The sequence below is a fragment of the Cibotium barometz genome, chromosome 60 (genome assembly GCF_041138505.1).
Source record: "Cibotium barometz isolate CiBa-2024 chromosome 60, ASM4113850v1, whole genome shotgun sequence".
In the NCBI taxonomy this organism is placed as follows: Eukaryota; Viridiplantae; Streptophyta; class Polypodiopsida; order Cyatheales; family Cibotiaceae; genus Cibotium; species Cibotium barometz.
The window spans coordinates 38,330,430-38,474,608 of NC_141105.1; the positions used below are offsets into that span (position 1 = coordinate 38,330,430).

The 144,179-nt window shown below is 42.6% G+C and overlaps 2 protein-coding genes and 1 non-coding gene across 4 annotated transcripts; all 3 read left to right on the forward strand.

The window, feature by feature from the left end:
- Positions 1-35,218: 35,218 nt before the first annotated feature.
- On the forward strand, positions 35,219-35,318 carry LOC147605328 (U6 spliceosomal RNA). The gene has a single exon (XR_015265274.1). It is a non-coding gene; the product is annotated as a U6 spliceosomal RNA (small nuclear RNA).
- A 16,145-nt stretch (positions 35,319-51,463) lies between these two features.
- On the forward strand, positions 51,464-110,826 carry LOC147605329 (DDT domain-containing protein PTM-like). The gene is made up of 9 exons (XM_086793713.1): positions 51,464-52,934; positions 53,310-53,936; positions 54,061-55,063; positions 55,282-55,558; positions 55,654-55,778; positions 99,012-99,457; positions 99,606-99,634; positions 109,192-109,614; positions 109,870-110,826. Exons 1-9 carry the CDS (start codon positions 51,661-51,663, stop codon positions 110,151-110,153), a joined length of 4,488 nt encoding a protein of 1,495 aa, XP_086649839.1. The 5' UTR covers positions 51,464-51,660; the 3' UTR covers positions 110,154-110,826.
- A 23,555-nt stretch (positions 110,827-134,381) lies between these two features.
- LOC147605330 (pentatricopeptide repeat-containing protein At4g13650-like) lies at positions 134,382-138,351 on the forward strand. Of its 2 annotated transcripts, none has more exons than XM_086793931.1 (2): positions 134,382-134,548; positions 134,662-138,351. In XM_086793931.1, the coding sequence occupies exons 1-2, from the start codon at positions 134,467-134,469 to the stop codon at positions 137,610-137,612; spliced, it is 3,033 nt and encodes a 1,010-aa protein (XP_086650057.1). In that variant the 5' UTR covers positions 134,382-134,466; the 3' UTR covers positions 137,613-138,351. The 2 variants fall into 2 exon arrangements, with proteins under 2 accessions (XP_086650057.1, XP_086650058.1); XM_086793932.1 differs by having other exon boundaries at positions 134,453-134,548; positions 134,670-138,351.
- Positions 138,352-144,179: the final 5,828 nt, after the last annotated feature.

The following is a 144,179-nucleotide window of genomic DNA, read 5'->3' on the forward strand; positions in this document are numbered from 1 at the left end:
TAGGCAGGTGAATACATTTGCTGGACCGTGGACAGTGGATGAGCTTTACCATCCTTCTTAGGTACGTGAATACACCTTGGACAGTGGAAGAGCTTTACCGTCCCTTTGGGAATATGAATTGTTGTAATGTTCCCACACTTTACAAATTACAATCCGCTTTACTGGGTCATAGCTTGCGAACAGCTTAATGAAGCGCCATGCATTTAATGCAAGATGCCAGTGATGCAATTCTTCCTCACTTCTGCGGATTCTCCAAATTCAAAACGACACCCCCAGCTGGCATTTTATCGAGATTTTTCTGCAGAGCGACTGCTGCATTCAATGTGTGCCAACTTAGTGAAAAGATTACGACATACAAAATTAACCTAATCTAGCGGCATTAAGGCTCTTGTGGCCCGTGGGCGTTTACATGGTCGCTTGATTAAAGCTCTTGGAGGTGTTTTTACAAGAGGCAGGACTGTAAAACCAGATTGGTATTTCAATGTACAAAGATATAAGAGCTTGCCATAACAATGGCATCCACCCAGAGTAAGTCATGCATGCAGAAGCGAACCTAGGAGAAAGTGACGGTGGGGATGCATGGGCTGAGCAGCAGTTAATGAGAATCAGGATGGATACTATATATTGTTGTGAAGTTTTGCAAGCAATTTGGGATTACCACGAGAGAAGCAAGCCTGCCTTTGTGTTGCGTGGTTGACTAACGCACGAGACTTAAAACCGAGGCGTCGATTTGCACGCCTTCTTTCACTTGAAAGATAACAATTAAAACTTGCTTCTCCGTCTCTCGCGTGGCCGGTTTCCCGATAACCAACTGGCCTGCTGCAGCGCAACCGCCCATTGGTCGTCAATCGGCGTCAAATCATAGCCAGTTGCATGCGCACGTGAAGGGCTCTGTGTGTGTGTGTGTGTGTACCACGTATTTACCGCCCCGAGACATGGCCTGACATTCAAACCGGTCGTTAGTCGTGACTCGCCAGATGGCGCCGCTGGCCCCGAAACCGCTTTTGGCACTTTCACTGTTCTTGACTTACCGCTTCGGCGGATTTTTCGAAATTCGACAGTGGGTTAGGATGGCCGTTGACCACCTCTTCAGAATGTTGAGAGCCATGGGATGGGGTTGATGCAATTTTCACAGGGCCTAGGAAATTAGGAATCCTAGGATGGCCATTCACCACCTCTTCACATGTTGATACAGTTGGGATGGGGTTGATGCAATTTTCACAGGGGGCTCGGATGGCCATTGGCCACCTCTTCACATGTTGATACAGTGAATGTTGAGAGCCACGGGATGAGGTTGATGCCATTTTCATATTGCCTTTTAAATTTGTGTGGCCCTTCCCCATGCTCCCTTGAGAACCACGTGGCAAGAACACCATGAATCTAACAAAGCAATAGAGCCCCCTACCCAAAGAAGTGAGAACATGTAGAATGATAATGTATTATTTAGTGTTGAAAATTGTTCATTTAATTCCTCTAGAGAATACCTTGTGACTTCTCGTGTCTCACCCATGAACACCTATATTTGCCAATTGCACTACTCCTTGCCTCACCCTTACACAACTAAAGTTGTGAGAGCTGAAGGAAGCTTGGATGATCCCAACACTAAGATCATTAGTGTTGAGGAGGTTATTTAATTCTTATCCATCCCTATATTATTTAGCAAATTGACATGGACTTGCTTAGCATGGTGTTAATAAAGACCCCATAACATTGCCCTCACTTTGCCTTAACGATGTATATGATGCCTTGCACACACACAGAGGCGACAAAGCCGGCTGCAAAAGAAATTCTTTCAAAACCATACCCAATTAAGGTTGAAAAAACCTTCACTTTCCCAAAATCCATCCCAACTAATTAGTTGATTGTTGTTAGGCCCCTATTAGCACAATGTGTTGTAGCTAGAGAGAGCTCTACCTACATAAGTGGATGCAAGTAAAGATCTCCATCTATGCTGCTTGACTACTCAAGCAACCTCCCTCACTCACATACACACTTCCACTCAATCTACTAGTATGTGGGAATGAATCAAGCAAGCAAACAAGAAGGAGAAGAGAAGAGCTCACAAGCATAAATTCACTAATGAAGGAGTTATCTCTATTACTTTGCAAAGATGCCTTAATATGTACATGGGAACCATTTCACATTAACCTAACTAAGACTTAAAAGTAACCTTGGGATCTCAAGATTAGCCCTCTCTATGTTACAATGGTATGTAGTGGCTTTTCCTTCTCCATGAAGCTCATTACTTGGGCAACTTACAACATTATACACCATGTGCTTCACAAAAGAGTGTGAATGACATTATAATTGAGCAACATGCGCCTTTCCACCAAGATATATTAAGTGATAACAAAAGATGCTTACTTAACCATGGTGGTTAGCATATCTCCCTTCCTAGAGGTGATCTAGTCCCCTTGGATTGCTAGCATCATTTTGGAGGTTGAGTGTAGGCTCATGGGAGAAGCACTTACCAATCTATTTGGAAGAATGCATATGCCAACCAAAAGTGGGTGTCCACCATGTCTCCGAATGTGATAATGTGATAAGTCTGTGCCCATGGATCTTTTTTTTCTAATATTGTGCAAGTTGGGACTTTTTTTGTGATCAAACACCAAACACCTATATTTGTTTGATTCTTTGGTTGATATACGTGTGGTCAGCAATACCACTAATTTGAAGAGCCTAGATGTGGGGCCACGATAGCAAGTCTAGCACTGTGTTATAGAAGGCATCATGGAATTCCTAAATTTGGTTCAACATTTCCATAGGAGAAGATCTGCAAATAAAGGAAAGTTTTAAAACATTGGTGAGCTCTCCTTTTGCTTTTTGTAGAAGACCTCCTTATATGGTTTGGCAAGTACGTCAAATTCATGCATTGTGTTGCACATCACAATAGAATGCCCTTAGAATCCTTGTAAGGAATGCCTTCCTCTACTCGAGCCCATCTCTATCGGAGAAGATCCACAAATAAATGAAAGTTTTGAAACATTGGTGAGCTCTCATTTTGCTTTTGTAGAAGTCCTCCCAATATCTCCTTATATGGTTTGGCAAGTAAGTCAAATTCAAGCGTTATGTTGCACAATCGCAGTAGACTGCCCTTAGAATCCTTTTGAGGAATGCCTTCTTCCACTCTAGCCCATGATGTCATGTGTGATTATGGTGAGGCTAAGAGTGGCCATGACAATGTTGCATGATATCATTGTAAGAAAATACACTAAGCAAAAATTCATCTTAAGACAAAGTACTTGATATGGAGAATAACGTTGAACTATTATTGCAAACCAAAGTTACAAATTGATGGTGTCTACCCACTTGTGCACTCCAATAAGGAGCTTTAATGTTGATCTACGTAGACTCTAGAGAGAGGATGCCATGCACATACAAGGGTGCACCACTGTAGGGAAGATAGATCTCAATATCTACAAGATAAGATATGCAAGATAGAAGCCACTCTAGAAGATAACCTTTTACCCTAGAGTGCAGTCCACTGACCTACATCCTACTTGGCATGGAGCCAAGTCTACATAAGTTGTCTTGTAAACGTTGACCCACATATGTCTAATATCCACTATGTAAATTGGGGACTTGCGAGCATCTAGGTGCTCATATAATGGATACTCCTCATACAGGGGCCCTTACAAAATAGAGCAGCCGGTCACCTGCCTAATGAAACAATGACGAGGGTGGAGCATTGATTTCAACACCCCCCCTCAATGTCCACCCATAGGTGAACTACCTCTTTGATCCAATGCTGAGTCGATGAAGACGCCACTCTAGCTGATATCTCCCAAGAGCCTTTATGAAGATATTTGCACAATTTTATGTTGTCAAACCTCTCCATCCAAGATCATCTCACATACAAAGTGATGATGTGTCTCAATGTGCTTCATGCACACATGGAACAATGGGTTCTTTACAAATTTGATTGTCACACATAACTCAATTGGCTGCTCTTGAGCCACACCTATGTCCCCTAAAATTCTCCTCAACCAGACTACTTATGAAGCATAGCATGATGTCATTTAGATGAAAGTGCCACTATAGGTTGTTGTTTACTGATCCAAGAGGTAACTCTAGAACCAAGTAAAAAACAATAACCAAAAAGTGACTTCCTTCGATCATAATCTCATGCCCAATCTGAATCACAATATCCAATTAAAGACTTTCTCATAGTGCAAGTAATGATATACCTAAGTGTACCTTGGGTGTATTTCAATGCCCATATCCTTGCCTTCCTCCAATGGCTCTTCTTCCAGGGCTAACTTGAGAACTTACTGATCAATACACCAACTACAAAGCTAACGTCTAGCCGTGTATTACACAAGAAGATCAAACTCCCCATCAACCTCCATTACCAACCTCATGTACTCCTTCATATCCACAAATCGAAAAGTATCTTTTGCAGACAATTTCGATTCAACCTCCATAGGGGTTCCAAGTGACTTGCACACTCAACTATACCAAATGCGTAAAGTATTTCTCCTACACACTTTTGTTAACAAATGAAGATGTAACCTAGCTCCTACACCGGTAGACTTCAATCCCTAAAATGCATAGGTCCAAGGTCTATCATTTCAAACCGTGAACTCAACATCTCCTTAGTTTATCATCGAGTTCATTGTGTTCAAGCACTCTTATTAGAAAGACATCCTCTATCCAAAGATCGCCATCAAAGCTCCTTACCTTGAGCACACAGGTGTGCAAATAACCATTAGTTTGTAATCAAAGTTTACAAGTAGTAATATTGTTTGCTCTCCAATTCTTTCTACAATTCAGTGCTCTGTGTTGGGGCCTGCTTCCATTACTGTGTTTTTTTACATGGTATCAGAGCATAGGCTTTAGGCAAAGCCTATTTTGGTAGTTTTCTATTTGAAGGTAGCCTAACCTGCAAATAGTGCAGCCATTCGTGCCTATCCTTCACACCGTTTGGTGATGAAAAGTTGGATAAGATAAATTAATCTCTAGAAGTTTAAGATTAGGTCTATTATTGATTCATATGAGTTGTGAGAAATCGTAGCAGGGTTTGATACAAAGTCGGGTGTCCTACTCTTGATCTAATAGATCTCCACTCTAAACCATTCCACTAGACCCTGCTCTCACTTTGGTTTGGAGGTGAAGGAATGCAAATATGCTATGTTCCATTGTCACCAGTATCACTGATTTGATAATGACCCCAATTCAACAGATACCATAGCTTCTAAAGCATGGTAAGTTCTTAAGAACTAGTATGAGACAAGGATATCATACAAGGATTCAAAACCTTGAGAATTATCTTGCAACAAAAAGGTATTTTGAAGGAGAAGCAGTAGAGCACTTCATATCATGGATAAAGAATATGCATGATTAGATGGTGGCAGTGGGGATCACTAAGACCAAGGAAGAAGTGGCAAGTAATGTATCAAAATTTTGCCTTAAAGTATGATAGTTTAATCACCTCGGCAAAACATGTAGGTGTGTGACCCCAACTCTTACTTTTGAGGAGTTCAGCATAATATTGGTGGAGGAGGAGATGTGTTTCAAAGCAAGAGATGGTGGCGACATTGCGTTCTTTACAAATGCAAAGAAAGGAAAAGAGAAGGGCTATTTCTATTGCAAAAATCCCAGTCATGTGGTCAAATCATGTAGGGTGAAGGAAGTAGATGAGAAGAATGGCACTTTAAATCCTTTCAAAAGAAGGACTCCGAGAATAGAGATGAAGCAGAATCGGAGTTGTTTGTGGTGGTAATAGAATAAATTTGTGTAAAGGTAGTGTAACAAAGATATTTTCCAATAGCACATGTACACATTGGGGTTGAGGCACATAGGCTTTGGCATGGGCTAGTGTGGACATGCTTTAGGGTAAGTGGTTATATAAGTCACTTTGGTAGACAACTATTATACCTTAAATTTACCCTTTATGACTTTTTAACATATTATACACTTGACTTCTTGGAGCTTATGCCCAACCTTTTATGGCTGTTTCATGGCAGTCTTTCCATGTCTAGGTACTACACCCTACGATGATTCGGACATGGGATTAATGGTAATTATTTTTACGTATATGCTAATCACAAATTTTAGAAACCCTAAGTTTTGCACATATTTGGGAGAATCTTGATTTTTGGATTAAGGTTTTCACCTACTTTTAGAGAATTTTTCTTTGAAATTTCTTGTTAAATCTTCTTGATTAGTGTTTCCTTTTATCAAATCTATTCATAAACCTTAGTTTCCTTCTATATTTACCTAGTTTCTAGGGATCTAGGTAGTTTGGAGGATATTGAAGTTTGTTGTGCAGATCTTGGTGAAGTTTTCATCAAGAAAGAGTGCAGATTAAAGATTTTATGCATTTGGCAATTCAATTAGATTTAGATAAAATTTACTTTGCTGAGCCAAATTTCAAGAATCTTGGTGCAGAATTTTTAAAGTTTGCAAGGATTACCGTACAAAATCCAATCTTGGTGATAGTGAGTGATTCTCAATTAACCTTTCATTAATCTTGGTTATTTCTTGCAAGATTCTAGTTCCTTTAAGAGAAATTGTTACAAACTTCAAGAAAACAATGGATATTGCTGAAAGTTTATGCAAGAAAACAAGATTATTGAATCTTAATGACAACATTGCAAGTTTATGCCAATCGTTTATTGATAAAGTGCCATTAAGATATTTTCTTGATCAAGAATATGACCTCAATATGACTAATAGAAAACATTAGTGTTAATCTTGTTATTAGTAAGTAATCTTGATGAAACTTGACAAATCAAAAACAATTTAGATAGTTTATTGATCAAGAAAGTGATTTATAATAATATGGCAACAACGGCTTGATCAAAGACCTTTTGAGTGGAATTATTGACTCAATCAAGGTAGCTAAGTGGTAGTTTTGCAAACTGTTGGTGATTAAGATCAGTTGGAACAACATTCTGGTCAAAGATTGATTGGCATCTTGGTGCATTAATCTAGAAGAGGATCAACATTATCTTAATAAGTAATGACAAATTAACAGCCACATATTCTCTATGCAACATTGAATCTCTTGGGAAGATACATCAGAAGCAGTGGTGTGATGACCTTGTAGCCTTCTTTGAAAGGGGTTAGATTAAGGGTTGTGGCTACTACTAAGCTTTTGCATCTGGCCATAGAACTTTTGGAGCTCTAGCTCGGCAAAGAAGCTTTGGCATCATAGAGCTTTAAACTCTCAACTCTACAGAACATCATTGTGTAGAAACAAGTGAATAGTTTACTCAACACAAGCATAAACAGAAGCGACAATAGTCTCCTCGTGTACACAACGAGACAATGCAAAAACTAGCAAGTGAGCTCAAGAGCTTTGAGCATAGGCAGGAACCCCTGTCGTGATTTGACTGGAGGAGCAGTAGAAACACTTAAACCTACTAATTTTCCTAACCACTACCATTGGGTCCTTCCCTCAAACACTAGAGTTGCACAAAGTTAGACGAGAGTTAAAGGCTAACAAGATTTCTAAGGAAGCCTACATCAAGGCTATTTAGGCTATAGCTTTGTGGTGACTCCTTTCCCAGCTCTTGGTGTTGATGAGTCACCTTTCATGACCTAGGGTGAGATTGAAGGCACACCTCTGAGGCTTCAGGCACAAGATACGCCTCCTTTTGTCAAGGGATGCTGCATGAAGCTTGAGGGAGAAGTCAAGGCTCTTTTAGTGTAAGAGGATCAGTAAATCCTACCCTTAGCCTTTCAATAGCTACACAAGACTTTGTGAACTCACAAGTGGACATGGCCATTTTCAATAGAGGCACAGAGCAACACCTTACAAATTCACCTCTTACTTGAGCACAATGGCGTGTCGGTTCACATATCTTTCACCAATTCACACATACATTTGGTACTTTGAGGCTTAGACATTTATACCTTCATTTATTAACTTCATGCTTTCACAAGGCGGCATACTCATGTCACAATTGGATGTTCAAGATTTCAAGTTTGTTACCTAGTCATATGAGGCATTATTTTGATGAGGAGGATATATGGTCAAGATGGTCTACAGATGGTGAACCATGATTATGTTCCTGATGGTGTATCGACATAGATTTAGATTATATTTGATACTCATACACATGATGATGTATCGCACATGCACATATATGATGATATTGATGTATCACACACATGCACATGATGATACACATAATGCTAGTGATATATGTGCACTTGATGTTGATATATCTGATAGTGATGTTTGTGGGGTAGATCATGTGGGCATGATTTCGAGGGTAGGGATGGCATCGAGCATTACGAGTGTTTATATATCTAGGCCTACCTACCTTCCTAGGGATCATAGCTTGGCATTAGATGATCTCGTGGTTCAAAATTCTATTAGTGATGCATCTATTAGCTGTTTCTTGCTAATTTCCCTATCAAAACGAAATGGCAAGATAGTAGTTTGGTGTGATAGACTAGTCAAGCAATGTCGTGGGAGACGTGAAGATTCCCGCCTGAGGTTCTGGGTTCAAACACCAACTCTCAAGTGGTCATGGGGAAAGTTACGGACTTCTCTCTTGTGGGGTAAGCTTAAGCACAGTGGATCCACCTCACTCACTTAGAACATACACATGAGCAGGAACACAACATGTTCATTCACTATACAGAGTAACAGATGACATAGAAGGGAAGAGTAACAGCAAGTGTGCCTTTTGTTCCATTCCAGAAGCATTACAAAGTGACACAGAAGAGACACCCAATACAATTATTATTTGCTAGACTCTAACATATTCACAAGCTCCATGGCATGCCAGTAAATTAACATTGAGAGTTTGCACTCATTAACATACCATGCTACTCTTGATTAAGTGCACTTAGCTAAGTGATTTTACTCCGAGCCTTTATTTCATATTCCTCTACTGTAGAGAGAGTGTGTGAGAGAATCTTCTAGGCCATGGATAGTATCCCTTTGTCCATGTGAAGTTGTTGGCTGGGGAGTTTGCCTCCAAATTTTCGGGCAATTTGTCCCAGTGTTGTTACCCATGGTTGCAGTTTTGTTGGTATAATGAGCTCTGTCCTGACAGGCATCTTCCCCTTTTGGGCTGCTTCTTCCCTCTTTTTCTGTTGTTCCTCTTCTCTCCTCTTCTTCTCTACTTCCTCCTTCCTTTTCCTTTCTTCTTCCTCCTTTCTTTTCTCTGTTTCTTCTGCTTTTTTCTTTCTTTTGGATTCAGCAGCAGCTTCGTGTTTCTTCTTTAGCTCTTGTTTGAATTCATCTTCTAGTTCTAGGCTAATCTTTACATTTCTTTCTTCTTTTCCATCCCCTAGATTTACTTCCTGTAGTTTGTCCCTCCGGGATCACCTTAGCTACATTATTTTCCTGGTTCTCTTTTTGCTTTTTCACCCAATCTCAAGGCTCCTGGATCTCTTCTTCTTGCTCCAAATTCCAAGCCCACTTAATTTCTTCCATTGCTTTCTCCTGCAAGGTTTTGCTTAGCTTCGAGCCTTCTGCTTTCCCAAATTTTTCTTCTGATTTCTTTGATTGATCATTAACTACTTTCGCGTTTCTAGCCTTTGTTTTTGTGTGTTGCCTTATTGCTTCCTCCACATTTACCATGTATAATGGTATCAAGTCTGGGTGCTCGTGGAGTATTTTGGTTTATTCATCATCATCAAAACCTTCTGACATGTTGTATGTTTTAGCATGGGCAGGTTTTAGTGGTTTCTTAGTATCCGTGAGATCCACATACACCTTTCGCTTACCCTTTCTGATGGTAATTCTGTTTCTACCCCAGTCTTGTTTTACCTTACCATGTCTTAGCCAAGGTCTTCCTAGTAATACTTGGTAAGACCCGGAGTGATTTTCTATAGTGATAACCATTAGATTGACCTTGAAGTCAACCTATTTGATCCTCATTGAGACATTTTTTATAATTCCCTTTGGTATCACTATTCTATTGTCAGCCATTCTTATGTTGAACTGAATGGGCTCCCACTTGAGGCCTTAACCTAATGTGGTTTCTTTTATGACCACATTCACTCTAGATCAGTCTTCAACATAAAAACCATCAGGGCTAAACCGAACCTGAAACCAGATTCTTTGTTATGTTCGGAACATAAAGTACATCTGCAAGGTACTTCACTTTGCCATCCTGCATAGACAATGGCACATCTCCAACATGGGCAATTGGATGAGCAGTGTCATCCCCTGTTTCCACAAAACCTAGTCTTTCAAGGTTTTTCATCTCCTTGAACCACTCCCCATGACTTGTCATGTGGTTCGAAGCACCTAAATCAACGTACCGTACACCATCTTTATGTGCTGCTTCAACATTTTTTGACATGGCATTAATGACATGCTACACAACAAACAACCTTTCATTATCCTCATTGTTTCTGCTCAAGGATGCATAGTTGTTTTACTGTAATTTCCCATTTTGCATGTCATCCTGCTTCTTATAATAATCTACCTGCACATGTCCAGGCTTACCATAATAAAAGCATCCACGTGTATCATTATACTGCCTTTGCCAATTTCCACGACCTCTTTGACTCCCCCTGCCTCTGAATTGGCCTCTTCCACCTGCGTGTTATTGTTGTTGTGAATTCTGGGACTGTTGTTGTTGCTGCTACTCGCCATAATTCTGATTACCTGTTCAGCCGCGTCCCACGGCCTCCTCTACCTTGCCCTCTTCCTGAACTTGTGTAGAAGGTCTGTTGCTCTGAACTGTTTTTGTTTTGTGAAGACAAGCTCTTCTCTTCTATAATCAACATAGATACCAAATCTGTGAAATTGGGAATGTTTTCCCGAGTCTGAATAGACGTCTTGAACGCCTTGTATTGTGGCCCGAGACCACGTAGACAGACTTCCACCTTATCATCATCATCTACTGAAATGCCAATAGATGTAAGGGATTCCACAATACCCTTGATCTTCAATGCATAGGCATTTACAGACATACTCTTTTTCTCCATAATATGAAGTTCATTCTTCAACTGTATCTTTTGTGCCTTGGTATTCGTTTCATAGAGTTTTACCAAGGTGTCCCACGCCTCCTTGGGGGACTTGGCATCCTGTATGTGCCCAATCATGGTGTCCTATATACTGATAGAGAGTTCCAATTCTTGAACTCTTTCACATCTGCAGCAATCGGATTGATCTCCGGTATCTCCGATGCCTCTTCATGCTCACCTTCTATGTAGTCCCAAAAACCCTTTCCCATCAGGAAATTTATCAACCTAAACCTCCAAGCATGGAAGTTGTTCTAGTCAAGCTTCTCAGCAACAATCTGGTTTATGCCATCATTTGACATCTTGCCAGACACACAAATTTACCAAAAACAGCACTCTGGTTTGTCCTGCACAAACTTTTGTATTTTCTACAGCGGTACTGTACTACACTCAAATGTCACAGCCAGTGGCCTCAATGTGCATACATACACCCAATGGCAACTGTTTGACCTCCTTGCAGCACACACAATGTCTGCACAACCAATCTATCTTCCTGTAGTTCTTAAAACAGAGTTCTGCATAGAATCGATGACTTACCCGCAGTACTCAATATCGCCTGCTTTCTAAAAAACAGAGGTCCTAATGCGCCCGAAACGCGTTTTCGGCCCGAAAAATATCGTCCGATAGGACATCATAGTTGCCATATAGCTTTACTCCTGTGAAGAAAGCTCCTCAATCAGAGATCGTTTGCCGGGCCTCCCGTAGAGCTCCCTATAGTCGCCAACACAAATAGGGAAGAGTAGATGAAGCTCTTACCCTCATATCGCTTCCTGTGCTTCTCTTGCTTGCAACTCAGCCCTTAGCATGAACCAGGCTCTGATACCATGAAAAGATGCAGGGGAGAAGAGAGCTTGAGCTCTTGTAAGCGCACACACAGTCACAAAACCCTAAAAGAGAACACACACGGTGAGAGGCTGAAAATCTTCTTCTTCTTCACACAACACTTAACACACCATATACAAAGATAAGAGTACACACAATATGAAAAGGTACTCAACCAAATACATACCAGGGTTCTCTATAGTGTGAACCCAACTGAATGAGTTTGCATTATAACTATGCCAGTCTCTAAAATGGCTGTCACACAACCTGTCATCCCACTGGCTGCATATCACCCATGATCTCACCAACCATGCTAGTGGTGTAAGTGTGGGGCCTATCCCCTAGGCGGGTCATCTCAGTGTCCATCACCTCACTAGATGAGCTCGATATCTCAACACACAGAAGCATGCAAACCGTCGTGTGTAAATCGTGGGGGGCGCCAAGGTACTGTGTCACAATCATGGGAGGCTCTACGGTCAATCATGCCACCATCCACATGCCAAAAAAATCTCCTGACAATCCGAGCATCACGTTTGGGATACGATGATGCTGCACTCCCACACAAATGTTGGGAGCACCACTCAACTACGTGGCCCGCATCTCTGAACCGCTCAACATCCTACCAACCTGCTGATGATGCCTTAGGGCACATTTCACACATGCGCCCGCACCATCATGCTCTCCCTTCCCGTTGACCAGTCTTAAACAATGACCAAATCACTGGGATACTAGACTGCACATGCCACCTAGTCTTAGTTATTATTTTCTTTAAGATGTTCAAGTGAATTTAGTTTAATTTTGCGAATATAAAAGAACCATAAGTACTACTACCTGTAGAGCCAATAGAATTGTCGTGAGTGACGACTTGAACTGTGCGCCACAACCATCCGACTAAACCCATCACTGGCCACATGTGATCCCACAATCTCGTAAAAAATCGTCATGGAGACAAAAACAGTGTTGCACAAAATGTGCATCATGTGAATGATCATCAATTTCACTGATATAGAAATGATACTCTCGAATAATGACACGGGCCTCGGGGGTACTCGCTATCCCATCTACATGGGCCTCTGCATGTCGATAGGTAATGTAGACCATAATAGCAACCTTATGAGGTAAGCAAGAGAGACGATTAGGACACAAAAAATAAAATAAGTAATATAGCTCAAACATGAAACAAATATTATGAAATATAACCATTACCTACTCCAAGAAGTAATACTCAGATTGTATCTCCTCCTGAAAAGGCGTGAAGGTGTAGTTCTCTGCAAAATCAATCACAACAACCACACCAATAGGAAACTCTGCCAAGCATGCTCGAAACTGACAATCCTGCCACTTGGCACAATGACTGTGCCGTATATAGGTGTAGATCTGCTCCCTAAATGTGGCTGTGAAGTGACAATGTGGTGTATGTTTGTCCACGAGAGCTGCAACTTCTTGGAATGCCCACCACTCTGGAGCTGGTGTGTCACATACTCATAACGTTGCCATGGCACTATCTAAAGAACAAGCATCAAGATCTACCATCTGTAGATGTGCAAGTGAACCACATGATGTGCAATTGCTCTCCACACAAGGCATCCTATGGAACTAGGCATCCTCCGTAAGAGAGAGTGGATGAAATCACGAGGACTACGAGGCAACTCTCTATGCCCACTAAGAGAATGGAACACATCATAAAAAAGTTTAAACTCAACATGGTAGCGACAACAACATGTGTCACGCTGACGTGAGTACCTCACAAACCAAAGCTTACACCCCTCAAATGACCTTTGCCAATTTTAAGTTCTAGATACGATGCCACAAACTGAGAATACAACTCTGTTTGGGTCATTTCAAGAAAGCAAGCACCGTGCTCAATGAACACTCCTCTTGTCACGCTGACGTGAGTACCTCACAAACCAAAGCTTACACCCCTCAAATGACCTTTGCCAATTTTAAGTTCTAGATACGATGCCACAAACTGAGAATACAACTCTGTTTGGGTCATTTCAAGAAAGCAAGCACCGTGCTCAATGAACACTCCTCTTGTCACTCTCTTACGCAAAGCTTTCTTGAAAACTGGCAAGGCATGACAATTCTCCTCCCAAAAACTTTCTATCAAGGCTCTAGTGGTTTCATCTAGGCGATCATGCCTAGCTACACGACCACTACTCGCCCACAAAGCACCAACCTCATTGGCATCTAAACTTTGCCGTCTAATAGACCCAACTCTAAGTGTGTGTGGTGCTATGGAAAGGATGCGAGATGTGGCACTCACCTTACCCTTCATTTGGGAGCTACTTATGGCTGCCCCCACAATAGCCCATTGAGAGCAGCCAAAGCGTCCGCCCGCAGAGTTCCTCTTCTTGTTAACTGTATAGGAACGACAAACACTTTGTAGCACCGCCATGTCAGCTCTCCTCTCTCTTCGACCTCCAATGTCAGAAAGCACCCTGCAATTGACCATGTTGTGGGCAGATCGATCAAAGCATCAAGCACGCATGCCTATGATGAAGGCGTGAGGTCTTAGAAATAGGAATGGAAGATTGCATGGGCATGACGATGCGCCCTTGACTTTGATAGTTCTTTCCTATCCACACTATGGGTGCCCAAAGGAGGGGGGGTGGATTCTTGGAGAGAAGGGGGCTCAGGAAGGGTGGGTTCATGTGGATTATCTAAACTAAGGGGTAGTGGGGGGGAAGAGGGTGGAGGGAGAGGAAGTGGAAGAGGAGGAGCAATGCTTAGATGATGGGATAGTACTAGAGATAAGTGTGGGATAGTACTAGAGATGTGTGATTATATAAGAAAAATAGGTTATCCACTTCAAATCTCATTGGATTTTCTATCTAAGGTTGATTGGATAATTAAGATAAACTATTATCCACTTAAAAATTAATATTATTTATCAACAAGTCTAAATATTTATCATTACTAGATATATAAATATATCTTTAAATTTATCTTTTGTTTTATAATTATATAACTGAATTTTCTTTTATACTGTATTTTTTTCAAATTTTATTCAAAGGTTTATCCTACACAAATATTTTCAAGAAATATAAAATTTTAAAAATTATTATTTTTAAATTAAATAACATGAACTTCAAAAATAATATTATTTATCTAATTCTAAAATATAATCCTTTAAAATTAGTGATTTTAAATTCTTTCATATTAATAAGTTATATATATTTTATTATTTAAAATTCTATATTTTATTTCTCTAAATTACTAAATTAACTTTTTTAAAAATATAATTTTTTTTAAAAATGGGGAGGTGGGAAGGAGGTGCCACGTGTCACATGTGTGCATGACACGTGGCATTTTCTTGACATGTGGCACTATTATGGGGCTGATGTGCCATGCCATGTCACCAAGTGTGAGGTGGCATGCAAAGGTGGCAAGAATATGTGGCATTAATGATAACTAGGATGATGAGATGAGGAGTCAACTAGGTTGACCATGTTGACATGGAGGGTGGAGGTGGCAAGGTGAGGTGGCAAGCTACTTATGTGGATCTTCTCGAAGCTGATGTGGACATAAAGTGGCATGCATATATAAGATTTGTGCCTACCCAAGCCTCACACATGGAATGATATCTAGGATTTGAAGTTTACCAAGCCTAGATTTCTAAACCTAACTAGGATTGGTTTTAGACTTGAAAAGGGGAGAGTGGACACAATATGGAAATTTTCACTTGGGAGGATTGAAAATGGACCTTCCCATACTCAAATTAAGCCAAATGTTTTTTAATAAATTTATGGCAACAATTATATTGATCCCTAGAGTTTTTAGATTGAAATATTCAATATTTTATTTTTTAGAATTAAATTACAATTGATTTAATGGGCCTCTAACAGCCATAACAAATTTTCCAAAGTAAATCTACAAAAATCCAACCATTAGATTTGTAATTTTACCTTATACCCACATTCTAATAATCTTCCCCAATCTAATCATCACTATATCCATATAAATTGAGCATTTTAAATGGTAGATGTGGTGGGAGGACAAAATAGTATGTTTTTTAATAATTCTAATGCCTTTTAAATAATATAAAAAATAGTAGAACACATCAAAAATCACTCGATAATTCAAGTTAAGCTCTATGTTATTTGAATTTGTGATATGCAAAGTGGGAACATCATATAAGTAATAATGTAAAAGTTATAGGTAATTTACTCACATTCAGTGTACCTGTCTAAACCTCCGACAGGGCCTGTATACAATTTTGGTTCCCAAAGAAAAGGGGATTTGAAATTATTGGATATTAGATCAGATTATAGTTTTAGGTGCCCAACTTTGCATATGATGTTTCATTAGAAGACCTTGAAGTGAAACTCCTTGGCTAACTACGAGAGATTGGCTATTCTTTCTTGAAAAAATGCATGTTTTTAGGCTAAAGCCAAAGGCGCCCACTAAGTGAAGCTAGATAACCTCATCTTGCAACCACCCAAGAATTAAGTCAGATAGACTCTTATTGAGCTGCTTTTGTTGAAGTAACCACTTGTTGTTGGCGAGGCTTGAAAGAATTACGTTGACTTGTGAGGCCTTGAAAGATATCTTCACACAAAGGATTATATATCATTGTGTTGTGAAGACTCTAACTTCGTTTGGAGAGGTTTGTAATTTGAAAGAAAGTTCCAAGTGATGGGTTGTACCATTGACTAGGCTTTCACCCCCCATGGCCCCCCCATCCAAAGATGTACCTGGAAGTTGTCAATGGTGAGGCTTTTGGTGCAAATGTCCTCCAGTGCATGAGTATGGATATGTACTCATGGAACAACTGCTACATTATTTTATCCAAAAGAATAGTAAGCTATAAGCTTAACAAAATTGTATTGGCTATTGAAGATCGTTGAGAGTTGCTTCTGATATTCTACCTTTTTTAGGTAGGCCATATGTGTGACTCCTTGGGGTTTCTCTCTCTCTCTCTCTCTCTCTCTCTCTCTCTCTCTCTCTCTCTCTCTCTACCACCTTGCGATCAACGGTTCTTGTGTCCATTCCCTATTTTAGAGAATATGTGCTTATGTCTACCGCATAGCTTATGTACTTATGCTTCACATCCAGAGGGGTGAAAAGAGCATTGTGAGTTTGTCTTTGATGTGTTCATAAGTCTCCATTTGCAAACGTGGGAATGGAATCTTTAATTTTTGGCGCAAGTGTTGTCGAGGCAGTAGGTACATCTTCTAGTTAGTTTCCACTGGGTTTGAATGAACACACAATCTCTTGTGTGTTTGTTGAGTGGCTTGTTTGGTGTTGCTTGGGTTTCCAGTCTTGTCAAACTTTAGGTGAAACTATTGGGGTTGAGGTTGGTGGTGAGCCTTTCTTCACTTTGTTCGATTTTGGCAACAATATGAAGGTATTATCATCATAATACCTTTGTTCTTGAAGCACGTGCACAAGCACCCATCTATGATGAACATTATAAATTGGTGGGCTGATGCTTTTGGTGCTAAGGTTTTTTTTTTTTTTGCAGGCTTAGGGGACTTTTTGATGTGCTTGGGAATCTAAGCTTTGGTATTTCCTTGGTAGTACCCTTGTGCTTCCAATAATTGTTTTGGTATCCACACTTGTTGAGTTGTTGAAGTTCGTTGAGGAACTTGCAAAGGCTTTTGTTTATGGTGTTGTGGAGTACTTTTATTTTTCTTTGGCCTCTGAGTGCTACATTGAGGAAGAGGCTTTGACAATCGAGGCATCCAAATTTGATTGGCACCTTGGTAGTAGCCTTGAGCTACAAGTAGCTTCTTCTCCACCCATATTTTGATACCATTAAGATACCTTGATTTGTGTTGCCTTGGTGGATTTTTCTTTTTGGTGGAAGTGGAAGGTTTTGGGCCCTCCTTCACATTGGTTGGTGCTAAGGCTACAGGTTTGAGACTCATGGGCATTGTTGACGATGAGGCTCGAGTCTCTTGCAAATCAGTGGTTGCTAATGTGGAGGCTTTTGAGCATGCAGCTCCCTCTTTTGGCGAGGTTGGTTGATAAAGATGCGTTTGCTCTCCTTTACATTTGTTGGTGCTAAGGCTACAGGTTTGAGACTCATGGGCATTGTTGATGATGAGGCTCAAGTCTCTTGCAAAGTGGTGGTTGCTAATGTGGAGGCTTTTGAGCATGCAGCTCCCTCTTTTGGGGCGAGGTTGGTTGATAAAGAGGCGTTTGCTCTTCGGGGCTTTTCCCTTGAGCTCCTTCTTTGAGATAGATGGTTTCGGTTAGGGATCTTCTTTAAGAATAGCAGTTGATTGCGTGGTTTTGGCATTAGACTTTGTTGGTGTGAGGATGGAGTGGAAGGGGTAGATATCCGGGTTGGTCATTAATGTAGATGGTAGGTCATTGTGTAGAGGGGCTTCTGTGGAAGAGGCTTGTAACTTTTTGTGTTCAGCATCATAGAAATCCATTAGGGTTGTATCCTCTTCCATGCAGTATGGTATTGTCAACTCTGCATGGTATTGTCAACTCTATGTCGTTGACCTTCATGATGACCCTATCGCTAGGAAAGCACAGTGGTGCTTGGGCAGTAATGGTCTATTTATGTCCCAAGATCAAATCTGATTCCAATACATACTAAACCACAAAAAACTTGCAAGTAAGGGGGTTAGTTTCAATATACATTATATGTTCAAAGTACCCCAGACATGGCATGTTCAAGTCTTATGTAAATGTAATTCTTTCAAGATAAGCCGTGAGTGTTGACCTAACAAATCCCATAACTCGAGGGTCTTCTGCTCTCGTGTTGGATAAGTCTATGCTTGAATTGTGGTCATTTTATTGGAAAATTCCAATCCAACCATAATTCTTGGGATATTCAAAGTAAAATATGTTGGAATTTCCATCTCCTTTCAAGGTCTCTTCCTCCCGTAAGAGCAATTGCACAATGCCTGTAGGAGTGTTCAAGGTGACTGTTTATATGGATTCATCAAATGAATACAACGAGTCACGTATCCAAGTTCCACCAAGGATAACATCATAATCAAGGGGATCTGGGATAACATGGAATCTAAATTCCACATCCCACCGATTGCTTGAGTAGCATAGCTAAAGTAACCTGGAACTTCAATGTTTTTTCCATTGGCTCCTCTTGCAAGACCATTGTCTTTAGGTATGAGTTTAGGTTGCCCCAATGACACCCAAGTGTCTATTATCAAGATGTTATGACTAGCTTGAGGGCTAATCAACGCGCATTTGTGCTTAACATCATTGCCTACAGGGAAATCCAACCATACCGTGATAGAATCTTCAAGAGGAACCATGAATGTTTCAGCTCCAGATCCCATTTTGGTTTCATATTCCCATTCACTCTCATCCTCTTTTTGGCTCTCAGATTTTTCAATAGTACCCAATGTGTACAATGGTACACTCGGTCCTCTGACAATTCTAACCTTCACCCTTCTCTTGCCATACCTGATGCAGCTATTAGAATATGATGGCATGGTCCCAGAGTTTGTAAGAATGAAACTATACGAGAACTACAGGTTTGAGGTGGGCAGCAGCGTGTATGGTATGAGTCCTACCATGTTATTGAAAGATGTCATATGTGACTTGGAAAAGGCAAAATTGAAGCCACAACATAGCTACATAATATTACCTAGCATTTATAAAGGGGAGTAAGATGATGATGAACTCTTCACCCTTCTCTTGCCATACCTGATGGTGGCAGCTATTAGAATATGATGGCACAGTCCCAGAGTTTGTAAGAATGAAACTATATGAGAACTATAGGTTTGAGGTAGGTAGCAGCGTGTATGGTATGATTCCTACCATGTTATTGAAAGATTTCATATGCAACTTGAAAGAGTACAAGGACTCTTTCCTAAAGTAGAGTCTAGCGGAGATGTTCACGGGGAAACCATGCCTTGTACCTAGCTAGAGTTGAAGTCCAGAGTGAAGATCCTTTAGCAAGGAACCCTTTTTGTTAGACCTTACTATTTGATTGTAATCAAACATTCTCTTAGGTTTTTTTGTTTAGTCGTTCACATAAAAAGCATTAATGGAAATTTTTACCAAAATGCCACATATTTTACTACGAATATTTTTGGTAGAATGTATTCCTTGAATTTCTACAAATTTTTGAAATTTTTCCTAATTATTTAGAAATTTTTAGAGCATTTTCATAGTTTAAAATATATTTTTAATGCATTTTGGCGGGTTTTCCACGAATATGCTTTTGGTTTTGCTGCCAATTTTCTACTGAAATGCAGTGTGGGGCAGCCAATTGATGTTTGTCTTTTCATTTTCTCGAAACTATTGGCTTTCTGTATTCCAGGAAAACCATTGGAATTCCGAAATTTTTTGATCGTTCGTATTCTAATGCGTTCGGGGTAAATTAAACATTCCAAAAAATTCTTGAAAATTAGTGAAAAATTAGACAAAGGTTATTTTAAATTTCTAGAAAATGTGGGGTTGGTGATTGGCATGTGGTGTGTCCATTCGGGCGCCCGTGACCATTCAAATTCCTTTAAAAATATATTTTTTGACCCAAAAATTTGGAAAATCCATTAAAATTGTAAATTTTCATTGGATTTGAGAATTGTCAAGCGGAATTGGAAATTTCATGAATGATGGGATTCTCATGAAAAATTAGGAATTTTCTAGAAATTATTTTTAAAAAACTTAGAAATTGATATTTTGAAAATATCAATGGTATTTTGGCAAACCTAAATTGCTAAAAAATTTCTGGAAAATATAGGTTTAGAATGCCATAAGATAGGTTTGGTGAAATTCAAAATTAGCATATTTTGAGGCCCTAGAAAATTAGGAAAAATTAGAAAAAAAATCATGATAATTCTTTTTTTCGAGAATTTAATATTTTTGAGGATTATTTAATGTTGAAGTACGTTTTCTCATGCTAACATTAGATAGATGCGGGTTATTTGCATATTATTAATATGGTTATACCTTGTATTAATAGTTATTTCTGTTTGGATTAATTCTAAACGATGTTTTCATGATTTTTTACCATTGCTCAGCCATTCTTTTTGGACACGTTCCTTACTTTCTTCAATGATGGCTATAATCTGCGTTCAAAGGGTGTCTCACCTTTGACACTTTTCCATGAAAATTTATTTTGCACTTATTTAAGTGTGGTCTATGCTTAATTTCCTAAGCCTAAAATAAATTCTATCATAGGTTAGTTGATCAGTTTGTTTTGGTGGATTTTATTCGATGTTTTTCAAGTTTTATTTGGACTCATAAGGTTCTGCCTAGATCACTTGTGTCTAAGGGTTTTTTAATGAGTACTACACAGTTGTGTTTCACTTTCTTACTTTGGAGTTTTTCTTGAACAATACAACGTTCATATACTCCGGATTGATGAGTTAGCCACCAATTTTAATGCTTCTTTTGGCATGATTAATGACCATTAGATGGCATGCATTGATTTTTATGATCAACTATGGTTTTCATGGATTCAAGGAGCTTCTATGCTTTTATCCATGGTTTTATAAGGATCTTTTAATCTTTTGGATAATATCATATGCTTTGAAGATAGCATTTGCCTTTGTTTTTTGCACGTAATTTTAGAGTATATTCCTTGTATTCTTGTACATATTCTAATATGGATACCTAGTTGCTTATGTATCTAGGTGAGTTATTTTTTTACCCTAGCTTTATTGTGTTTATTGGGTAGTTATCATTAGAAAGGCACCAATAATTCAAATTCTTTTATAATGATGTACTCGGAAAGAGTTATTCCTTGATGTGGTCTCAGGTATATACAGACAGGTTTTGTTTTAGTATGTGAAAGTCTAGGATAAGGCCATCTTATTCCTTTTATACAGGATTTATTCATATTTCCTAGACGGCATACTAGGGAGTTTCAAATTAATAAGGTATGTATGGGTGGTATCATGGTGATATGGGACACTAGCGATCCCTCACATATATTATCTTATGGGATAATTTGGGCTTAAGATTGTTGCTTTGCTAACATCACTTGGCATGTTGACCTCAACATTCAAAGACAATCTCATTTTTTGACTTCACTTGAAGTTATAGTGTAGGCATTCTCTAGATAAACTTCTTTTATCTATAGCCTGCATATATTGATGAGTGTAATCTCATTGGCATATTCATTTGTTGAAATCTCTTTCTTTAGAGTTCAATGAGTTTATCTTGTTGTGTTCGGATTAAGGAAATTTGGATTCTTTCTTTGTTGGCATTTCTTTCTCTAGTTCTGTACTTTAGGTGATTTATACAGTCCACTTGATGGTTTACGGATGTACATATGTGACTCATCGAGACGTTGATGACTCTCTATGATGATATGGGTAACTCGGGATGCCAATAATACCATGTGCAGATGTGGGTACATCGGGTCACCTATGGATACCTGGTTCCTGTTGTTGGAATTAGGGTTGCAGGAATGCACACACAACTTCAAGAAGATGAGGAAGCTTGAGCACAACACAGTAGTGTATTATGAGTGCCAAAAATGAAAGATAACAAGCCCTAGAAGATAATGGGCGTATATACAATGCACGGGGGAAAAAACCTCCTAGTGAGGGAAAAAGTGCCCCGGCGGTCCTAAGTGTGTTCACACACATCACTACTATAATATGGTAACAAATCCCCCCTGGAGTGATGCGGTGAACAAGAGCTAGCACTCATGTATAGGGAAGTGTCTAGCTATGTGGACGAATCCACAAAAGGGAGTAAGCCCAAAGCTTTGCGAAAAGCTTCGAACTTCTCACGAGGCAGAGCCTTTGTGAAAAGGTCTGCAAGGTTATCCTGTGTTGGCACATAAGCCAAACTGATCTCTCCTGCAGAGAGTCTCTCCCTGACATAATGGTAGTGCACCTCAATGTGCTTCGTACGAGCATGGAACACTGGGTTCCGCGCAACTGCCAATGCGCTCTGACTGTCAGTGAAGATGGTGGTGGCAGATGGCTGCCCAACACCCAAATCAGCCATAAGGCGTCTGAGCCACACACACTCAACCGTAGCTGTGAAAGCTGCCCTGTACTCAGCTTCACAACTAGAAGTGGCCACAGTAGGCTGCTTCTTGCTCAACCATGATATGCATGAGCTTCCAAGCATGAAGCAAAAACCACTCGTGGACACGCGTGTGTCATAACAACCAGCCCAGTCAGAATCTGAAAAAACATGTAAATCTGGCGGCAATGATCCCCCCTTGGGATAAAACAACCCAAGATGCCGAGTACCACTCAAATAGCGAAAGATACGCTTCACTGCCTGCCAATGCTTAATGCCTGGGCTATGCATAAATCTGCTCACCTGTGAGACTGCAAACTGAATGTCTGGCCTCGTAATGCATACATAAATGAGGCAACCAACAGCTGTCTGATAGAGTGTGACATCAAAGTGATCTCCAGCATCATGAAGACTCAACTTCAAACCTGTCTCCATTGGAGTAGCAATAGGCTTGCAGTCTTCAAGGCCAAATCTCCGCAACAATGTTTCAATATACTTTGTCTGACACAAAGCAATACCTCCATCACACTGCTTAAATTGTATCCCCAAATAATGATGCAAATGCCCCAAATCTGACATCTCAAAAGAGGCATTCAAATCAGCCTTAAAATCAGCAATATGACTCTCATTTGGTCCTGTGAGCAGCATGTCATCGACATAGAGAGCAATGATTAGATGTACACCATCCACACGTTTAACATACAAAGTGCTTTCTATTGGACTATTCTGAAACCCATGTGCAGTCAAATATGCATGTATTTTTTCATACCAAGCTCGTGGAGCTTGCTTTAAACCATATAAAGCCTTTTTTAACCTGCAGACTTTGTTTTCCTGCCCTCTTTGAACAAAACCACGAGGCTGCGATACATACACCTCCTCATGCAAATCTCCATTTAAGAACGCAGTCTTTATGTCCAGCTGATGTACATTCCAACCATTATGAGCTGCTAATGCACAGATGCTACGAACAGTGGTCATACGACATGTGGGAGCAAAAGTCTCATCAAAATCAATGCCCTTCTCTTGAGCATAACCTTTTGCAACAAGCCTAGCCTTATGGCGATCCACTGTGCCATCAGGCTTACGCTTCAATTTGTATACCCACTTAGTGCCAATGGCCTTCTTGCCAGGGGGCAAGTCACATAAAGACCATGTACTATTCTTCATAATAGCATCGTATTCTGCTTGCATAGCAGCCATCCAATTTTCTGAACTTTGTGCCTCATCAAATGAAACAGGCTCACTTTCATCGCACATACTAGAAACAGCCAATGCATAACAATCTGACGCATAAGAGGCACCATGAGAGCCAGAACAAGTGCGACTAGACAAAGGGGCATCCAACTTGCTGTCACGCAAAGTCTGCACCAGCCATCTAGGCATGTTCCTAGAGCCCTCAATCTCTTGTCTCTCATCCTCAAGTGCATCATGCACATCTGCATCAGATATAGGCTGATCTGTGCCATCATTTAAAACCTGCATAGGCTGAAAAACTGCCTCATGAGGTATTGCACTTGACTGTGCACCACTGAAAAGAGGCAACAATGTATCATAGACATCACGTGAGCTGATATCTGTCTCCTTAGTACATGAAACCAAGGGCTGAACTGCATCTTCCACAAATACAACATCACGGCTAACCAAAATGCGCTTTGTCTGTGGATGATACAAACGATAGCCTTTGCTCTCAGCACTATATCCAACAAAAATACATTTGACAGCTTTGTCATCCAATTTTCTGCGATGTTGCACAGGCACTAATGCATATGCCAGGCAACCAAAAACACGTAAATGGCCAACAGATGGCTTGCGGCTATGCCAAGCCTCATATGGAGTGACAACCTGTAATGCTTTGGTGGGACACCTGTTTAGTACATAAGTGGCACACATGACAGCCTCAAGCCAAAAACCATGTGGTAGACTTTGACTCTTAACCATACATCTTGCCATTTCCATGAGAGACCTGTTTTTTCTCTCAGCCACACCATTTTGCTGTGGTGTATACGGCACTGTACATTGGTGTTTTATCCCACGCTCAGCCAGAAATGCATTAAATTCTGAAGACATATACTCCCCCCCTCGATCTGAACGGAGGGTGCCCATCTTACTTTCTGACACATTTTCAGCCATAACCAAAAACTGTTTGAAGCACAAAAACACTTCGGACTTTGCCTTCAAAGGATATACCCATGCATGCCTGGTAAAATCATCAATGAAAGTCACGAAGTAAAGGTAGTTTCCAAATGATGGAGTTTGCATGGGACCACAAACATCACTGTGAACAAGCTGCAATCTGCGTTCAGCTCTCACTGATCCATCTTTGGGAAAGGAAGCACGCTGCATTTTACCCAATATGCAGCCCTCACAAACATGCTTGACAGGTGCCTCAAGCTTAGGCAAAGAAGACACCATTTCAGATTTCTGCAGGCGCAGCAAACTTGCAAAATTCAGATGACCAAAACGTGCATGCCACAGTTTTGCATTTGAAATAGCCTGCATATCCATAATAGCACATGCTGAATCCTCTACACATTTGCCATCCATATTGAGCTTATACAGCCCTCGACATAGTGAACCAGATGCTACAATGATGTCACCACAAGAGAGATCATGAACAGTACATCTGTCATCCACAAATTTTACAACCAAACCTGTTTTGGCAAATGCGGAGACTGACAGCAGATTCTTTTTGATCCCTGGCACATACAATGCATCAAAAAGTGTAAAGGTGTTGCAATTTGCAACATTCAGCACAATCTGTCCAACTCCTTTAACGGGATAAGAGGAGTTATTGGCACAAGTGACAGTATTCCCTGTGGGAGCAGACTCAAGGAAAGTGAATAAACTGCGCTGCGAGGTGATATGCTTAGTGGCACCACTGTCAAAGTACCATACATCTGAATCTACTGCAGACATACATGTGTCATGCAAAGATGGGTCATAACTGCACTGCGCATTGAATGCCCATTCTGTATCTTGAACAACATTAGCAGATTCATTGTTAGAAGGAGAGGCATCTGCAACAGCCATACCAGCCTCTTTCTTCTTAGCCTCTTTCGCAGCCAGCTTAGGACACGCTTTGATGACATGATCATTTCCCTTACAGTACTTGCAAAATGTCTTCTGTTTGTCACCCTTCTTCTCATCTTTGTCTTCCTTCTTTGGTTGCGCAGCATTTGCAGATTTCTGCTTACTAGAAGAAAAGCCAGCTTTACCTTTCCCGCTTCTCTGACTAGCAACGAAAGCTTGATCTGCGACACGCATAATATTCCTGTTTTGCCTTGACTGGTCTTCTTGCAGCAAAACAGAAACTAACTCCTCAAATGATAAGGCATTGGGATTGCCTTTCATCATCAAGCGAAGAGTGGAAGCAAAACCCTGATAAGAATCTGGTAGACCATTCAAAACAGTCTGCACAAGTGAACTGTCTGACAGGATTTCATCTGCAGAAATGAGCTGCTCTTTGAAATCCTTGATCTTTGTCAAAAAGCTATCCATAGAATCACCTTCGTTCATATGCTCACTCTCCAACTGTTTTCGGAGGTAAGCAACACGAGCCTCATTTCTTGCCTGATACAATGTGGCAAGTACATCCCAAGCATCCTTAGAAGTCCTGCAGGAGCGAATATGTGGGATAATGGTACGTTTGACAGACAGCGCAATCAAGGCATGAGCCTGCGCATCTCTACCATCCCAACGAATCTGCTCTGCTGAAAGTGGTGGTTCTCGAACAGCTGCTACAGCACTTGTGCCTGCACCATCATCAACAGTACCTGTTTCTGATGTGTTTGCAGCATTCCCAGCCACAATAGGACGTGCATCAATACCCTGCACAATGTTCCATAACCCCTTTGCTACCAATACATGTCGCATCATATATGCCCACAATGGATAGTTGGTGCCATCCAACTTATCCTCAGCAGCCAACATGCGGAATACATCATTGTTGTCAGCCATGGCCAATGACTGTACTACTAGATGTAAATGCTGTCTGTAAGAGGTAAACCTATATAAAATCGACCTGTGCTATGTAGCACAGCCCAAAACAGACGAATGGGTACCTGTCCTGCAGATTTTAACCTTGACAGAAAATCTGCACAGTAGGACGATTTTGCCTGCGCAGTACTTGGAATGCAAAAACGGAGGGCGAAATGACTCCAGATCAAAATTCTGAAACGAACAAGCCCTATGGGCTTTCCCACGGCATATACTAACCTGCAGACGCTCGTGAAACCTCGTCGCAATCGGAGGAGATGAAGCGGCAGGTGCCGGTGATGCTGCCCGGGAGGAGGAAGCCTGCTCTGATACCAATTGTTGGAATTAGGGTTGCAGGAATGCACACACAACTTCAAGAAGATGAGGAAGCTTGAGCACAACACAGTAGTGTATTATGAGTGCCAAAAATGAAAGATAACAAGCCCTAGAAGATAATGGGCGTATATACAATGCACGGGGGAAAAAACCTCCTAGTGAGGGAAAAAGTGCCCCGGCGGTCCTAAGTGTGTTCACACACATCACTACTATAATATGGTAACACCTGTTTGCTGTTATAATGCCATGTTTTCCTACTTTATTCCGAATGGTTTACAATGAGGAAACTACTTTGTGTATGAGTTCCTCTGGTCATTCTCAGTCTAATGGGCAAACAAAGCGTATGAATGAGATTGTAGAGTATATGCTTCGTGCACATGTCTCTGGAAAAGCATCAAATTGGGAAGCGTATCTTCCAATGATGGAATTTGCCTATAACAATTTTAAACATATGGCTATTGGTTTTAGTCCGTTCATGCGTATGTATGGGTATCAACCCAAGGCACCTACTGATGTCGGTGTTAAGGACATTAAGCTTGATGCATCGAGGGATTTCTTGCGTGATATGCAAGAAATGTTGACCGAAAGCTCGGGATTCTATCAGGAGTGCTTAGGATAGGGCACAGTTTTATACTAATCGAGGATGCTCACCTCGATTTTTTAAAACCAGGAGCGTTGGTTTATTTTAAAGTTCTTAAAGATTCTCATACTTTGTTAATAGAAAAATGCTCGAATTTTTCTCCTAGATATTGTGGTCCATTTCAAGTTATACATCGGATTGGCACGGTTGCGTATGAACTAAAACTACCTCCACATGTTAGAGTTCATCTAGTCTTTTCATATCAGTAGATTGAAAGGGAAACTAGGAGGAGAGGATAACATAGTTACTCCTCAAGAACTCGTAAGTCAAAATTTATCCTATGTTCCACATGAACCTGATCAGGTACTTGTATTCAAGGAAAAGAAACTTTGTAGAGTTAACTAATCCCTTAGGTTAAAATTAGGTGGAAAGATAGGGAAATAGAGGATTCGACTTAGGAGTCGGTTGAGAATGCTCAGCGTAGATTTCTTTCTTTTCATTGCAAGAGTGCAATGTTTTGAGAGAGGGGAAGTATGTTATATGCACATTATGTGTGCATATACTAGGAGGCCACATTAGGCTTGTGAGCATGGGAGCATGTGAACAAGCTCTAGTGGAGCATGGGTTAGGACTAACCTTTAAGGTTAAGGTTAGGGTCGGGCATCCAAGGGTCACACATTGGAAATGGAGAGTCAAGAGTCACTTGAGGGCTCTCCTATATAATAGGAGCATGGGGGCACACTCAAGGGAGATTCTCTTGATGTTATCTTGAGGCTGGGCTAGGTTATTATGTGATGTTCTCTTGTATAGAGGATTATATCTACTCACCTACCATTTCACTCTATAGCTACATGCTCCTGGATTGGAGTTATACCTCTTGATGGTATGGGACATTGAGGTAAAGGTATGATGTACTTCATTATAATTCATGTGTGCATCCCTTGGGCTTGAGGGTGGTCGGGTGGATGAGTTTATGCCTAATTTATACATGTTTATGCATAACAATTATCTAGAGAGATCTTAGGGTTTTAACATCTAGTTAATAAATAAAAGGGTTAGAGATTAGGGAGAATTCTTAATGGAGCGGGGGTGGTGGGGGTTTTTTGCAAGTGATTGCAAGTGGGGGTGATGGGGGTTTTTTGTAAGTGATTGCATTTTTATATTTTTATAAGCATTTTTTTAATTTATATTTTTCATTTTATTTTTGGAAATCATAAGCAAAGGTACATGTGATTTGTGTTATTTGGGAAACTAAGAGATGTTATTGATGGGGGAGAAGAGAAGTAAGGATCCGGAGGAACGTAGGCAAAATCATCAGAACAAGATTTTGATTCTCAGTTCCTCATCTGATTCATTGAAGTGACAGTTATCATTTAAAGAAATCGGCCTTCGATAAGGTCCCTTTTGTTGCAGGATTCTTGTCAAATGTTGTTGAGTAGGACTCGTTCCCGCATTCTTCTTCCCATGTGCTTTTTATGCTTTTATGTATATTTAAGTGTTCGATGAAGTAGATATACATGAAGTATATGAACTGAGTCAAATAGACTCTTATTGAGCTGTTGCTTGTTGAAGTAGCCACTGGTTGGTAAGGCATGAAAGAATTACGTTAACTTGCAAGGCTAATATACATATCTTTGCTAAGGGTTAGGTATTAATGTGTTATGAAGATTTAAGTTTTTGTTTGGAGAGGTTTACAATTTGAAGGAAGATTCCAAGCGATGGATTGTACCATTGACCCGGTTGTCATCCTCCATGGCTCCCCCATCCAGAGATGTACCTAGAAAGTTATCAATGATGAGGCATTGGTGCAAATGTCCTCTAGTGCATGAATTTAGGTATGTACTCATGGAGTAGGTGCTACATTAACTTAGCCAATAGTATAGTAAGATATAAGCTTAACAAAAAAGTATTGGCTATTGAATATTGTTGGGAGTTTCTTGTGGTATTCTACCATTTTTAGGTAGTCCAGTTGTGTGACTCCCTTGTGATTTTGTCTTTTCTTTTTCTTTTTTTGTTTTCTACCACCTTGCGAGCAACAGGTTCTTGTGGCTACTCTCCTTTTTGAGAGAATAGGTTCTCATGTCTGCCACGTAGCTTCTGCACTCATGGTCCTCATCAAAGAGGAGTGAAAAGAGCATTGTGAGTTTGTCCTTGATACACTAATAAGTTTTTGTAGATGTGGGGATTGATTCTTGAATTTGTGGCTCAAGTTTTGTCAAGGTGGTAGGTACAGCTTCTGGGGTTGGTTGCCATTTGTGGTGATCGAACATGCCAACTCTTGTGTATGCATTGTATGCACAAGAGTAATTAGAATATTTCTTTTAGATGCAAAAATGGTGGGAATTACTCCTATGGAATAACATAAAAATAAACTTTCTTTCCACAAAAATCTAAAAAATTTTACCATAACCTCCTTTGTATGGCTTATCATTCTATTTTAACTTAAATTAACCCAAATTAGATTCATAGAACTCTAATCTACATAATTTTCTAAAATTCAAGAGAGTAAACAATAAGAAGAGCTTAATTAATCCCTTAGTTAATCTTTCTAGGATTAAGAAAGGTGGAATGTAAAGAAGAGAAGGGGGCAAGAGAGGTTGAGTGGCTTGCTTGGTGTTGCTTGAGCCTGTATTCTTGTCAAACTTTAGGTGAAGCTGTTGGGGTTGAATGTGTTGGTGAAGCGTTCCTTCCTTTGTTCGATCTTGGCAACCATATGATGGGATTTCCATCATAGTATCCTTGCTTTTAGCACGTGCATAGGCACCCGTCTTTGATGAACATTAGGAGTTAATGGTTGATGCCTTTGAGGCTTTTTCTTTGAGCACGCTTGGGGCACTTCTTGATATGCTTAGGAATCCAAGCTTTGGTATTGCCTTGGTAGTACCCTTGAGCTTACAGTAATCCTTTTGGTACCCACACTTGTTGAGTTGCTGGAGTTCTTTGAGAAACTCGATGCATTTGTGGATGACGTTATGGAGTACTTTTATTCTTCCTCGGCGTTTGAGTTTTGCATTGAGGAAGAGGCTTTGATTGTCGAGGCACCCAAATTGGATTGGCACCTTCATAGTAGCCCTGACCTATAGGTAGGTGCTTCTCCAACTATATTTTGATACCATTAAGATACCTTGATTTTGGCTATTATGGTGGAGTTTTCTTTTTAGGACCTCATTTAGTCCTTGGGCGACGCCCCTTCCTAGATTAGTCAATATGTCCAAGGTTTGGGCATTTAGGGGTTGCAAAGGGTTAGTATCTATAGCACTTCTAAAGGTTTAGGTCTTGTGGTAGTGCTAGGCAAAGGACCACATCTCAGAGGGATTGATGTGATAGGGGGTGTAAAGCCCAATATCACAATTGTTGTCAGGATGGCAAATGGTATTGGAAGTTGCATTTGGGACATGGATCTCAATGGCTCGAAGATATCAATCATTGGGTTCAGTCTAGATGTGAGCCCACGTAATCCCTCTATTGTTGCAATGTTGCCAATTGCTCCTTAATGAGTAAGCACACATTTTCTTTTTGTGCGCGAGGGTTTGTTTCACGACGTGAAGAAGCAGGTGCGGTTCACGACGTGAAATGCTCTTTCACGATTTATTTTTTTGCATGGGGATTTATTTCACAACGTGAAGCAGGTGTGGTTTATAATAGTTTCACAAATTTTTTTTGCACGGGGGTCTGTTTCACGACATGAAGCAAATGCGGTTCACGATGTGAAATGGAGTTTCACGATTTTTTTTGGGAGTCTAGTGGGAAATTCGAGTTTCCTTATGTGGAAGGAATGTTTTTTGAATTTAAAATTAGGGAGATATGGGCATTTTTTCAAAAAGGTAAGTGGAATAAAAAAGTCAACACTTTTATGACACCCCCTTACACCCTTCATTATGACCCCCCAAAATGGACAAATTGACAACTCATTGGTATCTTTTCATTTCATGCAATTCTCATTAGCCTTAATGAATCATGAAAAAAAAAGCTTAAGAATTAATTAAAGATTAATCCTTTCACTAATCTTTTCTCCTTTTAAACTAATTAAGGACTCTAATTAACCACTAATCACTAATTAATTCACACCATTGAGCACATCATTGGATAGGGCATGGAATTGCTAAGCTATGTGCATCAACTAATGTGTAAATTATTCCATAATTAAAGATTAACTAAACTCTTAATTCTAGTCTCTTCTCTTTATGCAAAATTAAGTAAAAGAGAGCGAAATTCCTCCAATTGATGAAGAAAACTCAAAACACTCAAAAACACTAATTTCGACCTCTTACATGATCAATTTTGACCCCGAAAAAACATATATCTAGTTTTTTTCTCTCTTGAACTGGATTAATCACCCTTAATGATAAAAACCACTCAATTAAGGAAGATTAGTTGATTTCAAGAGTTTTTTGGGAAAATCTTTTAAAGGATTAAGCTACTCCTAATACTCGCTAACACTCTAATGCATACAAATCAAACAAAAATTAATGATTCTAGCTCTATGTTTAACTCTAAAGAGAGCTAAAAATCACTAAAAAATACATTCTATTGCATTTTTTTATGAAGCAAAAAAAACCTAATACACTCTATTTGCAAGCCCTAAGAACATTAAAAACCAGATTAACAACAATAAAAACAATGATTTAAGCTAAAAATTAAGCAAAAAAGTATTCTTTACAAAACAAAAAAGGGAGCTATTCTTCACAAAATCACACACAAATCTCCATCCAAACCACATCTTTTTCATGGTAAATCACTAATCAAGACAATGGGCAATGGGTAATACGTAGATTAGAGGAAAATGATAGAAAAAACCAAGGGATGATTCCCCCGCACCAAAAATGTTATGGCTCACCCAAACCCCCCTTGAAACACATCCAACAAGAAGATTACCTAGTGAACTGCAACTGTCCATGAGTATCTTTCCAATGGCCGAGCTCGTAACCCTTCAGGTGTCCAAGCTCCACAACTCCTTGGGAAGCAATTCCACCATGCCTCCCACGAGCGTTGTCACACCGTTCGCATTACACTACGTATACTCGTCCCTCCTCTCACCTCACTTCACTCATACACACTAACTATTATGGAATAGAGTGAGATTAGCAAGAGGATTAGCAAGGGCAAGACTCTATTGCACAATGGGAGAGTTTTTTGTATTATGAGAGATATTCACTTATATACATGGCCATAAGTGTTCACACTCACTTAAATTGTGGTCGATCATGCACTTTACGCTCATAAGAGGCCTAATGCTATTACAATGACTACTCTCATAATATATCCATGAAGTACTTCACTTGGGACTTCATCCTAGCTTGCTACCACACACTCTTAAAGCGAGAATCGCCATAAGTATTCTGTTGGACCATTACGAGTGCCTGTCCAAGTTGTAGATTTGGACACCATTGCTTCATATCTTGAATGTATGACCTTTTGGTGTATCTACCTTGACTCCTTGATGTAAGATAATGGTGGTAGCTCTTGTTAACCCTAGGAATGGGTTAAGAGTATATTGATATAAATAATGGTTTTACAAAAAAAAAAGATGTGTCACTCTCTCCTTGTGTTGTTTAGAATGATGGGGCAAATATTGTTATGGGGAAGAAACACTTAACATGCAACCATGTAAACATCGAAGTTCTAAGTAGAGTCCTTTAGCACTCTGCCGCCTTAGTCATACTACATGTGTTGTTTAGAATGATGGGGCAAATATTGTTATGGGGAAGAAACACTTAACATGCAACCATGTAAACATCGAAGTTCTAAGTAGAGTCCTTTAGCACTCTGCCGCCTTAGTCATACTACATGTGTTGTAATGAAAATAGGCACCAAAATATTTATTCATTACATATAAAAGCATACACTTATCTTAAAAGCCAGCACATGAGTGCTTTTACAAATAAGATGATAAAGGGGTGTTCCCTAAACCCTCAACCCTTAGAAGTACAAATTCTCCAGGATCTAGATGTGCACCTCGAAGGACACAACATATAGAATTTTATGCCCCTTAACCTTGTGCTTAACTTGTGTCATTGGAAACTTTATTACAACCATTGCATTAGCATGCACAATAGTAGTTGGTGCATCTTTGAGTAAAACATTACTACTACTACCTGGCTGAAAGCAGTTTTTGGTAATACACACCATCCAACACTTCATCACTAATGTTGAAAACATTTTCCCAAACATCTTCTAGCAAAGCTGCTCTATGTGGGGACATTTTTTGGTTACTTGCATAAGACTATATAGTAGTCCTTGTTGTTTTCATTTGATGGTGCATTGATCATCACTGCAAAAGGATCTCCCAACTCCACCATATCTACTAACTTCTCATTCTCCATGGAGTATAATATATCATCTTTGTCAAAACAGGAGAAGCATTATGCACTTTGGTGGGTTCTAGCTTCTTCAAACTCCATGAACCAATGTGATTCAATGTGGTACACTGGTGGGTTCTAGCTTCTTCAAACTCCATGAACCAATGTGATTCAATGTGGTACACTGGTCCTAGACCTCATCCATGTAGAACGAACAGAAGCACAAGAGTCTTCTAAAAAGTACGTATGTTGGATTTTTCTTACCATGGATTCCATATTTACATGATCATATAAAATTTGTTAATATCAAGCGTGAATAACATGTTCACCATGATCATCATTTACAAATAGTTGGTCATTTCTTGGGGATGAACTTGTAAAAGCCTGCCGAGGTTTTGCAGAAGCCCAATGGGTGTCCACCGGGCTTTTTACATTTCCTAGTGGACCCGCCGGGTTATTATGGAAGCTTGGTGGGCCTGGCAGGGATGATCAAGATCCCAACATGGTATAATTTTTTATATAGTGGGCCTTGTGGCCTAGTGGGGTGCAAAGTTGAGGAGAAGCAGCTTGCAGCATTCTAGGAGCAAAGTAGCAATAGCTTGCAACATTCTAAGAGTAGAGCAGCATCAGCTTGCAGCATTCAGTGAGGCTTGTAACGTGTGTGTATGTATGCATGTGTTTGACTACTGTAGGATTTGGGACATTGTCGTGTATGCAGCAAGCTCATGTCATTTCCCTACTTCGATCGGGGTTTCAACTATAGTAAGTTAATATAAACTATAGTAGTTTTAGGCACCTTGTTGTGTATTTGGCAAGTGTGCGACACTCACTTACTATAGTCATAAATATGTGAGTTTTGGGCCATTTTATTATGGTTCTTATCTCTAGGCACTCGGTCGTATTGTGCGACAAGCGAGTGTCTTTAGATAAGTATGTCCTTCATTTCTACACTTAGTCGTATATTTGTGGCTAGATAGTTTTGTTTTGATAGTGACACCTTCTCCTCTCCTCTCCCTTAAGAAATGTTTGGACATCTGGTCGTATTATTCGACTGGATGATGTTCTTTCATCTAGCAATGAATGAGTGATGTTACATTCAATTGACATTTGGTCGTACTATTCGGTCAAGTAGTGTCATTTGCTAGTTTTTGCACGTGTCTACTATGCGGCACCTGATCGTATTGCTCAGCCATATGGTGTCATATATTGTTTTTTAAAATTTTCCATGTTAGTTTTTCAGCACTTGGTCGTATTGCTTGGCCATGTGTCGAACAATATTGTTTATTGTCAATTTTTGTACATGCAATCATATACATATAGTCTAACCAATACACAAAAGACACTACATTAGTTCTCTCTCTCTCTCTCATCTGATAAAATTGGAACGATACAGAGAAGATTAGCGCGCAAGGATGACACGCACAAATCGAGAAATGCTCTCTCTCTCTCTCTCTCTCTCTCTCTCTCTCTCTCTCTCTCTCTCTCTCTCTCTCTCTCTCTCTCTCTCTCTCTCTCTCTCTCTCTCTCTCTCTCTCTCTCTCTCTCTCTCGTTGTCTATAACCACATACAGCACACACACGTATATCACTTATCCATTCTCCTACTTTCTTTCTCCTTTTAGTGAAGACCACGCTCGGGGGGGAGGGGGGTACACGTGAGTTTATCATCAAGGGGTTATTTATTCCAAAAAGTTTGGTAAATTACAAAAATATATTTATAAGGAATTTTTCACTACACTTTGAAAATTTTTGTAAGGCTATAAAGAATTTTTGTAAGGCTATAAAGAAAAAGGGGTTATTTTATTAGCTCAAAATTCACATGAGCTCTCTCTCTCTCTCTCTCTCTCTCTCTCTCTCTCTCTCTCTCTCTCTCTCTCTCTCTCTCTCTCTCTCTCTCTCTCTCTCTAACTGCATACAACACTTCTCCTACTCTCTTCCTCATTGGTCATGACCATGCTCGAGGAGGTACACTTCCAACTATATAAGTTTACCACGTGAGTTCATCAACAAGGGGTTCTTTATTCCAAAATTTTTGGTAAATTTACAAAAATATATATTAAAAAGGAATATAAACTCTTATAAAAAATATCAAAACTATTTAAATGAGTTCAACAAAAATATAAACTCTTATAAAAAAACTTATTGCTTTGATATTATACTTTTCCTCACAAGTGTTTTTCTCTAACACCCAAACTTAGTCTCCTTTTTATTTTCATCTTATCTCTAGGATGAATCCAGAGGAGAAGAAGAGATTCATGAAAGTATTGTGCCAAGTGCTTTGCCTTCTTGTTGTTAGCTCTTGTGAGGCACGAATAGCTAACACCAATACAGTCGATGTCCCAATGGTGGAGTTCATGAAGGAGACTATCAAGCAAGCATGCACTCGATTGGAAAGAGAGAATCAAATAGGTCTTCTTTTCGCCAAGAAGTGGAAGGAAACAGAGTTATTGCACTCCACTCACACTCTCATAGGAAATATACCTCAAGTTCTTAAAGACTTGAAAGATGATGCGCCTATAGGTATTGATGGAGAGAAGCTCCAATTTTGGCACTAGAATGGAAGTAGAAGAAGGCAAAAAGCAAAAGAGCAAAAGACACTAATGTCGACATTACTCTCTCCAAGCGAGTGAGGATCTCCTAAGACACACAGTCCATGCCACAAGGGAGCATTGACACTAGTGGCATTGAACCAACAATATACACACTTAGGAATGCAGAGTGTTCCCATCTTGTTGGCATGCCATACGATGCTATTGTGATGGGTGATCAAATTAGAAGTAGTAGTTTTGGAGAATGCCACAAGGTCCCAATAAAAGGCATCTCTTTTTCTCCCCTCTCACATAACATACTGCGCAAAGTTTTACAAGGGATCTAACCCATTAAAGTTAGATTCCTTTTTCGTAGACAAAGGCATGAAAAGTTACATCGTGGGTTGGTGCGGTGCATTACTTTCGCCACCCAAGCACCTTGGATCATAGTGTTTCCTTAATTCAATGGTGGAATCGTGGGAAACATGTTGTGCAACCTTGCCAGTTTCACCACCACATGATACGAATGGAGCAAGGTGGCATTATCAGGAACCCTCGCCTAGATCTCTTGCTCAATGCATTGGAGTTAGCACACCTAAAGTCAGTGGTACAAAACATGCCACACATAATGCATGCATTGATTGATGCCATGGCAATAACACATAGTGTTGGAATCATCCATTATGACCTTCATGCATTCAATATTGTTCTTGACTTCACCAGGGATAACTCTGTTTGCACCGGGATCATAGATTGGGGGCTGATACTAAGGACAAGGCAATGGAGATCCTCATTCTTGCACACAGTAGAGATTGAGAATGAAGACCCCACAGTAGCAGACAATCGTATGCCCCAAGGCCAAAGAACGTAGAAAAAGGCCATGGTTAACACCTGAGCTATGTGATCCAAGGTCCACGGATGCATATGGCAAAGAGAGTGATGTCTTTGCCTTGGGATGGATATTAGAAAAAATGATTGACTTTTGGAAAGAAGGCTTGAAGACTTACTTCCAAGAGGGTCCAACACAACATCCCGAATACGAGAAGATTAAGCAAATATTGCACCATATACGATTTAGGATGCTCATTGGATGTAAAATTACAAAGAATCACCATGGCAAACATAAATGAAAGAATGTGATGACTAAAATTATAGAGAATTTTATATCACTTTTGATAAACCCATACAAACAAGGAAATCAATTTTGGCTTTATATTTCGGTGTCAAGTGCCAATTTTATTTATCAAATTTGTGTAGTATCAAGAGTCGATTTTCTCTATCAATTTTGTGCATCAAGTATCGATTTCATATATCAAATTTGGCTATCAAATTCGTCAAGGGATTTCATCTATCAATTCTTAAATAGGATTTCGTCTATCAATTCTTAAACAATGTTATGTATCAGCTTCATCAATTTCATATGTAAGATTTATTGTGTAGGTCTTGAACACCTGAAATTTCAATGACTAAACACTTGAATAGAGAGTGCGAGAGGGACAATGAAGACAAAACAAAGGCACAAGCACACAATAAAAGATCACACAAGGATTATGAGAGGATGAAATCCCTTGCAAAAGGGATTAGATCACACAAGGATTATGAGAGGATGAAATCCCTTGCAAAAGGGATGGGGGTAAGGGAGGTTTTGAGAACATCTGCAAGGTTCTCAAGGTGGGCAAACCCAACATAGATCAACAAAGACAAATTCACAAACGAAGACATTAAGCAAAATGTCAAAAGGATGGGGGTAAGGGAGGTTTTGAGAACATCTACAAGGTTCTCAAGGTGGGCAAACCCAACATAGATCAACAAAGACAAATTCACAAACGAAGACATTAAGCAAAATGTCAAATGTCAAAAGGATTTACTTTAGAGGTCTTTGGTCATCCCCTTCCACAAGGAGGATTCCCCCTTATACTTTGCCAAAATGCTTTACATGTAATTCGTGTTAGACACCTATTGACTTCGCCTCTAAAGAAGTTAACAAGGCCACACATGATATAAGGGAGGAAATTGTAACATTCATAAGGGAAGACTTGAATAATCTAGGGCTCTCAATAGTGAAGAAATTAGCTACAAAAGAGACTACATGACAAGGAGCTGGAGACATGTAGAGTAATTAAAGTTTCTTAAACACCACCTCAATAAGGAGCTAGGATGGAACCTCACATCCAATCGCTTAGCAATGATGTATAGAGCCTAACACAGAAGCTACATCCATCGTCTCCTCCCCCCCAACGCCATCATCTAATAAGCTTTTTACGACACCCGAAATGTATTCAAGCACAAGAGGCTAGGAGCAGCCAAGTGTCATCATGCCCCGTTTGCTGCAAACCATTTGGTACATGGAGTGGCCATTATATGCTTAGCTGTGGCCATTGCTATTATATGGTTTATCTACTATGGACGATGATTACCAAAACTACATGTAGTCTATGCCATACAAAGATTCCTAAGGGCTTGTATACTATTTTTTTTATGGGTAATGATTACGAACATAGACTTAGGGCTGCTCAAACTTCCAACGTAATACAAAATCTATTTTGTGACCTCGCAGACAGTAATTCCACACAGCACAACCAACTCCATAATAAGTTATTAACAAGTGCACTTCATGACTTTGCTATAAATTTATTGATATAATTCAAAGATATTTTTGTAATGACTATTTTGTAATGCAAATCTCTTCTTCAACTATACAAGACTCTTTAAATTTTATCAATCACTTGAACAACATCACCAAACATATGTGCATACTATGTTCAAATTTGTAATGAAAGTATATTCATTTGTAATTAATTTTTGGGCGTTTCAAGTTTCTCATCACTGTCAATAAGTGCTTTTGAACTTGCAAGCCTACATGAGAGATGCGCTTCAATTTTAGTCATCTCAACTTGAAGATTGCTTTCTACCTCTTCTTCTGTAGTGAAAGTTCAACCAACATCAAAGAACATATTGTCCTCCTGGTCTTTGTAATCATGCATCCATCATGGCATATCCTCTTCATAGTCATTGCTTTCAAGTTGTTTTGTAGAATTTTCTCATTGTAATACATGTAAACATGCTTTGTATGTGCTAGGAATTGATTACGAGTGGTACTGTGAACATATTTGTATGTGCTCTAATTTCTTTCTGAACTTGAATTGGCAGCACATTGGGCAAGAACTCTCATGGAAAGTGGTCATAGATGCAAGCAATGTTCACTACCATTCATCATCCACCACTTCCAAGCAGATTGTTCCTTTCACAATTCCAGGACAAAAGGGTCCATACAATCTAAATTTTGACATTTATAAGATGAATTTTACGTGTGATTTGGAATCATGATAGAAATCATTGACCACCTTATAACAGTCTTGAACAACTTCCTCATTGGTCATGAGGTCCATGTTCCAATACTCCGGATCCAACAAATAGGCAACACAATGCAAAGGACTATGAGCACTAACCCATTATCTGTGAAAGTACTTCAAAAGGACTTTTAAAAGCCTACTTATGAAAGGCCTATGCCATGGCTTCACAATAGAGTCTTTTAGCTCTTTTGGAGACTCTAAGCTTCTCTACACTATCCACCATGACATCCACACCTTCCCAAGGTTAGCTGCCCTTTGATCTAGATTGCATATAGCAAGCATACTAGGCATCATAACATGATAGGCAGCACCAACACTCTTCCAAAATCTGACCTTATGCAGTGTAGATCTAAATGTTGCTGCCTTTCCTTGGACTACTTCATTCTCTTTTGACTCCCATTCACGAAAGTTTGTGTAAGAGAATGTTTTAACCACAACATCCTTGTTTCAAAGCAATGACTCCAAAGTATAAAAGTGGGTACAAAATCGTTTCTCAATAGGCAATTTCAACATACATGACATGTAAGAACGATACATATCCAATACTCTTCCGCTTGAGCACAAATTTCACAATGTTTCAAAGCAATGGCTCCAAAGTATAAAAGTGGGTACAAAATCGTGTCTCAACAGACAATTTCAACTTGCATAACATGCAAGAATGATACATATCCAATATTCTTTGCCACTTGAGCACAAATTTCACAATGTTGCAACAAGTATCAATAATACTTGTGAAAACTAAGTTGTGTCCTCAATTTTATACCAATCTTTTAACACAAGGTTTAAGGTATGTGTATTACATCCACTGGAATATATATTAGGGTAGCGACCCTTAATAATCCTTCCTATAGCTCTACAATTCTTAGCATTATCCATAACAATTTGAACCACGTTTTTAGCACCTAGTTACTCGATAACTATAGAGATGAAACTAACAATGTATTCTCCTATCCTGATCATCCCTGTGCTACCGGCAACCTTAATAAAAGTTTATCCTCGTGGAGACACAGCCACTACATTTATTGAAGGGTGCCACTGAACATTTGACCATCCATCACTCACTATAGTAAAACCAAACAATGATAAATTCAACAAGTTCTTTTACATCTAAATAGCATTTCTCTAGTAAAGAAGTTCTCCTGGTATGATATGGAGGGGAAAACCCTAGTCCAAATTCACCTATTTTTTTCTAGGCCTTCTTCCAATGCTCACTATCAACCATAAGCATAGCGTTTCCAATGAAGAAAATTGCTTCTACTAAAGCCATTTGCGCATCTTCAAGCATGGTCCTTCGAAAGCTCTCATGCAAGGATGTATGATGCATATTACCATTTCCATCCTTAGTTTTTCATTTTGACGATGCACTGCCATGCTCCACATACACCGATGCTTTGCTACTTCTGTGGTTTGGAGTGTTGCTTGGTGTTTCAATTTCTCTTAGTATCTTGGTTGTTTGAGTCTCTCCTGCCACACTGTATCTTCAACCTCCAGTGGCATCCTATGCACATCTCTCTTTTGAGATTCTTCCAATAACCACTTAACTATTACATTGGCACTAGGATGTGTGTACATTTGTGACATGACTTCTTTGCACAATGCTAAGGAAATGATCCCTGATCCAAGGCACCTCACCTGATTTAACGACATGACACAAATCGCACTTCCATTCAATAAATTGCCTGCATACATTTTTTGCAAACTTCCAGTCTGGACCACGCATTTTTTCCTTTATCTGGTTTGAAATTTATGGTTACTTACTAGACCTTGATGCACTAGGTCTAATGTCTTCAACCTCTTGCAATCTAGTTTGATTTTTCATTTTTTAATATCATGTTGATTCAATAAAAGAAGAATTTCAAAGCCAATACATGCAACTCAAAGAGAAGATATGCAAACAATATTAAAATCTTTTAAGGAAAACATATCACAATAATAGTGATGCATATAAAAGTCCATGCACATACAAAGCCATTGATTATTTAAACAATTCCATAGGTGGTTCTCCCCAATTCCCATGCTCAATAGTACTAAAGCCATTGGCACCCTCTTCGCTCAAGTACTAGAGCCAAGGCCTAAGCACATGCACAGAGGGGGGTACTATTAATGTATAACATGTGCAACCTAGGTACTATGCCATATGGGATCTCCCCAGTTCTCACGCTCAATAGTACTAAAGCTATTGGCACCCTCTTTGCTCCAATACTAAAGCCAAAGAAAAATAACATGCCTAGGGGGTACTATTAATGTCTAGCAGGAGCCACCTAGGTTCTACCACCATCCCGCTATTTTAGACACATCACACAAACTTAATATAAAAACTTAGTTGACTATTTTACCACATGCAAACATATACACATATTAGAATAGGACTAATTATGCATAAAAAGGACACATAGCCCAATTTCACACATACACACACATACAAGCCTAATTTCATCATAACAAGACTACTTTGCCCAAATTAGGACAAAATAGCCCATGTGCAAGTCAACATTCAACTAAAATACATTCAAATTAGGAAGCAAAATAAACTTGTTTTTTAACGAAAATGCACTATATAAAACTATATCAAGGACTAAACTTTTTTAAAGATAGGATAAATAGCCCAAATGAGTGCACATGTTACTAATTCATACACCAATGCCCCACATCAAGGACCAATCCAGCCCCACCACAAGACTAATGGCCCATGAGCAAGACACACCTATCCTAAACCCTTAAAACGTACAACTAAAGCGTGATATATATGACAACTTTTTACTCAATCAAAGAGCAAGTAACCCAGTCGATACACACATTCCACTACACCTATTGGTGAATATCCAAATCAAGAACCAATTCCAGGCCAAAGTCAATAAACTAAGGACCAATGGCTCAATCAAAAGATATCCACAAGGAAAGCTACCACACCCAGCACTAGGATGCACTCCCCATTTGATTTTCTATATGCAAAAACCCTGGTGGGGTTTTAAGATTCATGCCAGACTTTGTGCGTATCTCGATAGGCCCGATAGGATATGGATGATGTACAGAGATCACATGGACCGTGCAACAAAGGACACCATGGGAAGAAACATGTAGAAACCCATTCTAACCATATATATGGATGACATGAACTATACATAATAGCACATTGGGAGCACACTGGGAGAAGACCATATGCATGGACCATATGGACCACCGAAGTTCTCCTCTCCAGGTTGCAAGCATATCTTATTGGGCAGAGGCTTACATATGGTAGTTCCTCTCCATCATCTAGGCCGATAGAATGCTTAAGTCTGAGAGACATAAGCTTCCATTTCATAATCTTGCTTGTTGCTCTGTTGTAGGTACTCTCTTTGACTATGTGTTGTACTTCGGGTGTAGGTAGTTAAGAATCCTCTTTTCCAACTCATGCACAACTTCCATGCATGTTGTCTTGTCCATCTCTTGTAGTTGGAGTAGTAGTGGCTTATATGATTTGTCTTCTTTTTCCTCTTCCTCCTACCTTGGCTGCCTCACTGCTAACTCCACCTCATCTCTAAAGCTTACTTAAATTCTCTCTTGGCATTTGTGCTTCCTAGACGTAGAGGGTCTAGCTTTTGTAGTGGTTGGGACTCTTACAATCAATCCCTCCAATTTACAAGGTTCACTTATGAGACCGTGAGGTGCTACTTGGTCTTATTCATAGGATTTTATAAGGCTTTCCTTGATAGGGCTCAAGACTTGATTAGGATCTCTGGTTCCACTATCGGTATTCTTGGGAGAGCAGCCCATAACTTCATGTAGACCGATTATGGTGGGTCCTTTTGGAGATTCATGATGCGGTGTGGGCAGGCTTCCTGACACCTCATCTCCTACACACTCCTACTCCTCAATATGAGTTGGTGCTGACGTTATTGGAGGAATGGGTAGAGGTCTCCTTGGGGTGGTCTTCATGTGCTGCTTATTTGCTTGTTACTTTGGTTGGGAGCTCATTCCTAGCTTGGCCATCAAGTCTTTAGTCTTTGCTAAGATTGTCAATGTTCCTCTATTCTTTTCTATAAAGTTGTTGTGTCCATGGGCAATTCTTCAAGCTCTTGGGAGTGTCTTTCTAGGCAAGGTGATTCTTGATGCATGGCTAAGTACCTGAGTCAAAATATACAAGTTCACCACCTTATTTCCGTGCTTGCTAAGATAGTGCATGAAATGCTTACCCAATCGTCCCTTTTTCCTTTGTGTAGCATGTAAACCTTATGCATATCCACTTTGTTATACTTGTTGGCTGGCTTTACCTACATAATCATGGATGCCACCTGGTAGGCTTTCTCCAGCTTGGGATCCTTGTGAGAGAAAAGAATTCTGTGTCATTGTTGTGTACTTTTTCAGCTGGGCAGATCTCGGAGAAATCCACCTTTTTGAAGAATGGCGTTGGCTTCGTTTCACTATTGGTGGTGGGCAGGTGCAAGGCTTCTCTAATAAGCTTTTCTACGATTAGGATTGATTTCTTGGATCCATTACTGCAGGTGTGACTGTGCCTCTCTTTGATCTCTTCTAGTTGCTACTGGTAGAAAGCCAAAAACTTGGCGCGTAGCTTAGTGTTCACCTTACACTTGCACCTTGCATTTGACAGTTTTGCTACAGCTAGACTCTTGAGCCCTATTTGGATCAACTTCTCTTTCACCTCAGCATCATTGACCAATTCCATGCATCAAGGAGAATGATACTGAAAATAAATCTTGTTGCTATCCACTATTTTTGTGTGAATGAGGATTGTCTGTGGCATTTTTCCATAAGTGGCCTGAGATAGCTAGGCTTTTAAAGGATCAGTTTGGTGGCCTTGCCCTTGGTCTTCTTCTTCTGGGTTCTCTCTTCTTCTTCTAAGGAGACTCGATGTTCATATAAGGGGTTGGGGTTACTTATTTACCTGCGCATAATACTAAAAAATAGAAACTTAGCAGTCTTCATATAAGGGGTTGGGGTCACTTATTTACCTACCATGATACTGGAAAATAAAAACTTCTAAGAGGTCATGTATTTACTTGCCATGATATTGAAAAATAGAAATTTATTAGTCAATGAGTGGCAAGAGCATCTTATTCCCTTGTTAAAGTTCCTTTTTTACTAGGTTGGGGCTGTTGGTGTTAGACTATGATTTGGATATCAGTACAGAGGAGGTTGAGGGTGCTGGAGGGTGATTTGTTTTTCCTCTCAAATATGACAGTCACGGTCGTGATTCTATAAGCAATAGAATCATGGTTTGAAGCACCCTATGGATTTCACTTTTGTGTGTAGTGGAATGCAGTGACATGATTGTGTGGAGATGGTTCCTAGTATATCATCTAAATTTTGTGATTCACTTTATGAACTAGGGGACACTTGTGTCAAATCCTCTAGTAATATATTAGCATATTCATTCAACCACTCATGCTCTTTAGAATTTGACTCTTTGCCAACTAGGTTAAGCTCGACAACATAAATTGTCTGCTTCTTTCTCGGGCCCCACCCCATGAAGACCAAGGCATCAACCCTAGGGAGAGACTCCCTAAGAACCTACATGGTGATGGTTATCTTCCTTGTAGTACTAATTTTTATTGTTTTTTTCCATGCTTTCTTTGTTTTTTTCCATCATCTCATTGTTTTTTTTCTCACTATTACTTCATTTTAATGACTCTAACCTATCTCTTTCACTTCATATACTAGTTCTAAAATTAGAGCACAAGCTATAGACCATTCATTAGAAAGCTAGCTAAAGTAGCTTGGTATACTCCTCCTTCGATACTACACACATGGTATCTAAGTATAGCTAAAACTACTCAACTCCTAAGAAAGGTAAGGTTTTAGAATTCGTCTATCTAGCAAACCAATATGGAATGTAAACCAACTATGCTCCCCTCAGCAGATATCCTTGTGTCCTCTCACAAAAACATTCTTATTCATTCATTCATTCATATGCACAATTATTCACTTCACACACTCATTCTCCGAATTGTCCCACCGTAGCTGGGATTCCCCCCATTTTTATATCCTCCACTATTTCCCTGACCCAACCTAATACTACTTCTCATGTCCTTTTGTTGAATGACCCCTTTCTTTTAATCTCTTCAAAATAACGAGTCATGGACATGTGCTCTAAGTAGGGATCACGATTGGTAGCCCCTTCTAGAAGTTAGTGCCTCAAATTGTTTACTACAAAGTATTATTAGTTGTGAGATTAGATAGTAAGCTTTAGAGCTTGGTTTACCAAGAAGGTTGCACTAGAGGCTAAATATATATTCTTGAGTAGTGTTTAACTATAGAGTGGATTAGTATTGGTTTCTAAGCTGGGTTAGGTTTAGTAATCACCTTTTTAGAATGCTAATGTGGAGATGTGGATTAGTTATGGCTATCAAGAGAGGGAGTGATTATGATGAATGCAAGAGTATTTTCTTTGTATAATGTTAGACTATTAATTCTCTTTAGGATAATTTATTGGTGGTAGTTGCATGTTATAGATTTTACGAAGATAAAGAGGAGTAGAGCTGTGGGGTTTAGTTAATTACGCTTGCTTCATAATTAAGTGTGGGGGAAATAATAACTCCTAATTTTAGGACTTATTTTACATATTTTTGAGCAAAATTGGGTATTTTTTTATTTTTAGCAATATTTTTAGAAATAAATAAAAAATAGCTTCTTTTAGCAAAAAATATTATTTTTTGACATTCTTGTTTTTTCTAATTATTAGCCATTTGCTCCTATATTTAGGGTGTAGAGATCATTTATGGCCTATTTTTAATGTATTTTCAATAAAGATTTCCATATCTTCAATAAAATGAAGAGAGCTTGGAAATGTGTTGCCAAGCTGACCAAAAGGTGTACTTACTCCCAAGTGAGAGAAAATGGAAGAAAAAGGTGGAAAAGGGGTTGAAATTCAACAAAAAGTCTAATTTTTTGCCAGCCAAACATCGCAGATGTGAAGAGGTGAATTAGTGAGTGTGAATGGGCACCATTTCATGTGATTTGGGAAGAGTTACAAGGAAAATATGGCGCCTTCTTCATGTGGAGAAGAGGGGGTTGATTAGAGAGATTAAGGAGAGATTAGTGGTGTTTTATCATGCTGAATGCTTTAGCTCTCCTTAGTGCCTTTTTTTCTTGCCTTTTTCTTAACTCTTAATGATTAGTGCATAATTAGTACTTCATTAGGAGGGTAAGAAGAGGGATATAGAGAAGGTTTGATCAAGAGGAACCCTCAATAGAGAATAGAGAGGGAGAAAGGAAGAATCCCAAGGCTTGACAACATATTTTCTTTGCAAAAATCAAGCAATTTTGTGAAGGTTGGTGTTCATTTTTATGCTTAATTAGATGACAATTAGTGAATATTAAGATCTTTAGTGAATGGTTAACAAAACGATGAAACCTATGTGAATAGGATACATTATAAACTTTATTAATTTAGACAAAATGAGGATTAATGAAGGAACCCTAATTTTTAATAATCTTTTATGCAATGAGAGTTAGAACAAAGAAATTTTAGCTTATTTTGATGATTAATGTAAGTGGTTTGTTGATTAAAGATTAAATTCTAAAATGTGCTATTTTAGAGAAATATTTTCATGAAAGTATGCTAATTAAGAAATTATTAGCGATGCAATGGATCGCTTGTGTGATGAAGTATGTTTTAACCATATAAAAGTTTTGGATGCCATTCATGATGGTTATCTTTGAGAAATTAGGGTTTTAGTGGATTTTTAAAGGGCTATGATTTATTTCAAAATTAGAAATGATTATTAATGTGCTTTAAAAGTTATAAAAAATAGGAGTATGTTTACAAGATGTGGAGGGTTAATTAGGTATATTAAAATTGCATAAGTTCATTTTTTGATAAATTTTGTTTTTTATTATTTTCTATCATATTTTTTGGAAAATTAATAATTAATTATTTGGGGGATGAAACTTGACTTTATTTTTTATGAAGTTTAATGGTGTGGAAGGGTTTGGACAAAAGCTTAGTATTTTAAAATTTTAGTACTTTCTTTGTAAAATGATTGAAATAGAAATTTATTGGAGGACGCCATTAAGCATGGATCAATTTGTTGATATTGAACAGTTAGCTGAAACTCGTACACTCTTGCATCTAGAAGAAATTCTTTGTGAGCAAGGACGAACATTAGCCAATTTTGATGGAATGCCTCAACTTAATAGAATGCATTTTGAGCTCTTGGGTTATTACTTTTTAAAGAGAGAGCTTTTGATATGGTTCCACAATTCAACTTATCATGTGCGATGGAGTCAATGTTAAACCATTGCTAAAACTGTGTTGCATGCTGTGGCCATGGATTTAGGCGATATTCTCTTTTTGGATGTGCCGAGGGGATCGGGAAAGACATATCTATATAATTGCTTGCTAGCATGATTATGTGTGCAGAAGGGCATGTTGCTCTAGCCATTGCATCCTCAAGTATTGCTATTATATTGTTGGCAGACAGTTTTACACCACATTCAAGATTTAAGATACCATTACAGCTAGACAATTCTTCAACGTGAAAATTCTTGTACATGGGCAGCTTGCTGAGGTTTTGAGAGTCTAAATTGATTATTTGGGACGAGGCTCCTATTGTGTTATTTGGGGGAGATCCTAGATAGATCTTGCCTGTAGTTGTGAAGGGGGGGGGATTTTTTTGGCGAGCATTTTCTAGTGAGCACTTTTTGGGAATCGGGCCAGCGGATTCTAAAAAGATACTCTCCCGCCCCCGTCAAGAGAAAGAGGGGCGAAGAGAGTTGAAGAGATTTTCATGACATAATTATTTGAGAGGGAGAGGACAATAGAGCTAGAGGGATGCAGTCATAGATTGCTTTGCCAGTACTGGAACCCTGGCTAGAGCATACATGATACTGCAACAACAACATTGCCATCAACATGGAAAGCAACGAGGTGTGCCTTAGTTTGTGTCTATGTGTGTACATTCACGATGATTTGGGTCAACAATTTTTCCAAGGTATGCTCGATGGGAGGAACAAAGGGACGTGGGGGCATCGTCTTCACACGTTCCTCACCCATATCCTCCACCCGCTCTAGTACCCATTAGCCCAACACAGTCAAGTGCCTCATCATGGCCACCTGGCGTTCCAAGGAAGCCCCAATATCAACATGTCATGCCACAGATATCCACCGTGAGTTCTTTTACAATACCCTCATCTCATGGGCACCACATTCCAAACTTGCGAGGCTGTTATTCCCACCCGCACCTGCACCATTTGGTAGAGCTTCCTACCCATTACCACCTTCCTTCTTCCACCAGCACACCCAGTGACGTCCTTGCTGATATATTTTACTCACTTGAATGAAAGAAATATATTGTTTTAGACATTATTGTTGTACACGTCAATGGCATTGTTTTTAGCTTCTTCCTTGTGACCGTTAAGTAACTAATTTAATAATTGAGAGAGATGGAGCAAGATGGATAGAGATCTCAAGGCCACGAGAGAGAGTGAGTGAAAGAGACTTTGAGTGAGACCTTAAAATAATTAATTTTGTGCTTAAAATAGTTATTTTTATTTTTGAGAAGTTATAAATACAGTAGAGATTACCATGTTCCATTAGTCTTCTTCTAGGCACACATCCCACCCCACAATCCAACAATCCCTCTAATACTTCTATGTTTGCAAGCATCTTAAGTAAAGCTCTTTATTCTTTCATGCACCTCAAAGAAAAGGAACCTAGATCAGATGCCCTTATGGAAGCATGGACAACAACGTCTAAAGTGCAGGAGAAAGCGGTAGACCTTGCAGACAAGAACATGCTAGAGGTGAAAGGAGCAACAACAACCATTAGGATATGGAGAGCTTTTGGCATCATTGAAGAGGAAAAGGAGGATCCTCTTCGAGCTGAAGTTGCCACCTTCATTGCAAATTTAAAGTAGACGAAGAAGGCCAAGATGATAGTTGAGGCCCAAAATGCTTTCATATATTATTGCATGTGTTTAACATATTCGTCATAACATGCTTTCATATATTATTGCATGTGTTTAACATATATTATTGCATGTGTTTAACATATTCGTCACTCATAATATGCTACACTATTGCTATTTTCTTTGAAATATAACAGAAGTTGAATCTCTCTATGGTGTCTTCGTGAAGAAGTAGCAATGATAGTGGCCCATGGAAGTAAAGAACATTATGTACACCCTTGCTTTCATGTATTGTTGTGTGTGTTCAAGATCTTGGCCGGAGTTTGCCATGTAATGCTGTGATATATAAATTTGTTCTGGAATACCATGCAAGTTTTAGATCATAATATGGTGTCATTGTAAATGAGTTGCAATGATAGTGGCCCATGGAAGTAAAGAACATTGTGTACACACGTGCTTTCATGTATTGTTGCATGTGTTCAACATCTCATAGGTGTTTGTCATGTAATCCTGTGGCTCTGTTATTTTTTTTGAATATAATGGACGTTTTAGATCATAATATGGTGTCTTTGTAAATGAGTTACAACAATGATAGTGGCCCATGGTGTGTAGTGCTCAACATCTTGTAGGTGTGATAGTAGAGGGAGAGGAGTAGACGGATACAAGAAGTGTAGAGAGAGAAACCGCTCGCCAAAAAAATACACACTTGTGAAGAGTAGACAAGAGAATATTGTTGATGCTTCATTGTGTTGCTCCTTTCTATGGAATTCCATCAAAGTTTTGAAGTTAACTAGAAATATGTGGATTGTGTCTAGTAAATCTAACAAGAGCAATGAGTAGATTATGAATATTGGCAATGGAATGGGTTGTAGTGGTGATAATCAAATGGCGGCTCCGCCAACATACATGGTTTTGCAAAAGATCGTCTCTAAAAGACTTGGTCGATTCAGCGTACTTAAAATTGACTACCACTATAGACTATGCTACACACTTTAGTCAACGTGCCATTCTTGGTGAAAAAAACAGTGAAGTTGATATTTTGAATAAAATTGGTTTGGATGCCATGCTTGGTGAGGCTAGAGAGTATTTCAGTGCACATTTAGTTGTTGCTGAAACATTCATTGTATGTAACACACACACACACACACACACACACGTGTATAGGAACATTTACTATACGTAACATAGAGAGAGGTACACACTCACACATGTGTATGTAACATAGAGAGAGATATACATGTAGGAACATTCATTGTGCATTGTAGAACACATGTAAGTCCATGACTTTTATTTTATATCTTTTTTTGTACTATCTATTAATCACGGAGGAGAGGAGGGGAACATAGCATGACAAGGGAAGAGGGCATTAGGTGTAGTCATGTGTAAGCCAAGGAGTGAACACTTTGTATTTTTGTGTCGCGGCAACTTGCGGGTTAACGACTTGTCCTTTGTTATCACCCTCACTTTTTAGAGGAGCTAGTAAGGGTGGCAGGCACTATCCCTACTACCTTTGAGGTGGAACACCTTAGTAGTGGGGATCAAACCTGCTGCCCTAATTGCTCCTCAGTGGGATGCGACTCTTATATTGGGTCACATCACCTTGCAGAATTGACACTGATAGACAAGTACAATATATTGGGTCACATCACCTTGCAGAATTGACACTGATAGACAAGTATAATATATTACTATTCCGACAAATAAGGCTCCCTGATGTCACGTTGGAGGTTTGACCTGAGTCTGTGACGAGAGCTTACATCATGCGAAGGTTTGAGTGTGTTCTTAATTCTCCTTGAAGTGGCCAAGTATGTGAAACACTTTGGGGAAAAAATTGGGAGAAATAAAGGGGGAACTAAAAAGAGGGAGAGAGGGGGGAATTAAAAAGAAAAGAAGAAGAAACAACAAAGGAAAACTCTACTAGCGGGCAGCAGCTAACGTTTCCACAGAGAAAACAACTCTGCATCGCCCACTTCATCTTCTACAGCTCGCCATAGCCATTTTTCTTTGTTTCCGGTCCGATCCCCCCCCCCTTCCCCCCGCCCCTCTGTTTTTCTTTGACAAAATGGACACACCGAACGATGATTGCGAGGGCGGTCTGGTGGGCAGAAGGGTGAGAAAGTTCTTTCAGGGTTTTGGATTCTTTGAGGGCAGTATTATTTCCTTCAACCCTAGCAAGGGCTTCTACAAAGTTCAATATGAAGATGGGGACAGGGAGGATATGGAGCTTGACGAGGTGCAGCAGTTTCTGATAGCCTGCAAGGAAGGTGGTTTTAAAGCTTCTTCCGCCAATGGAGGCCCTCTTGATGATAATGCTGCTGCTGCTGCTGCATGCCCACCGTCTCCAACAAACAACAACCATGGTGCTGCTGCTGTGACCTCTCCATCTCCAGTCGACCATTGTGTTGATGTCTTTATTGAAATCCCAGCAAAAGACATCTCATTGCTGAGCCCAGAGGCCGCTGATAGAGCAGATAATGACAGTTATTTACAGTGTGATATGAGTTTGTCTATAGCTTCTCAACATTCTGGCAGAACAGCCCATGTTGTGCCATTGGCAAAGAAAGATCGTGCAAAGCTCTTGCAATGCACCAAGAATGCCAAAAGGAAAAGGAATGAGGAATGTGATGCTGTGGAGACATCTGTAGAAAGCAATCCTTTCACAGAAGTAAAGAAGATCAGAATTGATTCTGAGAAGACCACAGGCTACCTGATAAGCAATGCAATGGCTGGTAAGGAAAGTACCCAGTGCATGAAGGACATGGCATATGATGAGAACAACATCACAGGGCATGCAAAAAATGGCGCACAATATGCGAAGAACAGTGCAGACCATGCAAATGGCATTACACAGTACATGGAGAACATTGCAGAGTATACAGAGAACATCACAGAGTTTGTGAACAATAGCATAGAGAGTTATCGAAATCTTCCCCATGGTCACCGAGATGCAGAGTCAGTTATTGTACCTGAAGACGGAAGCCTTGACAGTGACTATCCTTCATCTGAGAGCTCTTTCAGTGTTGAGTTCACCTTCCAACACTTGGATCCTGACACTCCAATGTTTCCTCCTCCAGAACCTCCACCCCCTTCATCTGGAGATTTTATAGTGCCGCATGATTTGGTATTAGATTGCCTGGCAGCTTACAGCTTTCTGAGATCTTTCAGTCGAGCTCTGTTTTTAAGCCCCTTCAGTCTGGAGAGCTTCCAACAGTGTTTGTGTTTAGAGACACCAACCGGTTTGATGGACTCGGTGCATCTGTGTCTGCTTCAAGCATTGCGAAGACATTTGGAGAGGCTTGTGAAGGCGGGGTCAGAAAGAGCTAGAGATTGCTTGAGGTAGCTGGCATGATGTGTTATGTTATACTGTCTTCAAGTCTGCAAGACATGTAGCAATATGCCGTCTACATTGTGACTTGTTGATAGCAAAAATATGAACCTTGTGTTTGCTCAAGTTGTCTTTTTAGCATGTCGTTGTGTTTCAGTTTAGAAAGAATAGAGATTACCCTTCCATCTCCTAAATCCTCAATCCTAAACTTAAAGGAAGATGAGATTACCATGCCATCTTAAACCCTAAAACTTAAATCATGCCGTGCTAAACCCTAAACCTTTGAAGGAAGATGCCATTTTGTTCCAGTTTGAGCTTTTTGGCATTATAAGAGTCTTTTGTTGCTCTTTGGTAGGCCTTTGATCTGATTTTATGCGCTATTACAGGCAACCGGATTGGACCTTGCTGGATATTGTCACATGGCCATCACATTTGATGGGATTCCTAGCCAGTTATGGCTTCCAAAAAGCGTGGGACATCAAATTTCCATTTCCAAGTGTTGAGTACTATAAGGTCACAGTCACGACCAAAGTGGCTGTTCTGAATTTTCTATGTGATCATGTCATGGACACAGAAGAGATAAGAGCAGAACTTGCCATGCGGGAGCTTTTGTGTGCACATAAGGATAATAATGAACAAGAACCTGATGACATGTTGCAGATGCTTGAGGGGGAAAGGTTGCAGCGAAATGGGGATACAATAGAGGGGGCTTTGAAAGGAGGCATGGTTGAGACTGGCAGAGAGGAAGCAGAGGATAACAATATCGATGAGTGCATGCTCTGTGGAATGAATGGTAACCTAATTTGCTGCGATGGTTGCCCAGCTGCTTATCATGCGAGATGTGTAGGAATCTCAAGAAGTACATTACCGCAAGGTGATTGGTTCTGTCCTGAGTGTATGCATGACAGGCTAGGCGGAAAGCAACTCAATTTGGTAGGATTGAAAGGAGGGGATTTGCTTGGTGTGGATCCATATGGGCACAACTTCATTGCAACAAGGGGCTATCTTTTGGTGTGAGTGCCCATGGTCTTCACTTATATATTGGAAAACTGTTTTGATGCGCTACAGTTTTTTTTTTTCACTCACTTTTGTTTCTATATGTTATTTATTACATGCAAGCTTCATGTCTTTCTGCAGTGTAGAGTCATATCCTGGCTCAAAGCTGAATTATTACAGCTTTAAGGACTTGCCTATTGTCTTGGATTGGCTGGAAAGGATGAAGCCTGCCTGTGATCCTATTAAGAGCACAATAATGCAGCACTGGAATCTTGTGGAAAGGACCATGCCCGAATCACGCAGTTTGGACATTTTACTACCACCAATTAGCTCAAACTTAACTCATACATACGGGCAGCTACATCCAGGGGAGCAAGCAGGGAAGAGCCTTGCAGTCAATGAAGATGGTGTTGCAGATAAGGGCATGTTGGCTCTGCCGGCGGTCGTTACTAGGCCCATGTTAGAGGCTAGCAAATGCAATCTTGAAAAGGATGGTATCAATACTGGATGTGGCTTAGCAGATAGTATGAGGATAAAAAAGGAACTGGGCTTGTGTGATCCTTTGAATGAAGATTTGTGTAGTCATAATTTGGGTGGATATGGGGTTAGGGCAGATAAGTACACCTTGGATAACGTCTCTCGCTCTGTTGGTGATCCACAATGCTATTTATACACTAATTACTATAGTCTGGGTGACGCTGCAGCCACGGCAGCAGCCAGTCTGGCTATTCAAAGTGTGAAAAGAAAAGCAAGGACAACTCCAATGAATGAACAACTAGAGGCTTTCTGCAAAGCAACGGTTCAGTTTTACTGGCCAAATGTGAACAAGAAACTTATGGAACCAGCAAAGGAAAGGTGTGGATGGTGCTTCTGTTGCAGCAATCCTGTGAAGAAAAAGGGCTGCGTTTTGAATCAAGCTGCTGGAGTCCTTGCAGCAGGCGCTGCTCGTGTGCCTGGTGGCATCCACCCAACTAAGTTTGGGTCTGGACACCTCCCTGCAGTTGCTGGCTACCTTTTGCATATAGAAGACAACCTAAAGGGATTACTATTGGGTCCCTGGGAGGATGCCAGCTACAGGTTGTGGTGGCGGAAACAGGTCAAACAGGCCAAATCCGTCAATGATTTAAAGTTTCCTCTACTTCAAGTAAGAAAATTTGCCCTCAGAAAATTTATCCTCTCATGTGAGTGACAAGGTCAGGTTGAAAATTCTTGCTGGAAACTTGATAGATGGGTTATGGTGCATGTGTCTTGTATTCTTGTCTGTTTTCCATGATGGCTGTGCCTGCATTTGTCTTGTGTTTTCCATGCAATATTGTCACCCAGAGGACTTTACTTTTTGTTAAGACTGTTTCCGTGTTGCAGCTCGAGTCTTGCCTGAGACCAGTTCTTCTTTCCAGCAAGTGGTTCAGTGGTCAGGAGGACGCTCCCCCTTTAACATGCAGAAGCTCCACCGGAGATGTGGCCCCACAGAACAGAGCTTACAAAAAGTTTCAACACAAGATGAGTTTACGAACAAATAGGCTTAATGATATAGATGTCCTATTATGGCTGCAATCGTGGAAGCGTGGGAAAAGCTCAAAAAAGGTTTTCCAGTGGTATATATTGCCATCTCAAATCGCAAGGCAGGCTGGCCGTCAAGGTGCAAAGTTGATCTAGATGAACACACTTTCACTTGGTTTGCTCAAGATGTCATTTGTCACATGGTAGTCAATGCAATGATGACTGTGCTTGCAGGTGGACTGAAGAAGATAGAAGGGCTCATCTACTTGGAAGTATTGGATGCACCAAAAAGGAATAGGCATTGTGCTTGGCAAGCAAGGGTAGAGGCAGCATGTACTGTCTCAGAAATAGCCCTTCAGGTGAGAAAGTCTTGCAAAAGAAAATAGGGAGAGCATAGTGGAGGATCTAATTGCTTACCTTAAACACACCCTGGGGTTTTTTTCCGTACACTCCAGGTTGGCATTATTGAGATATTGGTCGTGGAAGTTCCATGTCCAATTAGCATGCCTTTGTGCAGGATTAGCCAAATAAAAAGTTTTCTTGACTCTCAAGTTTCCACATGGAAAGCCTTGGAAGTGAATTTGTGTGCGCATGTGTGAGAGAGAGAGAAAGAAGAAGGAAAGAAAGATAAATTAATGTCTACAAAAGATTCGAAGGGCCTATGAGAACATGAATAGTATAATGATACCATGGGTATACAGTGCTATGGAAAAACTAATAAAGAAAATGAAAACTGAAAACTGAAACTTGACTTTATACGCCTCGTGATGGCAGATGTGGCTATGGTGCGGGCATGTCATGTGACCAAAGTGATACAATAATGTCCATGGCATATCTCATCATGGAACGAAAATAAAATAGAAACAAAAGAAAGCTATCTCATTGGGGTGATACAAAACTATCCATGGAAATCTCATCATGGAATACCAGGAACATGGAGCATGAGAGGAGTGTCAGCGCCGAATAGATGGTATGCCACTCCCCAAAATATCAAGCATGGGGCTAATGAGTATGGCCGAGAGGTCTCCCTCAGCTACGTCACGCGGAAAGGTAACTTGATGGTGGTGGAGCTTGTCTTGGATTTGGAGCTGATGAGGGATCATGGCAGACGTATGGGGGGCCGGGGGCATCGGGCATGCTGGAATGCGGAGGCCCGGTGAGTGAGAGAGAGAGAGAGAGAGAGAGTGGCACATTGTCAGGTGCACCGTGCACTGGGGTACACACTGACACACTGGCATGATCATTAGTGCAAACATTTGTACAGAATAGTACCTCTTATAGGAATATTTGTCGTACACCGTGACCCCATCGTGAGCCCTCAGTTTAGGGACAGTTAGGCATGAGCTACGTAGGTGAGTCTTTGAGCCATAGAGGTCAGCATTTAGGTTAAGATGGCATGCTCATGGGCTAGCCAAAGGCCAGCCCATGGCTGGTGGCTCTGTCAGAGGCTTGGTCAAGGGCTATTGACAGCCCTGACCCTCTTTATGAGGCAGCTGACAGCATGCAAGGACAGCATATCCCTGTTGGCCAGCAGCAGGGCACCTCATCTGCAGCGTGTCTTGGGCTGTGTGCAGATAGCCAGCAGACTGGCCCGACTGGGCAGTAGGTAAACACTGCGCAGCATTTTATGTTAGCATTTAATGCTAATTTTCAGTATTTTTGTCCAAACTGGAACTGGCCGACAGCATCTGTTGGCCAACCTGCTCCAGTAGGACATGTAACAGCATGCGCTTCAGTCCCTCATAAATCAGTCAGTATTCAGCGAAGTTAAGCAGCAGTTGTCTATCCTATCATCTCCAGGTAATCATTGAAGATCTTCTTCAGCATTCAGCCAGCATATGTGCAGTCCTACAGCTTTCTGGACTTGCATAAGTCGCCCGAAGAGTCTTTTGAAATGCCTCGTATTGTGGGTACTCAGCCGATGTACGGTCTTCCTCGTCCTTGTGTTGGGAGTCATATCGCTAAGCAAATACTCTTGCTTGCAGGGGGGCCCTTCAGGCGGGTATTTGGGACCCAATAAGGTGTCATCTGCTTCACTCTTATTCTCTTCTCTCCCTCTACTCTATGAATTTGGATGCTAAAGATTCTCACCACATAAAGGTATAAAGGCCCTGTTGTCACGTGCACCTTGGGGTACACAATGACTCACTGGCATGATCATCAGTGCAGCATTTGTATAGAAGTAGAACCTTTTCTAGGATTATTTGTTGTACGCCGTGATCCCATTGTGAGCCCTCAGTCTAGGGACAATCAGGCACGAGCTACGTAGGTCAGTCTCTGAGCCTTAGAGGTTAGTCAGATTATGTTAGTCTTCTTAACCTGCTTGGAGAAAGCATCATTCAAAAGCATGTAGGTGTCAACCTTAGCATTAGATGCATGTAGGCATTTTAAGGTTCATTCACATAGAAGGGGCCAGCCCTAAGGCCAGCCCCAAGGCAACCCCAACTTGGGCTAGCCTTTGCAAAAGGCATCCAAAGCCTTTGCCAAGCAGTCGGCAAGCCCCTTGGTGGCTTTTGTGCCCAGTCGGCCAGCAGCCACAGCTCGACCAGCGTAATATGGGCAGCCAACAAGTAATGCAGCACTTGACTAGGCATTTATTGATGCTGACTGGCATTATCCAGTCGTGGGGATCTTTTACAGCAGCCAACTGGTCATTCAGTCAGTTGTGGGACTTTTGCATCAGCCGACAGCCTTCTAAGGCAGTGGACTACAGTCCAGAGGTGGTATAAAAGCATGACCTCAGCCCACACAAAAGCTATTCAGGTATTCAGCAAAGTACCTTCAGTTTGCAGCATCCAATCACTCCTAAGCTAAGAAGGAAGATACTCTTCACATTCAGCCAGCATATGTGCAGTCCTACAGCTATTTGGACTTGCATCAGTGGCCAAGGAGTCTTCAGTAGAGCCTCGGGATAGGTGGATACTCCGTCGACGTGCGGTCTTCCTCGTCCTTGCATTGGGCATTCATATCACTTGTACTCAACATTGTACATCATTTCTCCAAAGAATGATACAAGCAAATACTCCTGCTCGCAGGGGGCCCTTCAGTGGGTATTGGGACCCAATACTGGGTTTTCTTCTATATTCTCTTTCTCTTCTCTCTCTCTCTCTCTCTCTCTCTACTTTATAAAATTGATGCTAAAGATTCTCATCACATAAAGGTATAAAGAAGGCCTTGTTGTGCGTTACGACGATCAAGCTTAATGCATGTAACATTGGTATCAGAGCATCAGGTTGGTAACCCAACTCGGCTACCTAAAGAAGTGAGAGCATCTGGTGGATGGTTAAATTGTGGTCTGGAAAAGAAACCCAGGCCTCCACCATGTCGGGAGAAACATCACATCAAGAAGAAAGCCAGCAAGAAGGGATGGAGGCACAAAGCTTCCAAACAGAAAAAACGCTTCCGCCAAGCACATAAGAGCTTCTGAGAACAATGATGGAGCTCTTGAAAAGCAGATGAAGAAAAAGAACCGAGACATGCGCAAGGAACAGAGGGATAAGGAAGCCACACGCAAATATGAGGAAGACCAACGCCGTAGAGAGAAAGCCGACCGAGAGTTCCAGCAAAGACTCGACGGGGAGGTTGTGCAAATCTAGAATTAGCAAACGATGGCACAAATTCTGGCAGCTCTCCCTCAGCAGGTGTCACATTCCTCGTCCTCCATCGCCCCTACCACCATCGTCATATGAACTCTCCAAATTTTAGTAAGTATGATGGTAAGTGTGATCATGTTGTAGTTACTCAATTTATTCATCAATTTGAAGCACATTTTCCATTAGCTAAAATCACACATCCACAAGACAAAGTCCATGTGGCAGCACCACAACTCACTGGGGAAGCCGTTACTTGGTGGTAGCATTGGTCATAACCTCACACAGAACCCATCACATGCCAATTCTGTTTTCATTGGAACACCTTCGTGGCTGACCTCAAAGCCCGTTTTCTTCCACCACAGTACATGACTAATCTTGAGGATGAGTTTTACAAACTCATTCAGGGTGGTTCCCTTGTGTTGACCTATTCAAACAAGGTCATTACAATGGCCCAACGGTTGGGCATATCGGAAGAAGATAAGCTCAAGCAGTTTATTCGAGGTTTAGACACTACCATTAGGTACCTAGTGAGGAATTTTGAGCCTCAGACTTATGCATGGGCACTGACCCTCGCTCAGAATCAGGAGCTGATGCTGAACGGAGGTTAGCCCAAGCAGGTACAGTCTATCCCAAAGCCCCAACAACAGTCATCCACCTAGCAAGGGTAAGGGGGCTTAGAACATCAAAGACCAAAAGAACTAAAAGAAAAATTCTTTGGGTCAATCGGGCAATAAGAAAGATTCTATGCCCAAGAAGATTCCTAAGGAAAAAGCTAAGGAGGGCATCATTGGAGGTTATCACTAGCCTGATGAACAAACACGGTACAGGACAGAGAACCATTGTTTCTTCTGTCACACCGTGGGACACGGGTAGAAAGACTGCACTAAGTTCCAGGCTGAAAAGTCTGCGAAGGCATCCACTTCCACAGTAGCAACCGTAGCATCATCATCCACACCTTAGCCATTAGCCTCAAATGCCGTTTAGCTTTTACCCTCTTTGAATTCAGTGCCACCAATGGTATTTGATGTGATAAGCTAGAAGGTGAGGTTGACGGCAAGACAAAGGCTCTCATCCATGTCTATGGCAGTGCAAAGGGACAACAATTCATTGTCCTCTTTGACATGGGCAGTTCTGAGGATTCCATCTCTCCGCAGTTGGCTACCAAGATGAGCTGTACCTTGGTTCCTTATCACTTAGATGTGGACGGGTTTACCCTTGGTCTACGTACACACATCACTCAAAGCTCAGCAATTTGAGTTTCAGGTTGAGCGGGCCACATTCCAACGGGATTTCGTTGTCTCCCCTCTTTTAGGGTGTGACATGATCCTCGGGATCCAGTGGTTTCGACAGTATGCACCCATTCTTGATTGGAGGCAGGACACTTTCACCATAGTTGAAGGCTTTCCTGAGCCGCTCATGATTCACGTGGATCAGGCATTCCACTCATTTCCCACATTCAGGCCCAAAGAGCCATTAGAAAAGGAGCGGAGTGTGCGTTGTTATATGTTCGCTCTCAGTCTAACGCATTTCAGGTAGCACCCACCAGAGGGGAGCAACGGATGGCCGGTCTTTTGTCTCAATACAGCAACATCATGTTGCGAGATGACCTCCCACCTGCTCTCCCACCCAGTAGACCTGAGGACCATTGCATCGAGTTGGTTCCTAGTTCAGAACCTCCAAGCAAGTTCTCCTATCGCCTTTCTAAGGCATTGGAGAGTGAGCTGGAGCAACAGTTAGTCCAACTACTCCGGTCCGGATTTATTCGATCATCTTCCTCACCTTTTGCCGCTTCCATTCTGTTTGTCTACAAGAAGGATATGTCCACACGCTTATGTGTGGATTATAGGGTGCTTAATAAGCTAACAATGAAGAATAGATTTCCCATGCCCAGAATTGAGTACATCCTTGAATGACTCAACGGTGCAAAGATTTTCTCTAAGATTGATCTTAAGAGTGGCTATCATCAGGTTCGGATCTTCGAGGCTGGCATTCCAAAAACGGCCTTTAGGACCGAGCGTGGCCACTACGAATTTGTGGTAATGCCCTTTGGTCTCACCAATGCACCAACGACGTTCAACGAAATGATGTCTCGGGTTTTCGGGATCTCATTGGCAAATGCGTCTTCATCTTCTTAGATGAGATTCTTACCTTCTCAGGGACTGCAGAGCAGCATGAGTGAGATGTGGCACATGTTTTGCAACTCTTGCAGGACAATGAGTTGTTTATCAATGCCAAGAAGAGTGAGTTTGGAGTACAAGAAATCCATTACATGGGATACATCATCAGTTCTTCAGGTATTAGCCTCGATCCTAGAAAGGTACCGACCATTCTCAGTTGAGATGTTCCCACTATAGCCCAGGAAATCTGCTCATTTGTGGGTCTTTGTCAGGCCTACATCACCCACATGGACAAGTTTTCTGACCTTGCAGCACCTCTTACTGATTTGCTCAAGGGCATGAAGACTCGTCTTGTCAGAAAGTGTCCGTCACTCACGGGCAAGGCTCTAGAGGCATTCCAGGCAATGAAGAAAGTTGTCTCGGACTCACCAGTTTTGAAGCTGGCATCATGGGATGATCCTGTCGAGGTGATTACCGATGCTAGTAATCTTGCCATTGGAGCTGTTTTTACAACAAGATGGTAGGCCAATGGCTTATTATAGTGGCAAGTTGAATAACGCCGAGAAGAATTATTCAGTGTATGACAAAGAGATTTTGGGGGTGATGATCACTCTTAAGCATTGGAAGCAGTTCCTTTACGGGAGGGACTTCATAGTTAAGAGAGACTGGCTGAATTCTGATTTTCAGAATTGAAAGTCTCTATTCAAGTTAGAAGAAGAAAAAGAAGACAAGATTGAAGCTGTGGAAGAAACATCTTGGATCCGGTTGCTACAAGTTTTATGCGGGAGAACCCTTGGGAAGTGCTAGGCATTCTCCTAAGGCTGATTTTCAGCCATTAGGTGGTTGATTTTATTGAAGTTAAGCTACATTTGAAGAAACCGGGATTGTTGGGCAATCTTGGTGAAGGGTGCTGGGCACCATATTGCTAACTTGTAGCTGGACTACTTGTAGGCAAGTATAGCGTTTGTAAGTTGTTTTCATATTCAATCATTTTGGAAGAAACGGTGGTGTATGGCTGGGCCAATCCACCCGTTTTATGTACTTGTAAAATTCTTACTCCCTTAAGGCAATATATATCCTTCAAGGAGGCGGGGGGGGGGGGGGGGGGGTTGTGGGGGGGCAATGATCAATGGATGATAAATCTTGTGATTTCAGTATTAAATTCTGTATAACCACATTCCCGTTTGTGACACAAACTCTTCCGAATCCGGATATTGTGCCTTCATGATGTCCAAGTCTTTACCTTGAATTTCCAGCACAGTGAACTCTTGCAATGTTCGGATGGTGCCTTGTCAACTAAGAGCATCAACAATGGGGTTGTTCTTACTAGAGACATATTCAATCATTCCCTCAAATTGTTGGAACAATTAGCTCCATCTGGACTGCCTGTCACTTCATTGGGCATTGGGCATGGTTTGCAACCATTTAAGTGCCTGGTGATGTGTCTTAACTGTGAAGTCCCTCCCATAGAAGAAGTGCTTCCAATGTTTAAGCATAGTCAACACCCCCAAAAGCTCTTTGTCATACACCGAATAATTCTTTTCGACACTATTCAACTTGTGACTATAGTAAGCCACTGGCCTAGCTCCAATGGTAAGATTACTAGCACCGGTAATCACCTCGAAAGGATCATCCCATGATGCCAACTTCAAGACTGGTGACTCAAAGGCAACTTTCTTCATTGCCTGGAATGCCTCTAAAGCCTTGCCCATGACGAATACTTTCTCGTGACAAGTCTTCACGCCCTTGAGCAAGTCGGTGAGAGGTGCTGCAAGGTCAGAAAACTTGTCCATGTGTGTGCTATAGACCTGACAAAGGTCCACAAATGAGCGGATTTCCTAGGTTATAGTGGGAACATCCCAACTCAGAATGGCATGTGCCTTTTTAGGATCAAGGCTAATACCTGATAAACTGATGATGTATCCCAGGTAATGGATTTCCGGTACTCCAAACTCACTCTTCTTGGCACTAATAAACAACTCATTGCCTTGCAAGAGTTGCAAAACTTGTGCCACATCCCGCTCATGCTGCTCTGCAATCCCTGAGAAGATAAGGATGTCATCTAGGAAGATGAAGACCCATCTGCCAATGAGTTCCGGAAAAACCCGAGACATCATTTTGTTGAACATTGCTAGTGCGTTGGTGAGTCCAAAGGGCATCACCACAAATTCATAGTGGCCGCGCTCGGTTTTTAGAATGTCTACCTCAAAGACCCCATAGTAGCAATGAAACCCATTTCAAGTCATATGAAACCGATTGAAACTTTTACGAAACGTTTCAGAATATGAAACTCGTTTTTTATCCACCTAAAATTTTGAAGGCCCAAAATTCTTACATGCCAATTTCATACATACGCATTTCCGAAGCGCATTTTTTCTTGTGGGCCAAAACTTCAAAACGATGGTTTCGGACAACGCTTGCCCACTTGCTTTAGCCGTTGTTTCATGATGCGGAGATATACCCAATCCCCTTCCTTAAAGTTGAACATCTCGCCTGGATTTGTTGGCTTGCCGGCTATATGCTTCATGAGCCTTGGCAAGGCACTCCTTAATTGACTCCATGATTTCCGAGAATGTCTCGATGGTTTTATTGGCCTCGAGAGATGGTGACACATGTCTCGTCAAAAGAGATGAGAACCATCAACCAAATGCTGCCTCATATGGCGTCCTGCCAATACTCGATGAGTGGGTATCGTTGAGGATTGCCTGAACCAAAGGAAGATATTGTTCCCATTTCAACTGCTGGTCACTATAGTATGATTTGAGAACGTCAAAGGCCAATTGATTGTAAATTTCTGTCTGGCCATCTGAGGATGGAATGCGTTGGACAATTGCGACTTAGTCCCAAAATTGTCAAACAATGCTCTCCAAAAATGGGACGTAAATTTTGGATCTCTATCTAATGTGATAGTCCGTGGCAAACCACCAATGGGGTACCAAAACCGAATGAACAAGCGAGCTATGTCCTCAGTTATGGCTGTTTGCTTGCATGGAATGAGCATGCAAAACTTACTAAATCTGTCAACAATTGTCATACATTGTGTGTTTCTAGATCCAGCTGAGATGGGAATAGGGCCTACAAAGTCCATACTGATGTCGTGAAAGGGTCCCTCACGAATAGGCAAAGGTTGAAGCAACCCTGCCTGTTTGGTGTAAGGAACTTTCACTTTTTGACATATCTGGAATGATTGGACATGGTAGACATGCTATCACATCTTAGGCCAATAAAACGACCTCTCTAACTTCTCCAAGGTATTGTTGATACCCCTATGTTCCCCAACAAGAGAGTCAGGGGCATCGTGGAGAAGGACTTGGCGCTTTTCCTTGAGTACACAAAGACGGTTCTTGAAAAACAACCAACCATCCCGTATACTGTAGTGGCCTGGTTCTGAACTGAGGGCCAACTGATATTGAGTCCCGAACTCTTCCGAATCCGGATACTGTGCCTTCATACTGTCTAAGTCTTTGCCTTGAATTTCTAGCACAGTGGACTCCTGCAATGTTTGAATAGTGCCCTTTCGACTAAGAGCATCGACAACGGGATTATTTTTGCCCGAGCAGCCACATGGACTGTACCTACAGCTGTACGAGCAGTTTTGTACGGAAAACAGAAATCAGCACTCTCCTATGCAGTCGACCAGCTTCCCCTCTTCTCCATGCTTGAAACTTGCACGAATACCCAAAAGCTAGAGAGAGAGAAAGATGAGAGAGGCGTGTAACTCCAAAAGTGGAGTGGCCTCTCTCCAAAATTATCCTAGGGCCCAACTTTAATGTTTATTAAAGTTCCCTGACCACCCATGAATAAAACATTAATAATATTAATGTTCTTGGTCCCCCTTCACACCTGGAGATGTCCACACATCATTATCTTTGTCCGGGCACCCCAAATGTGAATCATTTAATATTTTTGCTCAGCAACCACCATGCCCACACTTGTGCTGTTCCATTTTCACAGGGTCATGACATACCCCCCTCTTGAAAAATGGCAAGCGTCCTCGATTGCATTCTGGTGATACAACGGAATATCCAAAGTGAAATATACAATATGGCAAGATCAGCGTCCCAATCTCTCTAAGCCATGCACATGTATCAACATTCACTGCAAACCAATGGCGTAGTAATAGTCCAAGTTGTATACCACTGTGAACCATACACAACCACAACATCCAATGTGACTAGTACACATATATCATAGAAGTCCCATAAACAGATGTACTGTCAGCCATCAGTACCTTCGGGTGAGACAAAAACTACACCAAGCGACCTCTAGATGTCATCTGAGCCTGTCTGTATCAAGGGAGTGGAGGTGCTACCCCCCTCTTGAGCATCACGCAATGCTCCAGACCCATGCTCTGCTGAACCTGAATGAGCCACAACAAGAGTCGGCTCCAACTCAAAGGCATCGAGATAAAGCTGCAAAACCTGAGGTGAATCTGTTAAGTCACCTTCCTCATCCACTTCGCATCCATCGGTGAATAGTTCTTGAACTTCACAAGATAGCGACGGGAAACTCTACCTTGTACCTTTCTTTCCTTATGTGCCAGTATCTGCTGTGGAATAAGAACCTCATCAAGTTCCTCAACTTCCGGCTGAGCCTCATCTGATACATCCTCAGGCACATCCCCACGGAAAGGTCTAAGTAGACTCACATGAAATGCATTGTGAATCCTCCAGTGATCTGGTAGCTTCAAACGATAGGCCACCTCACCAATCTTTTCCAATACTTGAAAAGGCCCATAATAAATCATGCTCAACTTAGGGAATAAGCGCTCTTTACCCTTCATCTTCTTGAGTCTGGCCTTTTCAAATCGCAAAAGAACCCAATCACCCAATGCAAACTCTAATGCACGTCTGTGACGGTCTGCCGCTTTCTTTTGCTTCTGTTGAGTTTTCTGGAGTGCCAACTTAACTCTCCGATAAGCTTCATCCATATTTTCCACATACTGATCAGCCTCAAAGATCTTATCCTTTGTATGCAAAATGGGTGGTACCTTCTTCCCTCCTTCCACAATCTCAAAAGGCGCCTTGCCCGTCGAGGTATGGACAGTGTTGTTATATGCAAACTCCACCAAAGGAAGATACTTTTCCCATTGTTACTTGTGCTCTCACACATAACACTTAAGAAGATCTAACACTGTAGATTCTCTATCATTTGTGACATGTTTGTTACTCGAGTCTTGATGCAATAATCACGCACTTTCTTGGGCAGCCCACAACAATACTTCTCTACGTGCTCAGACAAAGGCACTGCACGGTAAGAAGTAACTGGGAGTAAAGCTTCCCAAAACTTCTTATTGTAATCTTCCAGATTTTCACATTTTGATGCATCCAACTTGTGCCATGCCGTCATTACATCCACCTCAAACGCAGATGTGAGCCATACGGAAGAGAACACCTGTTTAAATTGTACCCAAGTAGATGGTGCTATGCCTTGCAAAAGAAGAGTAGACCACAACTGCAATGCATTGCCTTTGAGAAAAGTGGCAGCTTTTCTCACCTTTGAAGACTCCGTGTAATTACCACCAGAAAAAGCAGCATCAAACTGTTGTAAAAAGGTAAGTGCTTTTAACTCATCTTTGGCCCCACGGAATGTATCAAATTTCACAGCAGCTCCCCCTTCCTTATAATCCTTTGCCTTACCCATAGGCGTTAGATTATCATAAGGAAGTGGCTTCGCAAGATTGCTGCCCCCAACATTCATGCCCATCATAGGGTCAACATTACCAATTCCCACACCTGGCATGCCATACATTCCAGCCATGTTTCCAAACATACCATTATGCATACTTGGCTGCATGCCCCCATACATATTTCCTTGCATTCCAGGTTGCATGCCCCCAAACATGTTTCCTTGCATTCCGGACTGCATACCACCATACATATTCCCCTGCATTCCAGGCTGAAAATGTCACAAATCCCTATATTCTAGGGACATGCGGATGCGTGTCAGGCCTAGAAACATGCGGATGCATGTATGTATTATACCTGGGCATGTGTATGGATCATATGAGTGGATGCATATGAGTCCAAGGACATGGCAAGACATTTGTGGACTTTCGGGCGGTGCCCGTGTGGATTCCGGCCATGCACACATGGTGTGTTATGATGGTAGGCGGAATATTTTCAAGTACAAGAATGATGATAGGTGGTTCTCCAAGTTTACATATGCACAATGCATAAATGATGCATGCCATAACTTTATTTTACTTTGTGTGACATTGTCTTGCTGCCTGGACAATGCTTGTTATTTTGGCTTGTGAAGCCCGAGGGACCGGGGACGCCCGGGCACCTTGTGGACACGTGTGTGCACTCCTGCTTGGGCCTAAAACTGTGGGCTTATGGGTTTTGCAGGTGGTAAGTGCGTCCACACTCAATTTACAGCTTATTTCATTTACTACTAAGGTTTATTGGTTTGCAGGTCCACACTCATTAATAAGTGGCCGGACAACTTATAATGCGTTCGCATTTGGTTGGACCAAAATTAATGAAGCCCGGACAGCTTACGGCCATTTCCCATTTGGTTGGACCTAAACTTATACAAACAGGACAAATGGAGCACTATGGGCTGGACACCTACCTGGACACCTTATGGGGACACTTGTCAGCCTGTATGTGTACCCACCAAGCCCCTTAGGTGGCAGTGGAGAAAGGCGCCTCCTTCAAGAGGCCTTTTGGGCTGTTTTATTCATTACTCAACACATTGGAGAGCTGGTTGAAGCTTTGGGAGTTGCTATAGGGCTGGTTGCTTGCTTCCCGGACTCACACAAGCTTGGATAATGATCCCCACACTCTTCTAAAGGGCTGGTTGGTAAATTTCAGACCTGTATTTTCTGGTTATTGCGAGTTTTGGGCTGGTTACAGGTGTCCAAAGTCAACTTGGACAATACAGGACAGCTCTAGGGACCTCCACAGGGCTGTAGGACCCTTTACAGGTGGATTTCTCGCGATAGAAAGTTGCTGTTTTGGACTGGTTATTGCACAAAACAGGCCGGACAGCAATGGAATATGTGAGCATGGATGTGTCTCAAGGATTCCTGATGTAACAGGTGCTTAGGGCAAGCATTGGGGACACTTGCTCGCGGAGAATACAGGTTTCTGGATCAGTTTCTCGCGTGGAAACAGGGCCTAAAGATCCATTTACATCTTGTGCAGGGCGGAGTACCTGTGAGGATTGTGATACTCTTGTGCAGGGCGGATGTACCTGTGAAGAGGCTTGTGCAGGGCGGATGTACCTGTGTGTAGGGCGGATGTACCTACAGATTCTCTTGTTTGAAATGTATTCATTCATGATGTATTTGGAAGAATCAGGTGCAGGCTGGTGGTGAATCCCCAGGCACCCGTAATCTTGTACTTTGCAGACTCTTTTGGTAATATAACCTAAAGGGGGGGGGGTCAGCCTATCATCGGCCCCTTTATGTGGTGTACTGTCATTTTCAGCTTTGTGGTTGTAATGCTCAAGTGTTAAGTGCTCAGAATCTTGTTCACATTTATACGATTCCATTACACGCGTCCGCCTCCCGTTACATTGGTATCAGAGCTCAGTTTTTCCCCTTATTGGAAAACGGTCTGAGGCTTGGAATCATAAGTGGTGACCTGATTTGAGTGTCATGGACAGCCACATTTCTGACAGTGTGGAGAACACACAGGACCGTGAATTTCATGGTACAAGGGATGCAAGAGATGGTGCAGGCAATGATGTCTATGGAGATGCAGGTACTCATGACACTATGCATTCCGGTTTGGAATCTTTGAGGCGTCAAGTGCGACGCTATAGGGCTGAAATCGAAGAGCTTAGGTCATTGAAAAATGACCCGGATGTACAAAGGGTGTTGGCTGCGAAGGCAAAGGCTTCGGTCCATGAAGTCACTTTTGAAGCAATTGCAAAGGAAATGGATGTTGAGAAACCCCGAGAGCTTGCACTTGCATACCTAATGGTTAAGGGTGATGTATACACTGAAGCAGATGGTAGTTTGGCTTTCAAGAAGCCACCCCTCATGGCTGCCCGTGGTGATGCACATGATACACAACAAGCAGAAAGAGCACAGCAAGTGCCAAATGCTGAAAGGACAAGAGTCCCTGGTGCTAGGCTTGATGCAGGTCAAGAGAAGAGTAAGGATGAGGGATCCTCTACTCATTCCCGCTTTGCTCCAAGAAGACATGTCCATTCTCGTGTTGAGCTTTCCACTCATTTGGAGAGTGTGGCTCAAGAGAGAACGAAGAGGGATCGTGAATCTTCATCGCGGCATCATCATCATGCAGATGAACAGGATGTACATAGGGATGCATATAGAAGGAAGAAGCCTCGAGAGTTCAAGTCCGGTGACAAGGATGTAAAGTTTGAAAACTTTCAGGGACGGATGGACTCTACCAAAGCACTTGCTTTCATTAGACAGTTTGAGATAGCTTTTTGCAATGAAGACTTTTCGGAAAAGTCTATGCTCAGGCATGTGGGAATGCATCTCAAGGATACGGCAAGTGATTGGTGGCTTGCAAAAATACTTGATGGAAGTGCTGCCCCAACTTGGTCTTCTTTCAAAATTCAGTTTTATGATCAATTCTTACCACCAAACTTTGCAAAGGATGTACGCAAGGAGTGGGATTGGCTGTCCCAAGATGAGGGAGAGTCCGTTGCTTCATACATAGCAAAGTTTTGGAAAGTCCTTCTCAAGGTTACTCCCTTCATGAAGATTGGAGAGGACGAGAAGAAGAGAAAGTTTGAATCGGGGCTCCATCACATCATCCAACAAAGCTTGGGAGTGTACCCAAATAAGACCATACAAGAGCTTATACACTCAGCCATGATTGCGGAGAACTTGCACATAAAAGCACCCACAAATAAGCCATTTGCAGGTCAAAACAAGAGCAAATTCAGGGCTGGTTATGACCAGAAAAAGGGTGGACAGCCACCTAAGAATGCTCCCAAAGATGGCCGAGATGCAAAGGATGACTCCGAAAAGAAGCCGGGGGGTAAACGCCACAATTTTGGGCTCTCAAAACAGCAATTGGAAGAGTACAGGAAGGCTGGAAAATGCTTTAAGTGTGGCAGTAAAAATCATATATATCCTAAATGCCCACAGAATCCTAAGAATGCTGAGCCTAATGTGCAAAAGCCTCTTGTGAATGTTGTACCCGATGTGCAGGGTAATACAGGGCATGAGCCCAAGAGTAGAGTCATATGCAAGGCTTGGGGCAAATTGAAGGATCAGCCCGCTTTGTTTCTTTTTGATGATGCTTCCACAGATAACTTTATATCCGTACAAATGGCTGCCGCCATAGGTCTCAATGTGGAAGACATGGGAATGCAAATGAATGCAGATGCCGCCTTTGAGGGCAAACAGGTTGATGTAACTCCGGTCATTGGTAAGCTCCGTGTACATATACAGGACTACCTCGACTATGAGAGCTTTCTAGTGGCTCCTCTTACAGGTTGTGATGTTTTGTTGGGGATGCCCTGGCATCACCGTTTAGAGCCTGTTAAGGCTTACAAAGAGAAGAAAATCAGCTTTGTACATAGAGGCCGTGAGCACTCTATAGATGCTGGTACTACTGGAAGTACCATACCTCTTGTAAGCCATGTACAAATTAATAAGGCAATAAAGAAATCAGCTTGTTCTTACTTGGTTTTTGTTCGTGATACCATTGAACATTCTAGTGTTGATGTTAGTGCATTAGATCAAGACAAGCTTAACTTTTTGAATGAGTTCAAAGATTGATTTGCAAATGCTTTGCCAGCAAGGTTGCCACCAGAGAGGCCGGAAGATCATTGCATAGATCTAATTCCCGGTAGCTCTCCACCTAATAGGCCACCATACAGGGTGAGTGCTAGTCAACAAGAAGAGATTATGGCACAGGTGAATGAACTTTTGGAAAAGGGTTTGATTCGGCCTAGTTCCTCGCCATATTGCTCGCCGGTACTTCTTGTTCAAAAGAAGGATGGTACTTACAGGATGTGTGTTGATTACCGTGCCCTCAATAAGATAACCATCAAGAATCGGTTTCCCATTCCGCGTATTGATGACATCTTGGACAAGCTTGAAGGTTTGGCATGTTTCAGCCGAATAGACCTCAAGAGTGGGTATCATCAAGTGAGAGTGGCACCTCAAGATGTACACAAGACTGCATTCAGGACAGCCTTTGGTCTTTATGAGTTTTTGGTGGTGCCTTTTGGCCTTACAAATGCACCCGCTACCTTCAACAGGATGATGGACAGGGTGTTCAGAAAGCATAGAAAGTTCACAGGTATATTCTTTGATGACGTTATTGTATTCTCAAAGAATGAAGCCCAACATCGTGAGCACCTGGCTATTGTGTTTAAAGAGCTTAAGGAAAATCAGCTCTACATAAATGCAAAAAAGAGTGAATTCTTCCTCCCAGAGATTCACTATCTTGGTCACATTGTATCAAAGGATGGTGTGCGCATGGATCCCGCAAAGATACAAGCCATGCAAGAATGGCCAGAGCTGAAATCAGTCCATGAAGTCAGGAGCTTCCTTGGTTTATGTGCTTACTACAGGAGGTTCGTCAAGCATTTTGCTTTCATTGCCGCTCCGTTACATGATTTAACGAAGAAGAAAGCAATCTTTAAATGGACACAAGAAGAGAGAGATGCCTTTCAAAAGTTGAAGAGTGCAATCATCTCGGGACCGGTACTCATTATTCCGGATTTGCACAAACCTTTTGTCGTGGAATGTGATGCAAGTGGGGAATGCATAGGGGCTGTTTTGAACCAAGAAGGACATGCCATTGCCTATGAGAGCAGACGCTTGCAACATGCAGAGCTTCACTTACAGGTTTATGAGAAGGAGTTGTTGGCTGTAATTCATGCCCTTACTATTTGGAAACACTATCTTTTAGGGGCTGATTTTATGGTCAAAACTGATCATCAAAGTTTGAGATATTTTTTGACTCAAAGTAAGCTCTCAGAGAAGCATATGAGATGGGCAAATTTTCTCTCAATGTTTCATTTTCAGATTTTACACACTCCAGGGAAAAAGAATGTGGTGGCAGATGCCTTATCTAGATGACCACAGGTTCATGCTATTACAGTTGCATACCATGAGGACTTATCGGATATGCGTAATACTTATCATTTGGATGAGGATTTTGCACATGTATGGGCTGATTTGCAAGAGGGTATTGCTGTCCCATCTTATGCCATAAGAGATGGATATCTCATGATGCAAAATCGTATGTGTGTGGTAAAGAACCTTCGCCATAAGGTTATGGATGAGTGCCATGCTCCTCCATATGTAGGTCATAGAGGCATTTTGGCCACAGCACAAGCTTTGGAGAGGTATTTCTTTTGGCCACATATTCGCAAGGATATTGAAGCATATGTACGTGAATGTATGGTATGTCAAAAGGTCAAGTTTGACCGACATAAAGCACCTGGAATGCTTCAGCCTTTGCCTATACCAAATGAACCATGGGAAAGCATTGCTATGGATTTCATTATGGATTTGCCAAGGACGCCACAGGGAAATGATGCTATTTGGACCATCATTGACAGGTTTAGCAAGCAGGCACATTTCATTCCCGTACGCAAGACAATAAAGCCAGATCATATGGCTAGGATGTTTTTGGCACAGATATTCAAACACCATGGCATCCCTAAATCTATTGTGGGGGATAGAGATCCTAGAACCACAAGCTTATTTTGGCGCGCATTGTTTGACAATATGGGTACAAAGCTGAACTTCTCATCACAAACAGATGGGCAAAGTGAAATAGCAAATTCAGCCGTCCTCGACTTGCTGAAATCTTATGTATCCGACCGCAAATCGGATTGGGAGAAGTATTTACCACTTGTGGAATTTGCCTACAACAACACGGTACATACTTCTACGGGCAAGGCGCCCTTTGAGATTATCTATGGCAAGGTGGTACTACCACCCATCCTTCGTACAAAGCATGAGATTTTTGCAGCAGATGAGTATGTCAGAGACTTGGATACTGCATTTGCACAGGTACGGACAGCCATAGAGAGGTCTCAAACCAAGAATAAAAAGGCAGCTGATAAGCATAGAAGAGATGTACAATTCAAACAAGGTGATTGGGTCTTGCTGAAATTTGAAAAGGCACGCCTTCGGAAGAGGCCAGGAAAAGAGGGAAAGTACCCTAAACTTTCCAACAGGTATTATGGACCTTTTCAGATCTTGGAGAAGATCAATGATGTTGCATTTCGGCTTGTACTCCCAGATCATTGGAACATGCATAATGCTTTTCATGTGAGCCTATTGAGGCCTTATGTGGGACCGACACCGTTTGAGCCGGTTTTGGAAGACCCACCCGAGGTGGATGAGCTGGAAGAGATTCTTCAACCTGAACAGATTGTTTTTCACAAGGAACGAAAGCTTGCAGGAGGCAAACTTGTTCGTAGGTACCTTGTGAAGTTCAAGAATTATTCAGCTTTGGATGCGAAATGGATGGATGAGGCCTACTTCGAGGATTACCCAGATCTTTTGAAGGCCTATCTGGAGGCTTTTCAGTTGCGGTCAACTGATTAGAAGCCGGGGGGATGTCACAAATCCATCATAGGGTCAACATTACCAATTCCCACACCTGGCATGCCATACATTCCAGCCATGTTTCCAAACATACCATTATGCATACTTGGCTGCATGCCCCCATACATATTTCCTTGCATTCCAGGTTGCATGCCCCCAAACATGTTTCCTTGCATTCCGGACTGCATACCACCATACATATTCCCCTGCATTCCAGGCTGAAAATGTCACAAATCCCTATATTCTAGGGACATGCGGATGCGTGTCAGGCCTAGAAACATGCGGATGCATGTATGTATTATACCTGGGCATGTGTATGGATCATATGAGTGGATGCATATGAGTCCAAGGACATGGCAAGACATTTGTGGACTTTCGGGCGGTGCTCGTGTGGATTCCGGCCATGCACACATGGTGTGTTATGATGGCAGGCGGAATATTTTCAAGTACAAGAATGATGATAGGTGGTTCTCCAAGTTTACATATGCACAATGCATAAATGATGCATGCCATAACTTTATTTTACTTTGTGTGACATTGTCTTGCTGCCTGGACAATGCTTGTTATTTTGGCTTGTGAAGCCCGAGGGACCGGGGACGCCCGGGCACCTTGTGGACACGTGTGTGCACTCCTGCTTGGGCCTAAAACTGTGGGCTTATGGGTTTTGCAGGTGGTAAGTGCGTCCACACTCAATTTACAGCTTATTTCATTTACTACTAAGGTTTATTGGTTTGCAGGTCCACACTCATTAATAAGTGGCCGGACAACTTATAATGCGTTCGCATTTGGTTGGACCAAAATTAATGAAGCCCGGACAGCTTACGGCCATTTCCCATTTGGTTGGACCTAAACTTATACAAACAGGACAAATGGAGCACTATGGGCTGGACACCTACCTGGACACCTTATGGGGACACTTGTCAGCCTGTATGTGTACCCACCAAGCCCCTTAGGTGGCAGTGGAGAAAGGCGCCTCCTTCAAGAGGCCTTTTGGGCTGTTTTATTCATTACTCAACACATTGGAGAGCTGGTTGAAGCTTTGGGAGTTGCTATAGGGCTGGTTGCTTGCTTCCCGGACTCACACAAGCTTGGATAATGATCCCCACACTCTTCTAAAGGGCTGGTTGGTAAATTTCAGACCTGTATTTTCTGGTTATTGCGAGTTTTGGGCTGGTTACAGGTGTCCAAAGTCAACTTGGACAATACAGGACAGCTCTAGGGACCTCCACAGGGCTGTAGGACCCTTTACAGGTGGATTTCTCGCGATAGAAAGTTGCTGTTTTGGACTGGTTATTGCACAAAACAGGCCGGACAGCAATGGAATATGTGAGCATGGATGTGTCTCAAGGATTCCTGATGTAACAGGTGCTTAGGGCAAGCATTGGGGACACTTGCTCGCGGAGAATACAGGTTTCTGGATCAGTTTCTCGCGTGGAAACAGGGCCTAAAGATCCATTTACATCTTGTGCAGGGCGGAGTACCTGTGAGGATTGTGATACTCTTGTGCAGGGCGGATGTACCTGTGAAGAGGCTTGTGCAGGGCGGATGTACCTGTGTGTAGGGCGGATGTACCTACAGATTCTCTTGTTTGAAATGTATTCATTCATGATGTATTTGGAAGAATCAGGTGCAGGCTGGTGGTGAATCCCCAGGCACCCGTAATCTTGTACTTTGCAGACTCTTTTGGTAATATAACCTAAAGGGGGGGGGGTCAGCCTATCATCGGCCCCTTTATGTGGTGTACTGTCATTTTCAGCTTTGTGGTTGTAATGCTCAAGTGTTAAGTGCTCAGAATCTTGTTCACATTTATACGATTCCATTACACGCGTCCGCCTCCCGTTACAGAAAATTTGCTCCAAAAGTCCCTGGCATATCCATGCCTCCCTGAGGATAACCCCGAGTCATAGATTGGAACACCGAGCCACCACCAAAATAACCTGGATGCATAGTCTACTGAGGAATAGATGGCTGTCCAAAGAAGGAACTCTGAGAGTTAGCACCAAAAGCATGCTGCATGTTCGGAAACTGTCCAAAAGATGGATCTTGTGAGAAGGCACCACTATGACCCTGAGGAAGGTTCTTAGAACGCACCTTCTTCTTCTTTTCAGGCTCTGTACGGGATCTCATAAATTCAGCAAACTTCTCACTTTGTGTGAGCCTTTCAATCTGCCATACCCCTCCTCTCACAAGGGGCCAGATAGCACAACTCTGCAGAGCAGACATAAGCCAATGGAAAGAAAGATAGATGGACAAGTTCAGAGCTTACCAAATCAGCACGTGGTTCTGCACTCGTGAAGCCAATCGTACCAGTCTGTACTTGCCTTCTTGCAACCACCTGTCTGATGCACCAAATAAGCTCTGATACAGCACTGCCTGCAACTGGAGATGCACTGTCCACTACTGTTTAGGTTTGAATAGAATTGCAACCAGCTGTACCTGTTCGTACAGGTCAGTAGAACCCTACTGTACCTGTTCGTACAGTCTCTGTAGCCGCTTGCACTAACTGGTCAGTACCAAACAGCAGCCGCCTGCTGTTTGTTTCTGTCAACGCAGCTTGAATCAGCGCCGTCAGACCCTGCACCTGTCCTTCGTACACCTGTACCAGCTGTCCGTACAACTGTACCTGCAGCACAGTCGCCGCCAAAGCCTGCAGCACAGCATGCACCTGCTTTCAGCCCCTGTCAGCGCCGCCTGTACCTGTATAGCAGCCGTACCCTGTACGGGCAGCCACGTGGACTGTACCTGCAGCTGTACGGGCACTTCTGTACGGAAAACAGAAATCAGCACTCTCCTATGCAGTCGACCAGCTTCCCCTCTTCTCCATGCTTGAAACTTGCACGAATACCCAAAAGCTAGAGAGAGAGAAAGATGAGAGAGGCGTGTAACTCCAAAAGTGGAGTGGCCTCTCTCCAAAATTATCCTAGGGCCCAACTTTAATGTTTATTGCCCTGCTCCAAGTCCACCACAGATTCTGCACTTGAGGCTCCTAAATTCTGGTTCTACTCATCTTTTACTTGTTGCCCCCTTCTTGATTAGCCCTGAGAAAGTACATGGCATTGATCATGCACATGACATCCCCCTCTGCTAAACTTGATGACGGGAATCCAACCTGCTCTTGGATGACTGTCATCATCCCAATCCTTTTCCCGAAGTCCCCCTGTCATCCATCCATCCCTGGCAACCTTTTTCTCTGAAAGCCCAGCCTGTTCTCCAAACCACTCTGTCTCAGACGAAGATTTATGCATCTGTTCCATCTAGTCCACAATCCATTCCTGCCCTGACTTTGAACACCGTCTTGGTCTTCATTCCTGAGAAATGAGTCTGGCACTCTCACATCACCCTTGGAGGATAATCCTCCCTTGGGACCGTTGCTTGAGAACGTATCTGGCTCACAGGACTGCCATCCCCTTTGGCTTTGTGGAACACCACCAACAAACCTCCTGGGAGCTCTTCCCGGTTCTGTGCTCCTTGCCTTGGGCTTCGTATCCGTGTACTTTCCTGTGTCTTGGACCTGTACACTATCATACGGGACTGAATCAGTGTTTAGCTTTGCTGAGCCTGATGCTCTGATACCAATGAAACGCGCGGAAGCTTTGAGAGTCTTCTTTCAGCCCTAAACACTCCTGGCAACATGTTGATGCAAAACGTAGATATAGAGAGAGAGTAGAGAGAGAGTAGAGAGAGAGAGATGTGCTGGAAAATTCAGTATATTCATATAGTACAAAAAGGTACTTGTCTACAGCCATAGGCTGCGTTGAAGAAAAGGTGATAACACCCAAAATTCTGTCCCCCTATGGGACTCCTAATGACCCAATCCCTAGAGGATTGAATGGCTAGAACAATGAACATGAGTGCCTAATTATAGGCCTTGGATCCCTTGGAGAGCTGGCCGACCAGCAGTCGGCCAGCAGCCTTGGCATAAATACAAAAACGCAAGCAATGGGTAATTTAGGACCCCATCTGGTGTCGTCTCTACTACATCTATTTTCAGATTCATGTATGCTGTTTTTTAAAGGATTGCTGAAGACTCACTAAACTTAGTTTTAAAGAAAGGCTTCGTTGTTTCATATGGTCCTAGCTCAGTGCATGCTACATTGGTATTAGAGCTTGGGATGTGATTCAACCAGGCAACCTAGGGTGAGGGCATCCGTTGGATGGTAAAGCTGAGATCGAGAAAAACCACTCGCCCATCCACAATGGCATCAAGCTTCGAAGACATCACTAAAGAAGAAGTACCATTCGAAGAAATGATTCCGCAAAAAGAAGACGAAGACAACCAAAAGCTGAAGGAGCAGATATGACAACTCCAGTTTCAACTCGAAAGAGTGCAGATGGAAAAAGAACTGGCAGAGTTACACAAGCAACCTTGGTCCAGTAGGAGACACCCAAAGAACAAAGTTCCTCAATGGAACAATGGTGTTGATGGATGACTGAAAAACACAAGTGAGACCGTGAAGCAAGATTGGTCGAACAACTGGCTGAGAAAGCCGAAGGCAAGGCCAAATAGGAGCGATTGCGAGCGGAGCTTGAAGCGAAGGCGAGCCACGAGCGACAAGCCTGAGAAGACTTGAGGGACCAGTTCCAACAGACACTCCGGACTCTGTTAACTTCTTTCCACCCTTATCAATTCTCCACATCCCTAGCCATAGCCTCGACAACAGTTATCCATGCCTCACCGAACTTCATCAAGTACGACGGCAAGTGTAACCATTCGGTTGTGACTCAGTTTATTCATGAATTTGTTGCCCACTTTCCTCTTTCAAAAATCACAGAAACCCAAGACAAAGTCCATCTGGTGGCTCCACACCTCACGGGTGACGCAGTTACTTGGTGGCAACATTGGTCCCGTCTACATATAGATCCTTACACTGGCTTACTAGACTACTATTGGGACATCTTTGTGTCCGATTTGAAGACCATTTTGGAAAGTGCTTTTGGAGGTGTCTCCATTTATGCATGTCACCGAGGCGGAAAGGAAGAGAAGGTTTCAATCGGGATTGCAACCCGTGTACAAAGCGGGACTACAAATGTATCTTGGTCATACCTTACACCAATTAATCGCAGCCGCCACCGCCACCGAGCAATTGGAACTCAAATTGAGTCGATCCAATAAGGCTAAACCCTCATTTCAAGGCAAAGAGAGGGCTGTCCAAAACCTGCAAAATGATGGGGACAGCCACCTAAAAAGGACCAAAACCAAGATAAAAATGGTACAAAGGCTCAAAATAATACTACCAAGAAGCGTCCCTTCAAACTGAGAGACTATGGTCTCACTCCGGAACAGAAAAAGCAATATATGAGTGAGGGGAAATGCTTTACTTGTGGTAGCACCGAGCATATTGCAAAGGCATGCCCAAACAAGAAGAAGCGTGATCATGCAAATGCATCAAAGCCTAATGTGCATATGGTTCCGGATGTGCAGGGCAACACTTCACATGATAGCAAAGATAGGGTTGTATGTAAAGCTTGGGGATAGCTCAAAGATCAGCCCGCTTTGTTCATGTTTGATGATTGTGCACTGAAAATTTCATATCCACACAGATGGTAGCTGCTTTGGGTATTGAAGTGGAGGACATGGGTTCTCAAATTGAAGCAGGGGCTGCCTTTGTTGGTAGAGAAGTGCAGGTCATGCCTATTTTTGGCAAGTTGCGCATACACATTCAAGGCTATGTGGATCATGAGGATTTTCTTGTGGCGCCTTTGAATGACTGTGATGTATTGCTTGGAAAGCCTTGGCATACACGTATTGATCCGTGCAAGGCTTACAAGACCAACAGGATCACCTTCATGCACAAAGGCCGAGAACATGTAATTGATGCTGGTGAAGAGGGTGATACCATTCCCCTTGTATCTCATGTACAAATTAAGAAAGTAATGAAAAAGAGTGTTTTTGCGTACTTGATTTTTGTACGAGATCATGTTGAGGAAAATAATGTACATGTAAACACTCTTAGTAATGATAGGTTGAAATTTTTGCAAGAGCACAATGATTGTTTTGCTGATGAGTTACCAAATGAGTTACCACCTGTACGACCGGAAGATCATCGCATTGATCTTGTGCCGGGTAGCTCACCACCTAATAGGCCAACCTATCGTGTAAGTGCATCCCAAAAAGAGGAGATCATGAAGCAAGTGAATGAGCTTCTTGAGAAGGAAGAACTTTGATCTGACGCGCTCGCTGAAGCTCCCGTCGCCCCTGCCAGTGGTTCTGCATCGCGCTTGTCGCCCCCTCCTTCCTGCTCGCCCTCCCGCCTGCCCATCGTTCCTTTCCCCCCTCCGCCTCCATTGCCCGCCGCGGGTTTTTCTTTAGCCCCCCTCGCCTGCTTCCGCTGTTGCGCCCCCCCCCCCGTTTTTTTCTGCTCCGCCTCGCTTCCTCTCCTCGCGCATCCCCCTTGTCTTCGCGCCCCCACTCTACTGCGCCTCATCCTCCCCCACCCGCTCGCTTCCTCCATTTCCCAGTTGCGCGCAGCTCCCGCCTTCCCCTTTGTTGGGGTTTTTTTTCTTTTTTATCATTCGCCTTCTCCTTCTTGCTTCCGCCCCCCCTTGGGGTTTTGTTTCGCTTTTTCGCTCCGTATCCCGCCTCTCTGTGTGCAGTTCGTTTCCAGCAGGTTTCCGCCTTCGCCTCGCCTTCGCCGCAGCTTCAGACTCTGATGGAGGCTCCTCCCGCCCCGCCTCAGAGGGACTCATCCGTAGCCCCCTCGCCCGCCCCCGAGGTCACCCCCATCAGGCTTTCTCTTTCGCCGGAAGAGGAAGCGAGCCTCATCGCAGAGGTGGAACGCCTCCAGGCTCATTCCACCATCTGCCGTATAGTCGGCACTCGCCCCAGCAGAGGGGAGATCAGGGATCTTCTTCAGGCCCGCCTTCTTGCAGATGTGGGCAAGATCCTGGATGTACAGCTTCTGGGCGGGGGACATTATCAGATCGAGTTCGAGGCCGCCAAGAGCGTTGCCAAGGTCCTTGCCATGAGTCCCCTTGACATCAAGGGTGCTCGGGCTTTCTTCAGACCTTGGCAGCATGGATTTGACCCAGCAGCGGCGGAGCAGGGAGAGCGCCTCTTCCATGTTACAGTTTGTTTCCCTGGTCTCCGCCGGGAGTATCTTCCGCTCCTCTCCAGGCTCGGAGCATTGGTGGGCTCGGTACTAGAGACGGGCCCCTCAGCTGCTTCAGTGGTGGCCAACGCAGCGGGGCTACCTTCGGTCAGAGTGTTGGTGTCTGACATCTCCTCCCTTCCTAAGGTCATTCAGCTACCTAGGATAGGGGGGGGGTGGATAGATCAGAGAGTGGAGTTCTCGGGGCTCCCGAACCAGTGCTTCATTTGCAGGCAGGTCGGTCATCTGGCCAAGGCCTGCCCTCGCAGGAGACCTCGACCCGCACCACAGCAGCAGGCTACTGATGGCCCGCCCACAGATTCGGCTCGGCAGGCTGCCTCCGGGACACCTGCTCAGGCCACAGAGACCTCGGAGTGGTAGCCTGGACAGGGGCGCCGCCGAGGGAGACAGCCACAGCAGCACGCCCAGAGACCGCTGCAGCAGCAGCCACAGTCTCAGCCTCACTGGGTTCCCGTGAGGAACAGCTTTGCTCCCCTACAGGAGGAGACCCCTACAGCGACTGAGGACCAGGAGATGCCAGCTCCCCCTTCTTCACCCCCCCTCCCCCGTCCCCTCCCCCGTCCCCTCCCTCCGCCTCGCTTCCACCATCGCCTCCTCCCGCCTCCGCTCCGGCTTCGGCAGCGGCTCCCTCTCCACCTCCCTCGCCTCCCCCTCCTCCCCCTCCGCCCGCCTCACCTTCCCGGGAGGCCCTGGCAGTTCCCTGGCGCTCACCTGCAGTCCGGAGAGCGCTGAGCACTGACCTCGCTCGAGCATCACAGAGGAGACCTATGCCGATTAGGGCCTCACGGATTTCATCTATCCGCAGTCGGCTGAGTCGCCTTGGCATCAGACAGCGCTCGGAGGCTTTTGATTATACTTTCACACGGCTTTTTGGAGCAGAGGGCCCCCATGAGCCAGCACCCATTCGCGTTCATGTAGTGATACCTCCGGCCCGCGGGGAGGAGGCACTAGACTCAGCGGTGGTCTTCTCGTTCCCTCTTTGTGGACCTTGTGACCGGGAGTGGACTCTAGAGCTCGCTCTCAGCACTTTGAAGACTCAGGCAGTTGAGTTTTCGCACCACATGAGCGATCTGGAGGTGACAGATGTGATAGGCCGACTTTGGGAGTTGGCTCACTTTTTCTTGGATCCCGGGAGTGTGGATACCTCAGGGATTCGTCATTTGGTCGTGCGCATAGTGGCAGACTTGGCACGCGACCCTGGATATGTTAGTATACACGAGGTTGCTCTGTCAGAGCAGGAGGCAGTCGCCATGGGCCACAGCCACTGGCGCGTGATCCGGGATTCTTGCAGTACACCGGGTGGGCAGATTCGCAGCCGTTCGGATGGGGACTACTCTCCATCCAAGCCGCTTGCGAAGGCCCGCCGTACGGCTGAGACAGCATCCACCTCAGCAGGGCATCCATGAGGATCATCTCATGGAATGTACAGGGCCTTGGCGGAGCACACTTTATACGCTATCGAGGCTGCTTGAGGCAGGAGCTTCAGAGATGCCTGGTTGGTGGCAGCATTGATATTTTGATGATGCAGGAGCACCACTTGGGTGAGAGTAGGATCCGGAGATATGGTTCGGTGATGCCTGGTAGATGGGACACTTTTTGGTCTGCAGGGTTTGGTCCTTTGGGTGGACAGGGAGGAGTATGCATGGTTTGCAGATGTATGGCGGCAGGCCATTGTGGATCGAGGGATCATTGTGCCTGGTAGAGCACAGTATGTCATTCTGAGGATGCATGATGAGCTATTGGGTGTGCTCAACATCTATGCGCCCAATCATGCTAGTGCCAGAGCAGAGTTCTGGACTCAGGTTACAGATGCATTGCCAGAGGCCGCACATTGGTGTGTTGGGGGAGACTTCAACATGCTTGAGGACCCGGCAGATAGGGTGGGAGGCAGTCATGTTACAGTGCACGGCACGGAGCTTGCAGCTTGGGACCGGTTTTGCATGTCACTGAGGATCACTGATGCATGGCAGCATGTGGCTTTCTCCCGGTCTCAGGACAGTCTTAGTTTCTCTCGGTCGGATCGCCGACAGGGAGGGACTAATCTATCACGGATTGATCTCTTTTATGTGGGCGACTGGTTAGGGGAGCGAGGGGGCTCCGTCGGCATTCTCGCTGGCACCTCATTTTCAGATCATGCGCTAGTTATATTGGCATTGGAGGAGGGGACCCGGGAGCCCAGCTTGCAGTTGAGGATCCCAGAGAGGGTACTTACAGATCCTAGTCTCGCTGAGGACATTGAGAGGATCTGGCATGATAGTCAGTGCTCTGACCAGGATGCAGCGGGCCAGTGTGCCCAGGGACTCATTGATCTTAGCTCTTTTCTCCACGCTGCAGCTTTGACACGACTGGGAGAGATTCGCGAGTGGGAGCAACGGCTGAGACGCAGCCTTGCTTCGCTACAGCGCCTTCAGGAGCAGCAGCCTGCATGTGAGTGGGTGGCGTCCCAGCTGAGCTAGGCACGCCAGGAGGTTAGAGAGGTAGAGGAGCAGAGACATGAGTTTTACTATCGTCGTCACGCCTCTCAGTGGACGCAGCTTGGTGATAGAGTGACTGGAGAGTTTTTTGAGATCACTGGACCCCATCATGCGCGAGCAGGAGTTCGCCAGCTGGGTAGACCGGATGGATCGGTAGCTACTGAGCTCGGGGAGATCAGAGCCATTGCTACTGCATTTTATAGTGACCTGCTTTCAGCGGAGCCAGCCACTGAGGATCGAGATGTTTGCAGACAGACTGTGTGGGCCCATGTGCAGAGGAGGGTCACAGACCATATGCGTACAGTTTTAGGTGCGCCTCTGTCAGAGATTGAGCTTGCCGAGGCCTTGAGGGTCCTGCCGCGACATAGTTGCCCAGGGGAGGACGGACTGACGCCGGCCTTTTTTATGCGCTATTGGGACCTTTTGGGGCCAGGCCTCCGCAGGGGCTTTCAGCATGTTTTGGACACTGGGGTGATGCCGCAGAGCTTTTCAGAGGGCTTGATCTATCTTATCCCCAAGGGGGAGGGAGTATCAGATGACATTCGGCATTGGAGGCCTATTACGATCCTCAACACTGTCTACAAGGTCTTGGCAAAGGCCTTGAGTTTGAGGATCCAGCCCTTCTTGGGGGAGTTGATTCATGCTACTCACACAGGATTTGTCAAGGAGCGCAGTATCCTTGACAACATCTTTACTTTCTGGGAGGCGACGGCCCGCGCTAGATTTCTTGGCGAGGACTTGGTCGTGATGCTTCTCGATTTTGAGAAGGCATACGATAGAGTTGATTGGGGGTTCTTAGAGGGCACTATGCTTCGCCTGGGCTTTGAGCCAGGATGGATCAGAGGGGTGGCAGCTCTGTATTCCACAGCTCGCAGCCAAGTGCTGATTGCAGGAGGACGGGGGCCGAGTTTTGAGCTGACCAGATCAGTCCGTCAGGGGTGTCCTCTCGCCCCTTTCCTTTTTCTCTTCTTTGCGGAGGCTATGAGTATGTATTTGACGGCAGAAGAGGTTGGTTTGAGAGGACTGCAGCTCCCAGTCCGGGGGGAGGACTTGCTTGATGCTGAGTTTGCAGACGACACGGGCTTATTTTTGCATGGCCATGAGGCCAATCTTATTCGGGCTGAGCAGTCGCTCCAGGTTTTTAGTGCAGCTTCGGGAGCACTGATCAATTGGCGCAAGACAGTGGCCTTTTGGATCAGTAGTGCTCCCACTCCGGCATGGAGCCCGGACCCCGGTTTTAGATGGATTCCTCCAGGCACAGCAGTGCGGTATTTGGGATGCCAGATTGGCCTTGATTTGTCACCTGAGCAGCAGATTGCCCCGCTTCTTCTGAGCATTCGGAAGAAGCTATTGTATTGGAGTACAGCTCGACTATCCTTGGCTGGGAGGGTGGTGGTGGCAAATCAAGTGCTATTAGCGACCATGTGGTACATTACGTCTTGCTGGATTTTCTCAAGCTCTTGCATCAGCCAGGTACAGAGGCTGATCAGGAACTTTCTGTGGTCCCGGAGGGACGGTCAGCCAGCTCGGGCAAAGGTTGCATGGGCAGTTATTACACTTCCGCTGGCTCAGGGCGGTTTGGGCATTATAGATCCAGTCGATCAGAGTAGAGCCTTATTGGGGAAGCTTATTGTTCGAGGGTTGCTTCCAGGCGCTGAGCCTTGGAAAGAGCTTCTCTTGCAGCGACTACAGGCTCGGGCGCCCCCAGCAGGGGGTACTTGGGCACCAGAGATTTGCTGGATCTTCATAGAGATGAGGAGGACAGGCCTCAGTAGAGGATGGGAGGACAGATTTGCTTTGAGCATCCTGAGAGCTTGGGAGCTGCTGAGACAGGGGCTCTCTCAGCGGCCTCCTTCTTGTGTTGAGGAGCGGGCCCGACAGCCGCTCATCTGGAGCCTAGCGGTTCGCACGGAGTAGGGTCATATGCTGGGTTCTCGGCCTCGTCTAGCCTGGGGACCTTTAGCGGCAGGCCCAGCTCGCAGTTTTGGAGACTGGCAGGCTTTCTGCAGTCTACCAGAGGAGATCCAGGTGGAGAGGCTGAGTCACTTCAGAGGGGGTTTGATTATGAGGGATGATATACAGGAGGCACTCACAGAGGAGTGGTTCACGCCTCTCGAGCCAGTGGCCCCACGGTGGATGGGAGCCTTTACACAGTTGGAGATCCTGATTGCTGTCAGAGCTAGCACTGAGGATGGCAGATGCCTCTACTATGAGATTCAGGATGAGGGCAGACTCCAGAGAGTGGAGGTGGAGTCGCCTTTGGTTGCAGAGTGCACCTTTCAGAGGATTCGGGTAGTGGCCGCCGCTTCTCGGAAGTGGCATATTGACCCCGACCCTGCTGATGTGCTCCCGGATTGGCGCATATGGGCATATGCAGCGCTCCCCTTGGCCCGGCTACAGTGGGACCCCGGGGAGTACGAGTGGCATGATCCTTATGCATCCCTTGAGGCCACAGAGATCACCTTTTTCCAGTATACTGTTCGGCTGGGGCGGCATATTTTGACGGCGAGGAGGACGGTTTCTCCAGCGGCAGCGGGGCATTGGCAGCTACAGGGACTCTCACAGGAGTTCCTTGAGGATTTCTGGGCTCGGCTTTGGGCTAGTCGGCAGGCCCGCAGGATCTCGGCTTTTCAGTGGCTGGTCGCCCACCCACAGGGGCTCAGCAGTTGGCACTTGGCTTGTTTACAACGGTCTTCCGGCGGCCTGCGTCCGATGCGGCCACCCCATGGAGACACAGAGACATTGCCTTTGGGACTGCCCTCAGGCACAGCAGATTTGGCTGCGGATGCTGCGTATTCTGGCCCCCCTCTCTCCAGAGGGTATGTTTACGTGGGGTGCCGCTGCTTGGTCGACTTCGTCAGGGCCTGCTATGGGCTATGAGATGGAGCAGGGCAGTCAGGCCATCAGATTTATTAGGGGCCAGCCTCGCTTGGTTCCAGCACCGGATTTCTCGTCCGCCAGCTGGACACATGAGAGGGATTTACGATGGGAGCTCCTCAGCAGCCTCACCATCTGGTTCACCTGGAGGGCCCGGTGCTTTACGGCCTTTGAGGGGAGATTGGAGCCACCAGCAGAGACTGTACGGGGGATTTGGTAGGAGTTGATTCACACCCTGCGAGGACAGTACGACCGCATCCGGGGTGACTCGCGGATGAGGCGATCTTACGGTGCCAGGCCTTTCACACCACTTGGCGCTGTGGCCCTTTCTACACCTTACACACGGGATCCCCCCGCTGGCACTACAGGCCACCTGTTTGGCTTTCCCCCCCCCCTATTGTATGATTTAGCCGCTCAGTTCTTTGTACTGATGCTTGTATTTTGTAGCACCTAGGGAGAGTCTCCCAGGCTGCCATGATGTATTCGCTGCTCTATCTCTCTTAGGAGCAGGAGAGATCTTTTGTAGCCCTACGGGCGTTTTTTATATAACTAATGAAAGGATCTTTTCTCGGAAAAAAAAAGCTTCTTGAGAAGGGTTTGGTTCAGCCAAGCTCTTCCCCATATTGTTCACCCGTCCTCTTGGTTCAAAAGAAGGATGGATCCTTTCGTATGTGTGTGGATTATAGAGCTTTGAATGAGCTTACCATCAAGAATCGGTTTCCGATTCCACGCATAGACGACATCCTTGACAAGTTGGATGGATCGGCATGCTTTAGCCGAATTGATCTCAAGAGTGGGTATCATCAAGTGCGTGTAGTGTCTGAGGATGTACACAAAACTGCTTTCAGGACAGCATATGGGCTTTATGAGTATCTTGTTATGCCTTTTGGTCTTACAAATGCCTCGGCTACATTCAATAGAACGATGGATCGCATATTCCGTGGGTACAGGAATTTTACAGGTGTCTTCTTTGATGACATCCTAGTCTTCTCGAAGACCGAAGAAGAGCATAAAGCTCATTTGGCTATTGTTTTTGAAGAGCTCCATAACCATAAACTCTTCATAAATGCAAAGAAGAGTGAGTTCTTCTTGTCAGAGATACATTATCTTGGGCATATTGTGTCCAAAGATGGGGTGCGGATGGATCTTGCAAAGATTGATGCAATTCGGAATTGGCCCGAATTGAGTTCGGTGCATGAGATATGTAGTTTTCTTGGATTATGCTCTTACTCTTTACATGATTTGACAAAGAAGAAGGCCGTGTTCAAATGGACTAATGTAGAGAGAGATGCATTCCTCAAATTGAAAGATGCAACTACTCATGGTCCAGTGTTGATCATTCCGGATTTGCAAAAGCCTTTTTGTGTGGAATGTGATGCATCTGGAAATTGCATAGAAGCTGTCCTTAATCAAGAGGGACATGCCGTGGCTTATGAGAGTCGTAGATTGCATGATGCAGAGCTATCTCTTGGCATTTATGAGAAAGAGCTCTTGGCTGTAATTCATGCACTTACTATATGGAAACATTACCTTCTTGGGGCTGATTTCAGTGTGAAGACAGATCACCAGAGTTTGAGGTATTTTCTTACTCAAACTAAGTTGTCAGAAAAGCATATGAGGATGGCCAATTTCCTCTCTATGTTTCATTTTCAGATCTTGCACACCCCGGGAAAGAAGAATGCAGTGGCTGATGCATTGTCACGAAAGCCGTATGTAGCAGCTATCTCGGTTGCCTCTCATGGGGACTTGTCTACCATGCGTGATTTGTATCATACGGATGCTGATTTTGCCACTATTTGGGCTGATTTGATGGTTGGTCATGCACATGCCTCATATGTGATCAAAGAGGGTTATCTCATGAAAGATAATTGCCTATGTGTGGTGTCTGACATGAGGCAAAAGGTTTTGGATGAGTGCCATGCTCCTCCATATGCTGGTCATAGAGGCATAATGCCTACTACGCACATGATTGAGCGGTATTTCTTTTGGCCAGGTATGCGGAAGGACATAGAGGCACATGTACGTGCGGGTGCGGACAGCCATTGCAAGGTCACAAGACAAGCATAAAAAGGCTACCGACAAGCATAGAAGGCAATTGGATGTTAAAGAGAATGATTGGGTATTGCTGAAATTTGAGAAAGCAAGACTTGCAAAGAGGCTTGGCAAAGAGGGTGCATATCCTAAGCTTGCAACCAGGTACTATGGGCCTTTTCGAGTGATTGAGAAGATCAATGAAGTGGCTTTCAGATTGGCATTACCTAGTCATTGGCACATACACAATGCTTTTCATGTGAGTCTCCTTCGCAAGTATGTAGGGCCGGAGCCCAGTGAAATGGTCATTGAGGATCCACCAGAAGTGGATGAGCTTGAGGAGATCTTGCAGCCAGAGCAGATTGTGTATCACAAGGAACGCAAGCTTGCTGCAGGCAAAGTTGTGAGGCGTTACCTTGTGAAGTTTAGGAACTATCTTCCCATTGATGCTAAATGGGTAGATGAAGAGTTCTTCAAAGATTGCTCGCATGTGCTTCAGACATATTTGAATGCTTTTCAGTTGCGGACAACTGTTTAGAAGCTGGGGGGGATGTCACCATTTGGTCACCCAATTGGTCCACCCGTGCTTTCTTATCATGTATGTACATCGGACTGGTGTCCATGGCAGTTGTTTATGCCGGTGATTGATGCCACTCATGTGATAGTGTAGACTTGGCTTTCCTTTGGGACTTGCGTGTACATGCCCGAAAATGCTTGGTGGATTGGTGTTTCATTCGGTCTGGTACCTCGTGTACTTGCCTAGAGCACGTCTATTTTGGTATAGTCTCATGAACGGGGATTGTCCATACCAATGCTGCATTGCATAGCATCTTTATGTGCTTGCTTGCAATTGAAATTGCATGCTGTTTTCATGCTTGCTTGACCAATGTGTAGTTCCGGGTAAGGGGACGCCCGCCCGTGAACCGTGTGTGTGAAACTGTCTGCTGACATGGTTGTGTGGCATGTGAACAGGTGGTAAGTATTACCCAATCTAGGGTCAAATAGCCTTTAGGACTTGGCCAATATTTATAAGTGAGTGCGTTTCCACTTCATTAAAGTTTGGGTGCCCAAAAGTCACTTATAAATTATGACCGCTTTCAAGTTCACACTCACTGAAGTCCCGAGGCAGACAAGACTCAATGTCCAGGACCCGATCCTCCCCTTTTACTCATAAATGGGCATCTCTCCATGTCCCTTCACCTGATTGGACCCCAATTCACTTACTTATTAAGAGAAAATTCGTGTTTTCTCTTCATGATGATTTTTGGAGGCTAAAAACTCTGTTTTTCCACCATTTCTCTCCATTTCCAAGCTCTCCATAGCCATACCCAACTTGCTAGGGTGTTTTCCAAGCTTCCAAGAGTGTTTCCAAGTGCTAATCACTCTTCTACTCACTCCCAATGACTGAAATTCAGCAAAACAGCTCTCATTTTTGGTGTAATTTCTGGTCTTTTTGCTGAAAACTAATTTCAGCCTTCCTTTCTCAAGTTGAACCATAGGGGAAGCTTTCCCAAGGTTCCCTTCATCCTCTTGAAGACTTTTGTCACGAAGAAAGGCGACAATACAAAGATCTCAACACTCCAAGGACTTCCATCGCGAAGACTTCCGCTGTCATTGACTCTACTTGCTATTGGTAAGCTTTTATGCTTAAATATGGGAGCAAGTAGCAGGAGGGAGGAACCGGATTACAAGATCACATACCCTGTGTAGTGTTCTCTTGTCCTACGTGCTCTCTTGCAGATTGTTGCTACCATGTGTTGGTGGAACAATAGAAAGCAGATGGTAGGGAACATGGGCACTTGAGAGGGTAGTGTGGGTTGCAAGTCTACATCGACAACCACTTGTTTGCAATACTGTATTCATATGCATTGGTATGGAAATCTGGTCAGAAATGCCCATGACACTATGTACTTGATTCTCCCAAGATCAATATACTTTATTTGAGGGAGGGGTGGGCCGTTCCGGCTCATTGTGTGTCTCTTGTCAATTCAGCAATTTACTTCTTGTATTTGAACAAGTGTCCATCAAATCTTAGTGTATTTAAGTGTATTGATTAGCATTGTGTTCAACCAAGTTACACAGCCCAAGGCAAAGAAGCTCAGTCTCTTTCAGGAGTATTCAGCACACCTTCCCTCAGTCTCGGGCCAGTGTATTTCTCTTGAAGATAGCTTGAAAGTCGCCTAAAGCTTATGCACAGTTCTGCCTAGCGTTTGGTTGCTTTGTCGTTGCGTTTGGCGGTAGGTCAATCAGTTTGTCTGCTCAATCTTGTGGACACAGTTCAGCTTGTTTACAGTTCTCCAGAAGAAGAAATAAAGAAAATACTCCTGCTTGCAGGGGGTGGGGGCTTCAGTGGGTAATTAAGGACCCCATCTGGTGTCGTCTCTACATCTATTATCAAATTCATGTATGCTTTTTTTAAAAGAAATAAGCCAAGTTTCGTCTCTTTTTTAAAACCAAAAGTCTCATACCCGGTTTTCTTTCCCTCTACATAAGCACTCTTTCCACCTCCCTCCTCATATCAGTGTGCGAGGGGCTCATATAACTCAATGCCCTCCTCCTTTTTTGCAACGCGATGCTTTGCTTTGTCAAGACCTCTCATCTACCCTATTTACCTCTTCTCTAATCTCACACTTCCTTTACCATGGTGGATCAAACTAATCCTGCTACTCCTATCCCAGTGCTTAGGGCTGTACCCAGAGCTTCTGCATGCTACAGTGGTACCAGAGCTTTTCCTTTTGGTAAAAAAGAGATTTAACCAAGGAAAAAAAGGTGGTTTTTTTTTTTGGGGGGGGGGGGGGGGTGTGGTTTGCACTCCCATTCCGGTGTGACTCCTGTCCTTCAAAGGACGGTTGGTTTCTAGCCTCTGGAAGCAACCGGAAACGTCTCCCGAGGTGTTGTGGGAAGAGTCGGAGGTGAGGATGGAGGATTTTTTTTGGGGGTGGGGGGGGGGTGGGGCGCGGAGAAGAGGGAGATGGGAGCGGTTGGGAGTGATCTATCGGAGAGGGAGGGTGCTGGGAGGGGCTCGCCGGGGGTTCAATGGAGCCAGGTGGCCTCATTTGAAATTGAGAACCGGGGTAACGACTGCCAAACCGAAGGGGCTGGAGGCACCCTCGCAGTGACTGGAGGGGGCCCATTGCCGACGGGTGGGTGCTGCAATAAATGCTTGAAACGGTCCTGTGACAGAATTCGAATCCTCCTGTACTCTGCCAGCTTGGCGTGCACGGCGGTGTCGCTAAGCTCTAGTAGTCGGCTGATGGCCCTAGCGTGGGCCAATGGTCTTCCACTCTCTAGCACAGCAGAGTCGTCTACGGTCAGGTCTAGGTGCTCGGTTGCCTGAGAACCTGTATCTCTCTCTACCCCCTGTTACTCCCAGTGTATGAAACATGTTTCATTGCTACTATGTAGGTTACATAGATGTGTCGCACAATGTTGGAGGAAGGAGGTGAAAAGGCCCTTGTCTTTGAGTTTGAAGTTTATCTCGTGTGTACTATTACGTAGGGAAAAGTGAAGAAAGGAGGATCTTTTTAAAAGTATTTCCACTCCTAGGGTCATAGCTCCAAGAAAAGCCCTGATTTGGAACATTGTTCCTAGGTGTGGTGTATCAGCAAGGGTCCCAAAACAGCTAAGCTCATGTTAGCAGTCATCTCTTGTCTGTACATTTTACTCAGGAGGGCCTTTGTTGTGGGTGTGCCCGCCCCAGTTTTTCCCATTTTTTTCTCCCTGTTTTTTGGTCGTGGTGACTGTTTGGTGTTGGCCAACTTGATCTGGTCTTGGCCGACTGTATTTTCTTCTGGCCGACCATGTCTTTTGCTGGCCGATTGATCTTTTTCTTTGTCGTGGACGTGTGTGCACCCAGTCGGCTGTTTTTGGGTTGGCCGACCAGCAGCCTAGGGTGGTATAAATACCACCCTTGCCCCCACACTTCTTTTTGTACTGGATCTTTGTGTATATAGTAGAGTTTATACATCTTCTCTCTCTCTCTACACTTCTGCGTTTTGTTTCTCACAGCAGTTGTCTCATTTTCCGATGTGCATTCCGACATGGTATTAGAGCCCTAGGTGGCTTGAAGCTTGGAGACAATGGCAGCTTGAGGGTTTGTTGTTTTTTGGTGCTGATTGGAGATTTCTTGGCCTGTTCGGGACTTGGAGAACGGATAGAAGGCGGCCATCACGGCCGGACAGCCACCTTGCATAGTGTTGGTAGTCTCTTCTTCATTTTATTTCCCTTCCACCCTCCATTCACAAGACCTTGTGAACCCTTGAGATGGCTGATTTGCTTGAGATGGCTGAGAAGCACGTGAAGATCCCCACTCTCCCCACATTTCCGGTGGATGGATAGTTGGATGGGACCAATTATGGCATCTAGAAGGTAATGATGGAGTCTGTCTTGGAGTCTTATGACTTGGTTGATTTCATCGTGGTTGGTGTTCCACGGCCAGAGTTGGAGGACAGGGAGCTTTTACCCTCTACTAGAAAAGAACGGGAGGCTCAGGCATAGTTATGGGATCGTGTCAATGCCTGTGCGCGTTCTTTCATCTTCCTTAATTGCACACCCCAGGTGATTAATCATATCAAACACATGACGTTGGCCAGAGGGATTTGGCAGCACTTGGCTTCTCTGTATAACAGGGTATCACCCATGAAGTAGATCTCCTTGGAAGTGCAGATGCGAGTGATGAATCCTGCAAAGTCTTCAACGATGCGGGAGCACATCAACAAGTTGGAGGCTCTTCAGCAGGAGGTTCTTTAGGTTGGGAAGGAGATATCTTCAGAGGACATGGCCATCACTTTGCTGTTGTTAGCAGTCATCTCTTGTCTGTACATTACACACCAGCCTCTAGGGCCAGTGTTCTGGGTGTGCCTGCCCATTTAGATGCTTACCCATTTTTCCCTATTTTTGTATGTATTTTTTTCACTTTTATTGGTCGGGCTGTTGTACTGGCCGACTTGGAGCCTTGTACCTGGCCGACTGCTCCCTTGTTGGCCGAGTGCTTGTTGTATGCAGTCGTGGACTTGTCCAGCAGCCAATCGGCTGTCTTTTGGTTGGCCGACCAGCATAGGGGGGTGGTATAAATATCACTTCTACCCCCACTTCATTTTATTGTACCGGATCTTGTATATAGCAAAGTTTATACAACTTCTCTCTCTCTCTCTCTCTCTCTCTCTTCTGTGTTTGCTCTTCTACACTCAGTTCTACGTTTAGATTCAGGCTGGTGGTTCTCTCCTGCGTATGCTTGTCTTCAGTGTAGTCTTGCTGCGTGTGCTCTCAGTTTCCTGTCTCATATCCGCTGCGTATTCCGACATGGTATCAGAGCCTCAGGTGGTGTGAAGCTTGGAGATATTGGAGAGCTTACGGGAATGTTGATTTCTTGAAGACCTTGGAGAGCTTGCAGGAGATTTGAAGAACTTGCGGGACTGCTGGTTTTTGGTGCTGATTGGAGATCTCTTGGGCTGTTCAGGACTTGGAGATCGGGTAGAAGGCAGCCATCACCGTTGGACAACCACCTTGCATATTACTTGCCGCCTCCTCTTCATTTTTTTTCCGACCCACCCTCCCTTCACAAGGCCAAAGTAACCCCCCGAGATGGCAAACTTGCTTGAGATGGCTGAGAAGCATGTGTAGATGCCTACTCTCCCCACGTTCTTGGTGGATCGACAGCTGGACGGGACCAACTATGGCATTTGGAAGGTTATGATGAGTTTTGATGAAGTTTGTATTGGAGTCTTATGATTTGGTTGATTTCATTATTGTTGGTGTTCCATGGCCAGAGTTGGAGGACGGGGAGCTTTTACCCTCTACTCGGAAAGAACAAGAGGCTCAGGCACAGTTGTGGGATCATGTCAATGCCCATGTGCGTTCTTTCATCTTCCTTAATTGCACACCACAGGTGATTAATCATATCAAACATATGATGCTGGCCAGAGGGATTTGGTAGCATTTGGCTTCTCTGTATAACTGGGTATCACCCATGAAGCGGATCTCCTTGGAAGTGCAAATGTGGGTGATGGATCCTGCAAAGTCTTCGACGATGCGGGAGCACATCAACAAGTTGTAGGCTCTTCAGCAAAAGGTTCTTCAGGGTGGGAAGGAGATATCTTCAGAGGACATGGCCATCACTTTGCTATCTCATTTGACCTCTCAATACTCAGCTTTCTACTCTTCTTTGATCACTAGTGGCAGGCTCTCAACCCCATCACATTGGAGGAGCTTGTGCCTATGGTCTTGGACCAGGAAGAACATTTTTTTTACGAACCCTCCACAGGGCGGAGATTCTGAGGCCTTGACTGGCGAGTGGTCACAAGGCTGCAGTAAGGGCAAAGGGAAGTCTTCACAAGAGAGTAGGAGCCTGACTTGGATCGTGACGCCTTGAAGGCAAAGAAGACCTGTAACAGTTGTGGTGAGAAAGGAGGAGCTTGTGCCTATGGTCTTGGACGAGGAAGAGCATTTTATGAACCCTCCACAGGGCGGAGGTTCTGAGGCCTTGACTGGCCAGCGGTCGCAAGGCCACAGTAAGGGCAAAGGGAAGTCTTCACAAGAGAGCAGGAGCCCGACTTGGATCGTGACGCCTTGAAGGCAAAGAGGACCTGTAATAATTGTGGTGAGAAAGGCCACTATTGGAGGAAATGTCCTAAGCGCAGCATCGAGAAGGGTGCAAATTCCTTAGTAGTAACCGTGAAGACTCCAGCTTTTGTGCACTTGGAGATTATGGACACCGGTGTTTTTTCTTCTTCGAGCAGGGAGGCGGTTGGACTTACTGCTAGGGGCACTTGGGACTGGATTCTAGACAGTGGTGCTTCTAGGCACATGACTCCCTCCTGAGAGTTATTACAGGATCTTCGAAGGCACTCGGTCACATCCTGATTGGTGGCAAGTCCACTATCCCTATTCACAGTGAGGGAAGGTTAGAGATCGTTCCCGATGGCAGAGGAGGGAAGCATTCCTCTGAGGTTCTTTTTGTCCCATCCCTTGGTTTTCATCTGTTGTCAGTGCATGAGGTTTGCAAGACTGGTGTATGGGTGGAGTTTGATGAGCATTTTGTTGCTCTCCGGCACAAAGCGACATGCCAGGTTGTATGGGAAAGCGGAGTGGAGAATGGGATCTACAAACTCTCTGCACTCTCTCTTACAGGTTCTCAATTAGGTGATGTGTTGCAGTTTCGTCACGACCACGTGAGTGTGGATACACTGCGGTGGCAGGCTTTCCAAGACCACATGGTGGATGGCTTGCCAGATGATGGCAGTAGGCAGGAACATTCTAGTTCTTGCGTTCGTCAGTCAGAGGAGCCTTTACAGGTAAACTATGCTTTGATCATTCGAGACAAGAGCCTCCTACAGTTGAGGAAGCGCTTTCCCAAGGGACTTGTAGCAAAGCCATGTAAGTGGTAGATGGTGACTTGCAGGAGGAGGTGGATTGTATAGTAGCTCATATTTCCCCCCACTTTAATATTCTTCCCAAATAGTTTTCCTCAAATTTAGGAAATCCTTCCTAATTTTACTTTTCTTAAAAAAAAGGTCCCTCAATTTTATATTGCCTCCGGAATGTCTTCCTTAATTATATATATATTTTCCCAAAATTTACTGAAATTCCGTTTCCTATCCCTAGTTTTCAGTTGTTGTCGTTTCCTGGAGGTTGGCCATTGCCATTGCCTTTTCCATTGCATGAAACTATGGTGGGGCCACCATAGTTGTCGTCCCCGTTCTCACATTTTTGCCTTGGCGGTGCTGTTGCCAACTCTATTGAGACATTTGTGTCCCACTTTGCTAGCTAGCCCCTAGGAATGCCTTTGACAACAAAATTGAAAAGTGAGTTGGCATTAGGAGTAGTCACATTGGTTACAATGCCACATGGCATGCAATTGGCCTTAGGATAATTCATAGTAACAGGAAACGACTGTTTCCTAGTCAAAATTGCGGAAACTCTGTTTCGTTGGAGGAGCCATTTCCGTTTCCATTTCCTGTTTCCTAATCTCATGTAAGGATTTTCCCCCACTTTCTCTCTGCTAAGTGTTGATTTTTCTTGATTTTTCTTGTAATCTCTTTTAAATTATGATCCATCTCAAGTTTCTACTCTATCTCTTAACTTTTTTCATCATTTCTATTTACATCTACCATATAATGTTAAAGACCTGCCATTTCCTAGCCGTTTTCGTTTCCTAGTTTTAGGCCATTTGTGTTGGAGAGACATCATCCGTTTCTGTTGCATGCAACTATGGGATAATGTCCTACCAAAACCTTGCACGACACCTTGATCACACTTGTGTAGCTATAATAGTTGCACTCTGTACTCAGCCATGTGATCCATATGGCGCGTTGTGTACCGGTGTACGGCACACATACCATACAGGTGTTTTGTACATTGCACAAAATGCACAAGATTCCATACAAGTTTTGAAGTTCGTGTTTGTCCTAGACCTTATTTGGTGGTCCCTATGCCTTATCCTTGCGTCCCATATGCTTTCCCATGCAGCCTCCACACATTTTGTGTACACAATTGTTCTCAATACAACATATTTTATATTTATACTACTCAAACTAGAAAAAGAGTGGCATACTTAACACACCCTATCCTATAAGTACTTTTTGTAGTTGTATCGAACATGTATTACTGTACATATCGTGCCTAACATTTCTAACCACCTTGGTGCCTATCTATGGAACACAACTAATGTCACCTCTTTTCCCTGGTACCCGGGACAAAACCTAACCAAATTCCTAATTGGATCCCATCACTACAGTGGTTGGGCAGTTGGCTAACCCATGGGACTGGATGGGGTTAGGCTGGATTGATGGATCCATAAATCGAGGCTCAATTTCTGTTTAGTTTGATAGATGAAGTAAATTCCGGACAAAAATTGTTCTATCGAAAAGAATCAACGGCTGTGCCTCTCAATGAGGAGAAAAGCGTTGGTCTCTATGATCCAAGTACAGTCTTTTTCCCTGATCTGACTATGGGACTTACGGGTTCGGTCAGATGAGCTCAGTTAGTTAAGGCTTTTGACTACGTTAGGGAAAAGTTATCCTGGTGGAATCGCCCGTGCTTTCCGGGCAAAGGAAGTTTTTCCGGGTTCGGTTTTGCAAAAACCGATGGATTAGTCTCTTGTCCGGATATCCGTGGGCAAAGCCCCGAGTGTGGGACCCTGCCCCGCACAAGAAGTGCTACTTCCGCTGCTAGCACCCCTGAATTTGTTGCACGGTGGGGACAGGGATCTTACAGTAGCCTAGGCGTAGGTAGCTTAGCGGTAGGGCCAAGCTATACACCAGTCTTGACCAATGTTTCACACACTGAGCGGAACCAAGGTGTGAACGGGGATTTTCCACAGAAGAAAGCTACAGCATTTTATTGGCATGGTTTGGCCTGAAAGATGGCCATACAGCATGAGCAGCATGTGATTTTATTCATCAAAGTGACTTATAATATTTATAAGTCGATGTGTTAGCACATCATTAAAAAACGGGCTGGACATAATTATTATTTTGGGCATGGAAAGGTGGACAGAAGGAGGCGCCTAGATGAAACTTGGCCAATAAGCTTTGGAAAAGCATAAAGCTGATATTTTTGGGCTAAAACTTGGAGTACAAGCCAAGAAAAGCTAATATTTTTGGCAAAATAAGCTATTCTAGGCAAAAAGGGGAAAAAAGCACTTCATATAGCTAGTCGACTTCATTAAAAAAGGGGTGGGGCATCTTTTTTGAGGCATGCGCTCCCATCCTCAAGGAAGGCAGTCTCCCTCTCTCTCTTTGGGGGGCCATACAGTCTCTCTCTCCTTGTGCTGGCCGTACAGGTGCTGAGGGTGGCTGTGTGCAGGCCGTACAGCAGATTGGTTGTGTTTTCTTGTGCTGTCCGTACAAACAGCAGGTACAGCAGTTGGGCTGCCTTACTCTGGCTGTACAGAGCTTCAGTACAGCAGCATTTGACTTCAGCAGAGATACGACAGTTTTACAGCCGTACAGGCTCACATGTGTGGTGTCAGAAGACCTCTTTTCTCTTGCAGATCTGGCTGATCTTGGGGCTGAGGTTGAGGCTTTTTCGTGGACTGTTTTGGATGAATTAGGGACAGATTTGAAGCTCTCTTCTAGGGCTGATTTGAGGCTCAGTTTTGGGGCTGATTTGGCACGGAATTCAGGGCTGTTTTGGGCTCCATACTGGGCTGTTTTATGGATTGATTAAGAGCTGAATTCATGGGGCTGTTTTGAGACAGTTTTTGGATGGCTTTTGGTGCCGTGTTTATATTTTGGCTCTAGATTGAGATCTGGGCAAGAGTTGTGCTGATGCTTTGTGGGAAATCCGGTACTGATTGCACCCGCACCTTGGTATCTTGTAAAAGCTTCTCTATCAATAAAGAAGTTCCTACGCGGCCGGCTGTTCCGGCTCAGTGTGGTGTCTTTCTGTTATATGGTTCTTCCTCTGTATTTTCATGCTCTGTATGTGGCATTTGAAGCGTTGGTCTATTATTGTTGTTCCGCGTCCCGTCCCCTACTTGTGACAACTAACCCGAGGACATGGCATGATGAAATGCATTTTTGTTTTACGTTTCTTCCGTTTTCAAAATGTTTGCGGGGTTGCTGTTGGGACATTTTGACAGCTATGGATTGGTAGCAAGTTATGTTTGGTTGCAAATATGTTGGGTTTGGGACACAAGGTGAAAAAGTGAGGGGAGGAGCAAACGGCATCTATAGAACAAGCATTTGGCACAAGGAGTAAAGGTCGCACTTTGGTTTTTTTTAAAGCTTGGGAAAATAAGTTGAACTTGTCATTGGTATAGTTAGAAAGCAAACATTGGGCACACATTATGAAATCGTCTGTGTCTGAGATTCATATCAATTAGTGTACTTAGCTTTGTCTCAGACTCCAGCCAGAAGAAGTTTGATTATGCTGTTATCTTACAGGTCCGCTGCCTGGATGCTTACATCCGATGGGATGACTTGTGCTCAAAAAATATTTCCATTGATACATGTCAAAGTCAAGCAGCTGCTAAGGCTTCCATTGTATATGCTAAGGAGTGGAAAGGTGGTGTACCCATGTATTTGGTTGATTCCGAAACAAATGAATACAGACCGAAATTGCTTAAGTCTGTCCTAAGTGCAGATCCAAAAAAGGTGTGGGTGACTGAGACACAGATGCCACTTTCACTTTTGAGAGATTTTGAAGAGAGGCTTCGGGTGAAGCGGCAGAACAACCATCATAGCTCAGTAGTATCCAAAAAATGGTCCATTAAGTCACTTAAAGGTCCCAAAAAAGGCTCATTAGAGAAGCTTTGGTTGAGGTCCAGGTTAGTCCGTCCACAGGAAGTGCCTTCATCAATCAAGATATGTAAAACAAAGGCTCTTGCAAGGTATGAATCAATACAAGTTTATGATGCGAAAACCAAGCTTTTAAAAATTAAGGGATTCCTCATGCATGCAGGCCAAAGATATCTTAATTGTTGTAGACTTGCATGCATAACCTTTGTTAAACTTAAATAATCGTGTCGTTTTTTGCAGCTGCAAGGGACAGTCTCAAATGTGCCAAGGTAGCATTCCTTATTTTTGGTTGAATGTACACGTATCAAGGCCTGCTGACTTTACATTTTCAGCTACTTTGAATTTATTTGAACAAGGTTGTTCTAATCCAGAATATGATGTGATGGAAATTGGTGTGCTCTAGTGATCTTACATCTTACATGCATGGTTGTTATGGAACCTATTTCTAACACCTTATTTCGTTTGAAGCCTTGCATATCAAATGGGACATTCAGTATTTTTGAAACCTCATCCAGTGTATATACGAAACCTACTCTCCTATGAGGTTTTCCAAACTCCCTCCTTTTGACAATTTAAACTACCTCCATGAAGTTTTCTGCACACTTGTTGACCTTACCCCTTGGCCCCTGAAAACATCTTGTACACTTGAACAGGCGTATAAAGCACCTCACCCAGGATGGAAACTTTTGAAAGTTGTTTGAAACTTGTATTGTTCATGTTTCAAAAGTTTGGGACAACCCTGCTTTCATGAGTGACATGGCTGTGAATGCTGCTATTTTTTTCGTGTGCGAAGACATTGAAACACGAGCTTCAATCTGAGTGAGCCTTTGTAAGGATAAGGTCAGGGAAATCCAACTTAATGCTCATCAATAACTGGATTCCTTGGGTCGGGTATGTACATCTTGAGTCTAGAGGGCTTCAGGTGGCCGATGTAAAGAGAAAAGATTGTGCCATCCCTAGAAATAGCACTTTACTAGAAGCAGCGAAAGATGTGTCGCATTCTGAAAGATGTGTGACTGCCCTTTTTGAAGAGAGTTGGAATTGGCACATGACGGCAGGTTATGCTCCCTTAATCTGCTAGGGAAAGGGTAGGCAAAGATGGAATGCGATGCCTATGGGGGGTGCCAAAGGTATTAATTGATGGATTAACATGAAATGCTCAACGGTTCAAGCCTTAGAGTAATAATTGGCCACATGGCAAGAATTGGGCAGTTAGTGCTCGAATAGTGGGATCTCCGTAAGAGGCAAGAGAAATCATGCATGGTAAAAGGGGGCTTGGTCAATGGTTGGGAGGTTAGTAGAAGAAGGAAAGACCTTTGTGCGTAGCTCTATACAAGGTTATGTTCAATTGAAACAATTAATCAAGCATTTGACTGATTTAGGTTTGTAGGCTGCTTATGCATGATTAGGGCCAAGAGATTATTGGAAATGTATTAGCCAGTGCCTTTGGTTGTATGGTGGATGCCCCATCAAATTTCTTCATTGGGATTGTGGTGACTAGGAGTGGATTGATGCAGCCAACTCTTCACACTGAACTGAATGCCATATTGCTGCTACTTGGGCAGGTTCAGAGGATTCCTACCCTGAGGTCACATTGGGAAAGCTTTGGGATTGCTCCATTGATTTAAACAAGATTTTTGTCAGAGTCATGCAGCAGCAGCACGCACACCACCCCAGGGCATTGAGCAACGCCGGTGGTTGGGCTCCCATCTCCCAACGGTTCCCCCCCCCCCCAAAAACCTGGCCGGAGGAGATATCTATGACAAGGTGCCACTGCATCCTATATATGGCTCTTTGACTTCCCATGCTCTTGCATATGGGCTAATCCACCACCACTTCCAGTCATACAACAACTTGAGAGTAGCTATGGGAATTGCCACCTCCCACACCCTCCTTCAATTCGAGCACCTCGATCAACAGAGGCTAGGACCGCCCATGACCACACAAACCCGAACTCTGATACCATGTCAGAGTAACGCAGCAAAAGCACACACACCACCCTAGGGCACTGAGCAACGTCCCCATCTCCCAGCTGTTGCTCCCCCCAAAAACCCGGCGGGAGGAGATGTCTATGACAAGGTGCCACCACACCCTATATATGGCTCTTCGACTTCCCATGCTCTTGCATATGGGATAATCCACCACAACTTTCAATCATGTGACAACCTGAGAGTATCTACGCGAATTGCCACCTCCAACAATTTTCATCTACTTTGGCACTCTTGTAGGAGGGACCTGATATCCCATTTCTTATGACTGTTTTTACATGGCGGATTTCCTATTAATCATTGGAGAGCTAATTGTGGTGCAGACCCATCTTGCCCTATGTTTGATAGCTTTTGAGACTGTACAACATTATATTTGGGGTTGCAAAGTTGCTCATAGGATCTTGAGCTCTCCATTGTTTCGGAAGAGATTTTGGCATCAACTTTGGCACTATAGGAGGAACCAGATATCCCATTTCTTCTGGCTGTTTTCACATGGTGGACTTCTTGTTAATTAATTGAGAGCTATCTATGGTGCAGACCCATCTTGCCCCAGAATCTAGATGTTCGATACCTTCTAAGAGTGTACTGTTAACATTGTATTTGGGGCTGCAAAGTTGCTTAGAGGATTCAGAGCTCTATAACTGAGTTTATAGGTAGATTGATGAGAGGCACTATACATTACTTGGGGCGCTATTGCTTGGCTTGGTTAGTATGTGTAAGGTCTCCACAGACCACGCCGAAGAATCATCTGACCTAGAACCGAAACCCTAATGAGGTTTCATAGGCTCGACATCGTACGCATTGCATGACAACGATAGATTGTAGCTAGTGATTCACCACCCAACCGTAGGTTTAGTGCCTCCAATTCTCATCTAAGAGTGAATGGAGATTGTATTTTCACACATAACCAATAGATACTCATGTCTACTTTAGGGCAAGCAAATTTTTGCGTATGTCCCATGTCCTCGAACAACCTGAAGACAACATAGGGCTTTCAACTACTTTTCACCCCACCAAATTGGAATGAACTTAAGGTTACCAAAGGTCCACACACCCCATTAATAGAGATCGTGAATGACAATGGTTATAACATATTCCACCCCTAACAGTCCATGGGATAAACCCCATTGAATGGGTGGAAAGTCCATATGACTCCAAAGTCATGGAATCAAAATAACCCCGTGGAATTCCGCCCACCTTGGAGTATCAACGGTCGAACCGTCAACTGGTCTAGAGATTCAGTCTAAGATGGAGAAGATCCAAACTTCTCATCTCTCTTTTGTACAATTCCAAGGCTTCCTCATGCATCGATATTAGTCGGCCATCGTGAGAGTGTGTGATGAATTATAAAACTTGTCACCCTCCGAGTGTCATGCCAATGCTCAGACAACCAAGGTGGTCCCTTATGTGGTTGTCACTCACAGACTAGCACCGCTCCTCATAGTTATCAGAGGGTAACTATGCGAAAGCATGGTATGTCCTTGACAAGAAACCTGCAAAGCCTCAGGAGATGGGAATACACTCTGCATGTTGATTTAGGTATATAATTCAGTCGTATTAGCGGACATGCAGATTTCATATTGTGAAGTTTTCGTCCGAGTTGTGGTGAGTTGATATTGTGCTTATTCTTTCTATCTTTAGCGGTGCATTTACCCTATCAACTACTTATTTGTTATACTAATTCTTTCTATTTGCTACTTCCCTTGGTGCTAGGCTTCATTATGGCCGAGTCTACTCTGCATCTCCGGAGGTTTGACAGAAACTTAGTATGAAAAGCTTTGTGTGAATATATGCTCTTATGTGTGTGTGTGTGTGTGTGTGTGTGTGTGGAGTGCATGTGTGAGAGCATATCTTGATACAGAGTTCTACACCCACTATTGGGCACTGATGACGTTAGTGGGGATGTCGTAGTATCTAGTCCATACTATGCATAATGGAGTTGATAGTTATATAGTCTTGTGGATTGACTACCATGAGTATATAACATGTACGTTCCTAAAAGGTGAATTTGGGCACGTTCTTGGATTCATCTAGGTATATATATATACACTATGCATCCCACACCACCAGAGGTCCAGAGCACACCCCACATAAAACCCATGTTAAGCATGATCATAGGTGGAATGGCCAACTTTCCCCCCTAGAACCGGCCTTGAAGCAATTGAAATCCTCTCTGAACACCAAGGTCAAACCTTAGGTCAATTGGAGGGTCAACCTACTCCATGCAAAGTCAAGGATGAAAGATACCACCATGTTCACACTGAATCCTTCTCCCTGGCTTCCGTAGTCAGCCCAACTGGCTGTTTGTAAGCCATCCAGAAACCTCGCCCTAGGCATCTTGGATTATGACCATCACCACAAGATGGCCTAACTCAGATTATGACTATCACCACAAGACATCCTAACTTGGCACCCTATCCTGGGTTATGCCAACTTCGGATAAGATGGCATGCCACTTGCCACCTACCAACTAGTGGCTATGAAGGGTTCATGGTAAAACTAGATATGCTCTCTCCACCGTTTTGAAAAGAACTCTCCACTCATGTGGAAGAGTAAGAGCATGCAACAAATTAACTTCCATCACAGTTCGGCAAAGACCTCAAAAAATTGTTAATTAGGGGTTTTACAAAAAAGTACTTGAAAATAAGCATCACAAATTAGGGTCAGTGAAGTCAAGACTAATGAGACATTCTTGGACCCACCAATGTGAAGGCATGGAGCACCCATCAACCTTGGGCTCGACACAATCCTCCCTCAAGGGATCTTGGACAACGCGCTCCTATTTATCTTCTAGCCTTACTGCTGGTGGCGGGTAAAATCCTAGCCATTCCAATGGCTTCACTTGCTCAAAGTCGTCATTGCCAACCGACTCCACATCGTTACTGTTGGGTGTCTTCACGGAATTACTACACACTGACTCCATATATCTCTGGTTCACACAAAATGTGCGTGCTAACTTGGAGAAAAGCAGTGACAGAAAGGGGATGGGTTATGGAAGTGAAAGGTTAGGAGAAAAGCTTTTAGGGTGGATGAGAGGGTTTAAGTGAAGTTGCAGCTTTCGGAGGCCAAGAGCTTGTAGATGGCGTACATAGATCTTGCACAACCTGTATGTATGAGCCAAGGAGAAGGGTGAGACTGAATTTATTGGAGCATTGAGTGTAAAAAAGCACCCTTGCATTAGTTTTGTGCTTTTTGAAAAGCTGGGGCTTAAAATAAAGTCCGCTTTCCCGTTTTTTTATTCACACCTCTTTTAGCCTTCCTTCTTCCACATGGCCCACCAGGTGTGTGCAACCATGCATTTACGCAGCCCTTTACCCTGCGTCTGATTCTTTACTCGCTGTCCAGATCACCTACACGACCAGTCTAGCCAATCCGCGCTGCCCACCCGCCATGTGCGCCCTGCCTATCCCCTTGCCCACACTGCCCAGATGCTCTATATGCTAGGGTTTGGCCACCTATGTGCAAGCCTTATTGCCCTCCGGCTGCCTGCTGCTGCAGGTCACCTACAGGCCACCTAATTCGCATCTTGTGTCACCTCTTTATGGGCACCATGGTTTTCCCTTTGTTGCACACAAGACCACCGTACCCATCACCCGGCTGTTCTTTGTTGAGATAACAAGCCTATTGGTACCTTGTCTCATGATTACAACATGGACAAAAATGGATCCTCAAAGGATATCATGATTACCTTCATGCCTGAGACAACAACCAAGGGCAAAAGAGCTAGGGTTTCATGGACAAATGGCCTATTGTCCAATGTGCAACATAGGTGCTTTTCTCCCTTTCTGGTGACCTTTGCACATGCATGCTAAGGTCCCATGGCTTTCTTGCCAAATTTAGCCTGCACAAGGGTACTATCTTGTACATCCTCCATGGCTGGGGTTCTAGCACTTGTCAGATCCATGCTCTGATACCATTTTAAGGCCTCCAGAAACCGCGCCTAAGGATCATCTGATCTAGAACCGAAACCATAGATCCAACATCATACGTATCACATGATTGCAATGGATTGTGGCTAGCGACTCACCGCCCAATTGTAGGTTAAGTGCCTCGAAACCCCCAAGCCTGAGGTCTGATTGCCGTGAGCTTGTATGGCCGAACCACCCACCTTGCAGCTCCATGGCGATGAGGTCATGCATACCCTTGGTAGCCCTCTTGTCTACTGCATGGATACCTCAATAATTCATAAGTGCTTCCAAGGCTACTTATATAGCAATAACCTGGCTATTATTGGCCCTTGCTTTATTTATAAGCTTTCCTTCTTTATTTATTAGCTTTTAGCCATTATTAGCCCTAGGCTATTAATTATAAGCTTTTAGCCAATGAGTAGCCAAGTGTGGACATAATTATTGGGTTATTGTGTAAACACACTTAGTTGGACATTATTATTAGGGTTGGTAGCCGACTCACCAACATTAGACACTGGAAATAGAGTCTAGGCCTTAGTCATATTCGTTCAATGATCAGTTAGTCATCATTGAGTCATCGAGAGCTCAGGAGCAGTGCTACCATTAAGTATCTCTATTTAGCATTGTATATACCTCATGTTAGTAAGACATGGTAGATTAGGTCATCTCTCTCTACTGTGTATTGAGCACGAAGAAGAATGTTGTGCATGGGTTTAAGTCTTTGATTAGGTGCTAATTGCAATCAATCAATTCTAATCACGCTTCTGTAAGCACCCATGTTACATTGGTATTAGAGTGTCACATTTTGACGGAAGAAATGCTGCAATTTTGTTTCTCATAAGGGCTTGGAGATGCATCACAAAGAACCCAATTTTCATCCCACACATGGTAGAACAATCTGCAAGAGCATGTAGGACAAGAGAACACTACACAGGGTATGTGCACACTACTTGCTTCCATAATTGAGCATTAAAGGTTACCAATTGCAAGTAGTGTCGATGATGACAGCGGAAGTCTTCGCAATGGAAGTGTTTGGAGTGTTGAAATCTTCAATCTATGGCGATCCTTTGTGACAAAAGTCTTCATGTGGATGAAGGAAACACTGGGAAAGCTTCCCCTATGGTTCCACTTGAGAAAGGAAGGTTGAAATTAGGGTTTCAGCCAAAAGACCAGAAGTCACACCAAATATAAGGGTTGTTTTGCTGAATTTGAGTCATTGGGAGTGTATAGGAGATTGAATACTACGTGGAAACACTCTTGGAAGCTTGGAAATCACACTAGCAAGCTTGGATATGGTGTAGGGAAGGAGAAAGTGTAGAAAATACAGCCAAAGAGCCTCATGAAGGAGAGTGTCAATTACTAGAGAGAGAGAAGAAAGAGAGAGATGATGAGATGCCCACCCTGGGTGTCAAGCAGAGAGGGAAAGTGACTTGTGGTGCAAGCTGGGATGGACACATCGCTGGTTGCTCTCTTTGAACAAATGGGATAAGGTCTAGGTGGTGGGCATTGAGCTTTGTGCACCTAGGGCTAGTCATAATTTATAAGTGAGTTTTGGTCACCCAAAACTTAATAAAGTGTGTACACACTCACTTATAAATTAATGCTAGATTCTAAGGTTGGGTTTTGACCGATACTTACCACCTGTCACATGCCACATAACCATGTTAACAGACAGTTTCACAGGCACGGTTCACGGGCTGGTGTCCCCTTTACTGGAACTACACATTGGTCAGGCAAGCATGAAAACAACATGCAAATTCAATTTGTAGGCAAGCACATAAAGATGCTATGCAATGCAGCATTGGTATGGAAAATCCCTGTTCATGAGACTATACCAAAATAGACGTGTTCGAGGCAAGTACATGAGGTAGCAGACCCAATGGAACACCAATTGTCCAGGCATTTCCGGGCATGCACACACAAGCACAAGTCTCAACGGAAAGCCAAGTCCACAGTATCAAGTGGCATCAATCCCCGGCATATGCAACTGCCATGGATGCCAGTCCGATGTATACACATAATGAAAAAGCATGGGTGGACCAGTTGGGTGGCCAAATGGTGACACGAAACAAGCCCAAGAAATTGGCCGACTGTTGGTTGGCCAGCAGAAAATCCCCAATAAATGGTATATTCTGTTGACTTGCTCCATACATGCTTTAGAGTTGGTCGACATGGTGGCCTTGGCATGAGCCCCTAAACTATCTGTTTAATTGCTGCCACCAGGTATTAGCCTTGGATATGAGCCATGTACATGTGTGCACATGACACCCCCTCCTGCTAAAATTGGATGACTGTCATCATTCCGTGTCTCCATACATGATATGATTTCCCATACCTGTCATCCTTTCCTTCCTGGCAACCTTTTCATTGGAAACTTGGCCTTAGGTCTCTGAATCCACTCCAAGTCTGATGTAGAGATATGTGCATGTGTTCCACTTTGTCCCCTTGCCTTCTTGCCTTGTCAGTTAGGGCTACCCTAGAAGCTTTTATGGAGCACTCCAAGGGATGAAGTTCATCCAAGGGGTGGAGCCAAGGGTGCCGGGATCAAATTTCAACAAGAAGGATTCATGTTTGTGTTCAGGGGCTACCAACCTTCAGGAAACTCTCCCCTTGGGTTTGCCTAACACCAACCAGCTTCTGGGGTTCATTGACACACGCTGCATTTTCTCCTTGGACCTATGCACTTCTTCTAGGACACCAACAGCACTTAGCATAGCTGAGCCTGATGCTGATACAATGTTGCCTGGTCACTACACCACCGAAAGATCAAGACACGGGCAATGGTTTCATTCATGTACGATGCAGTAAGGGTGGGTTGGCCTTGGGCAGGAACAATATCTCAGAATCAGCCTGAAGCTCTGATACCACTGTGGCGTGTGGAAGTTTTGGGTAGTCTTGTTTCAGCCCTAAGCACTGCATAGGAACACCTGATGCAAGAACAATTAGCAGAGAGAGAGAGAGAGAGAGAGAGAGAGAGAGAGAGAGAGATGCATTTTCAGTATATTCATAAAGTACAGAAAAGGTACAATGTCTGTGGCCTTTGGCCTTCCCAAAAAAAGTAACAAAAGCCTATTCTATGACCTACTCCATAAAGGAGTGAGATAATTCAAGTGATTGCTTGGCTTAGCCTTTTATAGGCCCAAACAAGTCCAAGAGACTGGCCGCCTGCTTGACGGCCAGCAGAAAATAATCCCCAATAAATGCTATATGCTGCTGACCTGCTCCATACATGCTTCAGAGCTGGCCGACAGGGTCCTTGTCCAACACTGGACTGTCTTCTGTGCTTGTCTGGCCCTGAGCTCCTAAACTATCTGTTTAATTGCTGCCACATCAGGGATTAGCCTTGGATATGAGCTATGTACATGTGCACATGACAGTAATGGAGCTGAAGTGTGTAAATGGCTGCCCAACCTTGTGGTAGATGTCTGTCCCTTCTTGGAGTGGATTGCCTGTATGACACAGTGGGTCAGCTTTGGAAACTCTGAAGGATCTATATGGAATGATTATGGGCAATTGAAATCAGTGGGCAAAGTTTCCTCTTTACAGGTGGGTGTCTGCTCAACATCATCTCCTTCCCACTTGAGAGAGATGCCCATAATATCAGAGAGAGGGTGGGTAGGGTTGGGGAGCATCATCACCGTCCAACTTGGTGGAAGAGTATTGACAGGTCTTGCATTATTGACTCTAGGCACTCTGTCAGTCTGCGGTGACTGCTGATATGGCTGAAGTGGGAGGTCCTAGAAAAAGCATGCTCGTGTAAAGAAATGTTGAAGAGTTTTCCTTTTCAGGTTATGTAACACTTTGCAGGATTGAGAACATTTTTATCACACTGTACTTTGTGTTTCTAACCACCTCTTTTTAGACTTTGAAGTGATTTGTACGGTAATGTAAGTCTTAGGAATGCAATTGAACTAGCATCATGTGCTGCAGATAAACTATCGGAGTCCAGTGTTGTCACAAAGGAATGCCACGTTGATCGAAAAGAGGTTTCAACTCAGAAAACACCACATTTCAAACATGTTGAAGAAGGCCATATGGAAAGGGAACAAGTCCCTGGTGAAACATCTGGTTTTTTTGAAAGTGGAAAGGGCCGTGACTCCAAGAGTGAGAACAACCTGGTTGATAAGAAGAGTGATGCAGCATCAAGCTCGCTGAAAGAGAACCAGAGGCAGTATTGTCCCATGGCTGGGATAAGTTGGAGGAGAAACAGGGCAGGTCTAGAAGGTGTCAGGTCAAATAAATTTGTACTTCCTGGTCAAGTCAATTTGGATTCTGTGGTCAGGCCAAAGTGCTTCCTTTGCTCAAAATACTATGATGGAAGCCTTCTATATGTTCGTTGCGAATACTGTCCATGTATGGCCTTTTTCCTTTCTTTTTAAAAAACCATAGCATGATTGAATTTCTGTGTGAGTGTGCATGCGGATGCATGCGTGTCCATATGTGCATGCGTGAGCACGTGTGAGTGCATACATGCTTGGAGTGTGTGGGTGTGCGCATGCATAGTGCATGTGCTTTGTGTGGATGTGCTTGTCCTCTTGGTGTGGTGCAGTTGTGCATGTGTTTGTGGATAATTGACTGATTGTTAGTTTGTGTGGCTGTTTTTCACAGTATGGTTTCATGGAGATGCACTGAAGGTCTCAATCAACAATTTTGCTGAAGTTGTCGGATTCAAATGTCACAAGTGCCGGAAGAAAGGGCGCCCAGATTGCCCATACAGTAAGAAACAATTGAATCCATCAACTCATCAGCAGGTAAATAGTTTAGACTCTAAAGGAGGTCCGGACATGCCAAATAGAAGGCTTGGGATCAAAATTATAGGGCTATCTGAGGGATTCTCGGGAGCAAATGAACCTAAAAGCCATTTCACGGACCAGCCATTATCACCCTCTTGAGTGGCACCTCATTCTGCTGATTCGAAGCATGGGTTTCCTGCAGGCAACATCTCATACACTTTTGCTTTGCATAAAGATGCAGTGACACAGCATACATCTTGTGAACTGTATCAACCCTGGGAGGGGGGTGATCTGGGGAGGCAAGAAACATGCCACAAAAGTCCTGACATGATAAGACCATTGCAAACGCCTTCATCATTTGAATGCTCAAATGGCTCTTGCAATGATGCCAGTTCTACAAGAAAGCTCACATTCACATGAATGCCATCTTGATTTGAAGACAAAGGGAGAGCTAATATATTGTGATGAGTTAGTCCGTGCTGTGTTCTGAAACGTAGCACATTTATACTCATATCCATGGATGTGGCAAAGAGCAAATGATTCACCATGCCCAGTGTATGATTGTGCAAAATGAGAACAAGAGGCTTATGGACACCTTGCATGGCGTTGTACTTACGAGTGTACTCGTCTGGCTGACTATTCTATTGAGGTTGCTAGCTATTTGCTGAACTGTCCTCAATCTTCTGTTCCCACTCTGCTTCACTTAGGGCCTTGAGTGGGTTTCTTTTTGCAGTACCTCTACTTCCTCCATGTCAAGTTTCCTGTCTGCAAACCTACAATCCAAGAAGGCAGTGTTTAAAATATATACCTAATAACCATGAATTATCTGGTCCTTCTCCTTGCATGCTTAAGTACTCATTTTTGGTCTTGTAAAAGACCTGTTTATGGAGCCTTGCATGTTTTATAGCGCTATAAATTTTACAACTCTTTAATGAAACTTTGCATGAGAACAAGAAACAGGGTTTACCTCTAGTGATCTGCAAATTCTATTTCTGTAGGCAAGTCTAGGAGCAGATTTGGAACGGAAAGTACTGGTCTTAATTTGCAAGCGTAAGGCTTGACATTTGGTCCTTGAAAGAAATGATGGATAGACAAAATATGCTTCTAAATTCTTCTGTTAGCTTCTCATTTTTTCTGCTGTCTCAGACGCACTCACAGGCATGCATGCATGTGAGACACGTGCACTTACCCACACGCACATACCCGAAGTTTGTGTTCTCTTTGGTGTTTCATTGTCAATGAATCCGTAGGTCTAGTTTAGCTTTGCTCTGTAACAAATCATCTCAAGCCATTCCTTTGCACATTAAGTTAGAAGGGGGAACACTAACACATAAACTTTGATCAACCCTATGACTGAGTCCTAAACCCCATGATTTGTGCAGGGTGGTTCTGTCTGCATTTTGTCCTGGTTACCAGCCCCTTGGAGATGTATGTATGCATTGCTAGGAGCAACAATATGTACCAATAGTACCAGTGATATATATGTACCCTTGCATAAAAAATTGGATGTATGGGTGCAAGGCAGTGTAGGCTGCATCGTTAGGGATTAGACATTGCTAATGAGCTTGCACATCCTTAAATTAAATGAGGCACATTTTTTTCTACCTATGGGTGCAGTTTGGTGCTCGAAATGTGCATGCTAAGGCAAGTTTTCCCATGCTCAACATGAGGCTACGGGGAAGGGGCCAAAGCAATGTGAGGAAAGCATCAGCATTGATTTAGAATGGTACAATTCACTGAACAAAGGCGGCCCTTGTAGGTGTCATGGCCAAGCAGGGAGTGATCCATGGGCTCCAAGGTAAGGATGATAGGCAAGGCTATCACAGGATTCCTTTAAGTTGGAGGCACAAACATCTAGAAGAGACCAAAGGGGGTACCACAAGCTTGCAGCACCCTTGATGTCAGAATAAGCAAAGTCATGGTACTGAACCTAGACGGAGGAAACCTTTCCTCAAGAATAACAGCTACATGCACCCAGATATATGCACAGTAACCCTACATTCATGCCCATGGTAAGAAGATGGAATTGGAAATAGATTGATGAATTAAGGGAGAAACACCCTGGTGTGGTGCTCAATTTTCCATACTGTAGACAAGCTTTAGACATTACATATTTAGACAACCGTCTGTTTTACTTGGATCATCCAATGGATTTGTTTATATTAACATCCAATAGATGTTAATATAAACAAGATTCTTTTTACATGTAGCTTTATTCTAGTTTGTCTAAAGTCACCTTCTACTCATCCCATAGTTCTTCAAGGGATACAATAAGCAACCTATCCTTGATTTATTTAAGTCACACCCTTATTTGACTTACAAATATTTATTTTTTATGCTGGTTTCCAAGTATTTACCCCTAATCCTTCATTTATAAGCAATCACTTCATAGACACTTCCTAGGTGAAACCTGATATATATTTGAGTCTTGAAGAAGAGGTTAAATCAAACCAACCTATGTGGATGCTTTTTAGAGAAGAGACTTAAATCAACTACCCTCCTAAGCATAGACAATGTACAACTATCAACACTTTAGTGATTAATGGGAGACTTGCCACACACTACAATAACTCTTATTATATAATACAATATCCATGCTTCTCATGAAAAAATAAAAGACTTAATAGTGCCATCTTCTATGTGTGGTTGATTTAACATTGATTCCTAGTGTAACATTAACTCATGTGAGAACTAATTATACCATCTCTCAAGTGTGTGTAATGATCAAGATTAGACAAAAGCATCATTCTCACTTCTAATGTGAGTTATCAAGGTTGAATGGTTGTAATCATGTGTGGGCAAACTAAACCAAGATTAAATCAGTACTAAACATCCATATTATCTTAGGCTAGGTTAATCTAAGAGGCTAGCTAAACTTAGAGCTACCCACCTTAGATAAAAACTTTTACTTAAGCACATGTTAAATCTTGACAGAAAAACTAGAATCTATGATTAATCTCTTTGAACAATGCTAATCTAGGTTTGAAAAGTCATAACCTTCAATGAAAGATTCATATACAACTACTAACATTCTTAGCTTCTCTTAGTGAAGAAACTATCTTGCATCATCATTTACACACTTTCATGAAAAGATTAGCATAAACATGAAATCATAAGAAAAAGGGGATTTTTGTATTCAAAGCTACACTAATATTAGATTTAAAAAAAATACTCTTAATATAACTTTAATCATGCCAAGGATTAGTATAGACAATTTCACTTTACCCAAGATTAGATAAATATAGCTTTTCCCCATGTCAAGAGGGAGAAATGGAACAACTCCAAAGATAAATTCAAGACCTCCCTTCAACAACTAGCTTGAAGGACAGACCTCAAATCCCATCAGTGGAAAACCTTACCTGCTGGGAATGGTCCCCAAACATGTAAGTCTTAAATTCTTACATGGGCAAACACCTTGTTCGTGTAAAGAGGATGTTGTTGACTACATGTCGAATCTCATGACAAAAGAAGTTGCTTACCCAATAGCGACACAAAGCAGAAAGAAAAGACTGATGGGTAACCCGCTAAAATGTCAAGTCATCGAAGGCCAAAACGTGCCAAGGGTATAAGAGTCGAGAGTTGGGTTGTGAAAAGCAAAAAAGTGCCTATATCCTAAGAACATCACGATAATTCACAATATCTTTACAATCAAGTCACTTGTGCTGGACATGTAAGGATAATTATCGAGTTAAGTTGCCTATATGGGCTATGGTAGGAATAAAGGTCTAGTCCAAGTCAAGGTTGAGGAGTGAGGAAGTCATGCACTGATCACATACATCACTAAAGAGAAACCTTGATTCCAAGAGCCACTCATGTACATTCATGGAAATGATGGGGGGGAGGATGGAAGAGAAACCTTTCCATGTTTGATAAAAAGGAGTTTCTAGGGCAAAAGCCTCATATCGGGAACAACCCATGGACCCTCACTGAGTGTTCTTGCATCGCATGTTTTATGCTTCCAAGTGCATCCTTAGATGTGCACAGACACATGTATTAGGCACCTTGATTATGTTGAGATCCTTGCACTAAACCCAACCAGGGCTGAAAATCCCAAAAAAAAATAAAAATAAAAATAAAAATCAGTAGCGCCATGTTTGGATGGCTGATCCGAATCAATACTAGTGATCTCAGTTTTAGGATCCACTAAACTTTTGATGGTCGATCCCAAAATCTATAGCTCTTCGCGGATCCCAATTCTTTGGTCCGGACCACTTTGGCCGATCAGTTCGTCTCTTTCAAGATCGCAATCCAGTTTGATTACGAATCCCAAACTTTACCACTTGAATTGCCGGCGATCCCAAGTCTCAGATCGTTAATCCTACACCTCAGATCGTCAGCTCACTTTCGGATCATTAGGCCTTTTGGACCGTTGGATTTTCATTTTCGGATCGTCTGATCACAGATTGTCTAACTTTCAGATCGTTCAAAGGTTCGGATCGCCGCCGAGATTACCACAAGGACCATATGACTGAGTCATTATATATTCCAAAAGCCCTCAACTCGTTCATTTCGTTGACAATTCAAAGTCAGAAGGAGACCAAACGTTGTCAAAATCGCTGACCACCACCAAATCAACAGCAAGTCACTAATCTACCAATAATTGTCAGCATCTAGCTAGGACCGTCGATCTGCATCGCCTTCTGTGTGCGTTTAGATTTATAGTCGAGATATTTGACACTTACCACTGTAGATTTGTACTTTGGCTTAGCTCCCATGAATAGCGGGGTTGGAGAGTGTGCTCAAAGTGTGTTAGGTCTTGTGTACGTTTGATTACTTAAAGCTAGAATGCTTGGGTACCCATATCCTCTTGATTTCTTGCACGTGTCCATTGTCAATGTACTCTAAAAGAAGTGTGTCATTCCATTCACGTATTTAAACATCTTGAAGTGCTTGAATGAAGATGAACATTGTAATCAATACATTTTCTGTAGCACGTCTTCTTCGTATGCATGTCATTCTCAAGTTTATATGAACTACTTGTAGAGCTCGAACGAGCATGAACATTAAGCCTATGATTATATTCGACGTGAGAAATCGATGGACATCGACAGAGATCTCAAAGTACATTGCAAGGTAGATAATTCTAAATTCATTATTTACCACATTTGAATCTGAGCTACACGTCATTCATCAAATCATAGGGTTTTCTTGCTTGTTTGTGTGAGTGAAGTTAAAAAAAAAACCATAAATGAAGTATGGCGAGGAGTTGGCAAAGTTTTTCCCGAAATTTAATAAACATAGGAGAACGTTCCCTTCCCCCGTTTCCGAAATAGCACTTTCGATATTGAAAGTGGACCAAAACACCTTCAGTGTTGAAGGTGGCCATTAGTCCTACGTATTGATTCATGATACGAAACTCATTTTCAAATGTGTTAATGAATTTGTAATTTTCTAATTTGCGAGGTACTTTTGAATCCCCATCGGACATAAGAATAGGCTTCAAGCTCATCGATTACGGATGTCAGTCTAGTATTGCATCAAGTATGCTTTTAAATTCATGTTCATTCGAGCATTTCAAATATGCTCTACACTACACGAAGTATGCTACCCAAGCACTCACACAAAACACGATAAAAGAATTTAAAAAAAAAACAATCTTGTTTTGCAAGCTTCAGAGCATGGAGTGCACCTGGTTTTGATGATGATGATGTGTGTGTGTGTGTGTGTGTGTGATGTCCTTAAATCTCTCCTTTAGTCCATGGATTAGACTAACTAGGTGTTACATAAGATTCTCATTTAAGCCCACTACCCTCTAGCATAAAAGGGCCTAGGATGAGGGATACAATTTGGCAAACTTTATTTTTAGAAATAAAAAAAATAACACACTAACTAATATTTGCAGTGTGATGGAAGCGGCTGTAGGAGCGCTACTGCAGCAAGCTTGTAGGACTCGAAGCAAACCCGGACATAGGGTGGGCCCTCATCTACGAGACCCTCTTCACAACAGCACCATAAGTCGGGCATCACTCTTGCGTGAGCTACGCAGTCACAAGACAAACTAGAAAAAAGAGAACATGAATACACACACACACAGAGTTGTAAATTAGTCATGGTCACTTCCAAACTGCATTAATTTCTCCCACATGCTTTACCATTGTAATGGCTAGGTGATACGACAATGATTTCCCCCTCCAGGTCGTGTGGCATTAGATTGAAGCTCGGTGATGGAGGATGAGAGATCCCGGCCGATGAAGGCTATAAAACGTTGTCATGGCTGTTGGTGACTCTGCCTGATCAACTTGTTGTGAGACCAGCTGGGGCAGGTTGTTGCTTGATTACTCATCGTCGTGACTCGTCGATCAGGTGAGAACCAGATGGTATCTGGTCTGTACAGCTTTAATTTCTGAGTCCTTGCTTTGGTAGCATCATAGCTGGTGCTTCTCTCTATCTTCCTTAATGGTGTTGCACTACCTACCCTCCTTTCGTCTTTCCACGCATCCATGCTTACATCATCGGGCGGGGCTGCTCATCGACATTGCTGCCTGCACCACGCTGCTCTGTGGACGGGTTCTTACTTTCTAATTCTGAGGCTACTTCCGGCGGTGCTGCTACTACGGCACATGCTTGCCCTCGCTTCTTTAGACGGCTTGCCCTTGGCTCCTTCATGCTATGACCATGATATTCCTATTTCCACTACTTAGCGGCCATGTCTTCTCAGGATTCCAAGAGCTCCCTCATCCCTTGGGCACCACATCGTGTATAGGCTGTTGGAGATTGGCGTTTCAGACGTGTTCACAGTACTAGGCGACTGAGAGCAGAACCACAAAGTAAGGAGACGTCTTCACCGTTGCAAGCAAAAATCTATGTTGTGAAAGGATAGTTCTTTTATTTTCTACCGCAGGTGCTTTTTTTAATCTTCTACGCTGCCTTTTTTTAGCAAGTGCTTTTTTTTACTTTCTATTCTTGGTTTTCTTGCCATGTGGGTGCCTGTTTTACTATCACGTGGGTGCCTCTACATGCTTGCTTTCCTGACGTTAGGCTACCCAAGGTAAATACTGTGATTGATTTTGTAGATCTTATCGGATTGAGCTAACCACCTTGTTTTAGTAGAACGCTACCAATTTATATGAGAGTATCCAATTCAAAATACAACAACTGATTTTGTGGATCTTACCTAGTTGATCTAACCACCTAATTAGTAGAATGCTGCCAACAAACTACTTGGGATCAAGGTTGGGAAGAAAATCTGGTGTACATCCTTGAATTGTAGATTATTACTACCACCTTTGGATATTCCCAACCCAAGACTGGTATATATAGGAGAATACATTGTTAATCTAAGGGAAACTCCTTTCCAAGACTTCAATTCTTTCCTTAATTTGATTAACCTCGATTGCCTTTCTCTTTTGTGATGAGACTAATAGAGGTGTAATTAAATCTTAGAGAAGTAGAGACCTTGGTTACTTTGAAGAAACTAAAGACAAAGTGGAAGCAGAGTAATTCTTAGCTTTCCACTAGCCTAAAAGTATTTGTATCAAGGACTTTTGTTGAACAAAGGCCCCTTGGAGTTTAGACTTATTTGGGCATTATTTCTATGTACTTGCATAGTGGTAGAGTCTTAGGTAGCTCCCAGCATAGTGGTAGAGTCTTAGTGGATCAGACAGATTTCCTCACACGCTCCCACAATCGGTAGTGGAACTAAACCTATTAAGCCTCTAAGGATATGGCACTGGAGTCAAGTAGCGTCTCTAACCACTTATCAGTGAAGACTCTTGGTTTCAAGATATTTCATCTGACGCCAAGGCTACTGTGCCCAAGACAGAAGGCGTAATGTTGGGTGGTAATACTATCCTCTTTATTTTCCTTCTATGAGTGGAGAAATTATTAGATAAACTTTTGTAAACCTCCACCCAAAGACGAGGTTAGAAAGGCTTTAGGAACCTTAAAGTTGGAAAAGTTTTACCTATCTTCCATGGGCAAGTATACGTAGGAAATTGAAGCCTCAGTGGTGGGTTTCGTGAATTTACTTTCTATATTAACCCAATGGATAGTGAACCTCCAACAACTGGACCTCTATCTCCTCACTGTGTAAGAGGATACAATGTGTGGTGTTGTGTATAAGAGAACACTCACAACAAGAAGTAGGATCTTTCACAGCACAAAACTTTAAAAATCAAATTAGATAATAACAGAGATAGAGAAGAATACTAAAGTGATACAATAGATAGCAAATCCCCACACTCGTGTGCTCCTGTAAAGTGAGTTTTGATGGTTGATTTGGAAATGCTAAGTGGAAGTTAGGGAGTAAACTTACAGTGATGACTGATGAACTGTGTGGAGAAGGGGTTGGCTGTGTATCTATATAGGCTTTTATATGCAAGGCAGACATGTCCGTATAGGTCCATGATGGTCATAGTCGATGCCACCATCCACAATGTAGACTTAGCCCAAAAAGATTTATTTGAAATTGTATGGTAGTTTTCCACCTCCCATGGCCATCTGAGGTCATATTGGACCCCAATGTGCTAAATCTAATCCAAGCCATCTCTAATCATGCTTCTAGTCTCTTAGGCCAGCTTCTCGTGTGAAAATAGAAATGCCAGGAGCTCGAGTTTCTCAGCCATCACTACTCTTCATAATGGGGCCCACACAAACACGAGGTAGCCGGTTATGAGCTAACCACAATACAATATGAGGGTGGAGCATTGATATCCAACACCCCCCTCAATATCCACACAAAGGTGAACTACCTCAGTGGTCTGATGAGGCATGGATTCTTTGTGAGGATGCCACTCCATTTGATCCGTGCTAAGATTCTTTGTGAGGATGCCACTCCATCTGATCCCTGCTAAGCGCCTTTGTGAAGATGCCACTCCATATGATCCTTGCTAAGAGCCTTTGTGAAGATGTCTGCATAATTCTCTATTGTTGGGCAGTAGACCATCTCAACCTCCTTGAACATTATGAGATTGTGCATAAAGTGATAATGAATCCCAATGTGTTTTGTGCTTTACATGAAGAAGAAGAAGAAGGAAGCTCCTCCTCCATCTGGAGAGAGAAGAAGAATAAGAAGAAGAAGAAGAAAAAGAGAACGAAAGAAAGTTTTTTAAAAAAATAAAAAAAGCGACTATTGTTATTCTCTCATCATTTCAACTTAATGGTTTTGCATATTTCCTCAGCTCTGTAGTAGGGACCTATGAATTGGGTTATATCAATGATCTTTACCATGGAGCCATGTTGAGCTTCCAACAATTATCATCTCGACTTACATACGATAAGTCCTCATCCTTACCAAATAATTATGTTTTCAGTTATTCACAAATTGTTTTAAATTCTATATTTCTCCTAACTTTTTCATTTTGTAGCCAAAAAATATAACAAGGTAACACTCTCTTACTTTATTTTTACGTTATCAAGTTTTATTTAATATTTGTTATTTAAGTTTCTTTCACTTGGACTCAATATGATTGATGATGAGGATGAAGAACAAGACCACCACGACCACTTCTTCGACTCTTAGGGTAACATATTCATTTGATTATCTCTATAGTAAATTTTATTTAAGACTTTTTGTAAAAGTCAAGGAGAGTTGCGTCAAACACAGAACTTCTTGGAGGGAGGAACTAGCCCTTCCATCTTGAACTATATTTTTTGAATTTTATGGGACACGAGATTGATCCTATGTGTATTCTGATGCATACTTTCTAGATCTGTGTGGGATAATTTCTGGTGGTATGGGACACTAGAATTTATTACACATAGAAGTCCTTGATACAATTTCTTTTGTTATAAATTAGAGAAGATACTCGAATTTATATATTATATGACAAATGATCTCCTTTTCTTGCAATAAGCAAACACACAACTGAGGTCAGTTGCTTATCCAAGCAGGAGGGATGTTATATAATGTCCACTCTTTAGTTGTATGGGGATGCCTGGATGCTAGTGTGCCATCCTAGTGAATTGGTATCATGGGTGACTCCACATTAAATATTGGTTACCTACTGGTATTGGCATAGCTTGAGATCATGCTTGACGAGTGTATGTTGTTGAGGTGTAACAAGTAGTGCCATGCTTGACAACTGTATTGTGGTCAAAGTGAAACAAGTGGACTATGCTTGACAACTGCACACGGTCAAAGAGAAACAAGTGGTTTATGAAATTGATGTGCCATGCTAATTAAAAGTGTAACAAGTGGCAACACACTCCATGCTAGATGATGTGTATAATGATACTCTCATCATAGTAAAACAAGTGTTAAGTGTATGATGTTGTGTTTGTGCCACCAATGTTTCATATTGGGATTAATTGGAGAGAAATGGTAATTAATTGGAACAACTAATATGTTCACGTTTGAGGAATAGGTGATGAACAATGCATGTGTCGCACATAAGGGATCTTGTCTATATCATATTATTTTGTATTATTATTTGTGATTTGATGATGAGTGAGAGGGTCACCAATTTAGGTGTCGCATGAGTTTTATTGTTGCAGTCCATGTTCACCTTAGCCTCTGAGCCATGCCTTTGTTTCTCTGAGCCATGCTCATTCAATTAACCTCTAAGCCTATTTGTGGTATTCCATGTCCATAAGAACCTCTGAGCCATGTCCATAAGAACCTCTGCGCCATGCATGATCAGCCTCTGAGCCATGTTTGGACCTCTGAGTTTACTTTGCAGGTTATGACATCAATAACAATGAGCCTGATGTTGTTGTAGCATTTTCTTCTACACAACTGAGGACATTTGTTTCCTCAAATGGGAGGACTATTACAGGTATATATTTTATCATATTTTTGATGCATAATAATCGTAAAAAAATATGCTTGATTTAATGTGTGTAGAAATTAGGTTAATGCAAATGTGCACAAGGTTATTTTATGAGTTATTTTTATTGGCCACATGCTAGATGTTTGTACAAATTATTTATGCACACTTGTGCATGGCATTACTATATTCCTAACACATATGCTAGAAGAGTTGTAATTATTTACACGTGGTGTGTGAACAAGCTCAGGTAGTGTTTGAGGTATTTTTGTGAAAAGAAAGCTCGGGCTAAAATAGCCATGTAGCCTATTTTTGATAGAATAAAATCTATAAAAATACTCAAGCAAGGATGCTTTTGGCACACACTTTTGGCACACACGTGGGGGGGCAGTTGGGACCCAATTTGGTGTTCTCTCGTGTATGTACTTTTCTATTAGCATGCTTCCAGAGGTCTCACATACTTTCCCGGTTTAGCAGGCCTGACATCAACATTCAAAGATGCCCTTAAACAATGACATGCAAGATGATCTAGAGAAAGCACACTCATGTTGATTATAGCCATCTGGTCACGAAGATCTTTAATTCTAGTGAGAAACACCTCCACCGTTTCACTTCATTCAGCTTCTCTTGTAAGTTGATTTTTAATATTCTAAATCCTCAAGGGATTTTTGGTCTCGTACTGGCTCTACAATAAGGTCCATGCTTTTGCAATAATAGTTGTTGGAGACATGTTGAATCATGGTTAGCACACTATATTCCATGTTTGTGATGATTGCATAGGGAGCATTTGAATCACTTCGTCTCCAAGCTTGGACAAGTGGTATAGGGCTTTGCTAGGTCTGCATCTCTTGTTCGTTGTGGGTGAACATAAACACCAATGACGGTGTCCCAAATCTCATAGGAGGATAGAATAGCCTTAAGCTTGAACTTCTAGGGAGAATAATTGGTGTTGTTAAGCTTTCCATCAGCATCGAATGTTGGTGGGTGGGGTCTTGTAAAAGATGCCATTTCTCTAAAGGACTGGTAGATAACAATTACCAAAGAAGTTTTGTACTAAGTTGGATCTCTAATACCATGTAAGAGGGTATAATGTATGGTGTATACAAGAGAACACTCACAAGAGGTACGATGTTTTCACAACACATGGGAGACGGGCTCTCTCATGATTGGCAATGTGTTGATGTTCATAGCCCATGAGAGAAGCATGCTTAGCTTCTGTTGGGTGCCCTTCTAGTGGGGTGTCATCCGAGGAAAAGGTTTGCATGTGATGAATTTCGACATCTGCCTCGGCTATATCAAGGTCTCTTTGTGGAAGAGGAGCTCTTGGTACGTTGTTTCCATAGAAGTAGTGCCGCTTTCTCACTTTGTGAGGTTGTAATCCTCTTGGAAATCTATGAGGGTTATGGTGGCTTCATGTGTTGTGGTGAGGGCAACGTCACACCCCTTGGAAAATTGGTTAACCATGCATGGACTGCTTGGGCCTCTTTGACTTTTGCTTGCTTAAGCTTGTCTACTAGGAGTTGGTCTCTTTTGATTTTATGTGCCTACGTTGCCACAACCTTGGTGGTCTCAAGGGCTTAGTATTGAAGGTGGAGGGAATTTATGTCCTGCTCATGAGTGTTGGCCAGCTTTTTCTAGGGGGCTTCAGCTACCACAAGGTCATGCTGAAGCCGATGGATTCACATGTGGCTTTCTTGAGTTCAACTTCAAGCATGGCTAGCTCCTTCTAGGGGGCTTCAACTACCACAAGGTCATGCTGAAGCCGATGGATTCACAAGTGGCTATATAGAGTTCAACTTCAAGCATGGCACTCTTCTAAAGGGAAACTTGAAGCAATTGTTGGGCATGGGTAACCTCTTCCCAGATGTAGGCATCTTGGTTCTTAAGCTCTTAATGTTGTCGAAGGATGTGGTGCTTGGAGGTTTTAGGTGGTGGTATGTTCGATAAGCTCGAACTATTGGTCAGTGTCAACATCGAAACTGGGCGGGGCTGCAAAATCCTCGATCAGTTTTGGTAGAAAGAGATGGTTTGTGATAGACCAATCAATCATATCCTTGAGGGTGTCGTAGAGGTGGGTATGGGAAGCTTCCATGGGTAGAAGGCCAATAGAAGAAGATGTGGTGGAGGTTGAGATTAAGTGGAAAGGGTGGCGAATCCCTAATGGTGCAACAAAAGTGACATGTCATGATTACCGAAACTGTGGCTGTTGGGTTGCTTGTTGGTTATGGTCAACTTGGGCTAAACCCACCTCAAGATTAACACCAAATGTTTGAATCATTGTGCATCCTAGTTTCACCACTTCCTGAGGGAATAAACCTTGAGGTTCTTGGTCCTACTTTTACTCCTTCACTAGTGCTTTGCCCAAAGATAGGGTAGTTCAATGACCTTTTCATGAATTTTATAGTGCTCTGTTTACATAGCCAATTAGTGAATTTAGGGCTCGGAGAACCATAATAGCTCTTGTTTCTAGGTGTTCGCTATTGTTCTCCTCCACATACATCTATGTTTAGTAAGCTTATCTTGTCTCCACAACTCCTTGTTGCATCCAAAGGAATTTTTTCATCTTCTTATTAATAGGGGGACATTCTACTGTGTGAGTGTTGGTTGTTTGTAGGGACACCGAAGGCTAGGTGGGTTTAAGGAAATATGGTTTGATGCAAAACTATTGACTATATTGTCATTTCTAATAATTAGTCAAGATTGGGTTCTCATCAAAGGTCTCTAGTACTCTCTTGAAGGTAGGTCTGAAATTAATTTCACACGTGTCTGAAACTAATTTTAGGCATGTATATTCTACTCAAGCTATAAGAAAAATATTTTTTTGAGTGGTGCTAGGATCATGTCTTTAGGTTCAATGTGTCCAGGCTCACGTATACAGGTTCATGTCCGCATGCTCATGTTTGTAGGCTCGTGTCTGTAGGTTCACCTATGTAGGTTCATGTTTGTTGGTTCACCTATGTAGGCTAACCTATGTAGGTTCATGTCTATAGGAATGTAGACTCATGCCTTTTTGTATGAACAAGGCTCTCAAGTGTTTTTTCAATGAAATAGGTCTACCTGTGGCACTTAATTTTTTGAACTAGGGCTATGAAAAGGTTGGTGTATAATTATTGGGCAATGATTATACTTTAATGTCCCGATAATTATTGGGCAATGATTATATTTTAATGTCCCAATAATTATAAAGAACAAGATTTTTCCTTAGAAATTATAGATGGTAGCGATTTTATGACACCCGTGTTTATCATAAGATTTATTTGTTCCAAGGAGGCTTTTCCCCACACGTCCCAAAACTATTTTTTTTATTATGCTCACTACTACTTCCCCATGTAGGATCACTATTGCATAATATCTCATGTATAATAATACATGAATAGTTATATTGTTATCATCATGTATATATTCATGTATAATAATACATGAATAGTTATATTGTTATCATCATTTTTGTAATAGTATCCTAGGTAATAAATTTTTGGAATGCCAACATCCTACTTAGGTTGCATCAATTCCTCCACACAACAAGTGGATTTGTGTCCACCTCTTGATTTGGTCTTGCTTGAAGGCAATGTCTATCCATCTCTTGATTCGGTCGTCCTGTGCCTAAATGCATTTGTCCATCCAATCCATAAGATCGGTCTATAATCTTGGGTTACCTCCTCAGAGTAGTTGTCCAATTGGTACTTTTATCTTAGAAGAGACTAAGGTAGTGAGACCTACTATGTCTCTGGCATCCTGACTATTCCCTTGATTGGCTCATAAAAATAAGAATCTAAAGGGGAATTTTTCTAAGGAAAGAAAACATCTTCGACAAACATACAATCCGTCAAAATCAATTTCAAAATTATAAACAGATACTTCCTCAAGGTGTTTCAAATCAGTTTTAGGGGAATCTAATTTTCTAGGCTAAAGGGAGAGTTTGGCATATGGATATACTATATTGATTGTCTTGTTTACCTTTAGCCTTGCTTTAAATTTCTTTTGAAATTATTGCACTAAAGCTTTAGCTTTTTCAAGTTTCACCATTATCCTCCTTCTTAACATGCCTCTTGGTTTAGAGGATAAAGTTGGTAATATAACATCTCCCTTGTCTTTATTCCATTGTCAGGCTTGGGCAGGCAAGTTAAAACATTTAATGGAAAGAGCTCGTAGCCTAGCTCATATGATAGATAAGGGATGCTAATCTAGATTATACTCATGTAAAAAGGCTTGTGATAGGAATGGTAAAAGTTGACGCCTCTCTGCTTAGCAATTAGCTCAGTCAGGAGAGTGACTCGTTAAGCGTTGTATCGAATTAAACCACATGCTCCACCGCTTGATTTTTATAAATAGTGTTTGATCTATTGGTCTAGTCCCCATTTTGAATTTGAGCATGTATATTGCCTTGTCGATTATAGAGGTAGAGTACAGGGATGTTGCTATGGCAACTTGTGAGTTAGCTAGGTTTTAGAAGCTACTTGGTGATATGGGTGAGCCCATGGATACGGCCATTGTCATTTATTATGCTAACATGAATAGCATACACTTAGCTAGTAACCCAGTCTATCATGCTTCATCCTATTATGATAGCTTTCCATAAGTAATATGCTTTGGGTGTGTTGGCCAAGTATAGGATGACAAGGTGTAAGAAAATATCTTAGTGCCATTAGAGTAGAACATGAGGTTGTCTATAGATATAGGTGATTTTTGGAGGACCCTACTATGTATACATGCGTTGTAGAGAGTTTGATTTACATGAATATCATAAGGACATATTTGAACTATGTTGTTGGATTGGTGAGTCAGTTTCTATAGGCCTCGAGGAAGCCACATTTAGATGAGGCTAGGAGGATACATAGGTATATAAAGTCCACAATACACTATGGACTTTTCTATAAGACTGGAGTACATGTATAGGCATACGAGTATATAGATGTAGATTGGGTTAGTAGTGTCTGACATGAGATCTACTATTGGTTTTATGTTTTCTTTTAGGAGTGATGCTGTTAGCTCAAGAGTAGCAGCCACCAATGATTACTTTATTGAGCATAGAGACTAAGTATATGGGTGCTGCTACGGTAGCATGCTACGGTAGCATGTGAGGAATCTTGGGTATAAAAGCTACTTTCAGATATGGGTGATCTCGATAGGACAATTATCACCTATTATGATAACATGAGTAGTATACAGTTGGGTAGTAACCAAATGTATCATGCTAGGATGAAGCACATTAAGGTGCATTATTACTTTGTGAGGGAGAAGGTTCTAGCAAGTGATGTAGATCTAGTATATGTTAATATAAAGGATGTGGTATATGTCAACACAGAGGATCAGATAGTTGATATCTTCATAAAGACATTGATATAGAGAAGCTATGTAGGCTTAGGAGCTTAATTGGAGTGTAGGGTATTAAGTTGAGCTCGAGCGGTGTTAAGATATCAAGCTCAACTACTGCAGATGGGTATTGAGTAGAGATCGAGGGGGAGTGTTGAGATATCGAGTTCAATACAAATATGGATGACATGCTAGGATAACAACTTCACACTTATGCCACTAGCATGGTTGGTGAGATTATGGGATAGTCACTTTGGTTCATTATTGTTATGGCATAGTTATAGTGCCAGGTCATGTAATTGGGTTCACACTATGGACCAAGCTTGTTTTGTATTTTAGTAGTAGAGTACTTTCCCTTATAGCATGTACTCTTATCTTGTTATGGTTGTAGAGAGGAGAAGAGAATAGAAGAAAATTCAGCCATCCATCTCTCTTATGTGCTTGTCTACTCTTGTGTGTGTGTGTGTGTTTTACATGCAAGGGGCTTAAGCTCAAGCTCAATCTCACCCTCTCCCTTGCGATTTCTAGCATTCTCGAGCCTATTTCCAAGCATCTTTAGGCACCACTAACCCCCACCATAATCATGCTTGGAACACTTTCCACCCTATGATATCTCCTGAAAAATGTCCTCATGTGATTCCTTGATGGGATTTTGCCAAGACGACTTACTACTCAAATGGTGAGATACATTATCTAAGAATCTGATCTATGCCCATCTTATATAATTAACCACACCAGCAATCATCACTCATAACGATTTTTCTCTTTAATGATAGTCGTTTCTATTGGATTAGGTAAAAAATTCTTCTATATCAAAAACATCAGCATCTCATCATACCAATCTAAGGGGAAGTATCACATAAAGATCAACATATCTAGGAGTGAATCTTCTATCGGGGATACTGATAAAAGCTTTCCTTGATTGGATTCTAGATTAAAAAAACCAGCCTCTTTTCTGAGAGTGTGGTGGATTTTAAAATCAAATTCGTGAAGCAGAAACATCCATTAGAACAACTTACATGTTAGGTTTGGCTTATTGATCATGTACAAAAGGGCTTGATGGATCCACACAAAAAGTGAAATTATTCTTGAACAAGCAATGCCTAACCTTGTTAACACCATAGATCATCCCAAGAGCCTCTCTTTGAGTAGTAGAGCAAATTTTCTCTGCACAAGAGAGAATTGTTGGCATAATAGACAGACCACTGAAACCATCCTTTCTCAAATTCTTGTATCAAAGCATAACCTATAGCTGCATTCATCCAAAGCATCTATGAACACATGAAAAGGCTTAGACCAATATGACACCTAAAGAATGGATGCCACCATCATCATCATCAGCTTTAATTTCTGGAAGGCTTATATCCTAGTTCATTAGAGCATGTAGTGGATGCGCCAAATTGGCAAGCCACTCCCAATGGAATCACAAAGACACTAAAATCATATAGTAACACTTTTATGAAGCTTAATAAACACTCATCAAAATTTTCTTACACAGTTTATTTAAAAATTGTTGGAGCATGTAATCACTTTGGAAGGGAACACTCCCCATGGAGTCACAAAAGATGCCTTTGAGAGCCACAAGCACTTGATATTGTATCCACTAAATCTATCAAGAAACAAGTACACTTCTTGTTAGTATACACTCAATGCCCGCCTCTCAGCATGTATCTCACTTTGATGTATGATGCACATTTGTTAGGCCCCCATTATGAGGAGTAGCCATGGTACATGTGTCTTTAGTGGGAACCCCAGCTTAGACGCCGATGGGGTCATTATTGTGACCATTGATGATGGTCAGAAGATGGTCAGGGATACGAGCATTAGGCAACGGTATGAGGAATATTCTCTTGGATACCAGGTCCATCAATAGTGGTGGGCGGTGGGTCGGTGGGCCGCGTACGCGAGCGAGATGACCGTGTCTATGCAGTGTAACCACCCTCGTTGTATACGTGTCACACCTACAATATTATATATGGACATGGTTTCCATGAGCTAAGGCATCCAATGCTTGTGAGTATCCATCCCCTTCTACACTTTGTACATCCTCCATCCAGAGTCTGTCTAGATTGCCATCTAAGCTCTACTTTAGAGCGCACGGGTGGACAACACCATCACTTATACCTCTTTGGTATAATCAAAATTTTAAATTCTCTCCATTGTGTATCTATTGCATTTTCTATTGTGCTTTGTTTTGCTATCTCTTTCTATTGTGCCATATTCTTATATGGTATCAAAGCTTAGGTGCTCTTGGTAGGAATAGTGCATGAAGTTTAGTCTTTCTTTGCATAGAATCCTATGAGTGATGGCTTTTATCTCTGCCTGCTGCACTAGTCTTGCACATTCGTCCACCTGTGTTCAACGGAAGGCAAGCTTGATGGGACAAACTACACTCTCTGGAGATTAAAAATTAATGCCATTCTAGACTCTTATGAGCTCCTAGAAATTGTTCTGGGAATGGATGCAGAACCAGTGGGAATTCCTGACCCCAACAACCCTGCAAACATGCTTCCGCCGCTAGATGCTACACTTCTTCGAACATGGAGAAGGTGCAATGCTAATGCCTTTTGTGCTATAGTCACTAGCGTAAGTGATTTTGTTCTCACTCTGATTCAACATACTACCAAGGTTGCAGATGCTTGGATCATATTGAGAAATCAATATGAAACTCGTAATCAAACTAGGATTTTGAACCTGGAGAATCGGCTTGCTTGGCTGAAAAGTTTGCTAAAGAAAAGTTGCTGAAGCATTCATCTCACAGATCAAAAATCTACGAGATCAAATGGCTGCTATAGGGATTACACACACTAGTGAGGAGTTGGCTCGGAGGTGCATCCAAATTCTTCGATAGAAATGTGCTCGCTTGGCTACATCACTAAACACTCCGGTTAGAGTACCATCTTTATCATTTGAAGTTGAAGAATTTAGTGCTATGTTACTTGAGGAGGAGATGCGGCTGTGAAGACCTACCATGGTGGTGAGCTGCATTTTCGGCCAATGCTAAATGCAAAGACACAACATTGATCAGAAGAAGAAGAAGCCAAAGAAGAAGAAGTTTCAAGGGAGTTGCTATTACTGTGATGACAAGAAGGGTCACACTGTTAAAGAATGTAGAAAAAAGCAGGTTGATGAGAAGAATGACACCTTAAAGTCTTCATGGAAGGGAAAGGAGTCAGTCAACAATGCCGAGACTAAGCTTGAACTTTGGATCGCCATTGAAGAGGTATGTTCATCTGCTTAGGCTCCAGTTGATGATTCTACGGGTGAAGAGAAGAAGCTGTTAAACGTGCTCTATGTACCCCTTATAAAGAGAGTTCTACTATCAGTTTTGCTGCGCGCCGATGAAGAGAAGAAGCTGTCAGATGTGATCTATGTATCCCAAATAAAGAGAAATCTATTATCAAATCGTGGGCTTGAAGTACGCTTCAAGAAAATTGAAGTAAAAATTCTAGATGATGTTGGCAAGGTAGTCGGCAAAGGAGTAAGGCACAACAATCTCTACGAGCTTAGTGCGCTTACAGTGTCTGCAAATAAGAGCACAAATAAGCTTTCGCACAAGCATTTTGGTTGTAGTGCTAAAGGAGATGCAGAAAAAGGGTACGGTAGCTAATTTGCTTGCATTTTTATAATTGCAAGAACCATGTGAAGCTTGTATGATGGGCAAGCAACAATGCAAGGCATTTCCACAAGAAAGCAGCAATTGGGAAAAGACTCCTCTAGAGCTGGTACATGCTGATCTTTGTGGTAAAATGTCTACTACTGCATTAGGGGGATCTTCTTACTTTATGCTGTTAGTCGACGATTATAGTAGGAAGATGTGGGTTTATTTCCTTTGAGATAAGGGTGAAGCTTTTGGCAAGTTCAAACAATGGCATAAGCTTGTGGAAAATGAGACATGAAAGTAGGTGAAGAAGTTTCGTACAGATTGAGGAGGAGAATTCCTTTCAACGGAATTCAACAGCTACAGCAAGGAGAATGGCATCAAGTGCCAACTCACCGCTGCTCACACACCTCAGCAAAATGGTGTTGTAGAATGCCGCAATCGAACTGTCATGGAGGTGGCTCGATAAATGTTGAAGAAGGCAAAAGGTTTGCCCATTACATTTTGGGCTGAAGTAGTCAACACAGCAGTTTATGTCCTCAATCGGAGCCACACAAAGGCACTCAAGGATGTTACACCTCAAGAGGCCTACTCTAGTAAGAAACCTTTAGTTTCTCATTTCGGAACATTTGGCTGTGAATGTTATGTGCATATTCTAGATGCATCCAGGATTAAGTTACATGCCAAAAGCAAGAAGTGTATCTTTCTTGGATATAGTCAAGAGTCGAAGGCATATCAGCTCTATGATACATAGGCAAAGAAGATTGTGGCTAGCCAAGATGTGGTATTTGCAGAACAACCACGCTCAGTGGAGGAAGGAGGTCTGTCCAAGGTCTTACTCTCAAAAGTTAAAGATTTTTGGGGTTTTCTTTTTCTTTTTGCCTTAAAGTCACATGATAGAAATCCATGCAATTGTGAAGGAATTTTCACAATGCTTTTGTAGGAGGAGGAGGAGGAGCCCTTGAAAAGTTTTCTTGTGGTTAGCTACTGCAGCCCATAGGGCATCCTAATATATATATATATAATATATATATATATATAAACTAAATTTTAATTACCCTTGTATCAAAGGGCCCACAGCCCAAACGAATTGTACCCGGCGCACAGGCGAAATCAAAGGAACCACCAGTGCGCATGCTAATTCACTGTTTGATGCTAATTAATAGAAATCAGTTTTTTTTTAATAATAAAATTTCCTGCCCTCCACCGTTGAGTTTGCGCCGCCGCCTGGTTGAATAGAGGAGAAGGAGCGAGAGCAAAATTCAACTCTGTGCTGCATTGCCATTAGCCGCGTCAAAGGAGAATGGGTGGAGGGAGATGATAAATATAAATATAAATATATATTTTCTAGCTTACCGATTTGCACCCAGCGCTGAACTGAGGAGGATAAAAATAAAATCCCAAAAGTAATTTTGAAAAACAAATTCTCTGAACAATCCTCATACCCTCCATGATGGATTTCCTATTGTCACAGTGGTTTAGCAATCTGGCTATGGCTCTACATGCTCCTCTCCTTGTTGATTCAATCCTTACAAGTACACATTATGAAGAGGATTAATGAAATTAAAGGTGCTTTTGTGGTTTTGCAAACTCACTAATGGTTTTCCACCTTGCTTTACCCTTTGGTGGGCAATAGATTTATGGAGTTGGTTATCTAATGGTTAAAAACAAGCCTTCTTTCAACCATACATAAACATAAATCCATAAACTTCAATTTAAATGAAAAATTTTACCAAAATCACCTGTGCCTTTGTCTCTTTCGCCTCTTTGTCCACAAGTCTTTGACCGCCTCAAGAAGATTAAATTAAACCAAAGCTCTGATACCACTGTCATCACGGGACCCTTTTGTACTTCTTGAAGAAATAATTAAAAACTCATAGAATATATAAAAAATTAAAACCAAGACTTGAATTAAATTGAAATCAAATAACATAACATAACACAAAGCAAAGGGAAATAGAATAACATCACCATCAAGAACAAGATTGGGTGCAATCTCCCCCCCCCCCCATGCCGTGTAGCTCCACTTCCACAACATGAGCATTTAGAGAATTTTATTCATAAAAATAGCCCAAGGAGCTAAGAATAGATGAGCGTACAAATTGGGCTTCCTTTTCTCACTTTTGGGATATTGCTTTACATATTTTTAATCATATCAAAATCCTTAAGGTTTGTACATATAAAAACCTTTGCCCAAATAAAATTGCTAGTGAGCCTTGTTACATAAAATGACTTTGTACACATTTGCACATATATATATACTTGTGCTCACTTTTACATTCCATTAAGCTGAATCCTGCACAAATTAAATTAAACATATTTTCTCCATGATTATTAATTCATCAAAAATATGATAAATATATACCTGTAAACAGAGTGATCATAGCATCTGACATGCTAATAAACAACAAGTACATAAGGCCTATGCCTGTTGAGGAGCAACATTTTCTTTTCAAAGCTCTGGCTCCTTCTTGTTGCCACCTAAAACAAACTCCTAATATCCTTTTCCCATGTGGAAGTTTCTCATCCTAAGCTTTATGCTTGGAGGTTGTTCTTGTCCATCTTCTCACTCATAATTTGAGATAGAATGTCAGCCATGATTACGTGCAAACTTACCAAATAGTACTTGTAGAAACTTCTACACTTACAACAAAAGCTTGTAATCTCTAATATAATAACCTCTTATGGTAGTGTAAACTTGTTATACTATAACTGTATGTGAAATAATCACGTAAACAGATGTTTGTTAATAATCACCTCTTGCGGTAGTTATTATATTATACCTGTATGTGAATCGATCGTGTAAATTTATGTCTACTAACAACCTGCAAACAAATATACATCTACTAACAGCCTGCAAATTACATAAATATATGTCTACTTATATATGTGAACCAATCACATAAATTTATGTCTACTAATAACCTGCAAATCTTAGATTCTCTACACAGAATGTCCTATAACCACCACAACTATGCATCAAACTGGAATTTGTCATATACACGGTTAAAATCGATACTTCCACAGAGTGCCCACAAAAAACTTGTAGAGTAGTCAAAATGGGGCCCAAAATGGCCTCGAATCCGAAATCTAAGAACACTGGGGTAGTTGCTACAAACCTTTTCCACACTATATAATGCCCCTTTGCTTTACCACGAAGGGTTGCTCAGGATGTGACAATGCACCTCTTACTGTTGTGCGTGCCCTTGACGAGCACCTACATGCAAAGATTTGCTTCCAAATCAAAGGGAAAGAGATGGAGTCACCCTTATCTCTGTACCGCTTCTTGTGCTTGCCTCTTGCTTGTCTCTTTACGAACAGAAACTTTGATACCATGAGAAGAATGTGAGGGAGAGAGTGAGCTTGAGCTCCTTGCACATCAAATACACACACCTAAGAGTAGACAAGCACATGAGAGAGAGATGGATGGCTCAAGATGTGATAGTGTAATATAATGCCCCTCAGCTTCACCGCCGTGAAGGGTAGCTGGAGATGTGACAGTAAACCTTACGGTTATGCCTACCTTGCTGCTCTTGAATAATAGCTACCTGTAGAGATTTGCTTCTAAATCAAAGGAAAAGAGACAAAATTACTCTTACTTGTGTACCGCTTTTTTTGCTTGCCTCTTGAGCTCTTTACACGAGCTGACGTTCTAATACCATGAGAAGAATGTGGGGGAGGGGGTGAGCTTGAGCTCCTTGTAAACACAAACACACACACAAGAGGAGACACGCACATGGGAGATGGATAGCTGAATTTTCTTCTATTCTCTTCTCTTCTCTACAACCATAACATAAAGATAAGAGTACATGCTATAAGAGAGACTACTCTACTACTAAAACATATAAGAAGGTTGGTCCATAGTGTAAACCCGACTACATAAGTTGGCACCTATAACTATGCTATAATTCTAGTGAATCAAAGTGGTTGTCTTATAGCTTATAAACCACTGGCGGCATATCACTCATAATCTCACCAACCATGTGAGTGGAATAAGTGCGGAGCTATCATCTTGGTGTGTTATTCATCTCTGCACTAGTTGAGCTCGATATCTCAACAAATGTGATGTATGTCAATGTCTTGGCTAGCTTGTAGTAGAGGAGATCGGATGTTTCACAATCCCATCTTGCCTTTGGAACCTTTCCAGAAGTGGGGATTAGATTTTATAGGTCCTTTTAGACCTCCTACATGAAATGCTGGGAATATGTATATTTTGGTGACTATTAATTTACTGTACAAAATGCGTGGAAGCTCACGTACGGTGGAATCAATGGCTAAGTTCCTGTATGAGATGATTATGACCCGCTTCGGTTGCTTGATTGTGCTTAAGTGATCAAGGCAATCATTTTCTTAACGCTGTGATCCAAAATTTGATAGAGCACCATATGATCATCCGTAAAAAATTATCAATGTACTATTCACAAGCAAACAGCTAGGTTGAATCCACCAATAAAATCCTCCAAAGGATCTTAAAGAAGGTGGTCAATGCGAATCGGACAAATTGGGATCAAAAAACTTTATTCAGCACTTTGGGCTTTCTGGAGTGCCTATAAGAAGGTGGCAACTAGAGTGACCCCATTTTCTTTAGTGTATGGTGTGGAAGCTGTTGTGCCTATGGAATTCATATTGCCAAGTTTTTTTGTATAGCCGCTTCAACCCAGAAACCTTGAGCTAGAAAAAGATGCTACTGCCACCTCAGACATTAAAAGAAAGACATTTTCAGGTTTGGCACTAATGTTATTGTGAATAACAGTATTGTAAAACGTTATTGTGAATAACCTTTTACAGCGGCACGTAGAAGGCCGCCTGGGCGGCCAATGTGAAATTAAAAGGCGACACACGATGCTCGTTGATGCAGAAGCTGATGTTTGTTGCCCGTCCCTCAAAAGCAGGAGGCATCGCCAGGAGAGAGGCAAGCCAACGTCTCTACTTTGGTAAGCTAATTTATGCACCTTGCTCTGTCTGTCTTTCTTTCTTTCTTCTTCGGAGAGATCCCTCGTCAATTTGTTTTATGTTTGAATTGCACTACTGATTGTCGGGTTCAAAGGGTGTCAGAGTGACGGGAGAGCTCGCAGCCCTTCGGTTCTGAGAGCATGGGCAGGGCAAGAACCTCTCCTGGACAGAACCCAGCTAGAGAAGCTCCTATATCATCAGCAGCCCATTCCCTCAGACCCTCCTGCCCTCATCCGCCTTCTTCAAGCATGTGGCAATCTCAAAGCCCTCTTAGAAGGCCAGAAAGTGCACAACCACCTCGCCCAATTGGGCCTCGAAAAAGACGTCTTCATAGCAAACTACCTCATCACCATGTATGGCAACCTCTTCTCTGTCCAAGATGCTCTCAATGCATTCCACAATATACACCCCCACAACGTAGTCTCATGGACATCCATGATCACCGTTTATACCAGACAAGACCAAAGCATGGAGGCACTCTCCCTATTCCAACAAATGCAATTGGATGGCATTAAGCCCAACAAGGTCACCTTCGCCTCTGTCCTTACCGCATGTGCCAACCTAGAGGCCCTTGCCGAGGGAAGGGAAATCCACACCTATCTCATTGAACGTGGGTTCGAATCTGACATTGTTGTCAAGAATGCTCTCATCAACATGTATGACAAATGCGGTACAGTCGTGGATGCTCAGAGGGTTTTCGATGACATGCGAGACCGAGATGTGGTCTCATGGACGGCCATGATTGTGGCAAATGCCCAACACGGGCATGGCAAGGAGGCTCTGAATGTGTTTCAAGGCATGCTTGATTCTGATGTGAAGCCAAATGCAGTCACTTTTGTCAACATTCTATCAGCATGTGCTTGCATCGCAGCCCTTGAGGAAGGCAAGGGCATCCATTCTCTAATTATAGAGGGTGGATTCGAGTTGCAGAGTGCGGTGGCAAATGCTCTCTTGAGCTTGTATGGGAACTGCGGATGTGTAGAAGATGCAATCAACACTTTTGATAGAATTGCCCATCCCAATGCATCGAACTGGACTACCATGATTGCAGTGTCTGCACAGCATGGGCATTCCAGCAAGGCCCTTTATCTTTTTAGCCTCATGCCAGAGAAGGGCATGGAACTCAACAAAATCACCTTGATCACTGTCTTGAATGCATGTACAAGCCCTGCAACTCTATCAAAGGGCGAAGAAATTCATACATGCATTGTCAACAGTGGATGCGACTCAGACATAGCTGTGGGGAATGCTCTTGTGAACATGTATAGTAGATGTGGCAGTATGGAGCATGCACAGGGGACATTCTTCAAAATGTGTTGTCGAGATGTAGTGTCATGGACATCCATAATCGTAGCATACATCCAACACGGATTTTGCAAGGAGGCATTTGAGCTCTTCGAATCAATGATGCAAGAAGGCATGAAGCCAGACACGATCACATTTATCGGTATTCTTTCTGCATGTGCAGACCCAGCAGCTCTAGAGCTGGGGCAGAGTATCCATGCAAAGGTACTTGAAAGTGGGTTTGATTCTGATGTTGTTCTAGGCAATGCTCTACTTACAATGTATGGAAAATGTGGATCTGCAGTGAATGCACAGATGGTTTTCGACCGCATGCGTGAAAAGAATACTGTTTCTTGGAATGCCATGATTTCGTTTCATGTGCATGGCAGCAATGTGAATGAGGCCATTCGGTTGTTTCAGCAGATGGAGCTCAACGGTGTGAAAGCAGACAAGGTCAGCTTTGTGAACGTCCTCTCCACATGTACGAGGGAGGCTATGTTAGTCCAGGGTAGAATGATTCATACATTATTAGTTGAAAGTGCCTTTGAGTTGGATATTGGAGTGGCAAATGCTCTTGTTACAATGTATGGCAAGTGTGGGAGTGTGATGGATGCGAAAGGTATTTTTGATAAAATGCATCGAAGTGATGTTGTTGCATGGACCTCCATGATAGCAGCATATGCCCAGCTTGGAGATAGCAGCAACGTAGTGAATCTCTTCTATAAAATGCAATCAAAAGCAGTGAAACCAGACAAGTTTACGTTGAGTCTTGTTGTGGCTGCATGCTCCAGTCCGGAAATGTTAGCAGATGGTGAGAATGTTCATGCCAGCATGATGCAAAGTGATTTTGAATCAGATATTGTTTTGGAGAATGCTCTCATCAACATGTATGGCAAGTGTGGGAGTGTGGTCAATGCACAGAAGGTGTTTGACAAAATGCTTGAGCGTGACTTGTTTTCATGGAATGCTATGATTGCTGCCCATGCCCAGCATTTGCATGGAAAGGAAGCATTTCAACTGTTTCAGCAAATGCAGCTGGAAGGCATCGAACCTGACAAAGTAAGTTATCTGGGTGTTCTCTCCGCCTGCTCTAGTCTCGCAGACTTGAATGTGGGTAAGATGATCCATGCTTTGGTTGGGAATAGTGGGTTTGAACTAGATGATGTTGTAGGCAATGCCCTTGTAAATATGTACAGTAAATGTGGGAACGTAGACCATGCCTGGAGAACATTTGAGAACTTGCCTAAGCGGGACATTGTCTCTTGGACCACCATGATTGCAGCATATGCCCACCATGGTCATACCAAGAAGGCACTTAAAGTTTTTGAACTGATGGAGGATGAGGGAATTGAGCCAAATGAGGTCAGTTTTGTTAGCATTCTTTCTGCATGTAGCCGTGCTGGCTTGGTGGATCAGGCCCTTTCGTTTTTTAAAAGAATGAGCAGAGCTAACAAGATCACACTGAAAGCTAGTCATTATTGTTGCACGATTGATCTATTGACCCGGGTAGGGCGTCTAGAAGAGGCAGAGGATTTCATAAACAAATGGCCAGGTCAGCCTGGTGTTGTGGACTGGATGACCTTGCTTAGTGCCTCTAAAACTTATGGTGACATGGAGCGAGGAAAGCGAGCTGCAGAGCATCTTTTGGAGCTAGATCAACAGTGTACAGCTGCATATGTAGTTTTAGCCAATGCATATGCCACTTCTTCTGGCAGGCAGGACGAAATTACAAATTTTGAGGCAAGCTGCGAACAGATCTGAAAAAAGTGGTGATTTGTTCGATGAAAATTGATAGATAGACAGGGCTACCAATAAGGATTTGTATTCTTAAAAGGCTGGCATGTGTGTCACAGAGCGCTTCTACAACGGACAGGCAAGCATATTGAAAAGAGGCACTGACTACACGTGTGAAACCTGGCGGTTAGTATAGTTATAAATTTTTGAAATGCTGATTGGCCATCATTTGTCCAGCTGTCCCACCTATTCCATGGGCGGCAAGATATGGCGGTCCAAGTTCCAACTCTTGATGGGTGTGAGCTGGAGGTCCTGTCAGCAGGCCTTGTTTGGGCAGGCATCTCATTTGTGTGTAAGGAAGGCCCCCCGTACATGTGCCTAGATGTGTGTATCCTGCCTAAGTCTAGAAGCTCTATTCTCTCTCTCAAGGTTGATTCTCTCTCTTAAGGTTGATATGGGATTCATTTGGCAGTTTTTACTTCACGAAGTTCTGAAGACTCCATTGTAAGGGGTGGACTACCAGTACCAATATTGCATGTGCTCATTAGCATCAGAGCTTCATGCGATTGATTGCCCTTGGGAGTCTATATATAGGCTAGTGGCTTAACGTTTCTTGGTTTTAGCCTTCACTTCTTTTGTTTGTTAACTTTTAGTTCCTTTGGGTTTAGGATGTCGTAAGTCATCTTTTAATTTTTGTTCAAGAACATTCTCTTCCACTCATTGTGGAGAGTCATTCCTTTGCAAGCTTTTTAGCTTTTGCTCGTACCTTACCTTGCAAGTGTGTGAGCACGTTTAGAGGTACTGTGTACAACCACCCATTCCGCACACTAAAGGTATTAAGTGTTGCGTAGATTCAAAGTTATTGTGGACAATCTCCCATTCTGCACACTTCAGATATTGTTGAGCATTGAGTACTGTGATGTAGCTTGCATTAAAGAGTCTTTCTTGGGTGGGGCCTGGCATGGTAGTGAGACTTTTACCAGCTCACATTGGTGATACCACCAGTCTTGTAGAAGGAAGTGATGAAGGGCTTATGAATAAGCCAACGACTGAATCACCGTGCATGATGTCAAAGGGTTTCTAGAACCCGGTATCTAGACTGTCTTGGAAGGTGACCACCCTATGGTTGTGGAAGTATTTGACCATGTTGTAGAGGTTTATTTACTGGGGAAAATTTGGGCCTTCATTAAGGTTAAAGACCATGAATTTTTTGTTTGTCCACCATTGGTTCTTTGGCACCTCTTTGAGGATAAGGATGATGAGGTGGAAGAAACAGCATGTGGCACTATGGCTAGGTTGGGGACCTGTGTGTAATAGAGAACGTTAAATTTTTTCATTGGGAGCTACATCTCTGTGGTGGTGAGTGGTCAAATTAAGGAAAGTTATGGACGGCAAGCCTTTTCCTTTCCCATGTACAAGAATTTGCACTAGGACCACCAAAAAAATAGGACCACCTTTTTTTGGTGGTCTTCAACCTTGGGTCAATGTGGATTTCTCTTGGTGTGGCCATGTACTCTCCACGTTTGGTGATCGTTTAGTAGATAGGGCTTTCACCACTCTGGTTGTACTCCTAGATGACCTGCGATTGTGTAGTACCTTGGATTAAACAATTGATAGCCTCCTTTATTCTGTTGTGGGTGGCCAACTTTCCACTGGGCGAACAGATTGTCCATGTAATGGTTCACCAAAGGGTGTGTCAACATTGTCATGAAAGTTCCCTTGGAAGTCCTACACATTGGCTGGGTAATTTTTGTTCATGGACAGGTAATAACACCCTTAGGTCCTTCCCATCGTTTTCACTAACGTCTTCCTGGGTGCTTGGCGGGGTGTCACATTGAGATCAGGCCCCTGATGGCATGGTTCAAAGATTGGTAGTCATGGATGCGGGTGATAAGGTGGTTAAGGGGAAGCTTAAGGACGAGAGGTTAAAATATGGATAAAGCAGGGAATCCCATGGATGATGCATGAGGATTGATGGGAGGGTTTTGGGTGGGGTGGCTTTGGGGATTGCTTACTATTGGGGGTTTTGTTTTTAGTCTTGGGGATTTTTATATGTCTCCCAAATTGTCACCCAAAATTTCCAGATGAGTGTCTCATGGGCTTGCAAATCTTCTTCTCTTGAAGGTTGGGCCTTACCATGTTTACCTTTTGAGGAGTCTTCAAGGTCATTCTATTCATCTGGGGCTTATGGATTTTGAAAAAGGCATAAGCCTCCTGTGCGTCATCGATGGAGAGGTCTTGCGGTGGGTATAGGCCATATGAATGGTGGTGTTACTGATGGTGAGGGCTTGCTCGAGGTACGTGTATACTATTTAATATAGTCAGAGGATGCCCCATGGGTTATGTTGGGCATGTGATGTATAGATGAAGGATGCCTTGTGGGTTATATTGGTTAATGGGAATGTGACAAAGCTGGTGATAAGTTGACTTCACTTCTCGACAAATGATGAGGGTCTTCATGGCTACTACCATGGTGGAGTGAAGAGCTTACCTTAGCCTTTGCTGAATTATATGTCGTCATTTGGTCCCTTCGACCCACAACAACTTCCCAATGTGGGTGTGCTAGTGGGCCGTCCGTCGTTCCCATTACTCTGTTAGCACTCTAGAATGCTCCATGGTTATGGGGGTAAAGGAAGAGCTCTATTTACCTAGATGGAGGCAAGAAGAAAGTGGTGGTTCTTGTGGATGGAGAAGAAGCTAATGAGGGGAGAAGCCTACAATAATCAAACTTATTCAAGCAAGCAAACCATATAGAACACAAGAAAGAAAGAGTAAAGAATAAATCATAAGTATTCTATTGTAAGGGGATGAATGTGTCTTGCTTAATGTCAAAATGTCAAAATTGACTTAAAAAAATACAAAAAACAAGCTTTTAGATTACGCCAGACAAAGCTTCAAAATAGTCCACTAGCACTAGTTCTATTGTTAAGAAACTACGTATTTGAAGCTTATTACTTTCTATTTGGCATTAAGCTTAGGGTAAGGCTGCTCTAATATTGTCTTACAATGTCTTATAAGAATTGGACTTTTGTTACATATGGGTAAGATAGCAAACCTCCTTATGGTATGTTGGGTGGGTGACACCATGTTAACCTACAAAGTGATTAACATACCCCCCTTCCTAATGGTGAGACCGCGTCCTTATGTCACCAAGCTCGGGTGCTAGCGATGCTGCTGGTTCCTAGAGAAAGGTGTGGATGATCTATTGAGACCGTGTCCTCATGTCACCGAGATTGGGTGGTACTAATGCTACCGGTTCCTAGAGAGAAGTGTGGATGGTCTATTGATATAATTGGTGAAGAGACCAGTCCACGTGCTTTGAGGCCTATTGGAGATAGCGTTTGGTTGGCCGTTGAGCTAGGAAGTATATTGAGGTTACATGTGATGTAATGTGTTGATGCAAGGTCTCATTTTTGGATTTGTGACATGGTTGGGCTCGAAGATAAGAAGGAAAGAGGGTACATATGAAGGAAAGAGGGCACAGAGCTTGCATGTGCTAAGACTACTTGTATTTGATTAGCAATGATCGATGGTGGTCTTGAAAGGTTTGGCACAGTAAGATATAATTCCTAAATCTTATGGTGAAACTAGATACTGGGGTGCTTCGTTGTTGCTGCTTCATCATTGCTTGCTGTGCTTTGGTGGTAAGGTTCTTATTATGATGGTGAAGGTAGTCGAAGCACTTTGTTGTTGCTACTTCATCATTTCTTATTGTGCTTTGGTGGTTGATAAGGTTCTAATTATGATGGTGAAGGTGGGCAAAGAAGAGGAAAATGGTCTCATGAATACTGTAATACTGTAAGGAGTTGTTCTTATTAAAGATCCTCAGAGGTTCTTGCATGCTCAAAGAGGATCTAGTAGACGATGGGTTGTGTATTAGGCTTTTGTCCACCATGGTCCCCCCAACCAAAGATTTACCTAGATGATTGTCGATGATGTGGCTTGGTGTAAGTGCTAGCTATTGTGAGTGCCTATGTATGCAATATGTGCTCACGAAGTGCAAAGTCCTTATGAGAAATGCATGTGTCGTGCAGGGGCTATGAGGACTAAAGATACGTACTCCTTTATGTGATAACTCCAACTCTCTACATTCTTTCCATGTGTGACCCTAACCTTGGTTATGTCTAATCCTTGTCCCACTAGAGTATGAAATGGCAAGATAGTAAATACTATGCTCTACACAAGAGAACATCCCTTTAGAGTGCCCGAGCTCTCCTATTGTATAGGAGAGCTCTCAAGTGACTCTTGACCCTCCATTTCCATGTGTGACCCTAACCTTGGTTATGTCTAATCCTTGTCCCACTAGAGCATGTTCCCATGATCCCATGCTCTAGGGTGGGTTAGCCTCCTAGTATATGCACATAATATGATGTGCACATAACATACTTCCCCTCTCTCAAAACATTGCACTCTTGCAATGAAAAGAAGGAAACCTTCGTTGAACATTCTCAACTCATCATATTATGTTCATATACTAGGAGGCTAATCCACCCTAGGTATGTGAGCATGGGATCATGGGAACATGATCTAGTGGGAAAAGGTTTAGACCTAACCAGGGTTGGGGTTAGGGTCAGGAAACCAAGGGTTACACATGGAAATGGAGGGTCAAGAGTCACTTGAGAGCTCTCCTATATAATAGGAGCATGGGGCACTCTCAAGGGATGTTCTCTTGTATAGAGCATAGTATCTACTCTATTGCCATTTCATACTAGAGCTATGTACTGCTAGATTGGTGGTATGGGACACCCAGGTTAGGTATGTGGTTCTTCATTACTACGATGTGTGCACCCTTGGGCTCAGGGTGGTCGGGTGGATTAGTATATGCTTGGATTATGTGTGCTTATGCATAGTGATTAGCTAGAGAGATCTTTGGGGTTTTAACAGCTACTATGAGTTGGAGTAGTAAGAAATAGTCAATAGTTGCCTTATTGAGTATAGAGGCAAAGTATAGGGGTGCTGCTATGGCAGATTGTGAGGTAGCTTGGTTTTAGAAGCTACTCAGTGATATGGGTGAGCCTTTGGATATGGTCATTATCATTTATAGCACGAGCTTATATAGATAGGTTCACACTATAGACTAACCTTGTAGGTTTTAGTAATAGGTTACTTTCCCTTTTAGTATAGACTCTTATCTTCATGATATACTAAATTGAGAGAAGAAGATAGCAGGAAATTCATCCATCCATCTCTCTCTTGTGTCTTGCTCTCTTGTGTATGTGTGTTTGCTTGTAAGGAACTCAAGCTCTCCCTCTCCCTTGTATTCTCTTTATTAATCCCCTTGGAAACATGGAGGAACTAGATGTGATTTTCGTGTCTTTTTTCCCAAAACTATGCATAAAACCCCTAAAATTTTACACTTAACTTTTAATGTATAAGAGGGTCTTCTTGAAATTTATGAGCTCTTAAGTTCTCCAAAACCACCTACCCAATTCCTTTTTTCAAACCCAAAAGATGGAATTCAAAATGTTCTATAAAAATCACCTTTCTTCTCTAAGTTTTCATTCCACAATAATGGAAGTGCTTCTCTCACGACATGTGTTAACAAGAAAGGGAAAACTCAAAGGCATTAATCCCATTAAGTAATCCCTTTCCATTCCACAATGGAAGTGCTTCTCTCATCATGACATGTGTCCACTAGAAAAGGCATTAATCCCATAAAGGAAGCCCTTTTGACTTAATCAATTCCAAGAATGGTAGTGTTTAGGTATTAGGTAATTTGGGAAAATCCCAATTCTCAAAATGGTAGTGTTCAGGGATTTTATGATCAATTTTCCTCAAAACATAGGTTTTATGGCATAAATAACTACATGTTTAGACATTGAAGCATGCAAATGAGTTGATTTGTTATGTAAAACCTAATCAATTAAGTAAGAAAGCTACATGCACACACATTACCGTACTCCTCCCATGGGGAATTAGATACCGAAGAAGATATTCTACTTGTCACATTGAGATTTCTAGTCCCAAAATGACACCAGTAGCATTTATCAAGGGACAAAAAAAAACAAAATACTTTTTTACAACTGTTTTTTGAATCAAGGGAGAATGACAGTGGTGCCATTCTTTCTCAATTTTGGTAAAGGACTTAGAAAATACAAAATGGTTTCGTGCAACTATTCTTGAACCTATGTAAAATCCTTATTAGAAATCGGTTTAGGTACACACACTATGAAATGCAATTTTTGGTAGCATGAGCAGTCTCATAATCTCAACAGTCTTTTTGGTGTTCATAAATACCATCAAAATATTAGATCTAAGAAGTGTTGTTCTACAATCGTCACATTCAAATAGTTTAATAAATGGTCATTGTGTTGTTTTCCTAATTGGATTACCCTATTGTTAAGGGTTGGATAACATTATATAAAATATACAAATTTCAAATATATAGACTAGTCTATACACAATGGTCCACTATCATAGGGGAGACTGGTAGGGTGTTGTTCTCCCCCTTAACTTGGTTTTGAGAGAGATTGTCATAATTTATCTACTTTTTCCCACTACAATGGAAGGGTTTAGGACCCTCTATCATTGTGGGGAATGAAAGTGGTGCTATTCTCCAATAATCCGTTTGAGGGGAGATTAATGATAGATTTG

What these genes read in the sequence shown, in the direction of transcription:
- LOC147605329 (XM_086793713.1), top strand. Translation starts at nt 51,661, where the DNA reads ATGGACACACCGAACGATGATTGCGAGGGCGGTCTGGTGGGCAGAAGG. An exon ending in AGAGCTAGAGATTGCTTGAG is followed by an intron (nt 52,935 to 53,309) that starts GTAGCTGGCATG and finishes GCGCTATTACAG; the next exon opens with GCAACCGGATTGGACCTTGC. An exon ending in TAAAGTTTCCTCTACTTCAA is followed by an intron (nt 55,064 to 55,281) that starts GTAAGAAAATTT and finishes TCCGTGTTGCAG; the next exon opens with CTCGAGTCTTGCCTGAGACC.
- LOC147605330 (XM_086793931.1), top strand. Translation starts at nt 134,467, where the DNA reads ATGCAGAAGCTGATGTTTGTTGCCCGTCCCTCAAAAGCAGGAGGCATC. An exon ending in AAGCCAACGTCTCTACTTTG is followed by an intron (nt 134,549 to 134,661) that starts GTAAGCTAATTT and finishes TCGGGTTCAAAG; the next exon opens with GGTGTCAGAGTGACGGGAGA.